This window comes from Miniopterus schreibersii (assembly GCF_964146895.1).
Source record: "Miniopterus schreibersii genome assembly, chromosome: 2".
Lineage (NCBI taxonomy): Eukaryota > Metazoa > Chordata > Mammalia > Chiroptera > Miniopteridae > Miniopterus > Miniopterus schreibersii.
Window position 1 is genome coordinate 83,002,140 of NC_138102.1, and position 121,971 is coordinate 83,124,110.

Below are 121,971 nucleotides of genomic sequence, written 5' to 3' on the forward strand. Positions count from 1 at the left end.
AGAGAAATCACTGTGGAACGCTTTATGACAAGACAACAAGAAAAGGTCCTCAAAAAAGTGACACTTAAAAAAAATCATAATTATGTCTCTATCAACGTATGGAAGAAGCCTTCTCTCCTAACTTGCCTGTAAATGCCTGTCACTAGTATGTTAATATGACTATTGATCTAATATTAATTTAGCCTTTTCCACTCAAGAAAGTAGAACAGACTTCTATAGCACTCCAACTTGGCATTGACCAAATTTGACTGGAAGAATAGAAGAGTCAATTGAGTAGCCTAGAATACAGAGCTTGACCTAAAAGTTTGCAAGACTGCCTGGGGTGCACCACTGGTATGCTGGTAAATGTTTAACAACTGAAAGTCCTGATTGTAGCAGTTGCCTATTTTTTTGGTGTAAACCCTCCCAGCATGGCTGATTTCAAGCTACCAATGTGATGTCACTGAAAGCAGGATTAGGAAGACATGTGCACTGAAGTCTCCAGCATACCACTGAGCCCTGAATAGTGAGCAGAAAGAAAAATGCACAAGACACCAGAACAATGGTGGGGGGGGGTTTCACTAAACCCTGCCCAGGTGCCACCTTCTCCATGAGGTCTGCTTGGTGTTTGTCCTATCAGACCACAGAAGGTGTAATCTTAACCAATGAGGATATCAAACACAAAGTCTAATTAGGCTATGCTGCATCTTGATTGGCAGCTGTCGACCTCCATGAGTGATTCGAAGAATTAGTTAAGGAGATGAGTCAAACTTAGGCCCAAGAATGTGGGCTACATAAACACGCTTTCTTTTTTTTAATGTAGGTTTTTAAAATTAATTAATTAATTTATTTTTTATTGATTTCAGAGAAAGGAAGGGAGAGGGAGAAAGAGCTAAAAACATCAATGGTGAGAGTCATTGATCTGCTGCCTCCTGCACGCCCCGACTGGGGATCGGATTGAGCCCGAAACCCTGGCATGTGCCCTGATGGGGAATCAAACTGTAATCTCCTGGTTCAGAGGTCAGTGCTCAACCACTGATCCAGCTGGGCAAGAACATAATTTCTATGAGGTGCTGAGTTCATCTTCACATGGCCCATCCTGGCAGTAGGGGTCAAAGAAAAATAGATCTGGATATGTGAAGACTCTAAACTCAGGTCCCAGCTCATATCTCTTGCTGTTATTCACTCAGAGCAAGTTGAAAAGTTATCTCCAAAATTGCTGAAGTTACATAATTGTCTTCTTAGTGGGTAAACATCATTTAATTCTAAGATGATTATGAATTAAATATAAAAATATTTAAGGGATGAAGCCCATACGCCAGTGATATTTATAGTTTAGTGCTAAGAAAAATTATGCATACTTGACAATTTAGTTATTTGTAATGTTTAAAAGAAATTGGCATATAGGAGCAACAGATTAACATTGTGATTCTACTAAAAATATATTTTTGAATAGCTCATTTTGACTTGCTATTTTACATTGACCTTTTACTAAAATGATATACATTTAAAATTATATACATTTATATTTGATTTGTAAAGGTTAAGTACTCAAAAAGATTTTGTTTATTAAATTGTAGTGCTTAAAAGGAAAATTGAATATTTTACATTTATAAGTAAGTTTGTACTATTTGTCAGTTTAAGTTGTGAAAGTTCCTTTAGTAGAGATTGCTTAAATTTGCTATTCATGCTATTCATTTTATAAAGTAATACAATTTGTAAGTAGAATTAAAAGCTAAAGGAAAATCAGATTTTACGATTTGTAACTTTAATAAAAGAAATGTTAATTTTTAAAATAAAAATCAACTTTGAGTAGTGTTTGGGTGCACAAAAGCCATTCTTGAGGAAATCAATCTGTCACTGACACCTGAGTCCCACAGGCAGGGTCGTTTTCTCTTTTTCTGTCCTCTTTTCCCAGCACTTGGTAGATGCACCCAGTGATGCATGAACCAAACTCACTGCCTTTCTTTCTCATGAGACCCTGCAATCCTCTGGGAAAGAGAGGGAGGGCATTCTTATTCTCATTCTATTCAAGAAACCCAGTGCAAGCCTTGATACTAAGAGACCATGTCTAAGTTAGCTCAGGCTCCTCTAACAAATACCAGAGACTGGGTAGCTTAAAAAAAAGATGTTTTTTCCTCACAGTTCTGAAGGCTGGAAGTCTGAGTTCAGGGTGACAGCCTGGTCAGTTCCTGTTGAAGACGCTCTTTCTAGTTTGCAGAGACAGCCTTTCTGCTGTGTCCTTACATGGCAGAGAGACCCTCTCTCTTGTATCTCTTCTTATAAGAGCACGAATCCTGATATGAGGGTTCCACCCTTATGATCTAATAACCACCTTACAAAGGCCCCACCTCTTAATGCCTTCCCTTTGAAGATTAGGGCTTCAACATATGAATTTGGAGATGGACCATAAACAAATTTATAGTAGGCCACCATAAGAAATGAAATGTTAGCTAAAGGAATAGTGAAGAGAAGGCTGAGGTGGGAGAAGAAAGCAGCTTCAGGGAGAACTAGGGGCAGACATGAGAAAAGGAGGCCAGGACTTGGCCTCACAATGGCTTTCCTGCCTGGCCTCTCACATGGACTCTCACACTCCACATGACTTTGCAGCTGTTTGGGGGTAGCAGAGCTGGGCTCCACAGTATCGTAAATTGCTCTTCTTCACATTCCAAACACTCACTCATGGTGAGGTTATACCAACACTTGATAGTCATCCTCTGTAGATTAGTGAATTATGTCATCCCATGACCTAAGGCAGCTGCTCCTGGGCCATCAGAAGTCATCATCTCCCTGACAAAGTGGTCTTTGTGGAGCAACAGCTGTTCTCTTCGTTGTTGCAGAGGGAGCACGCTAGGCATCAGTCTTGGGATATCTGAGATTTCTTTTTATTAACAAATGGATTTGTTTTAGCTGAATAGTTGGCTATAAGGATAAGTGAAAATACAGAATATTGACTGGCTGTGCCTTTTTCATGTCTATAATTCCACCTTGAAGCACAGTGCCTGGCATGTAATTAAATATTTGTTATATAAACAGATATGAAGAAGGATGAATGAGGAAAGAGTTCCATAAGGGAAGGGGTGAATTCTATAAAAATGCTTTTGTAGAAGATGGTGGTGAAGGTGGTAACTGACAACTCATTTATCTGTACACAAGAGTGCCCCTTCTTTGAGGAGCTCCCTTATTTCAGGTTTGAGTAACAAGCTTCCCCACATCTGTGCCCTGTTCATAGTGACTGGACAGAGTTGGCCCAGAGCTAATAATCCAGGAACCTGAGTGAGGAGTGTCTGTCATTCAGTGTATTCAGTGAGGAGAATAAAACTATCCAAAGAGAAAAACAGAGACAAAAGACAGAGTCCTTGAGGCATTTCATGTCCTGGTTTTATAAATTCCCGATGCCAAAATTTTCCTTTTCTGACTAGCTAATAATAATGGCAAATGTTTTGAGTGTGTGCCTGTGTGTGAGGCACATTTGTAACCTAGCAAATTACTGTTAGCCCACTTAATGCTCACAAAAATAACACAAAAAAGTTTTATTATCATTAAATTTTTGAAATAAAGAATCAGGACTAACTTAGTTTACATGTCCAAGTTCACATAGCTGGAAGAAGAGCCTGGGTTCAAATCTAGACAGCCAGCTCTAAGCAAGCTCCTCCCAGAACACTGAATGACCTGTCCATGGGCTAGTACAAGATGATGATGATGAACATGGTGCCCACTTCCCCCATTACATCAGAAACAGGTTCTTACTCATCAATGGGGAGTGCTGTGGAGTCCCACATATAATCAACAGCCAGGAAAGGTGGAAGGATGTCAAGCAGAGAGTGACCTTGATATTTTGTATTAATTATTGTTTGTTGCTAAACTTGGAGGCATTCCTGAATCTGAGGGTATGTTTCTTGGTTACTGCAGGGTATTCCCCTAGGTGAGGACAGGCTTGGGGATAGGGCTGAATACTAGTCTGGAATGAACTAGTGACAGGGGGGCAACTGATGTGTTCTAGGCCTGGTAGAGTTCAGATGCTCATGTTTCCTCACATTTGTATTGATTCAGTTGGCAAATACATTCCATCTCACTTCATAATCATTATTGCTATCATACAAAAAAGGTGGTTAGTATCTAAATACCTTGCTATGCCAGATATAGCACAAAGCTTTTTAGAGACATTAAAAACTTTGATGCTCCCTTGAATAGAACCCTATAGATTCTGCTATTTTGGGGAACTTGGGGAGTCTTAGCACATTCTAATTTACAGATGGCAAATAAACCTAAGTTCCTGGCAATGTGCACTTTTTGAGAATATACATTTTTATTGCTATAATTGACATATTAGTTTTAGGTATATGGCATAATGATTCAATATTTATATATACTATGAAATGATTACCACAGTAAATATAGTTTAGTTAATATCCACCACCAAACATAATTACAAATTTTTTCTCATTTAAAATTTACCCTCTTAGCAATGTTCCAATATGCAATACAGTGTTATTAACTATAGTCACCATGCTGTACATTACATCCCCATGACTTATTTATTTTATGACTGAAAGTTTGTACCTTTTGACTCTGTTCACCCATTTCACCCACTTCTTCCCCCACACCCACACCCACCTCTAGCAACCACCAATCTGTTCTCTGCATTTATAAATTCAGATTTTTAAAAATTATTTTTATTGTTTTATATTTCACTAAAGTGAGATCATATAGTACCTGTCTTTCCTATCTGATTGATTTCACTTAACATAATGCCCTCAAGGCCTATCTACTTTATAACAAATAACAAGATTTCATTCTTTTTTTATGGCTGAATAATATATATCACATTTTCTTTAGACACTTAGGTTGTTTTCATGTCTTGACTATTGTAAATAATGCTGCATCGAATGTGGAAGTGCAGATATCTTTTGAATTCATTTTTTCCCTCAACTACCCAGAAGTGGAATTTCTGGATCCTATGGAAGTTCTGTTTTAATTTTTTAAGGAACCTCCATACTGTTTTGTTTCTCTCTCTCTCTCTCTCTTTTTTTTTTAATGCATTGTGTGCCCACCACTCAAAGTCAAATCATCGTCTGTAACCATATATTTGAATGCCTTTATCCTTTACTACTCCCCTCCCAACTCCTTCCCTCTGGTAACCACCATGCTATTGTCTGTGTCTATGAGTTTCAGTTTTATATCCCACACACAAGTAAAATAATATGGTTCTTAGCTTATTCTGGCTGATTTATTTCACTTAGCATAGTATTCTCAAGGTTAATCCATGTTATCACAAATGGCAGTAGTTCATCCTTATGGCTGAAGTATTGCAAAGTAAATATGTACCACATATTGTTTTTAAAGTTTTTTTTAAAAAATACATTTTTATTGATTTCAGAGAGAAGAAGATAGAGGGAGAGAGAGATAGAAACATTGATGATGAGAGAGAGTCATTGATTGGCTGCCTGCTGCATGCCCCCTGCTGGGGATCGAGCCCCAAACCCAGACATGTACCCTGACCGGGAATCAAACCTCGATCCTCTAGATCATAGGTCGATGCTCAACCACTGAGTCACGCTGACCAGGCTGTACCACATATTCTTTGTTCTCAAGATTGCTTTGGGTACTGGGGTCTTTTGTGGTTCCCTAAAAACCTGATGATTTTTTGTTCTATTGCTTTAAAAAAAATGACATTGAGAGGACCAAACTGGAATTGCAATGACCACATAGAAAAACCACCCTGAATAATCAACTGAAGACTAGCTAGAGAGAACTCTTATAACCAAGATATAAAGTGGAGGCCACATAGAGACTGGTAGGAAGTACGGAAGCATGAGAGGGCTGGCCAGGCTTCCAAAGACAGCAGCTGAAGGCCTGGAGAGATAATTTAGCTGTGGGGGGGTCCCACTGAGAAATCTGGGGTCTAACCCCAAATTGGACTCCCCAGCCCAGAGCACCAGAACTGAGAAAGGTGCCCACATAACTAACACCTGGCTGTGAAAAGCAGTGGGGTTTCAGTCTCTCAGCAAGAGATAGCTGAAAATGCATGCACTCTCTTAAAGAGCTAACACACGGTTTCATGTGCTGTCACTCACCTTGGGAGAGGGCATAGTGGATTAGAGCTGTGTGAGGAGAATCTAGGGTTGTGGGCTCTGGAGGTAGAGCTCAAAGGGCACCGTCTCTATTCCTGTGCTGAGTCATTCCCCCATAAGGCAGAGAACATCTTTCTCAGGCAGACATTTACAATCCAGGCAGCTTTTGCCTAGAGGAGAAGCAACTGCCCAATCCATTGGAAGAATTCTAACCCCACCCAGAGAAGTTTATGTCTTTCTGTGGTCTACAGCCTGAGGTTCATTAAGAGACTGGAAATAACAATCAGCTTCTGGGTGCTTTGAGTCTTTGCCTGATCTCCCTCTGGATCCAGGGCTTGGAAAAGCAGACCTTGGTGCACATCTTGGTCCTTTCCAAAATGAACCCAGGCCGAGAAGAGGAAGTCACAAGTTGTGGAGTGTGGAAAGCTTCAAACAGTGTTCTCAAGGCCAGTCACAGTGTCTAACATTGGCCTGTACCAGAGACCATCCAAAAGACTGGGAGTCCTAGAAGATTTACCTAATACATAGAAACAAACCCAAACAGGCAGCCAAAATAGGGAGACAAAAAAGAAGCCCCAAATGAAAGAACAAGAGAATTCTCCAAAAGAAGATATAAATGAAATAGAGATAAGCAATCTATTAGATATAAAGTTCAGAATACTGATCATAAGGGTGCTCAACAGCGTGAGAAAAATATGGAAACTATGAAGAAAATTAAGAATGACATAGTAGAAATTAAAAAAACATTGGAAGAAATAAACAGCAGATTAGGGGAAGCTGAAGATTAGATCATTGAATTAGAAGACAGGGTAAAAAGTTCACTCAATCAGAGAACTAAAACGAAAAAAACAATTAAAAAAACTGAGGACAGTCTAAAGGAGCTATGGGACAACATGAAATGTAACAATATTTGCATCATAGGAATGCCAGAATATAAAGAAAGTAAACAAAGGACAGAGAACCTGTCTGAAGAAATAATGGCAGAAAACTTCCCTAAGCTGGTGCAGGAAAAAGTCACACAAGGTCAGGAGGCACAGAGAGTCCCAAGCAAGAAGAATCCAAAGAGGCCCACACCCAGGCACATCATAATTAAGATGCCAAAAATTCAAGACAACAAGAAAATCTTAAAGACAGAAAGAGAAAAGCAACCTGTTTCCTATAAAGGAGCTCCCATAAGGCTGTCAGCTGATTTCTCAATAGAAACATTTCAGGCCGAAGGGAGTGGCAAGATGTATAAAAAGCAATGAAAAGCAAGGATCTGAAAGCAAGACTACTCTATCCAGCAAGGCTATTATTCAAAATAGACAGTGAAATAAAGAGCTTTTCAGACAAAACAAAACAAAAAGCTAAAGGAGTTTATCACCACCAAACCAGAATTGCAAGAAATGTTAAAGAGACTGCTATAGTAAGAAGTAGAAATAAATAGAGAGAAACATAGGCATAAAGAATTAAAATGGTGCCCGGCAAGGCATGGTTCAGCGGTTGAGTGTCAACCTAGGATCCAGGGGATCGGGGTTCTATTCCAGGTCAGGGCACATGCCCGGGTTGCTCCCTCGATCCCCAGTCGGGGGCTTGCAGGAGGCAGCCAATCAATGACTTTCTCATCATTGATGTTTCTATCTTTCTATCCCTCTCCTTTCCTCTCTCTGAAATCAATAAAGATATATTAAAAAAAAAAAAAAAAAGAATTAAAATGGCAATAGATAAGCTCCTATCAATAATAACCTTAAATGTAAATGGATTAAATGTTCCAATCAAAAGACATAGGGTAGCTGAATGCAATAGAAAACATGAACCAAATATATCCTGTCTATAAGAGATCTACCTAAGAACAAAAGACACACAGGCTGAAAAAAAACTTCTAGAGGAATTTAAGGGAGAGATCGGCAGCAATACAATCATAGTAGGGGACTTTAACACCCTACTGACTTTACTGGATAGATCTCCCAGTAAAAAAATAAACAAGGTGCCCAGATGGCATGGCCCAGTGGTTGAGCATTGACCAGGAGATTGCAGTTTAGTTCCAGGTCACAGCACATGCCTAGGTTTTGGGCTCAATTCCCAGCAGGAGGGTGCAGAAGGCAGCCAATCAATGACTCTCTCATCATTGATGTTTTTATCTCTCTCTCTCCCTCTCCCTTCCACTCTCTGAAATTGATAAAGACATATTTTTTAAAAAATCAACAAGGCAACAGTGACTCTAAATTACACACTACATCAGATGGATTTAATTGACATTTACAAAACTTTTTACCCCAAAGCTGCAAAATATACATTCTTCTCAAGTGCACATGGGACATTCTCAATGATAGACCACATGTTAGGACACAAAACAAGTCTACAATTTCAAAAAGATTGAAAACATAGCAAGCATATTCTGGGACATTTACACCATGGAATACTATGCAGCTGTAAAAAAGGATTCCTTACTCTATGAGACAGCATGGTGGGACCTGGAGAGTATTATGCTAAGCAAAATAATTCCATCAGAGAAAAACAAGTATCACATGATCTTACTCATATGTGGCATTGAATGAAGAAAATAAACTTATGAACAAAATAGATCTAGAGACATAGAAGCATGAAAAACACTTATGAATCTCAGAGCAAGGGTGGGAGAGATTAATCAAAGAACTTGTATGCACATATGCATAAACTATGGACACAGAAAATAGTGTGGTGAAGGTCTGGAGGGTGTGTGTGTGCAGGTTAGAGGGGCTCAATGGAGACAAAAAAGGGACATCTGTAATACTTTCAATAATAGAGATAAATTGAAACAAAAATAAAATAATAAAAAATGACATTGAGATTTTGATGGGGATTGCATTAAACCAGTATATTGCTTTGGTAATATGGCCATTTTAACTATTTTGATTCTTCCAATCCTTGAACACAGAATACCTCTCCATTTCATTGTCTTTTTCAAACTCTTTTAATAATGCTTTATAGTTTTCAATATGTAGGTCCTTCATATCCTGTTAAGTTTATTCCTAGGTATTTTATTCTTTTGTTTGCAATTGCAAAAGGAATTTTTTAAATTTATTTTTCAGAAGTTTCATTGTTAGTATACAGGAAGGCAATGGATTATTGTACACTGATTTTGTATCTTGCAACTGTACTGTATTTTTTTATTGATTCCAATAGTTTTTTGGTGGAGCCTTTAGTGTTTTCTATATACAGCATCATGTCATCTAAAAAAAGTGACGTTGTTACTTTTTTAGTCCCAATTTGGAGGACTTTTTTTTTTTCTTGCCTGATTGTTCTAGCTACGATTTCTAGAACTATGTTGAATAAGAGTGATGGGAGTGGGCATCCATGTTTTGTTCCTGAATTCAGAATAAAAACTTTCAGTTTTTCACCATTGATTATGATATTGGCTGAGGATTTGTTCTTTTTTTTTTTTTTATGTTCTAGTCATAACTATATGTTTTATCCTATCAAATGCTTTTTCTGTATCTATTGATAAGATCATACAATTTTCATCCTTTCTTTTGTTAACATGGTGCATTACATTGAATGATTTGCATGTGTTGAACTATCCTTGCACCCCTGGAATGAACCCCACTTGATTGTGATGTATTATTTTTTTAATGTGTTGTTGTATTTTATTTGCTAGTATTTTGTTTGGGATTTTTGCATCTGTATTTATCAGAGATATTGGTCTGTAGTTTGTGTGTGTGTGTGTGTGTGTGTGTGTGTGTGTGTGTGTGTGTTATTCTTGCCAAGTTTTGGTATCATGGTTATGTTGGCCTCATAAAATGTACTAGGAAATATTGCCTCTCCTTCAACTTTTTGGAAGAGTTTGAGAAGAATAGGTATCAAATTTTATTTGAATATTTGATAGAATTCACTAGTGAAGCCATCTGGTTCTGGATTTTTATTTTTGGGGAGTTTTTAGAGGTGTTTTAAATTTCCTCACTGTTCATTGGTCTATCTAGATTTTTCCAATTTTTTGTGATTCAGTCTAGGAAGGTTATATATTTCTAGGAACTTAACCATTTCTTCTAGGTTATTGAATTTGATAGTCTTCCATTGTGTTCTAGTATGATACTTTATATTTCTGTGATGTCTGTAACTTTTCCTCTTTCATCTGTCATTTTGTTTACATGAGCCTTTTCTTTTTTCCTTGGTGATTCCAGTGAGGCATTTGTAAATTTTATTAAGTTTTTCAAAGAACCAGCTCTTTGTTTTATTAATTTTTGTATAGTCTTTTTGTTCTCTATTTCACTCAATTCTCCTGTAATTTTTATTATTTCCTTTCTTCTACTGACTCTGGTTTTGTTTTGTTTTTTGTTTTCTAGTTCTTTAAGATGTAATGTTAAGTTCTTTACTTGGGATTTCTCTTTCCTTTTCCTTTTCCCTTTCCCTTTCCCTCCCTTCCCTTCCCTTCCCTTCCCTTCCCTTCCCTTCCCTTCCCTTCCCTTCCCTTCCCTTCCCTTCCCTTCCCTCCCCTCCCCTCCCCTCCCCCCTCCCCCCCCCCTCCCCTCCCCTCCCCTCCCCTCCCCTCCCCTCCCCTCCCCTCCCCTCCCCTCTTCTCTTCTCTTCTCTTCTCTTCTCTTCTCTTCTCTTCTCTTCTCTTCTCTTCTTTTCTTTTCTTTTCGAGATAGGCCTGTAATAATATAACTTCCCTTTTATTACTGCTTTCACTGTATTCCAGACATTTTGATGTCTTCTCTGACCCAATAATTTTTTAGTAGTATGATGTTGAATCTCCACATAATTGTGGGTTTTCACCTCCTTTGCAGTTGATTTCTAATTTCAAGGCATTGTGGTCAGAGAATATGCTTGGTATGATTTCAATCTTCTTTAATTTGTTGAGGCTAGTTTTGTGGCCCAACATATGGTCTATCATTGAGAATTTTCTATGTGCACTGAAGAAGAAGAAGGCATAATCTGATATTGTGGGATGAAATGATCTGTAAATGTTAATTATGTCCATTTGGTCTAATGTGTCATTTTGGCTTAATGAATCTTTATTCCAGACAGAGAAGCAAAGCCAGGGAGCCTGGCCACCTCATAACCTCCCAGGGCTTGCCTCTCTCCACCCTTGGTGTAAGTTGTAGAGCACATTATCCTCAAACCTGAGAACTGATACTATAGAATCTTTTTTTCCCTGAGAAAAAGGTCCATTGTGACTGGTCCTGGGGTTGAGGTGAAGGTGGGACCCCACAGAGATCTAAGGTTGCTATTACCAGGAGGGAAAAACAACAAAGAAGCCAGCCAGGTTCCCCTAACTCACCCCAACCCACACATCATGACTGGCTGTGTGGAACTACACTAGGGTTTCAGGGACTTAGAGCTCTAATTGCCCACTACATTCCCCTGGTGGGTTGGTTCCCTGGGACCATAGCAGCCAGATAACAGTGGAAGCACCCATCTACCAGGAAACACCATTTTGAGGAGAACTTAAAATCCAGAGAAGTGCAAGAGCGCTAAGAAACTTGTGATTCAGTGCTACCTACTAAAAAATAATAGGAAGACCTTTTCATATTAATCTGTTAAAGAAATGTCACTCATACATGGACGCCTAGACAGAGAAGGAAACCATCAAATATTATGAAAAACCAAGGTAGAGAGTTAGCTCAGAAAGAAAGTAAAAAATATTCACTTAAAGGCCAAGAAATATTTTAAATAAATGACAGAGAATTTAAGACTGCAGTTCTGAAAAAACTCAACAAGATGCAAGAAAATACAGTTAAACAGTTTAACAAGCTCAGAAAACAAATCAACAAACAAAACAAGTACTTTACCAAAGTGATTGAAAGTTTAAAAAAGAACCAAACAGAAATTCTGGAGATGAAGAGCTCAATAAAATAGATGAAGAATGAACTAGCACCCTGGCTGTTGTAGCTAAGTTGGTTGAGCATTGTCCCATGGACCAAAAGGTTGCTGGTTTGATTCCTGGTCCGGGCACATGCCCAGGTTGTGGATTACATCCCCGGTTGGAGTGCATACAGGAGGCAGCTTATTGATGTTCCTCTCACTTCAGTGTTTCTCTCTATCTCCTTCTCCCTTCCTCTCTCTCTCAAAACTCAATAAAAACTTATATTTCTTAAAAAAGAATGAACTAGCAAGCATAGGAAATAGAGCTGACCAGATGGAGGAAAGATTTAGTGATATCAAAGATGTAAATCTAGATGCAGAGAGAAGGCGACAGAGACTTGAGCATTAAAAAACTGAAAGAACTCTACAAGAACTATCTGACTTCATCAAAAGAACAAAATAAGAATAATAGGCATACCAGAAGAAGGAGAGTGAGAGAAAGGAAAAGAGAGCCTATTTAAACAAACAGTTGATGAGAACTTCCCAAACCTATGGAAAGAGCTAGATCCTCAAATCCAAGAAGCAAAAGAACACCTAATTACCTCAATCCAAAATGACCTTTTCCAAGGCACATTGTACTAAAACTGTCAAAAATTAATGATAAAGAAAGAATGATTGAAGCAGAGAAAAGGAAAAAGTAACATATAAAGGAAAGTCCATTCGGTTATCATTGTACTTCTCACCAGAAACTCTGCAAGCTAGAAGAGAGTGGAGCCAAATATTCAAACTATTGAAAGAGAGAAATTACAAGTCAAGAATAATATATCCAGCAAACTTATCCTTTAGATATGAAAGGGAAATAAAGACTTTTACAGACATACAGAAGCTGAGGGAATTTGTCACTAGGAGATCTCCATTGTAGAAAATACTCAAGGGGGTTATTCTATCAGGAACAAAAAATAAAAGGCCACAAAACTATGAGTAAGATCACCAACAAAAGTACAGCATACACAGGAATAATTTGTGACAACAAAAACTAAAAGGGGAGGGGTAAGATCTGAATTTGCAAAGGAGAATGGCGATCAGATGCATGCAAAAGAAAAAGAACTACTGAACATATGAAACTTTCTTATTTATAAACCTAATGATAACCACACACAAATAACCCAAAACTGAGACACATAGCTTATAAAAAGAGGACACAGAGGAAAGAAGAATGCAACACCACCAAACAAAAACAATAGACAGAAACACAAAGGGAAAGAACCAATGGAGGCACAGAGCAACCAGAAAACAAAAGATAAAATAGCTATAGGAAATTCTCATACCTAAATAATTACCCTAAATGTAAATGCATTGAATTCAACCATATGTTGCCTTCAGGAGACATATCTAAGCTGCAAAGACAAAGTTAGACTCAAAGTGAAAGGGAGGAAAATGATTCTCCAAGGACATAACCTCCATGGAAAAGCAGGTGTAGTCATACTTATATCTGACAAAATAGATGTCAGGGTAACAAAGGGAATAAGAGACAAAGATGGACATTTTTATAATGATAAAGAGGACACTACATCAAGAAGACGTAACACTTCTTTTTCTTTTTTTAAATATATTTTTATTGATTTCAGAGAGAGGAAAGGAGAGGGAGAGAGAGAGATAGAAACATCAATGATGAGAGAGTCATTGATCAGCTGCAGCCAGCAAGCCGGGCATGTGACCGGGAATCGAACCCTGATCGCCTGGATCTTAGGTCGATGCTTAACCGCTGAGCCATGCCCAGCCGGGCAAGAAGACATAACACTTCTTAATATATATATTCACCCCACCAGTGAGCACCAAAATATATAAAGCAACTACTAACAGAGCTAAAGGAAGAAAGAGAAAAAAACACAATTGATGTTGGAGACCTTAATACTCCATTGACAGCTCTAGATAGATCATCCAAACAGAAAATCAATAAAGAAATATAGGCCATACTGTTTTCCATAGTGGCTGCACAAATTTACATTCCCACTAATAGTGCCTGAAAGTTCCTTTTCCTCATATTTTTACCATCAATTGTTATTTCTAGTCTTAAAACTAGCCATTATAACAGGTGTAAGATGATATTTCATTGTGGTTTTGATTTGCATTCCATTAATAATTAGTGATGTTGAGCACCTTTTCATGTATCTATTGGCCATCTGTATGTCTTTTTTTGAGAAATGTCTATTCATGTCCTTTGCCCATATTTTAATGGAATTTTTTTTATGTTGAGTTGTATGACTTTCTTTGCTATTTCAGATATTAACCCCCTATCAACTATATCATTTGCAAGTATCTTCTCTCATTTAGTAGTAGGTTGTCTTTTTGTGTTGTTGATGGTTCCTGGCTTTGCAGAAGCTTTTTAGTTTGATGTAGTCCCATTTGTTCATTCTTGCTTCTGTTACCATTGTCTGAGGAGACATATTCAAAAAGATATTTTTTAACACTGATATCAAAGAGTTTAGTGCCTATGTTTTCTTCTAGAAGTTTTATGGTTTCAGGTCTTACATTTAAGTCTTTAATCCATTTTGAGTTTATTTTTGTATATGGTATAAGAGAATGATCTAATTTTACTATTATTTTTTTTAATGTGTCTGTCCAATTTTCCCCACACTATTTAGTGAAGAGACTGCCATTTCCCTATGGCTTTTTTGGTTGTAGATTAAATGACCATATAAACGAGGATATATTTATGGGATTTCTATTCTATCTTAGGTATCCATCGAAGATAAATTGATTAAGAAGATGTAATATATGTAAATATATATATACACATATGTATATACACATTTATACACACACATTTTTACATACACAATGGAATATTACTCAGTAATAAAAAAGAATGAAATCTTGCCATTTGTTACAACATGAATTGACCAGGAGCATATTATACTAATTGAAATAAGTGAGACAGGAAAAGACATATATCACATGATTTCACTTATATGTGAAATGTAAAAAATAAAAACAAATGAACAAACAAAACAAAAACAGACTCATAGGAACAGAGAACAAGCTGATGGTTGCCAAAGGGAAAGGGGGTTGGAGGATATCAGGAACCAGCCTGAAAGATGAACAAACCTGAGTTCGAGCGGTGGGAATTAGAGACAAACGCAGTTATGGGATCAGGAGGGCTGCCCTCCAATGAGGTGCAGCAGCCTCAAATGGCTTCAACGCCTTTATTATATAGTGAGTAACAAACAACTGGTAAGGAACTGAGGGTGATACAAAGTAGTTCTTCCCAGGCTGCACAAACACACTTTCAGCGTAAACGGTAAACATCCTGCCTCCTGCATGAGCTCAGACCTTTGTAACTATCTTCATTTCGGCTCCCCACAGGAACCTGCTGGGAGGGTTGAGTCCCTGGCTCCAGGCCCTCAGGCTGCGTGGACCATGCCCAGACACATAGCGGGCTCTCAATATCAAGGGTAATTGTGGGGAGGGTCGAGTCCCTGACTCCAGACCCTCAGGTGGCGTGGACCATGTCCAGACACGTCACTGGCTCCCAACAGGAGGATGGGTGAAAGGGAATAAAAGACACAGACTTCCAGTTATAAAATAAATAAAACGCTAAGATGTAATGTGCAGCACAGGGAATATAGTCAATACATTGTAATAATCTTACACAGTGACAGATGGTTATTAGACTTAGTGTGGTAATCACATCACAAAGTATATAAATGTCAAATCACTGTTGTACACCTAAAACTAATATACTATCGTATGCCAAATAAATTTTAATAAAATAAGAAAGAAATATAGTAAACAAATGAATATATTAAAATAAATTTTAAAAGTATTATAAGAACAATTTCTTGCAGTTATACTAAATTAATAATATGCCTTGAAAACCCAAAGTATTTTATAATTTTGCCTAGAGAATTCAATTAATAAATCAGACCAAGCAGTTTCTACAATTAACTGGATAATTTTATCTGTGTGATAGAATGGGAAAACATTTTTTTTCTGTTGGGAATTGCCTGTCAGGTAGCTCTCAGTCTGGTTTCATACATGAAGAATTGTTGCTGTTTTATTTCCAAAATGATTCTAACAGAGAGAAAATGGTATTTAAGAATGAATGATTTTACAATACATAGTTCAGGCTAAAGAAGAGGTAAACTGTGAAGGCAACATTGACAAGAAAACTCTGGCTTGTTAACATTCTAAATGGACGTAGTCTGTGTTGCTTATGCTAGAATTTTGATTATTTGTGGGAAGAATAACTAGTATGATACAAAAAAGCTACTTCTGTGATGTTGGCCATGATACAGGAGCAGTAACAGTAATATCGGGAACAATGCCATTGATAACAATATCGATAAAAACTACCCCAACATTAGTAGAAGCTTACACAAGCAATGTGAAAAAGGCAGACCTGGGTTTGTTATCTGGCTCAGCCACTCAACAGCTGTGTTACTTTGGGTAGATTACGTAAATTCTCTCTGCAGTGTTTTTCTTACTTGTAAAATGGTACCTAGCCCAGCCTGCATGGCTCAGTGGTTGAGAATCAACCTATGATCCAGGCCATGGTTCAGTTTCCTGTCAGGGCACATGCCCAAGTTGTGGGCTTGATCCCCAGTGGGGGCTATGCAGGAGGCAGCCGATCAATGAGTCTCTCGTCACTGATGTTTCTATCTCTCTCTCCCTCTCCCTTCCTCTGTGAAATCAATAAAAACATATTTTTAAAAGTGGTACCTGTATCTGAGAGTTGTACTACAAGTAAAATTTAAATGAAAGTGAATAAATCACTGGCTCATAAGACACTAATAAATTCTGTCAGTAGCTGCTGCAGCTATTCAGTTGAAAATGTGATTGTGGGAAATAATATATTCTACACCTTTGTTGATATCTTGTAGATGTGCATGATTGAATCAGCAAAAGGCCTTGAGGCAGGTGTGTGGCTGAGCAGAGGAGGAGATGGGTGCAGCCTCAGGCCCTCTTAGTAAGAAATGTTCACTCTATCTTGGTTTGCCAGGTAATATAGTCTTTTAAGAGGAGTCTGGGAATCTGAAAGGAGGAAGTATATTTTTAGGAGAACAGTGCTGACAAGACATAGTATTAGAGTCAGAGAGGCTATGATCACTAGAACCGAAACAAGGGCAGTGGTAGTGAGGAGGTGTTCTAGACTCTCAGTCTTAGAAGAGAGAGCAGCATGGGAGGGGTAACAGCTAACCCTGAGGGGCTCCCAAAGCACTGGGCCCTGTTCTGTGTGCTTTATGTGCATTCAGTTGCTTAATTCCCATACTGGCCCTAGAGACAGAAACCATCACTATCTCCCTGAACCCAGGTTTATTTATTAAGATGACTGAATGACAACACAGAGAGGCCAGTGCCATTGAAAGACATTCCATGCTACACAGGGCCACATGGAGAAGTACCAGGGTCAGCTGGAAGGCAGAAGGATCACAGGAGAATACATGGCACAGAACCTTTATTGTGGTTTCTACAAGAAGGAATGTTTAAAGCAGGGGAAGCAAGTTTGAGCAGATTTAGAATTGGATTCTTTGAATAATTTTGGTGGGCTCTGTGATATAAAGGTGGTCTCTAGTTGTCTAGGACCTGGCCTGTTGGTGATTTAGAGCAGGGGAAATATTGACTTGGTATGTGAGAGTTAGATAAAGAAGGCCTTTGGGTATATGACTTTGCATTAGTTGATTTGCATATGAAAGGCACACTCTCAGGCAAACTGTTCAGTATCTAAAGGAATTATCTAGCCCTGGGATGGCAGTCTCTCCCCAACCAACTGGTGAGATCCCCAAGAAGTCAAGGCATTGTAAAATATAGAAAATTAAAAAAAAAAAAAACACGATTAATACATCCCCTGAACAGATAAGGAAATTCTGACACAGAATGGGTGATTAACTCTCATAAGGTCACACAGTTAAGTGATGAAATTTGACATTCAATCAAGGAATAATTTCTGTGCTTAATCACTATGAAACTGCTTCCAGTTAATGTTACTCTTTCTCAAAGAGTTCAGTTATCTTGGCAAAAAGATCTTTACAAGCCAGTAAAGTGTATACAGTGGCATAACTGAGAATGGGAGGCAACTTTCCAAGGATTGCATGAAGTCATATCTGCTATTGCAACTTGACTAAATAAATTTCATTTTCACGATCCAAGAAAAAATGCTGTCATCATACACCAGGCTGCCTTCCAGAATTCAAGAGGGCACATTTGACTCTGGATGTCATCCGGATTAATGAGGAACAGGTGGCATGACTGGCTAGGCAAACTCTTATCTCCCATGGGGGGTTTAGATTTAGGCTGGCCTGAAGCAGAGATGGTCTTTGATGACCTTCCAAAGTTCACTAGGGGCACCATGCTTTTTCCAGTTTCCGTGTCTCATGGATCCATAGTTCCCTCCTGGTTTACACAAAATGAGCTGGCAAATCAACTGTTCAAAGCAACTTCTGCCTTTTTTATGGCATTGTGATATCTCTACAACTTGCTTAATTCCTATTTCAAAGTCTGTCACTAAGGTGGAAATACACATTTAGATGAAAATGGTAAATTTACAAACAATAGTGTTCTCTCTTTTTATTGTGAAAAATTAAATTTATCATTGCTTTCCTGAATCAAAACATACAAATATTTTGATTTCAAGTACTTTCATTTACTCTTATGTGAGGAAAAGACAGACAAAAACTTAAAAGTAAACCGTTTGCACAACATGTATTGAGGTCTAATTCAGAGCAGTTAAGCACACATTCCTTGGGTAGCTGTTATGTGCAAGGCATTGTATTAAAACATTTTATTTTAGTATCTTGTTTATAGATGCATTAGCTCATTTAATTCACATAACATCCTGCTGAGACTAGTAGGTCAGGCTGTGGTAGGTGTTGTTTTTGTCTGACAAATAACACTTCATATTCCGCAAATAATGGAAAACTCATGAAAACTGGCTTTACCCCAATGCATCATTGTTTTTCCCACATAAGCAGAGTTTGAAGGTTAGGCAGAGTTGGCATTAGTCTGGGTTGTTCCGTGATATCTTTTGATACCAGCTCTTTCCAGCTTTCTGCTCTGCCGTCCTTCTTGGGCTGGCTCTTGTCCCCAGGCTACTGCCGCCAACTTGCAACCTCTTGTCTAAATTGTACACCGAGAACCCAGGCAGGAATTAACTCTGTTTGACCCCTTCCTCTTGGGCAACAACTCTTTATTTTTAGCCCTGAAAATAAAAATGTTATGATGCCCATGAATCCAGGGCATCGGTTACACAGCCTTTCAGTCCTGTGAGGAGGGAGTGGAAGAGGACAAGTTACCTTTTCATCCTTTAGTTGAAAAGTTTTCTCTTGTGGGTGAAAGAACCGCAGGATTATTTCTACATCCACTTTTCAGTATACTTTTTGTTAGATTTCTCTTGATGTATCATTTCTATTCTTAACCAAGTTTTGTTGAGGATTGCATTCTAAGGGAACAAGTGACAAAGTTACAGTCAGAACTTTTGGTAGAAACAGTGACTTCTGGACTAGAAAGACAGAAAACAAATTGAGGGCTCAGACTTGAGCACAGCAGCATTAAACAGTCCCCAGAATCAGAGGCTCGGGGATGGCGTGGTATTCTCTCTCATGTGTCACCTGAGAGAAGCTACCATCTCCAGTTACTCAATCAGGCACTAATCTAGGGGATGCTGGGAAGATATTTTGCAGATGTGATTAAAGTTCAAAATCAGTTGATTTTGAGATTATCCTAGATAATCTGGGCGGGCCTGATTCAAACAGTTGAAAGCACCCCCCCCCTCCATTTTTTCTTTTTTCTTTTTCTTTTGTAAACTCTATCTATGTTTTACATTTTTAAAAAATCTTTAAAAATTTAAGTTTGGTTTACACTCGATATTATTTTATATTAGTTTCAAGTGTGCAGCGTAGTGGTTAGATAATCATATACTTTACAAAGTGATCACCCCTGCTATTTCTAGTACCCACCTGGCACCATACATAGTTATTACAATATTATTGACTATATTCCCTATGCTGGGCTACAGTTAAAAGGCCTTAATAGCTCAGCTGAGTCTTCCCTAAGGAAGAAGAAAGTCCAGCTGTGGGTAGCAGAAGCAGCCTGTGCCAAGGGCTCTGGCCTGCCCTCTGCTAGCAGACTTGCTTAGCCAGCCCCTACAATCCATAAACCATTTCCCCTCAACAAATCTCTTAATATTATCTCATACTGGTTGAACCCTGACTGATATATATGTTATTATTCAGTATCTTGGAAGCTATACTAGTCCTCATTTTCAAACCTGGCCATTTTTGATCTTATACAGTATGTTAGTTTCCTTGGGCTGCCATTACAAATGACAACCAACTTGATGACTTAAAGAACAAACGTTTATTTTCTCACAGATTTGGAGGCCACAAGTGTGATTATCTATGTGTTGGTAGAGATGCACTCCCTCCAAAGGCTCTGAGGAAATCCTTACTTGCCTCTTCAGCTTCCACTGGGTCCAGGTTTTTCTTTCTTGTAGATCATCACTTCCATCTCTGCCTGTCTTCACATGGCCTTTTTCTGTGTCTGTGTCTTTTCCTCTTCTCTCTCTTATAACGACACTCATCATTGTATGTTAGGGCCCACCCAAATAATCCACAGTAATCACATCTCAAGAGCTTAATTTAACTACATCTGCAAAGACCCTTCTTCCAAATAAGGTCACATTTACAGATTCTAGGGAATACATTTTGTGGTGACTTATCATTCTACTGACTACATGCAGCTTTCAGTTTGGGATAATTTCCTAGAGGGTTTGCAATTATATGAAGGGTTGAATCTGAGCATCTGTGACTTAATCATTTTTTTTTTTCATGAATCATTGTTTTAAGATCACTAATTGAATTCTGCAAACATTTGAAAATACAGACATATGAATATACCAATAAGCATGAAAATACATATTAATCATAATAATGTTTATTCTTCCCTACAAATTGAGTTTCATTTGATGTTAATTTGAATAGAATATATAACTAATTCAATATCAGTCTTTCATTTTGCCTTAAAAGTAGTATTTTTGAAAAAGTTAGAGTTGTCTTCTTTGAGTAATTTTAACTTCACTCTTGTTAATCCAACTTGCAAAGTCTTCCCTGCTCTTCCATGGGCCTCACTCACTTCACCAATGACATTGCGTGATGGCTGATTATGATCTGCAGCCTATAAGTAACCCGTGGGGTTGCCTTAGGGGTCTTGCTGCTACCACCACAGGCTTTCATGGAGAAGGATGAGCCTGGGGCAGTCCTCACCCTCCATTACAGACCTGCCCTACTTCCCTCCATAACAGTTCCACAATAGTTGAGTGTGTTGGTGCACAATAAGCACCCCCTTATCCATAGGGGATGCATCTCAAGACCCCCAGTGTATGCCTAAGTAGTACTGAACCTTATATATGTATATAGTATACTTTTTCTCATAGATACATACCTACGATAGGGTTTAATTTATAAATTAGGCACAATAAAAGATTAGCAATAATAATTAATAAATGTGTGAATGTGGTTTCTTGCTCAAAATATCATATTGCACTGTACTTAGCTTTTCACCTAAATGATGCACTTTATGGCTCCTCTTTGGTAAATCTGAACTGCCAGTATTACAACTTTGAAATTTGAGGCCATTACTAAGTAAAATAAGGGTTACTTAAACACAAGTACTGTGACAGCATGGCAATTGATCTGATAATCTACTGATAATCTAGAGAGTTACTAAGTGACTAATGGGCAGGGAACATATACAGGCATCACTTGATATTTCAGTGTGGTATAGATCACCACAATAAATTCAATATCACAATAAACCAAGTCACACAAATACTTTGGTTTCCCAGTGCATATAAAAGTTATATTTATACTATACTGTAGCCTATTAAGTGTGTAATGGCATTATGTCTAAAAAATATGCATACCTTAATTCAAAAATATTTTATTGCTAAAAAAAAAAAAAAGTTAAGCATCATCTAAGCCTTCAGCAAGTCATAATCTTTTTGCTAGTGGAGGTCCTCACCTTCAAAAATGCAGTATTTGCAAAGTGTAATCAAGCAAAGCACAATAAAACAAGGTATGCCCGGGCAGCATTGATACACTGGACAGAGGGATGATACATGTCTCAGGCAGGACAGAGCAGGATGTTGCGAGATTTCTTCTTGCTACTCAGAATGGCATGCAATTTAAATCTTATGAATTATTTATTTATGGAATTTTCTATTTAATATTTCCAGATAGTGGTTGACTATAAGTAACCACAGATAAGGGGGACTCCTTTATTTTACTGCTTTTCCTTTATTTTATCTTCTCCTGTGAGGTTAGAGTTTCAAGAAGAATTGTTAGCAAATTAACACACTTCAAATATATCTGGAGTGCCTTGAGAGTCATCTCCCCTTGTTGACACTTTTAAATGAAATTCAAACCTGAGTTCAAAAGCCTTAAAGAATAATATAGAATGTTACTGTAGGTTTTCTTGAGGGGGTTGACGCAGTGCATCTGACAGGAAAGCATCCTTACATTTCATCACTCCTTTCAGAGGCTGCCCCTAAATTTCTTTTCCCTCACCACCTTACTTGCACAATTAATACAGATAAACTTCTAGATGGTAATAAAAGGGGGAGAAAGTATAAATATAATTAGAAATAAGCCAAATGAATAAATAAGGATACAGAGAAAGTTTTTAAAGTTATGGAACTATTTTGCAAAACTCTGCAATTATATTTGAAAAGTTTCACTAATGAAACCATGGCTCAGCTTAAAAACAACAACAAAAGAAACACTTGTCTGTTTCAGGTAAATGTGGGCCATCAAGGTTACAATAAGTACTTAACACCTTGCTGACCGGTCATGAGTATACATGTGTTTCTGAACATTGCTGACTGGTCACAAGTTAACTTGTGTCTGCACTTACATTAATTTAAGTAATTTTAAACACCTTGCTGACTGGTCACAAGTATTCAAGTGCGGAAAAGTAGCCGGCTCCCCAGGAGAGTTCTGGCTCGAAATAGCCAGTCAGGAAGGTGCATTGCCTGTGTTACTGCATGATTGTGGGGGGCTGTGGAGGCATCTTGGAGCAGTAAAATAAAAACATTCTGGACTAGGAATCATAATGTATAGATTTTGATTAGAGCTTTGTGGATACTCATCCTTTGACAATTATTAAATGCATTACCCTTAGAGGGCCACTTGGTCACTCTGTGCCTCATTTTTATGTCTATAAAATGAGGAGATCTGTGATTCTGTAATTCTACAATAGAGCCTGAAAAGGCTTAAAGTGAGATATACAAAGATATTTCATAAATATATATTAGAAAACTTCAGCAGTTTCTTAATGAAAGATGGAAAATTCAATTTATGTGACTTTGGACCTAACTAAGAATTAAATGGACATAAAGTCTCCAAGTGGTTCCCATGAATAGGCAACCAGTTTTACCCAGGAGGGATATCAATGTGCCACATGATAGGATGCTAGAGGAGAGAGGCAGCTGGCAGGGACTCGGCCCAGTCACCAGGACATGTGTTGGCAATAGGAAGGCAAAGTGCCTAAAAAGATCTTGAATGTCTCATTTGAATGGGGTGCCCATGACAGGGAAAAAGAATGGGAATATTTCATAAACAGCCATTAGAGAAGAACATGAGGCCACGATCTGACAGATGAGACAGTGTCCAAATCCAATGGGCAAAGATGGTGGCTGAAATTTCGATGGATGCAATTTACGCAGATTAGGGTCAGAACTCTGGCTCTGTAAGTTTTCTGTGTGGCTTCGGGTAAGCTTGTTATTACTTCTGACTGACAGAGCAGTACACACACTGTCAGCTATAAGGAAGCAGCTGGCTGGGTCCACATGGTTGTATTGGGTTTACCTTGTGAAGTGTCATATGGTAAAAATTAAATCACCTACAAGGTTCAAATGTGGTACTGCTGTGTAGCTATTAGCTATTGCTATGTTTGTAGGCTCGCTTTCCTTTTTGGGGACAAGGAGCTTTTTTTTCAATCACCACCTGAAGATATTTCTTCCATTGATTTTTAGAGAGAGTAGAAGGGAGGGAGGGAGGCAGAGAGAGAGAGAGAAACATCGATGTGAGAGAGATGCATCAATTGGATGCCTCCCTAACATGCTCCAACATGGGCTGGGGAACAAACTTGCAACCCAGGTATGTACCTTTGATCAGGATAGAACCTGCAACCATTCAGTGTATGGGCCAAAGTTCTAACCATTGAGCAATACAGGCCAGGGTTTGTAAGCTCTTCTTTAAGCACAGGAAGGCCAACATCAGAGGAGAACCGACCTGCAGAATGCTCTGGGAAGGCTAGCCTGGTCTGAAACATTGACCCCATTCACAGGCTTATTAAATGAACCCCTTGGCTGCTGGCCTTGATACCTGGCAAAATATGTGCCCCCACAGCTTCATGCACTTTTTGGTCTTATTTTGCACCCTTCTCAAAAGACTATGTGTTTGTTTTTCCTCCCTGGCTTTGCTCATTCTTGGAGAATGTTCTAGGTAAGAGGTCTGTCTGGCTCTCAGGTTTCCTTCATATCCTATACATGGTAGCAGTTCGACAGAGCAGCTCATCCAGTCTGGTACCCATCACTATACTCTCTAATTGTCAGTTTTGTGCAACTGCACACAAAAGGGCAAGTGCCCTCAGTGAAAAAAAGTCCTGGAGAAGTCTGGGAACAGATGATATAAGGCACAGAACTGCATTGGACCCAGAGAGGATAACTTGACATCATCAAACCAGAAGGGTCAGGACCAGGATTGAGACACTTTTTTGAACTATAAAATTTATATCTTACACTAACAACTTAGTTGATTTCATAGTTTGCACCTTATTATTCCTGACCAATCCTTTTTGTCTTATTGGGCTTGAGTGAGAAGAACCCTTCAGGTAAGCTTTCATGTAAGTACTTGGACCAGGCAGGCTCTTGATGACAAAGACAATGCAGGACAATCGTGCACCAACGTGGCTGCTAGATGCAGAATGGCACCCAGACAGGTCTCCTCTTGGTCTTGACCTGTGACCACTGGCCAAACTGGGGTAACCCAAGTGTGAATGGCAGGAACATTGTCAAAGGAAACACTCAGTTCCAAAGAGACCTGTACCTCATCACTCATTATTTTATTTCTACAGACATGTATTCTTATCCTATCAGCTTTATTAAAAACAACAACAGATTTGAGGACATTCCAAAATGGCAGCAGATTGAGTGGAAGCTACACTGACACTCTCCCAGGATCAAACTGGAATTACAACTAAAATATAGAAAAAACATCCTGAATAATCAACTGCAACTGAAGAGGAGCTGGACAGCACTCTTACAACCAAGGACGAAAAGCTGAGACAACATAGAGACTGGTAGGAAGTGTGGAGGTGTGAGAGAGCTGTCTAGGCTCCCACCGGCAGCAGCTGAAGGTCCAGACAGATATCTCAGCTGTGGGGGGTTCCCACTGAGAACTCTGGGGTCTAAACCCCAAGCTGGGCTTCCCAGCCAAGAGCAGCAGAACTGAGAAAGGTGCTCACCTAACGTCTGGCTGTGAAAAGCAAGAGGGTTTCTGTCTGCCAGGGAGACATGGCTGGAAATGCAGGCACCCCCTTAAACAGCCAATGCACAAAGTTTTGTGTGCAGCTACTCACCTTGGGCTCCTGCAGAGGGAGAGCAGACTGGGGTAAAACAGTGTTACAAGAATCTAGGGATGATGGCTTGGGGAATAGAGCTCAGAGAGCAGCCATCTGGACTCTTGTGCTGAATCATTCACCCACATGACAGAGGACATTTTTCACAGGCAGACATTTACCATTAAAGCAGCTTTTGCATGAAAGGGAGCAATTGCCCTACGCTGCTGGAAATCCTCATGCCTTAACCTGTGGAATTTCTACATCCTGAGGCTCCTGAAGAGACTGATATTAATCAGCCCCCTACCCTGTAGAGTTTCTACAAACTGAGGCTCACTAAGAGACTGAATAACAATCAGCCTCTGGGTACTTTAAGTCTTTGCTGGGTTTGTTTCTGGACCCAAGGCTTGGAAAAGCAGACCTTGGTGTGCATCTTGGTCCTGTCCAAACACACCCAGTCCCAGCAGAGAGAACAACCTGTGGAGTGCAGAAAACTTCAAACAGGGTACTCAAGGCCAGTCACAAACAGCATCTGACATTGGACTGCATCAGAAAATATCCAAAAGATTGGGAGTCCTAGAAGATTTATCCAATACATAGAAACATACCCAAACAGGCAGCCAAAGTAGAGAGACAAAAAACAAGCCCCAATGAAAGAACAAAATAATTCTCCAGAACAAGATCTGAATGAAATGGAGATAAGCAATCTATTAAATATAGAGTTCAGAATACTGATCATAAGGATGCTCAACAGCATGAAAAAAAGATATAGAAACTATGAAGGAAATTAAGAATGACATAGTAGTAGTAATTTTAAAAAAAAATTGGAAGGAATAAACAGCAGATTAGGGGAAGCTGAGGATCAGATCAGTGAGTTAGAAGACGGGATAAAAAACAATCAATCAGAGATCTAAAAAAAACAGAAACAAAACACATTAAAAAACAGGACACTCTAAGGGAGCTGTGAAACAACATAAAATGTAACAATATTCACATCATAGAGTGCCAGAAGATGTAGAAAGTAAGCAAGGGCTAGAGAAACTGTTTGAAGAAATAATGGCAGAAAACTTTCCTAACCTGATGAAGGAAAAAGTCACACAATTTCAGGGGGCACAGAGAGTCCCAAGCAAGAAGAACCAAAGAGGCCCACACCCAGACACATCATAATTAAAATGCCAAAAATTCAAGACAAAGAGAGACTCTTAAAGGCAGCAAAAGAAAATAAATCTGTTACCTACAAAGGAGCTCCCATAAGGTTGTCAGTTTATTTCTCAATAGAAGCACTTCAGGCTAGAAGGGAATGGCATGAAGTATTCAAAATAATGCAAAACAAGAATCTGAAACTGAGACTACTTGATCCAGCAAGGCTATCATTCAAAATAAATGGTGAAATAAAAAGCTTCCCGGATAAAAAAAATAGGCTAAAGGAATTTTTCTCCACCAAACCAGAATTACAAGAAATGTTAAAGGGATTACTGTAATAAGTTGAAATAGAGAAACATAGGCATAAAGAAATAAAATGGAAATGCATAAGTATCAATAATAAATTAAATATAAATATAAATATAAATAATATAAATATAAATATAAATATAAATATAAATGGACTAAATTCTCCAATCAAAACATAGGGTAGCTGAATGGATAAGAAAGCATGACCCAAATATGTTTTCTACAAGAGTCCAACCTCAGAACATAAGACACACAGGCTGAAAAGAAACCAAAAAATATTTGGAGGACTTTAAAAGAGAGATCAACAGCAATACAGTCATAGTAGGGGACTTTAACACCCTACTGACTTTACTGGATAGATCTTCCAGACAAAAAAATCAACAAGGAAACAGTGATTATAAATGACACACTAGATCAGATGGATTTAATTGACATTTATAGAACATTTCACCCCAAAGCTGCAGAATATGCATTCTCCTCAAGTGCACATGAAACATTCTCAAAAAAAGGACACAAAACAAGTCTCCACAAGTTCAAGAAGATTGAAATCATATCAAGTGTATCCTCAGACATTTACACCGTGGAATACTATGCAGCTGTAAAAAAGAAAGATCCCTTACCCTTTGAGACAGAATGGTGGTCCCTGGACAGTATTATGTTAAATGAAATAAGCCAGTCAGAGAAAGACATGTAGCATATGATCTTACTTGTATGTAAAATCTAATCAACAAAATAAACTGATGAACCAAATAGATCTAGCGACATAGAAGCGTGGAACAGACTAATGAATCTCAGAGGGAAGGCAGAGGTGGATGGGTGGATGGGGAGAGATTAACCTAAAAACTTATATTCATATATGCATAATCTATGAACACAGACAAATGTGTGGTGAATGCCTGGAAGGTTGTGTGTGCATGGTGGAGGGGGATCAATGGGGGGAAATATGGGGCATTTGTAATACTTTCAACAATAAAGATAAATTTTAAAAAATAGAAAAACAACAACTTTTTCTCCCCAAAATATAGAATAAAAATATTATAAAAATATTATTTTGTTAAAACTCTATGACCTCACCATCTTGACCCTTATCTTGATTATTTGGAGCTAATTCTCAGACTCTTAGCATGTGCATATAGGTTCTATGTAATTATAATCATGGTACATTTACTTCATGTGTTCTATTTCCCATTTAACATATTGTAAACATTTTCTATGCTTCTATCGGGAGCAACTTCATGAAATCCCACCAGATCCCATGCTCAGGAGGGCTGCACATCAGGTTTAATGCTCTGTTGTCAAATCTTGAAGTTCTTAATAATTTTTTAAAGATATGTTTTAATTGATTTCAGAGAGAGGAAGGGAGGTGGAACATCAATGATAAGAGAGAGTCATTGATCTGCTTCCTCCTGCATGCCCCCTTCTGGGGATGGAGCCCATAGCCCCAGGCATGTGCCCTGACTGGGAATCAAATAGCAATCTCCCGGATCATAGTTTGATGCTCACCCCGCTGAGCCATTCCTGCCAGGCAAAGTTCTTAATAATTATTTTTTAAATTTATCTTTATTGTTCAAAGTATTACACGTGTCCCATTCCCCCCCCCCCAATGATCCCTTCCACCTCACTCCCACCCACCCGCAGGCCTTCACCCATTATTGACTATATTCATGGGTTATGCATATATGCATATAACTACTTTGGTTTATCTCTTCCCACCCTCCACCTCCCTTCCCTCTTTCTTCTGAAATATGATCATCTGTTACATGCATCAATGTCTCTGGATCTATTTAGTTCATCAGATTCTTTTGTTCATTAGCTTCTTGTTAAAGAAGACCCTTCAACATTTCCTGTAGTGCTGGTCTGATGACGATGAACTCCTTTAGCTTTTTCTTATCTGTGAAGCTCTTTATCTGACCTTCAGTTCTAAATGATAGCTTTGCTGGGTAGAGCAATCTTAGTTATAGTTCCTTGTTTTTCATAACTTTGAATATTTCTTGCCACTCCTTTCTGGCCTGCAAGGTTTCTGTTGAGAAATCAGCTGACAATCGTATGGGTGCTCCCCTATAGGTAACTAATTGCTTTTCTCTTGCTGCTTTTAAGATACTCTCTTTGTCTTTAACCTTTGGCATTTTAATTATGATGTGTCTTGCTGTGGGCCTCTTTGGGTTCCTCTTGTTTGGGACTCTCTGTGCTTCCTGGACTTGTAAGTCTATTTCTTTCCCCAGGTAGGGAAAGTTTTCTGTCATTATTTTTTCAAATAGGTTTTCAATTCCTTGCTCTCTTTCTTCTTCTTCTGGCACCCCAATAATTCAAATGTTGGGCCTCTTGAAGTTGTCCCTGAGGCTCCTAATACTATCTTCATATTTCTGGATTCTTTTTTCTTTTTGCTCTTCTGGTTGGGTGTTTTTTGTTTCCTCATGCTCCAAATTGCTGATTTGATTCTCAGTGTCCTCTACTCTATTGTGGATTCCCTGTAAATTATTCTTCATTTCAGTTTGTGTAGCCTTCATTTCAAATTGGTACTTTATTATGTCATCGAGGGTCTCAGTTGTTTTCCTAATACTCTTACTAATATGGGTGAGCATCCTTATAAACAAAGTTCTGAACCCTGTATCTGTTAGCTTGCTTGGTTCTATTTCATTTAGTTCCTCTTCTAGAGATTTCTTCTATTCTTTCCTTTGTGACATGTTTCTTTGCCTTCACATTTTGGCTGCTTCCAGGTGTTTGTTTCTATGTATTAGGTAGAGCTGCTATGTCTCCTGGAATTGTAGAGTGGCTTTGTGTAGTAGGTGTCCTATAGGGTCCAATGGCTCAGCCTCCCCAGTCACCTGAGCTGGGCCTTCTAGGTGCTCCCCTGTGTGCACTGTGTGCTCTGACCTGTTGTAGTTGAGCCTTGGTTGCTGTTGGTGTCACTGGAAGGAATTGACACCCAAGCCAATTGGCTGTGATAACCAGCTGCAACTACAGCCAAAGAGTTGCTGTGCTGGAGACACCCCCATGGAGCAGGATTTACTTCACTGGAGCTTTGGTGTTCACTAAGTGCGCCCATTGAGTGTCGCTCGTGGATGAGGTAGGGTTGTAATCCAGTATGGTCGAGTCTGACCACCAGATGCACTGTCTCTGGGACCTCTCTGTAGGTGCAAAGTCAGCCTCTGCCAGTACCTTGCCCAGGGCCACCCAGCATGAGCTCCAGAGCAAACTGTAGTTGGCTGCTACTTGTGCTGGGCTTGGGGTTGTCCAGGAGAGGCCAAGCTATGAACCACTGCAAGCTGCCACTAGTGCCAGACTTAGGGCCACTTATGGAACACACTGCTGCTTGTATGAGAGATTTTAGAAAAGTCCTAAACATAAGGCTTGAGAGGCAAGTTGCATAGAAAAGCCACTGGAAATGGCTTGGATGAGCTTGCAGGTAGGGAGGGGTGGGGTCTCAGGGAATCACCACGGTGGGGCCAAAGGTGTGAGTCAGGTGATGGAGTTCAAATATAGCGCCTTCCTGCCAGCTCTGTGCAAGGAAGGCTCACCAAAGGAGCAATGACCTCTGCCAGCTCTTCTGTCTGAGAGAAAGCTGCACCTCCACCTCTCGTCCTAATTTCAGGCAGGTTAGTACCTCCCCAACTGTCCCAGGTTTCTTTCAAGCTATAGCCCAGGGCTTGAGCTCAGAGTGAGCCTGTGCGCTGGCCCTTTAAGAGGAGCTGTCTGGGGCTCCCACAGCCTCCAAGGACCCTCAATAACAGTTCCCACTGGTTTTCACAGCCCAAAGTTTGGGGACTTCTCTTCCCTGCCCTGGAGCCCTGGGCTGGGGGGCCTGCTGTGGGCTGGGACCCCTCTCTCCTCCGGGAAACCTCCACCACTGAGATGTCCCTCCTGGGTTTAAAAGACGGCACCGGGTGTGGCTCTGCGACAGCGTCTCTGTGATCCAGCCCCAATCCACCCCCGTCTCTGCCCCTCCTACCGGTCTTGATGCTTTTTCAGTTCCCTGGTTGAAGGGCTTCTGTTCAGTCAGATTTCAGGAGGTTCTGAGTGATGGTTGTTCTGTATTTTAGTTGTAGTTTTGATGTGGTTGTGGGAGATGGCGGGTATAGCTGTTACCTACACTGCCATCTTATTTCCCCCTTGCCTTTTTCTTTCTAACCCTTAATAATTTTTAACATGATGCCCAACATTTTATTTGACACTAAGACCTGCAAATTATGTAGCTGGTCTTAGTCTCTCTTTTTATTTTTTATTTGTGACTATACTATTTCATAATTTACCCTATGTTCATTTAAGCTGCAGTGAATATAGATAATCATAAAAAAATATGTTTATAGAGTCTTATGTTAAATTATTTAGAATACTTTCGAGCTGCAGGTTTTATGGATCACAGTGTGTACATTTTTATGTCTCACGTTACCTTATTCTGATATATCTACGTTTCTCCATCCATATTCTTCATAAATAGGTATCACATATCCCACTCTTTTAAACCAACAAGAGGATTAGTCAGCTTTAGTCCTCTCGAAGAGAGCCCTACCTTTGTTGGTTTTTCTCACACAGCCTGGGATAAAGGATGTGTGAAAAGAGATCCCACTGTGCTTGCTCCCTACTGAGAAGGAGGGAATCAATCACAGAGACCTGGGAATGAATCACTCTGGACATGGGCATCTTCCCGTAATGGGGGAATAATACCTACCCTGAAGGACTACTTGTGTGAAGATTAAGAAAAGCATTAGAGACCTGGCTGGGTAGTTCAGTTGGTTAGAGTATCGTCCTGATATGCCAAGGTTGTGGGCTTGATCTCTGGCCAGGGCACATAAAGAATCAACCAATGAATGTATAAATAAGTGAAACAACAAAATACCTTTCTCTCTATCTCTCTCAAAATCAACAACAACAACAAAAAGCATTAGATTAACCAACATATAGTGCCTGGAATGCAAAATAAATAATAGTTCGCAGTTTTTATTAAAATCAACTTCCTTCATTTATTTACTCAGGTACCCAAGAAACCAAAAGTCAAAGAGTTTCAAACCACTTTTATCCCCTTTTTTGGTTATCCCCAAACTTACATAGATACACCTCACAAAAATTACCCTGTCTCCTCTTATTTAGTATTCTTTATAGTTTGTGCTTTGTTATACTTTCTGCTTTTACCCTTTTTCTAAAGCCTCTATATTTCTTTAAAGGATAAGGCTCCTTACTCATAACTTAGAATGTACAAGTGCGTAAATAAAACTTTATGATTATATATCTATATAAAACCTACCCAAAGTAAGGCCAATGATAGTAAAATGGAAAATAAAAAAAGTATCAGAAGAGAGAGAAATCAATATACTGAATCAGTATTAGTATTATTGTAACTGAGCATTAAATTTTGCTTTGAATTTCCCAAGAACAAAGGCAAAAGGGCAAACACATGTGCACATAGAGTCCCCGCTGTTCACGAGAGACAGTGCTTCTTCTAGCAGGCAGTTTACCTAAATAATTTGCCACATGGGTGAGGATACTGCCTACATTACTTATCCCAGTGTCTGATTCACAGGAAGTTATTCAATAAACAAGTTGGATAAATGAACATTGAAATTTATGCTGCTGACATTGAACACCGTAGAAAACAGCAATGACATAATATTTTCCTGTTAATATTTATGGGAGTGCTGAGTCAAGTACTGTGCAAAAAACTTTATGCATGTAGGCTTATTTATTCCACACAAACGCTCAATAGGGTGTTTATATTTGAGGAAGCTGAAGTATGAAGAGAACAGTCTTGTCTCCAGGACCCACAGTGGTAAATGGGAGGTCAGGGCTGGACCACAGGTGGCACATTCTCTTACCCCTTTTATCATATTGCCTCACATTGTGGTGCAGAGCCCCTTCCAAAGAAGGGATTTGTACCTTCATAAAGCCTGTCATGACTCCCTCATACCTTGTACATCCTGAGGAACACCTGGAATACTCATTTAAAAATGAATGTATTCATTTTTACACCTGCTGGTGGGAATATCAACTGGTAAAGCCTTTCTGGAGGGCAATTTGGCAACTCTTGTGTAAAATGCTTTAAAAATGTCCATCCTCTTTGGTCCAGTATTCACGTCAAAAAATATAGCATATAGAAATTATCCTAAATGCATATGAAGATTATAACTACAACTGTATATAACTGAAATGTGCAAGAGTAGGGAAGGTGATTTTAAAAATACATTACAATACAAAAGAGATGGTATAATATGCCTCCATTGAAAATTGTCTTTTAAAAGGACACATATACATAGAAAAATGTTCACAGTGTTTTGTTATGTGGGGGGAAAATGCAGTCCTAAAAAAGTATATTGTAACTCTAATTTTGCAGAGGATACATTTTTGATGGAATATTAAACCAATACAATTACTTTAAATGGATAGAGTAATTAGACAATATATATTAAGGTTTAAATCCTATGATCCAACAATTCCATTCCATATCACCTGCCTGAGGAAACTAGTCACATGAACAAAAAAAAAGCAAACTGGAAATCATCTTACTACTCATCAAGAAAGGAAGAGTTAAACTGAGAGATTATTAGGTGAAAAAAGCAAGCTGCAAGATGGAAAACATAATTTATGATCTTTGGAAGATTCAATACAATATTTTGCTATGTTTGTATGAATATGCATTATTAAAAAGATCTAGATTTACTCCAGAAGGAGACATGTATGATAATGGCTACTTATTCTGAAATGAGAAATGGGGGATGTGTTGGTCATAAAGGAAGGTTTATTTTAGTTGTGGTACTTGAATTATTTCTAAGAAAAATGCAATTATATGATCCTTGTGTAATAAAAAATAAACTAACATTTTGAGAATTAAAGAAAGAAATATATTAAAATATTGAGTGGTTGTCTTTGTATTTGATTTTTTTCTTTGATTATATTAACTTTAATGTCATTAAATTAAGAATTGTAGCTCTAGTTCTAAAATTCTGTATTTGATAACCTTTGCATATGTTAAGTGTCCAGTAAAGAATTTTTGGTTGAACATTTCTGTCTAAAATACGACTTCCCCAATGCCATTTCTATCTTCTTACACTGCTTAATTTTCTTCAAAACATTTATTTTACTTGGCAAATATGTTTATTTGTAAAAAGTTATCACCCCACTGGAATGGAAGCTCCACATGACAGAGCTGCTGCTGTTGGTTTCCTGCAGCATGTGGTATGAGGCCTTACACATAGAAGACAGCAGTAAATAAACAAATCATTGTTGATTGCACACACATTTCTAGGAAATAACCTGGAATAAGTTAAATACCCTAAAATACCAATTTTAGGGACTTTAGGTAAGTCCCTAAAATACCAATAGTTTCACTGACTAATATAATTATGGTTGATTTTTATAGATTTTAAGTAAACTATTTTTTCAAATTTTTCCTTTTAAATGTGGGAGCTGGGAGGCTCATTTGAGACAACCCCTAGCTGTATAAATTCTGTTTTGTTTTGTGGCCTCAGGGAACTTAGTAGGGTTATTGACAATAGTATTCCTTTTTTAGTGAGTTGATGATCTTGTAAAATGGTGTGCTTTTGTTTTTTTTAAGTGATTAGGGTGGCTTCATGCATTACCTTAAAAGTTGATTATAATTTTGCCCACACTGCATCATGTGGCAGAATTGGGTACATTGTAATTAAGGTGAACTAAGTCTGCAATTCTTCATTGTATTATTGTTATATTGTGAAGCAAGGACAAAAGGACCACGACTTTGGCTTTGTACAGAAAGCTACTTACAAGGAAACTGTAGTGATGGTCTTTGTCTATCTGCCTATGAGAGTATGGCTCAGAAGGCTCAGTTATTCTGGAACATCACAGTACTAGAAAACTGCAGGAAACATTAAGTCAGAGCCGAGCTCTAGGGACTGACTTCTCAAGGAACCAATGGCAAGTGTAACTGTAGGGGAGGGGAAAAATCCTTTTTCCTCTACCTTCCTAGGTTCTGCAGATGGGTGGAAATTAAACTGACAAAAAAAGATTAACAAGTGAAAAGCATACAAATTTTAATAATGTGTGGATACACACCAAATAATGAGTAGTATCTCAAAGGGGTGGTTAGCACTTGGGGCTTATATGGAATCTTAACAAAGAACCCTAAGTTTGTAGAGATGTGACAAGACAAAGGAAAGGGGATTTAGGCTTTTAGGGTGGCAAGCCGTGGGAAGGTAAATATATGGGGAAAATAATGGGAGCTGGGGTTGTTTTAGCAAGGTTTCCTATGTAGATTCCTTTGCACTGGTAAGAGTGCAGAGTCCTCGCTGGTAATTAAGAGGATGACAAAAAGCTTTTTTGTGTCTACTGTGAAACACTCAATTGTTTTCAGCTCAAAATAATCCATGTGGCAAAGTGGCATGTTTTAGGGTGGCATATTCTGGTCCCCTATATAGAGTGAGGCATGAGAACAAAATTGGCCTGAAGAAGAAGTGAGCTCTTTCCCAAGACCCTTCTGTTCAGCTAACATTGGCCATCCACCTTCTACATGCCCCGCATGGGCTAGAAGCTGTGGGGAATTTAAAGGAAATCTGCAACATGGCTGGTGCCTTTACTGTGCCAGCCCAGTCATATTAAGGAGCCACAATGTTTATGAGGTCATGTTCTGTTAGTTGTTACCTGATGCCTTTCATATTTCAAGAACTTCAGGGTTTATGCGTCCTTCCTAGGACACGTCATGAGATCATTTTTTCTGCTACTATTAAATGTAACTGGGGATTTCCTGAAAGTCTTGCAATGAGGTTTTAAGGGCAAGTGTTTTATTCCCAACTCTAAAACTATACTTCTTAAATTGAGAGAGTTCCCTAAATCAGGAAAAATAACATACAAAACTAATAATAACCTCTATAATTTGAACACCTATTATGTGCCAAGCACTGTGTACTCCCATATTGGAAGGTAACAGGCCATTTTATAGATGAAGAAACTGAAGGTCAGTAAGCATAGGCAACTTGCCTAGACATTTACTGGTTTATAAAGGTTGAATTCATGTCTGCCTTATTAAACTGCCAAAAGCAGTTATTGAGATTAAGAGAGTACTGACATTACACACAAGTGACTTAACAGAATCTGTGACAAAGATATTAAAGCTAAGACTCCAGAACTATGAGTGGATGCTCAGATTGAACTGACATCTCTCAGGCTGAACAACTGTATTTCTGAACTGATAAAAATCTAACACTCATACAACTTTATGGAAGAAGACCGTGAAGGTCATGTGGTCTCTGGGCCACAACGGAATAGAAGTAGGGCTGGAAAGGAAGACTGGGTCATAATGAGAGCAACAGCTGGGAGTCATCTAAGAGAAGAAGCCAGAGGGTTGGTGGTGCTAGCTCTTTAAAAGCCCTAAATAAGTGGCAAAGACTTATCCTTCTGGCTAAGTCTGGGCAAGGGTGGCACTAGATAATACTTTCTTACACCATTTTCTAGGGTCAGCTTCAGGTAATATAAAAATTTGTTGACCTCTAAGCTGTGTACATCAACAGTTAATCTTTGACCAGAAAATGGAAGATTCGTGATTCACTAATTATCCAGAAGCCATTGGCTTCTTAACACTTTTAGAACAAAGTCTAAATCTTTTGATAACAACATTAATATATCATAAATAGTACCAGAAATTTAACTGAATTCATATGGTTTATTGAGTGTGCTAATGAATCTGGACAATGGCAAGGATCAAGGGCTTATGGTGCACATGAAACCACCTCCAAAATGGGTGTAAAGCCACATATAAACATGTGCAAATTATTATGACAGTAAAAAGGCATATTATGTGCAATATTCTTGAAGGAATTGAAATTTTAAACTCTACATTACTAGGCTATTTCTGCATAACCTATATTTTAATTTTCTGTAGTGGGAGTAGGTAGGTAAAAAGATATAACCTTTCTGAAAACAATTTATATGAACCTAAAAGCTGAACAATAGGGAATTGGTGGAATAAGTTATTATGTAACTGTAAGAAAGGTTATCATGTAGGTATTAAAAAGTATGTTCTCAAAGAATGAAAGAGGAAATATCTCAGTATAATGCTAATTAGGAAAATCAATACAAAACAAATATATATATGTATAAAATTATATATATTATGTTTATAAAAAGACAAGGAGCAGTTATAGTTATTTCAGATGGTAGGATTATAGGTTTCATTTCTTGTATTTTCTAAAATAAGCACATGTTGCCTTTCTAATTAATATAAAATGATAATTGCCTTAAGAAAAAAAATCTAAGTTTTGTCATTTAATTGGAAAACATTACCAAATGAGTGACAGTACAAGACCATGGGGCTCCATATAACTGGTTGCACCATGTGGATGTAAATGGAAGGCTATACCCATGACCCATCTTCTTGTCTATACGTAGGGCCACAAAGAAGCAGAAAGTGGTTTGAAGGATGTATTTAAGAGACAGCAAAGAAGCAGTTGTAGTCATCCAGGCCTAGGGTAAAGAAAGCTTGCCTCTGGATGGTAGCAAAACTGACACAGAGAAATGAGAAGTTAGAGGGCATGGAGCAGGAATCATGAGAGGAGACCACACCACAGAGTGGACTACACCTAGAAGGTCTCTGGCCCAGTTAGCAGAGCTCCACATTCATCTGCAATAGTTTCTTTGTCACTCAAATATGTCTTCTTGCTACCAGAGCTGACTGTGACTCAGCACTGTGTCACATTCCGAAGGCTCTTAAACCTAGCTACAAAAGTCCAGAGGAGAAACAAGAATTTTTTTATTGAAGGTTTTCTTTTGCTGACGATACTGAAGACAGAATTACACTGCACAACCCACAGCATGACTTCTGAAAAATTCACTTTGTAAATCTGTTTCCCCAAATTTTCACTCATCATGGAAACACTTCAGCTCTTCTCTCTCCTCCCCCTGACCCTTTCCAATCTCCTCAATGTCTCTCAGCTGCATAGGTTCCACTCTCCTCAGGGTTTCTTGCTCCTGGAGATTTTTCTAGCTTGGTCTACTCTCCTAAACAGCATGATCTAATTCTTCCCTGGGCTTCTGCTACTTGCATCTCAACACCCCTAAACTCATCAAAACAAAATGACCTTCTTACGGACCAACTTTTCTAGGAAGGTGGGAGAAATTATAAGTTCTTATAATTGAGAACTTTTGCCACTATAGGGCTCTGGTAGTTCAAAGTTATGAGTGGATACTATGCTACGTGAACAAGAAACTAAAGATTACTTTTTCAGTCCCTGGGACCTAGCTGAGTGCCAGTCCTCAATTAATTTGATGATAACTTAATGGTGCTGTTAGAATTAAGGTGGCTTCTGGAAGAGACAGGCTCACTTCCATAGGTGCATGCCACCAAGGGCCCACACAACACCATTATGAGAATCATACAAAATGGCTCCACAAAACACTATTTCTTTCTGATAAAAACTTATTATATAGCAATTTTGTTAGAACAAGGCACTGTCCTACTAACTCTTGGTGAGTTATATGTATATCTGAATCTGTGAGTCAAGAATGGGAAGGAAACAGCATTAGATTTGGTGTCTGGTAGGGCCATACCACGGAGAGACAGGTGACTGCTTCTCAAGTGAATGATGACACCTGGGGCCTGCTTTCATCTTCCCCAGAAAACATCAGTTTAGCTTTTTCAGTTCTAGAGTTTGCTGAGCTGAATTAGGTATTTTTCTCAGAAGTAAAGCAACTGGGAGCTTCAGTGTTCTGGTAGTTCTAGATAAGCCTCAATTCTAGGTTTCTATTCATGAGGTAGGCAGCTCTACAGACTCTCATGAGGAATATAAGCATGCAAGGGGAATGGGGGAAGGCTGTTTACAAAAATAGGCTCTCTTGGTATTTCACACCCCCATTTGTAGGAAATAAGAAAATAGAGTTCTATTTGATTTATTGTTACACTATTTTTTATTATGAAATTGGAAATATCAATGGCAACTTAGAACACTTTATAACTGCAAAGCATTTCACAGTTTACAAAGCATTTTGAGTGAATGCCTTTTTTAAACTTTTGGAACCTCATACTCAAGTCCAAATACACTTTGTAATGCAAACAATGTTACTGTCTTTTAACAGTGAGTGTGTAGCTGTTTTTGAATTTAGTTTTGGTAAATTATAGGATTTCCAGACTGGACATTGCCTGGTTACAACTCTTTATTTTCCATGAGGTAAATGAGACCCATAAGTGACTTGTCTAAGGTTACATAGAGCCAGTCTTTTGTTAGTCCTGCAAAAATTAACCTTTGCAATATGAAGATAATAGAAAATGCACTTAGTTATTTTATAGCATCAGCCTGAGCAACCATACTGCATTTTGCAGCATTGTTGAAATGCAAGGTTGAGGGTAGTTCTATCTCTTTAAGAGTAGGAGGGGCTGCTGACTGCGGCATCGGCGTCGCATCCAGGCAGCCTGGACCCAAAGCCCTGCGGTGCAGCCACACTGGGCCTGCTGATGTCGCGGAGGAAAACAAAAGGGTGCTGACAGCTATCAGTAAGTATTTGAGAATCTAGCTAGATAACAAAGGAGAAGGGAAAATGAAGAAGCTTATAGAAATAAGCGGGCTCCACAGTTTGATTGGTCATTTGGTCCTGTGTGAGTTGGGCTGGAACCAGGTCGGTCAGTCACTGCAGTTGTTTGTGGAGACCTTTGACCACTTTCCTAAGATCCTCACCTTTGTTAAAGGATAGAGAATCTTCTTTAACATATTGTGAAGCTGTGAGTAATGGGTCCTTTGCAAAATTTGCAGTTCGGGCAGGCAGGCTGCGGGTTTGTGGGTGAGGCGCCAGCCAAAGTGTTACTAGAGATCCACAGGGGTCAAGGTGCTCAGGCAGCCCAGCTTTGTCATTTTAATTTCCACTCTGCGTTGCCCTGTTTTCTCACTGTGGGTCAGTCTACTACAGTAATACGGACTGTGGGGTCAAGAGTCCTGTGGAATAAGAAAGTGGATTCTCAAAGTAGCTTATATTTTAATTTATAGTAATTGTTCTTACTTTAAACCGCATGCCCTTAAATGATTCCATATGTTATATTTATCTTATGTAATAATATTTGAAAATCCTGCTTTTAGCTAAAAGTATTTTACTTATTTAATTTTATTCTAAGTGATTAGTCTATTATTAGAAAGAGTATTCTAGTGTTTAAAATGAAAATCTCCTGCGTTTTTTTCCCCTTAAAACAAAGTTGACATGTCAGTGAAGAATGCTAGATTTGTTTCTAACACGTCGATTGGCTTTAATTTTATCCTTTCTATGGAACGAAAGCCTGATCTGTTTAAAGGTGGAAAGCAGGTTAATTCCTTGTGGTTCCCCAGCACAGCTGCCTGGAAGTTATATTGAAGGGGAGTTCTTTATTTCTCTACCAATGCAGATAAAAGTAATTAACAATTAATCCCATCTTATTTGTCACATGAAAAGTAAATTATGAAAAGTAAATTTTCTACATTATTTTGTTAAGCTACCCATTTGATAACCAGATACATACTAGGTTAATGCATGGTTATTATGTCCCAATGGTTTTACTTATGACTAACCAGCTTTCTAATCTTGCCTGGAAGTCTTACTTCATGCCATGGGCCAATGACATCCAATTCCTTTTCCTTTTTCCTCTGTGGCTTCTCCTTTTATCCTTTCTTTACCCTTCTTGGCTTTTGGGCTGGCCAATTTCCTCCTTTTCTCTCTAGGTCAAAGCTCCTTCAGTCTCCCTTTCAAATAAACCCTAGCTAAATATTCCAGATTCCCATATTTTCTTTGTACCTAACTTGGTTTGTAAGATCTCTTCCATGATTAATATAGTGTTTTCTATTCTTCATCTAATAGGAAGAAAAGCCCAAGTAGAGCTTTTAAAGATGAGGGTTAGCTTACATCAGAAGCATCTTGTGTATTATTACCTTATGCTGGATCTTCTCTCAGAAGCCTTAGGTTCCAACCTCAGCTCTGCCATATCCTAACTCTTCAGGCACTGAAAATTCACTTAACTCCTATAAGCCTCCATTCCTTCCTATGTCAGATATGATAGCAGTCATTGTTCACACAATTGTCATGTGGTTGGAATGAGGTGATGCATGTTAAGGCCAAGTACCTAGCACGTACTTGGCACAATGAGGCCCATTTAGCAAGTGTTTTGTCATTTTCCCATTTAGTCACTCATCTTCCTATCCACCCATCATAGGGAAGCAGGCTAATGTGGTTTCCTCATACCACTTCCCTAAAGGAGTGAATTTTGATTTTAATTTTATTTTTAATTTTTTTAAAAAAATATATCTTTATTGATTTCAGAGAGAGGAGGGGAGAGGGAGAGAGAGAGATAGAAACATCAATGATGAGAGAGTCACTGATCGAGCCTGCAACCGGGGCATGTGCCCTGACCAGGAATTGAACCCTGATCGCCTGGATCCTAGGTTGACGCTCTACCGGTGAGCCATGCCCGGCCGGGCTGAATTTTGAAATGATCTTTTAACCAAATAATTAGCTCTGACCAAGTACAAAAAATATATTCAATACTTCTAAAGATCTCTTACCTATAAAAGTAATGCTGCTATTTCCTTATTGCCATAGCAGCCTTCTCTCAAAGGAGGGAAGGCCAACTCCCCTTGTAGAGCTCCTATGAAATCCTTTATGATGACAGCAGTGGGATGATGCTATTGACCATCTGGCTGTAAGTTTATGAGGATGGCTAAATGTGATTGATACAAAGGTGCCAAATTGGAAGTCAGAACCATTCCCATTGGTATTGTGATTTTGGACAACTTGGGTGGTAATTTGCTCTTTGTATTGCCAATCCTGTTGTTATTGGAGAAATGCATGGATGGTCTTTCTCCGTTGCTAGTGGGAGTGGGGTTCTTGAGAAGCCACTGGAACAAGCATTTCCAGAGGCCCCCACAGGAAGATGAGATGTGGTAGAAATCTTTATTTGCGTGGAATTACATCCCTGTGTTTGCGATGTCCCATGTCTGTTATTCCAGTCCTGGAAGAGGTGCAGCTAGGGATTCAGCAGAGCTAGAAGCAAAGCCAGCATCCAAAGTTTCCATTCCATGGTGGAGTGGAGCAGGGTCTGGTATAGCTTTAGGCTACTTGCAGTATATTGGTCCATTGTGGGTGGGGTCCAAATTGCCTTCAGCAAATCCAGGAGCATGAGAGCCACACAAGCTAGGAGTCAGGTGCAAGTAAGCAAGAGTAAAACTAAGAGAGGTAACTCCTTTGTTTAGGAGCTTATGTATTTTAAATCTTCCTGTGTGTGCAGTGACCATACCTACTCTGGCCAGTGAGCTTGTTCCCAGGTGTGACTGACAGACAAGTACCTTCCCTATGTCACCCAAACTTTACTGGGCATGTGTCTATTTTCCACCCTGTCCAATCCCTTCCCCCATCAATCTATGGGGAATGGACCTGAGTGAAACCAACAACAGTGGGTCCAGGCTGCCTGTCACCACTTGAGCCAATTAAGCAGAGACAGAGTTGCATTGTATCTGAACATTTATTCCAATATTGCCAGCAATATGGGGGAGCAGTAATGGTCATCCATGAAAATCTGTTCTGCAGGCCCCCTTCTCCCCCCATAAGCCAGCTGCTTATATTGGATAGAAGGACAAAGATTACATGGGAAAGTAGGAATTACAGGCAGGGGAAGTAGCCAAGGTGGGCTGGGGTCACACAGGGCAGGTGCCTCCGGGATTCCATTGTTTCAGGAACAAGGTTCTTAATCTTTTCACGATGATAGGCAGTTCTCAAGAAAAGGAGAATGGACCGCATTCCAAGGGTAATTCCCATATCCCAGGGCATATAACTCCCAGCCAGTTTAGAAAGTGTTTTTACTAATTAGAACAGAATAATCAGTTAACAGAACATGATTAATATTTCTTATAACTATAGCTAACAATCATGGTCAACAGAGCATGATCAACATCTCTGCCCCTGACATGAGGAGGCTTAAACTGCAGCTTCCTGGCAAAGCTGCACAAATGACATGCCTATAAAATTTGGCCTCCCCTCTGCTCCTTTTCAGTTAATTAATAACCAAGTTCATTACTAGGGTACCACTGTTACTAATTTAGTTTCTGTTTTATATGCCTTTCTCTTTTCTCCTTGCTACCTTCTCTTTCCTTAAACTCTACATATATCAAACTATGTCAGATTTAAAAGTCTAGGATGGAACTGTAAAGCCTAAGAGGGAATGTCATGAAGCTGGAGGAAACCCTGGATTGGGAATCCAAGGGAGTGGCTTAGGTTTGCCTTCGCTTTTCTTTGTGCTAATTGAAAAGTCATTTAACCTCATGCCTAGGGAAAGAGGTATGGAGTAGAAATCTTTAAATTTCCTTCCAATCCTGGGTACACAATTCATATACTTCTCTTTGAGCTATACTTACATTATAACAATTATTTGATCAAAAAATATACTTTCACATATGTTGTCTATTTTCTTTATCACAATAGCTGTTTGAAGCTGGCAACCCCATTTAGCAGATTATAAAATTTAAGACTGAGAGACAGTAGAACCCTAATTATTTATTTGTAAAAAGAGGGGGTTGAGTAGATGATATCTGAGTCTGCTTTTCTTGCTGAACATTGGTGAGTCCTCCGCTTACAAGCTCTGAGCTCTGCTCCCCACACCAGTGTCCCCTCTCATGCTCTTGGTTTTGTAAGGAGAAATCTGTTCTACTTACAAGCAATTTTATATCCAGACAAACATTGGTTTTAAATATTTTGTTCTAGATTAGACCATGAGTCTGTTGTCTAGTCCAGAAAATATATGCTTGGCAGCTCACATAACCTTTTCACACATTCTGAAACTACATTTTAAAATAAGCCAAGGCCACTCTAATATCATTATGGATGATCATTTAAACATCATAGACCTCATTTCATTAAAGTACTAAGTGCTAGGGTATGTATTTGAATTTCTAAGTATCTGAAATTTGTGCACAGTTTTACCTAGTGGTATACATTTAGCCTTTCTCCTTGTTTTTAATGCAATGATACATTTAACCATTTAGGGGAGAAAAAAAAGTCCTAATAGGATTATCAGATAAAATACAGGAAATACTACGTAAAACATACATTTACCAAAAAAGTTATTTGTTATTTATTTGAAATTAAAACTTCACTAGGTATATTTTTATTTGTTAAATCTGACAACTCTATATAAATAGAACCTTAATTAATGAATTAAATAATAGTTTTTTAGCTTAAGGATATTAATTTGTTGGACTTTTAAGCTTAAAACATGAATTGCATCCAATCTTTATCAGTTTTCCATGATATGCCAAATACCTCACTATTTTTATTTATTGATGTTTTTGTTTATTATATTTAAAGCTAAGTCACTATACTAAGAAATTCTAATCCTGAAAAACATAGTAAGTCCAACTTACCTTCACATGTCCCGGAGGCCCTGCTACTTAATGGGGGAAAAAAAATACCCAAGATTTTAAATATATCCTTTTGGAATCAGATAAACTTGGTTTTGAAAACTGGCTCTGTATTCTCTATCATACTAGCTTTGATGCTTCATCCCTTGGAACCTCAGTTTCCTCCTTCTTAAATGGGACTGATAATGTGTTAACAATTTCCATGTCAGAGATCAGAGGAGAGGTAAGCAAAACCTCTGGGTATGGTTTCGCAAATAAAGAAATGTTGTTTTTTTAAGTGAGTGAAAGAATATTCTTTTTCCTTTCAAAAGGCCATAAGATAATATTAGTCTGATAATATCAAATGAGATATAATTTAATCATATAATCTATTTTAATGTACTATTTTTAAAAAGATGTATTGGGATATAATTGACATATCATACAATTTTCCCCCATAGTATATTATTTTTACATAAAATTTTATCTTTGGCCCTGACCAGTGTAGCTTAGTTGGTTGGAACATTGTCCCAGGTACTAAAAGGTTGCAGGTTCGATTCCTGGTCAGGGCACATACCTAGGTTGTAGGTAAGACAACTGATCGATGTTCTCTCTCACATTGATGTTTCTCTCTCTCTCTGAAAGATCAATGAGCATATCCTTGGGTGTGGGAATGCAGAGTGCTGCAGCCACTATGGAAAACAGTATGGAGGTTCCTCAATAAATTAAATATGGAACTGCCATTTGACCCAGTGATCCCACTTGTAGGAATATATCCTAAGAAACTTGAAACACAAATCAGAAAGAACTTATGCACCCCTATGTTCATAGCAGCACAGTTTACAATAGCTAAGATCTGGAAGCAGCCCAAGTGCCCATCAGTAGATGAGTGGATAGAAAAGCTGTGGTACATTTATACCATGGAATACTTTACAGCTGTAAAAAAGAAGGATCTCTTACCCTTTGGGACAGCATGGATGGATGTGGAGAATATTACGCTAAGCAAAATAAGCCAGTCAGAGAAAGACAAGTATCTCATGATCTCACTCTTATGTGGAATCTAAAGAACAAAATAAATTGACAAACAAGATAGGACCACAGACATGGAAGCATGAAACAGACTGACAGATCTCAGAGGGAAGGCAGGAAGAGGGCTGGAAGGGATTAACCAAAGAATTTATAAGCATATATGCACAGCCCATGGACATAGACAATAGACAGGTGGAGACCTAGGGTGGAGTGGGAGATGGGTAAGGGGGGTAAAGGGGGGATAGGGAACATCTGTAAAACTCTCAACAATAAAATAAATTTTAAAAGTAAAAAAAAAAGATTTTAAATTAAAAAGAAAACAACAACAAATTTTATCTTTGAAGGTAAACCTAAGACTGAGAAGTTTCTTTTCCAGTCCTAGCTGCCTCCAAGCCCCTGCCTCCCACAATTAGCTCTGCTGGTTTACAGACTGCAAGCTGAGGCTAGATCAAGTCAATTCAATATATGCTATAAAAGTATATGTGTATTTTTATTACCTGGAAATTGGTCAAAGTGACTAAATTACTCACTATTTATTGAATACTTTCTACATCCATGGCCCTAGATATGACCAAGTAACAGAGTCAAAGATGAATAAGACATCCTTGAGGAAGTTTAGTAGACCAGGAATATCTGAATAACATAAAAGCCATTTGGAACACTGAGGGAATAAGTTATACATTTTAAAAAATTTTATCTTTGTTGTTGAAAATATTACAGATGTCCCTTTTTTTCCCCCACTGACCCCCTCTACCCCACTCCTGCTCCTCCCCAGGTTTTCACTGCACTGTCGTCTGTGTCCAATGGGCTATGCATATATGCATATAAGTTCTTTGGTTAATCTCTTCCTGCCCCCCCCCCCCATATATGTCTGTCTGTTGCATGCTTCAATGTCTCTGGGTCTATTTCATTTGTCAGTTTATTTTTTAAATTAAATTTTAAATACAACATTTTTTCCCTTATACATTTTACACAGAAATATTTAATTACACACACACACCCCTTTAGCTTCACCTTGGTGCTTTCTAAAGTGCATTTATGTACACATGCAGTTACAGGTATGTATATTTGAAGTCAAATAGTGACTTCAGTGACCATGACCTTTTCTACAACAGATAGTGCCAATTCAGTTCTGTCATTGACATCCATAATTCTTGCTGCCTCTTACCTTTTTGCCTATTGATTTATAGGGTGAATTAATCTAACTTCTCCATTTTGCAAAGATGCTGTTTAAAGTCCTTGCTGACTCATGTTTTTCTGGAGGGCAAGACGATTATTCTGAGGGTGATTCCAGTGAAGGCTTTCTGTGGGCCAGAAGTATGTCTGTATTTGGCTTCTTGTTTTTGTAATGTTAGGGACATTCAAGGGTAAATTTTCACTACTTCACAGAGGATTTAGCAATATATGAACTTGTTAGGTCAAACATGATAAAAAGTAACACTGGTTTTTAATTCCCACATTCAGATGAATATGTATCCCATTCTCAGGAGATTGATAACGGCAGTTCTGGCTGTAATCTTTGTTATAAATGGGCTAAAGGCTTGTTCTAGGGAAATTAAAGCTATTGTGACAAATAAAGCTGCAAAGGGTGTGCCTATGAACACTGTGGCACTAAGAATAGTGAAAGCGCAAGCGGTCATACAAGATGTCCTTGCTTCCTCCAGAACGTGGGCTCCTTCCTCCCCTGTCCCACGAGGAGGCGGTTTTCTAGTTCTACGTCTATGCAGAAAGGATGTAGTTCTGAAATTTGACGGACACCCTTAAACAAAAAGCAAGGACATCATATAGAGATTAGACATTTATTTAACTTATGAAGTGATCACCCTGATAAGTCTAGTACCCATATGACACCATACATAGTTATTATAATATTATTGACTATATTCCCTATGCTATACCTTCCATCCTTGTGACATGACACCAAGGACATCTTGAAGAGGATCAAGTACTAGGGATAGATCATGATTATATTTTTATCTCATCCCTGCACGAAACATCTTTCTTTTCATTCTCTTGGGTGACAGCTAAGTGCCTGTGTACTAGTTCCTGGGGAGTTTGCTGTGTCCCCCTTCTCCCTGGTGGGGTCCATTTTCTTCCCCTTAGAAACTCCTTCTTCTTCCCACACTCTTCTCCCTGCTGGCCTCTACCAGTGGATGGCCTTGGGTTACGGGAACATCACCAGTTACTTATATAGTGGTTATGATGTAAGCCTGTTTCAAGTAGGGTAATGCAAAGAAATGTTCACTTCACTGAGTAAGTGAAGCTGGCATGTTTTGTTCCTAGTCCTTAAATGAGATTATATATAGTGCCAAATTCGACTATGGGAAAAGTCCAGGTTGCCAAAATAGAATATTTTCACTGAGAAAGCAAAGAGGTCACTGAATGGACATACTGTGCTTCTATTAGCCATGGGCAGCTGCTTCAGGTTTCCAAGCCAAATGAATGGAGTTCATAGCTGGTGAGAATGGCTGTCCAAGCCCCATTCCCTAACGGCAATTACAGAGCATCCATTGTTTCGGTCCACGATGCATATGAGGAAGACATGAGTTCATGGGTGGAGACTATCATGAACACATTTCATGTCACTGCATGTGTTCAAGAATATTACATGAGTAAAAAGAGTGCCTCCAGTATTTGCAAAAAGTGTCTGTAGTTTACTAAGTCCTTTTAGACATGGTTCAAGTTGGTCTTTATGAAGATCTGCAGGTTAGCCCTGTTTCATAGATGAGGAACATTGGCCACGGAGAGCTTACGTGATTCTCAAGTTGTGGTCTCCACAATGCCAAACTACCCTCAAAATGATAGGGTGGGGGGAGAGCTTTCTATCCCCTTGGCGAAGACATGGAAGAGAAAGAAGCAATATGTAAATGCCTAAACTGTGGGAACTCATAGCAGGGAAACAAGGTCGGAGGTGGGAGTCAGAGGACCTGTGCTTAAGTCCCAGTGTGGGATGTTGCCTGACTTTTCTGGATACCAATTTTCTTATCTGTAAAATGGAATTAACAATTTCCTACCAAGTCACCAGGCTGTAATGATATCTAGGAAATCACTTTAGCAAATTAAAAATACCATGTCTCTACAAAATCTTACTGTACTGCATTTTAATTTTACCGTCAGTAACATATCAATTGTATATAAAATTTAGGATATACCAATGATTTTGGTTATGTTAATGTACTACATAAATACAAAATTATCATGAAATCAGGGAAAAAAATGCCAGATTAATTACATCATGATTAATTTAATGTCTTATTCAGGAGCTGTCTTACATTTATTAGTAATGGATAGTTTGAATGCTCGCATTTCTTATTTTTAAATTGTGATCTTATTTGATCACATTAGGTCGATAAAGAAGGCTACTAGCTTTTATCTTTCATGCAGTGTCATTTTTAAGGATTTATAAAAGTACCCATGTGATACATTGAAGCACTCAAAAATGGGCACAGTAAACAGTCATAGGGATGTAAAGTACAGCATAGTCAATATTATAACTATGTATGGGATTAGGTGGGTGCTAGACTTAGGGTGGTCACTTTATAAGTTATATAAATGTCTAATTTCTCTGTTGTACACGTGGAACTAATATAATAGTATATCAGTTGAAAAATTAAAAAAAAATTTTTAAGTAAACTCCCCCCAAATGGATGCATTATCAGATGAAGATTATATACAAGGGAAACATTAAACATATAAGTATAAAAATCCTATATAATGTTAATCATATAATCAGTAAGAAATAAAAATCATTTCTATGGTTTAAAATAAAGAAAATGAAATAGAACTAAATAGATATTTAATTATAAGCAGAGGTAATCTTTGCATATTTAGAATGTTTATGGCACACCAAGAAATATTTCTTGGGGGGAGGTGTGTAAGAAATCACAAATTGGGAATAAAATAAGACATTTTAATATTTTTTTTGCCTACATTTTTTATCTTGAATTAGCACACAGTAATTATGAGAATAAATAAAGTAATGTATGGTAAATGCTTTGTGAATGTTAATGTGTTTTACATATTTCAATACTATTATATGAAAAATGGTCTGGTTTATTAAAATGAGGGGTCTAGAGCCAGTGTTGGAGCTGTGCCACTTTCTTGGTATGACCTTGCAATGGCATAATGCCTCAAGAGGCCTGCAATGGGATGCACACTCTGTCTCCCTCTACACAGTGACTGAAGAGGTGGAGTTCACAAAGACTGACATCTTTGTGGCATCCCGTAGACTGACCCTGGGAACTTTTGTCACCTCTTACCCTTCTCTATGCCCTTATAGCGTGAGCATGTCCTTTAACCTCTTTGAGCTTCAGTCTCTTAACCTGTAAAATAAGGAAACTGTCTGGTCTACCTCTTTTATAAAGTTGTCTTGAGAATCACATGAGGCAATGTATGTAATTATAAAGGATGACATGAATATAAGGTACTATTATTTAAATACCATATGCAGAATTTCATATTGATTAAAAACGGTTTACCAGTACCATTTGAATCTTTGGAAGATTAAGGAATACTTTGGAATGTTTGGGGAATAAGTTTTCATGGAATGTTTCACAAGGTATAAGACACATGCCCTGATAACAGTGAGAGGGTGATTGATATTTAGCAAAGAAGTAGGTGCTACTCAGGTAGGCATGAAAATTAATGAGACTATGCAGTGAATATGTCAGTCTCTTCTCTCCCTGTTTCTTCTCCATTTCCCTTCTCTTCTCTTCTATCTTCCTGTTACGTAGACTCTATTATTCCATCTGTATGTAATTCTTAACTAATGGCTATTATAATAAATGAAAGATAGTAAAGACATTTTTATAGATAACATAATTTTAATAATAGGCTTTATTTAACTCAATATATCCAAAATGTGATAATTTCAACATGTAATCAGTTTAAAGCTTATAACTGAGGCATTTTACATTCTTTTTTTTTTTTTTCAAAATCTTCAAAATCTGGCATGGTTTTATACTTACAGAACACATTCCAAGTACTCATGGGACTACCTGGAGAAAGACACTATTTCAAATAGAGATGTTTGAAACATGTTTTTAACTTTATCCTATGTACAAGACACAATTTATTGTACAAATTTAATTTTTATTATTTTTAAATGAAAATATTATGCATACAAAAGAATATATATAAATTAGAGTCTTTTGTCCATTTTTCTTTTAGTTGTTTTTATTTTTATTTTCAAGAGTTCTCTATATTCTGGGCACATAACCTTTGTCAATGATCTGTGTAGCAAATATCTTATTCTCATTTATCTTGCTTGCCTTAGATGAACAGAAGTTCTTAATTTTATTGTAGTTTGAATGTGACCATCTTTTATGTTTAGTGCTTTCTATTTGTTGCTTAAGAAATTCTTCTCTACCTTAAGGTCATAAAGATATTGTGTTATATATCTTTCTGAAAACTTTAAGGTTTTATTTTCTTACTCTGCCCTTAATCATCTGGAGTTGATATTTGTGCACAGTGTGAAGTACAGATACATTTTTGTTTCTGTGTGTATAACCACTTGTAATATTTTTTTGTATGACATGGTTTTCCTCATTGAACTCTACAAATACATCTGTCATATTTCCAATTATTGGAAACTTAATTGTGTTTCCAATTAAATTTCCAATAATGCATGGACCTGTTTCTAAGCTTTTTTTTATCTGTTTGAGTGTTCCTGTGCGAATGCCACGCTAATGTAGTTATGATCACATTGTATTAATTAAGGTTTGTAAGTAAAGTTAGTTTTTTCCCTTACACTTTTGAAAGAGTGTCTTTCTGTATTCATGTCACTCTGTTCTTTAAAAAATAATAACATTTAGAATCAGCTTGTCAAGTTTTATTTTTTAAATGAGCTTTTTTATTTACTTGGTTGTTGGGATCTTGATTGGAATTTCTCCAGATTAAAAGATCAAGTTGAGGAGAGTTGACTTTTCAAAGATATTGAGCTTTCCTGAGCATCATGTACATATTTCCATTTTTGATGTCTTTTGTTAAAGTTTCTAGGTTTCCTAAAACTTTATAAAAGTTCTTTTGTTATAATTATTCCAAGTAACTTATTTTTTCTTACTATATAAATGGCTATCATTTTTTCTCATAAATAGTTTTTAACATTAATTACATATTGAAATAATATTATAAATATACTGGGTTTAAAATATTAAAGCTAGTTTTATCTGGGACTTTTTACTTTTTAAAAAATCTATTAATAAAATTACATAGGTTTCAAGGGTGCAATTCTATAATACATCATCTGTATACTACATTATTTAGAAATACTTATTTTTAAAAAACATGCTGGTATGTAGAAATACCATAGAACTTACATCAGTAATCTTGGTAAACTCTATTATTAATTCTGTTAATTTGTCTGAATTTTTAAAATATTTCAGTTGTTAATAGTGACAGTTTTGTTTCACCTTCCCTCCCCTACTCCTTGTTCCTCTCTTCCTTTTTCTGTCTTGTATTGCCTAGCACCTCCAGTAAAAAGTTAAATAGAAATAGAGACAGAAATGTACTGTATCCCTATCATGTTAAACATGAGGTTTGCCTTTAGTTTGCCCTTAAAGGGAATTCCCATCTACTTCTTGTTTACTAAAATATTTTATTTTCTTTCCTTTTGTGCCATTAATAGACATTAAATTTTATCTCTGATAAATCCAATCAATTTGGTTAACAGGTATTATCTTTTTTTATAAATTGCTGGATTCTTCAACTTGCTAATATGTATTTATGTTTATGAGTGAGATTAGCCAATCTGGTTTAGATAATCTGGTTTGGAAATATTATCATGAATTTATTTGGGGGTATTTTCTGTTTTTATATTCTCTGATAGAATTTGTAGGATAGAGTTATCAGTTTTATAGAATATTTGGTATAACTCATCAGTAAACCTCCTAGCCTAATGTTTAATCTGTGGGAGATTTTAAATATCAGTGATTGAATATGTTTATTAGCACTGACATTCCTTGAATTAGTTTTGTTATTTCACATTTTTTTCAGGAACTTATCAATTTTTAAAATTTTCAAATCCATTACCTTCAAGTTCTTATTCTCTTACCCTTGTAATTTTTGATGCATTCTATTTTTCATTTCTGACATTAATTTCTTTGTGTGACTTCTTTGCTTTTACCTTGAATCAGTCTTGCCATAAGTTTGCCAATTTTATTTGTTCTTTTAAAGATTAACTTTTGTTTTTGTTGATATTTTCCATTGTATCTTTGTTTTCTATTTCATCAATTCTGCTATCATCTTTATTTTTGTATAGTCTTTGAGTTTACCTTATTACCTTTTTTAATTTTAATTTTAAAAAAAAAATATCTTTATTCATTTCAGAGAAAGGAAGGGAGAGGGAGAGAGAGAGATAGAAACATCAATGGTAAGAGAGTCATTGATTGAGCCCACAACCTGGGCATGTGCCCTGACCGGGAATCGAACCACGATATCCTGGATCCTAGGTCGATGCTCAACTGCTGAGCTACGCCCAGCTTGGCACCTCTTTTAAAAAAAATAAATTCTTGAAATGGATGCTTAATTTTCAGCCTTTCCTCTTTTTGAATGAAATGATTAAATGCTTTAAATGTTCCCATACATTTACTAATCCCCACCTGAAAAAAATTTTTTCAATTACTGTTGATATTCAATATTATATTAGTTGCAGGTGTACAGCATAGTTACTAATACCCATTTTTAATGAAGAAGACTTAGTATTTTTTGTGGACATTTGTAGCCAAGCAGAATTTAGTTAGTAAGATACCTTTTGTATTCATTTTAGTATTTATTTTTAGACTTACCATCTATCTGTAGCACACAGTACTGGGTTTCCATTCATGATGAGGATGGAAAGTTGCCTTTTATAATATATTTATTTAAGTAGAGAGTCATTTTAAGAAAAAAATATTAAGTAAAAAATTAAGCAGGTGATACACAAGTAGGCCAAAGGTCCCCAGAGTGGTTATGTTGTGCCTCAGAGATGATAAAAATCATAGAGGTGATCATTAGTGACTAGTTTGGGAAACTGATGTTCTGGACAGCACACTGTCTTCTCTCATCCACAGGCGTGATCTCATTGACATCTACAGTTGTTCAGTCACAGTGGGTAATTTCTGAACAATCAGAAAATAAGATAGGTCTGGGGAGATGAACATGTACAACATTCCAGTGTCTAAAAAAGAAATAATAATTTTTGGAATTCTAGATTGTGAGTTAGATGTTAATTGTAGAAGTGATATAAAATGAAAGATTGGATTATTAGAAAGAAAGAGTTCAAGAGCTGTTAGACAAGGACATGGCAATGTGCTCATCAAGCACAGGTATGAGGGGAATTTGACAAAATTACTAGACTGGCAGCTCAGGGGAGGTCAGTAGAAAAAGTGCATCTTGGCTTTAGTAATTCATTGGGAAAGTCATCAAAAAATTATAGAAATAAATGTGCTTGTTAATCGTACATTCATAAAGGCTAAGAGCTATTTAGGAAAAACTATCCAAAGATCATTTTTGTAATGAATGTATCATTGCTCATCTGGAAGATAGTTATAATAATTTGCCACAGGGTTCTATTTTGTTCAGCAGTTTTATCAAACATGCCAGGTGACATAAAGCTAATTAACATTTTAGAATATATATTTTAAAAGATACTATCTTTTACAGAATCAAGGATGAAAACTCATTCAGTGAGGCTGATGAGCAGGAACAAGCAATGTTCCACCTTAGATCAGTACTTCTGTTTCCCCCTAACATTTCCACAGAGACAGAACATCATGAACAAGTAATTCTAGATTTCCCTTGGAGTCTCATATTTTACCATAAACACTCACACAAAACCTGCATCTGTTCTACAATACATTCAGATTTTAAGGTTATATTTTAAATGACATTTTAGTTGACAAAAACTTTTTTATTTAGGAGATATATTTGTATTAATTCCTATCCTCAGAACTGTAGATGAGTTAAAAAGTATATACTTGTCTAGAATTACAAAATCACAGAATTCAGAACACTTATTTCAATCCCCTTGCTTTACAGATGAAGAAAGGGATCCTAATCTTATACATTATACAAAACCTCTCTTAATCTAAACATATAAATTGAAGAGTCCAATTTTTAAAATCCATTATCATATTAAAGGCTTCCATCCTCTTGCTAATATGATTCTTTAATTTTAACTCTTAATTTTAATGTTAAATCTATACTTTCTTTAATTCTTGATACATGGCAATCAAAATTTCATGATATATATTTTATATGAAGTAACAAAAAGATTTTAGATTGATTTGTTTCAATGAGTCTCATTCATGATACCTCATAATATTTTTATTATAGCAAGTTACTGGATAAGGATTCTCAGGGAAGAGTCTTCAGTGAGTTTTGAGTTATTTTCCTGGGTTTTGTTGAACATCCAAGAAGCTATAGTGTTATAAGTACAGCTTATATTTAATCTTTACATTCATTTTGTCCATAATGAAACATTTATAAGAAGTCAGGAGCTGGTTTTCCAGTTTCCAGCCCATCACTTCCTAGTTGATTGAACTTAAAAACAGTTACTTACCTTCCAAGTTTATTTAACACATTAGCAATTCTACTTCTCTCATTCTGTCTCCTTCAAAACTGTTAAATATGATAATGTCTAAGAGAGCACTTTGAAAATTATGGAGTATTTATAATTATGATATTTGTATGAATGGGTAGAAAATTCAATCTCATGTGCCCCTCCGGTTTATCGTTGTTGAAAAACTTTGTCAGCTTTTTTCTAGTTTATTTCTTAAAATGTTAGACTGTTGCAGGCAAGACACAGTGCTTACTGAGAATATTACTAGAAAATGAAGACTTTCTGATAGACACATTTTTTCATCTTTTTTTTCTCTTGCTTTCAAATATGAGTTACATTATGTGTAAAGTTGTAGGTTTGGATTTAAGGGTGTTATTCCTGAAAAAAAGCCCCACGTGTGAAAAACATATTTCCAGTTGGAAAAAGCCAGTGAGAAGAAATGCATAGGGAGTGAGAAGATGAAACTAAATTAAGTAATATGTTTTTTATTTATAGAGACCACTGTGTCTAGTTCCACATGTGTGCTTACTGGTGTGAGGCGAGGGATAAATGCAGTGCTATCTGGCAGGGCTGTGGTGCGAACAGCAGTTTATAATTAGAAAGTCACTGGAACTAAGAACCATGGCTGTCCTCCACAAGGAATGACATTTTCAGTGCTTTTACTTTGAGTACGTCCCCTACTCCTTCCTTTACCCTTTTTTGATTTTTCTTTCAGAAGAGCAGAAGTGATGCTGAGACGCAGGAATCACCACAGCAAGAAGAAAGGTGCCTGTCAACGAGGATTTTTCATCTGCTGAGATGAAGATGAAAAACACCAACCCCAAGAACATCTACAACATCTTTCCCTACCACTTTCAAAAAGAGATGCAGGAGATTCTCACATGAAAACAGCTTATTTTTATTTTGGAGAAAAGCCAAAAATCATTAGTCGATTGATACTTTTTACCTTAAGAACTTCATTGGATTAGGAAACATAAAGCAAGGAGCAACCTCTTTCAGACTAGAGATTCATACTTTAAGGAACACAAAGACAAAACGCAACAATGCTTTTGGACATCAGATGATGAATGGACACTGAGGGGAAAAACAGGCTTTTCACTGGCCTTGCGGGGCTGAACTTGGAGTGCACGTTTAAAGAAAACACAAACGAAGGACAAACAGAAGAAAGAAATATATTTTCATGGTTTTCACAGACAAATATTCCAGAAGAAGTGATAATGGAGACCAAGGATAATCGGTAAATGAGCTACTGTTTTAAATTAGAGCCAATTGCATTGAGATTTTAAGGTTTTGGGGTGGTATTCTCACACGAGACATAAGTAGGCTAAAACAAATGAAAGGTTCTAGAGGTGAAAGTGAATCAACTATAGATACTTTAGTTCTAACTGGAATTGCGTAAGTAACATTTCAAGACAAGGATTAGAAATCATTCCTTATATTTGTCCAGGTGGTTTGGATTTTCTGTCTCTTGGTGTGACTGGTGTAATGGACAGGTGACTAGATGTACCACGCTTTCTCCTTCAACAAATGTATGTTAGTGTCTCTTACTGAACATATGATTATTTGGAAAGTATTAAATAAACATCTGTGAAGTACTTAGAATTGTATCAAATAACCTGAGAAAAGAGAGAGAGCACTCTGCTTTTTCTTTTTTAAACAATGATAAAAGGTCATGCTTGCCCCTTTTCTCCAATGTAGTTGTTATTTTATAAGAACATATTTCTATTTTACAAGCTTGAGGATTTATGTACAAATATAGTATATATTTATAATTACCTCTTAAATTTCTATGTGCTCTTTTTTTCCTTAAGCATACAACAAAATACTTTTTCATTGATTTTGACTGCCATATTTAAATAGAATGTCCGATAATTGAAATTTTGGTGCCATGGACACCAGGTAAGGCTTCACATCTTGTAACCTAATGATATCAACAGAAAAGAAATTTCTTTCCAAATATGAAACACTGAAAAAACTCAATATTTGTTCTCTTTACCTTATGAAAAGTATTCATTAGACAGAAGAAATAAATGTAACTTTTTCAATAGAACTTGCCTCGTAACAAATCAGAATTAATTTTGTGACTGTTATTTAAATATGTGAATGCATACAGGCATTGATACTACTTAATGTGTTTAATTTTTTTGAAAAATTAAAAATATTTTATTATTTTCCAGTATTACGAGAAGTCTTTCATCAAAATTCATCCGAGATGAATTTTCTTCCAATTACTGATGCTAAATTCTTTAAACATGAGAGAAATATATTTATGTATCATCATATATGTTATATCACAGTTTTTCTGTGGATATTTCTTCTAAAGTGCTTCTATATAGTGCTTTCCTCTTGGTTTTGAAAGTAGATATTGTTTTCAAATTAGAGTTAAACTCATTTTCATTGAACTTACCAGTAGGCTGATTTGTTAGAAATAATTTCATTTATAATTTATTTTAAAGGGCAATGATTATATAGAATCACTGATGCTTACACTAGTATAAATTTTCAACAAAAATCAGGACTGACTTGAAGCATCTAACAGATGTTGGAAAAAACAACAGATTAGGTTGTCTTAGCAATCACTAAGTGATAAATTCAATTTATAGGTAGAAAAAAATATAAATTAACTGAATGCATCTTTACAGAGATTTCTATTACATAGGTTGGGTACTTTAGAATTCCCTCAAAACTTATAATTTACTTAAAGCTAAAATGTCAGTGACTGGGTAGAGCAATATTTATGGATACATAGAGTACATGGGTTGAGAATCAAACCATCAACTTAAGATTATTTTTATAAACATACTTTCATTAAAATATTTAAAACCTGCCTTTTAAAGACCACAACCATGTAAAACTTGATTGGCTGGTCTCCTTGTTCCTGCGGCAAGGTAGTAATTTTTAAAGGTAAAAAGGATCCAGTGAGTGCTTATCTCTGGGTGTTGTGTCTTGAGTTCTCAGGGGTGTTTGGGGGGCTGGTAGAGGTTTGCTCAGAGTCACAGCATGAACATGCGGGACCTTCCCAGGGCACTGGCTTTATATAAATTTTTTTTTTTTTTGAAAAAGCTAGATTATCTATCTGATAAGCAATATGAAATGTTGCTAAAATAAAGGCAGATATATTATTGAATATACCATCTGAATATTTAAGGTAAAAGTTGAGACAGTCTCACTTGTTGAAGGCCACTTTAGGATTGTTTTCCTCTCCATTGCTTTCAGGAAGATTCTGGAACATCAGTATGTGACAGTGCAGAGATCAAATTCTAGGATATGGAGGATGGATCAGTTTGGGGAAACTGCCCCTAGGATGCCAAGGAAACAGTTCTTGATATAGTATGCTAACAGGCTTGGCATATTTGGGGTGGATTCAAGCTAGTGGTAATATCTAAGAGACTCTCTTATGGGTCTCATTTAATAGATGAGAAAACTTAAATTATGTTACTTGCTAAAACTCCTAAGGTTGGCTAAGGAAATAAATTACTTTGACACTTGTAGATGGTAAGGAAGACTCTATTTAGGACTATTACAATAGGTGTCAAGACCATTTCAGTAGAGGAGAAAAAGCAGACTTAACTCTGAATGCAGCAGAAACAGCTGGGGATTTATAGTCAATGAGTAAGGGGAAACAGTGGACGACAAATTAATAAGAGGTGGCATCAAGGGTAGATGATGTCTCATAGTATTAGAAAATGCAGAAAATAATCCAATCTTCCAATTGTCAATAAAAATCAAACACATTAAGTAGTCACTACCTGTGTGTATTCACATATTTATCTAACAGTTACAAAATTCTGATTTAACAGGCAAGTTCTATTAAAAAGTTAATGAATAAAAATGTTTGAAAAGTAAAGAGAAAAACAAATAATGAGTTTTTTAAATGTTTCAAATTAGTTTAATGTTTCAAATGTTTAAACCGACTTGACAAGATTCTTGCTGAAGGCAGCCCAGAGTGATCAGGTGACAAAGGCAAGGGATGAAGAATTTGATTAGATATTGAGGATGATCAGGTATCAAGGGTGAGGGATTTTTGCTAACTTGACTAAGCAGGATTCTTGCTAAAACTAGGCTAAGCAGGTCACAGACAGCCTAAGGACAAGGCCCAAGTGAAAAGAGGGCTCAAAGGAGCCTTCTGAAATTTGACCAAAGAGAGAGCCTTGGTCATCTCAAGCCCAGTCAGACAGGACCTGCATCTCCTGTCTCCTTCCAGGGTCCATCCAATATGTCTGACTCTACACCCAACCTGAGATTGCAGTGCATCACTTTCACTTAGGATTCTCCAAACAAACTTATGTCCTTAAAATCACTCCTTCAGCTGCATGTATTGAGTGTTTATTATGGGGCGAGGGGAAGGTGTCCTTGGAATACATCAAGGAATGAAACTGACATAGATACTGACTTGTGAAATTTACATTCTAGAAGGGGAAGACAAAAAACAGACAATAAATAAAATCAAAAATTATATGGTACCTTTTATGGTAAAACTAAAGGAATGGTAGGCATGGAAAATGAGGTGGGAGTCCAATGGGTTATGTAGAAACATGTGCCACAAGTTTAAACAGGATGGTAAAGATGCATTTCGTGGAGAAGATGAAATCTGAGCAAAGACATGAAAAATGTAAGGGAATTAATCATAAGCTGTTTAGGGGAAGGATGTTCCAGACAGAGAAACAGGTACAAAGCCCCTAGGTGGGAGCTTCTTGGCAACTTCCGACAACAAGGAGGAGGCCAGCATGCTGGAGTGAAGTGAGTGCTAGGGAAGTCAACAGGTGGTTGAAGAGGTAACCATGCACCAGATCACAGTAAAGGAAATTGGGACTACTGCAGGGTTTTAAGGAGTGACATGATCTGACTTATGCTTTTTCTTCAGTTAAATTTTTCAAAAAATTGAAATATAGTTGGTATACAATAATATATTAGTTATATTAGTTTCAGGTATATAATATAGTGATTCAACATTTTTATAGTTTACAATGTGATCACCCCACTAAGTCTAGTAGTCTGTTGACTTATATTTTTATTTATATTTTTAATTGATTTTTTAGAAAGAGAGAGGATATATATGTGTGTGTGTGTATGCGTATATATATATATATATATATATATATATATATATATATATATATATGGAGAGAGAGAGAGAGAGACAGAGAGAGAGAGAGAGACATTGATGTGAGAGAAAAACATCGATCGGCTGCCTCCCGCACTCGCCCTGACCAGGGATCAAACCTGTAACCTTCTAGTGCATGAGACAACACTCCAACTAACTGAGCCACACCAGCCAGGGCTTGATTTACATTTTTAAAGGATCTCTCTAGCTTCTTGTGTAGAGGTGCAGGGACAGAAAATGGAAACCCGTTATGGGTTTTTGTAACCATACAGATGAGTATGGCTCTGACCAGGGTATTAGAGGGACTTAACCTGCTGGCTCTGTGGTTCATGTGTCAATTTCTCAGTGAGGCTGTGAGAATATCCTTACCATGTAGCAGTATTGGAATATTGAATGCATTTAAGATGAGTATCAGTAAACTGATCATGATGGGTGTTGTGTCATTTTTCCAACAGCAATTAATATCTTGATTATCCAATACCAACTGGGTATCCAACAATTCAATTCAGTTTTGACACTAACTACCTAGAGTTGGCACAGACCCCACAGATTAATGGCTCAGTCCTGCAAGAATGACCCCACTTCAGGTGCCAGCCACAAATAGGATCCTCAGGTGCCAAATACAAAGTGGGGATTCCCATGACCCCCTCTGTCAGGTTCAATAATTCACTAAAATGACTCAGAACTCAGAAAACTCTTTACTTACCATGACTATATTATTATAAAGGTTCAACTCAGGAACAGGCAAGTGGAAGAGATACATAGGTCAAGATTTGGGGCCAGGAGTTGTGCAGAGCTTTATGTACTCTCCAGGTTTATTGCCTTCCCTGCATCTCAATGTGTTCACCAACCTGAAAGCTACCTTAGCTTCATTTCATAGTTTTTATCAAAGTTTCATTACATAGGCATGATTGATTAAATTGATAAAACCATTGGTGAATGAACTCAATCTCTAGCTCCTCTCCTCTCCCTGAAGGTCAGAGAATGGGGCTGAAAGATCTAACCCTCTAACCTCATGGTAGGGCCCTTTGGTGACCGACCCCCATCTTGAAGCTATCTAGGAGCTCTGCCATAAGTTATCACACTAGTGTACAAAAATATTCCCACCACTCAAATTCCAAGAGTCTTAGGAACTCTGTGCCAGGACATGGAGGCAAAGACCAAATATATATTTTTTTACTATACCACATTGGGAGTAACAAAAATTCAGATGAGAGAGCCAAGTCCAGACTTCAGGAAAACAGACAGATAAGCTGAGTCCAAGTGTATGAAAACTAAGCCCAGACAGAGAAGAGCAAGTGGGCAATAGAGAGAGCCAACAACATCAGGCAACCCTGTCCTTCTGTTCCTTCTGTGAGGGACAGGACTGAATTTAGGGTTGGAGCCATGAATCTACTGGCAATCACCCAGAAATAGAACCAGTGACAAGGATCCAAAGAAAGAACAAGTGGATTAGAATGTATTCCACACCTTCTAGGTTTCAGTAGCTCACAAGGTCAGTTAATATTTGTACCCATATCTCCATGGCTTCAATCCTTCACCTATTTGAGAAAACCTTAACCCTCATGCTCCTCTCTTCTGCTTAAATTCTTCCCCGGCTATTTCTGGGTGTCCCAAGTGACATCTTTCATAGGCTCAGAAATGAATTTGCTTATGTTTTTTTCTACTTGAGCCTCTTGGTCAAGAGGACTTGTCATTGCTTCTGCAGCTGTTGCCTCTGTCAGATGTTATCCTCTGCACCTAACAGACCCCTTGAGTCCAAAGCAACTCTGCAATCTGTGGATGGGGTGGTGAGGGAAGATGAATGGCTTCTCTCAAGCCCATGCTGATACTGTTTTGTAGGACAGAAGCAGTGCTGCATGGACTTAATCCTATCTAGTATTTCATGAACACTGTGGCTTCACCTTTTGTCCTCATAGGCTTAAAATCAGTCTCTCATGTTCTGTCCCTTCTATGTCTTCTCTCTCTCTATCCTCTTTTCCTTAGATACCTCTGTATCCAAACAAAAGAAAAACTCTCAACAAATATTCTCCCAGCTCCTTTAAGAGCAAACAAATTGTGCAATGGAAAGAGTATAAACTTTTGAGTTAGACATTCTTGATTTGAATCTAGATTTGCTATTTACCAGTCTTGTGGCATTGAATAAGTTACTCTTTTTTTTTTTTTTTTTCATAATATGGGGAAAATCATGCCTATAATTATGTAAGATTAGAGATCATGAATGTAAAACACTTAGCATAATACAGACACAGAGTACCCCTCAAAAGGGAACCATTGTTATTACTTCATTCTTCAAAAACTAGCACAAAGTCTGGTCATCCTTTGATTACTTCCACTGCCACACCTCAAAGTATCTGTCATCATGTAGTTGTTACAAAAAAGGTGCTGCACACCACTTTCCCAGCCTAATGAGCAGTTGCAAACCTGTCTGTCTTATGTCGGTTGGTTGTGCCACTATTATCCCCTCAATTTGTCCAGTATGCCATGATCTATTTTGGGGAGAGGCTTATCAAGTGTCTTTGGCTATCATATAGGAAATACAAGATGCAGAGAAGGGTCATGGGAGAATCCTGGTGAATACCACACAGTATCTTTGCAAAAACGATCACGAAAAACTAACAGGATGACTCCTGACAATTGATGGTCCTCCACAGTGGCAATGAAAAGACCAGGCCAGTTTCCCTGTAGCTCCCTCCCACAGACTCCTGGGAAAGGGCAAACTCAGTTCACATGTGTGACGCTCAGCTCTTCTATGGAGTATTAGTAGCCTTGTGTGCCTGGTCTACAACAGGTGACTCACTATCAGTGCTGTCAGCTTCAGGGGTCAAGGAATCCATCTTTGATGAGCAAGGTAAGGAATTTGGTGAGGAAAGGAGGGGAAATCACATTGATGAGGGCTTTACAGTATTTTTCTACCAATCAGGCATGCTACTGCTTTTTACAATAGTGAGTTCAATTTACCCTCTCCTTCATGAATAGGTGATCATGCCTCATTGAATGGTCTATCAACTAGGATCCCCACAGTCAATTTAGGACAACCCAAGGGTTTATACAAAGGGTGAAAAAGAATCGTGAGAAATCACTAAGGGACCTGGAGCCAGAAATAGTGGCTTTGTTACTTTTCAAGACCCAAAGGACTAGGGGTAGGAGAAATTGCCTAAAATTTGATGGTCAAATAGTAATACTATAGAGGAAGACATCTTGAGAAGAGCAGTGACCTTTGTTTTTTTAATACGTCTTATTGATTTCAGAGGAAGGGAGAGGGAGAGAGACAGAAACATCAATGATGAGTCTTTTGTAGGCTGCCTCATGCATGCCCTCTACTGGGGATAGAGGCCACAACCTGGGAATGTGCCCTGACTGGGAATCAAACCTCTATCTCCTGGATCATAGGTCGATGCTCAAGCGCCAAGCCATGCCAGCTGGGCCAGGGCAGTGGCCTTTGCTTGAAGGACACAGTCAGGCCCTGGTGAGGCTGTGGGATAGGTGTTGGGGGAAGGAATTCTCTGACCTCACTCTCATCCTTTCCTCCCACCTTCTCCTGGGGCTTCACTAGGTAATGTTTTCTGTTCTTCTGGCTGGATGGACATTGACCGATAGCTAGAAGCTAAGTAGTGTTATTAGGTTCTTCCCATTTCTGATGTGTTTTATATATATTTCCTAAAATGTGAAGGAGTGTTTACAACACCCCATTCATGTACTTTTCTGTTACATGATCCAAACCTGAAGTTCCAGCTTTTCACCACCTCTTCAGAGAAAGAAATCTTGTAATCAGTCTGCTTACTTATCTCAGTCCTTATTCACTCTATAAGTACTTACTGGCTTCTGCCAGGAACTGGGTGTGTGGGAAAGGGATGCTGAGACCTGTTTCCTGTTTTTAAGATGTTCCCATTCTCCAGAGAGGACACAGCCATGTAAATATATGATTTATGTAGTGTGGGAAGACCTGGGGTATTTGGATGTACAGAGTATTATGAGAGAATAAGAAAGGAAACATAAACCTAATTTGTCATGGATCCGTTCCCATTTTTTCCTAAGTAATGTTGGGTAGAAAGGGAAGGTCTCACAATTGAAATGACAATTGAACTGGGCCAACAGAAATGGGTAAAGTGTTTAACAGGTAGAAAGAAGCAGATGCTGCAGGAGGAAACAGAATGTGTGAAGAGATGAACACCTCTGCAGAGCTGGGTGTGGGGGGAGGGGATGTTCAGGAAGGCAGGGTGGGGATAAGGCTGGAAATGTGGGCCTGACTTTGAAGCATTTGGACTTTATCATATAGGTAACTTGATTATTGAATATTATGACAGAGAGGTTTGGTCAAACTCCATTATGTAATAACTCAGTGGCAAATGGAGGATTGATTGGAGGAAAAGGACTTGTGGTAGTGAAAATAGATGGGACCCTGACCTAGTGGTCTCAGTAAGAGAAGGTAAGGACCTGAACCAATAAGAACAAGTAAAGGAAATAGAATGAATTCAAAAGATCTTTGGCATAGTTGAGCACTTAAACATGGTGGCTGATTGGAAGTGTAAGTAGATGGTTTATTGAAAACAACCAACTTTTCTTTCTCAAAATATTTTGTCTTGTATCCATAATATCTGCAGACTGTTTAACAAAAAATGGAAAATATTTAGAAAACAGGAAAGTAATGAAAGTCTTAAAAGACAAACACACAAGCTTAATTACCAATGAAAATAAAAATGTTTTCTGAACTATATTCATTTGCTCTAAATAGTTTTCCAATTGATGAGTTTTTTAAAAAATATGTTTTGATTGATTTTAGAGAGGGAGGAAAGGAGAGGAAGAAAGAGAAATATCAATGTGACAGAGAAACATTGATCAGTTGCCTCTCACACACACTGCGATTAGGGACTGAACCGGAGCCTGGACATGTGCTCTGCCTGGGAATCGAACTGGTGATGACACTCAACCAACTGAGCCACACCAACCAGGGCCAATTGATGAGTTTTTAATGTAGATTGCTTATCCATTATATTTATAAAGATTATAGAAATAGTGAACAATCAAATGATTTGTTTAGATTTAGGTTTAGGTGAATTCTGAAAAAAATGTATATTTGATGTTATATGCCTTCTCTATTTAAGAATTTTTACCTTGAAGCTTCAGAAATATTTTTTTCCAGTGAGTTAAATAAATTTTTTATTCCATTAAGAGTTCCATATTTCTTCCTTATTATGTGAATTGAGAGAATTCAGTGAGTTTATATACATAGATTGGAGATCCCACATATGCAGTCAGAGGGCCTCTCATGATACAGCTTCAGAAATATTTTTATACACAGTGAGTGAATGGACATCTTATTTTTCCATTTTATAACTAACATATCCTATGAAATGCTATCAAGAGAAAATTTGAAGAGGTTTAGGAAAGTAACAAACTATAGGATTTTAACAGATGAAGTTTGTATTGAATTGTAGCACTTGTAATTTCCAGGGTTTTGTTTTCTATGGATGCATTTTTAATTTTCCATAAAAAACTTTCTTGACCTATTTCTAACTAGAATTTTCTTTGTGTCTCTTCCATTAGAGGTTGCCTGCCAACTAGGATAATTGTTCTCCGAGATAGCAAATGCGCACAACTATTCATAAGCCCTGCCATGTGAAGAAGACTGTAACATGCTCCTCTTTGAATATAAATTTTTTAAAAAAGGTTATTTTCCACAAATTCACAGATGTGTAACTTTGTGGGCATGGTTTCTATGATTTATATTTCCAAGTTATTGTGGCATTGGCTTTGCACAGAGATAAAATGATGATCACCCTTTGAACTGCTCATTGACAATACTACTCCAAGTCCAGATATTTAGATATGACATATATGAGTATGTTTTTTTTTTATTTTAAAAAATCTTTAGTGAATATAAGCAAGAAATATTAAAAATAAATAAGATTCCATTTGCTTTAATAAATAAGCTCATTTCCCAAATACTTCTGATCAGAAGATGTTAGTTTAATCAAATTATGGCAAAGGATTATATCTGAGACACCATTTCAAACTAAATAAAGGAGAATGTATTTTTAAACAAATAACTCAATTGGCTATAATTAACTGAATAGAAGTAAACTGTTAAATCTACTTCTTTTTGTTGAATGTCTGTATCTCTATTCTGTAATTCATGCTTGTATATTTATCACATACATTTAGAAGTATTTTCTAGTGTTGGGGGCTTGCACCCTGCCTGCATCCAGACATATTATAAACTTGCCACATGCTTGAAAATACAAGATTGTAATTAGCTCTTAGGAGAGAACTTATGACACTTTTGCCCCTAAGGCATTCTGACAGTGCATGATTTTTAGAATCTCAAACAAAGATTTCCCCTTCTCTTCAATTCTTGAGAACAACACAGAGTAGGGGAAATTGAATGGAGACCTGGGTGCCAATCTTGGCACTTGCATTTTCAAGGAAATCTCAGACATATTTCTTTTCTCTCTGGGTTCTGAATCCTGATCTATAATTGTGGCTGATGATGTCTCTTTGGCAGATTTACCTGGGAATTAAAAATAATAGTGAACATGAAAGGATTCAACATGTAGTTGGTGAAGGTATAAAGAGGTGAAAAGAAAAATAAGTTCTATGTGTAAACACATGAGAAACACATGAAAATACACAAGGAAAGAAAAAGAATACAGGACTACTTTTCAAAGATGTAGAGGAACTGAAGCGTGGCCTAATTGGGAAGTAGAATCAATAACAACATGATAGATCTGGCTGGGAGCTGAACCCTGCAGTATGCTTAGGAATAAAGATAATGAAAGAAGAAAAGAAAAACCAGTTTTACTTCCAAATATAAAATCAACCAAGAATGCAATCTCTTTCTGACTGGGACACGAAGCCATGGTGCTAGTCCAGGAAAGCTCTGCTAATGGAAGACAATATTTTTGCATTCATAGTAACTAATGATTTAGGTAGGTTTCCTTTATTTTAGCACTTTCTTTTTTACGTTGAAATTATGTTTATTATATTTGTGTGTCATTTCATTCTTCAAGCTCCTTATGGGAAATGGGGTTGTTATTATTACCATTATATTTGACCTCTGAGCAACCCAGCAGAGTGCCTGCACATAGAATATGCACAGTTAATGTTTACTGAACTCAGCGGAGGTGGGGAAGTGGTGGAGAAAAGGGTAGGACACATCAGGAAAAGGAAGTGAAGTTGAGATAAAGGGGTTTAGGAGTACCCAAGGCACCTTTTGCCTGATTCTCATTTTTTCTGGCATTGATCGTGCATATTCAGATGCCAAAGCAAGGGAGAAGGGTGAAGAAAGAGGTTGAGGTGAGAAGAAAAGAGTATGGGGCTGCTATCTTGTAATTCATATAATGCTCCCCCTAGACAGAAACTGTTCCTTTATCATTTATACCAGACCCCAGTGTATAGTAAGTGCTACATATTTTTGTTATATGAATAAATGAGCACATCCCAGGTCAATGATAGCCCCATTTCACCTGACAATAACCCTAGGAGGAAGGTGTTATCAGTCTAGTTGAACAGGTAAGAAAGTGAGCTTGGAACAGCGACAACCCACCCAGCTGGCAGGTATGACAGCTGGGGCCTCATATTCTCAAGTTACTACCACACAAGGGGCAGAGAGTGGAGAAGGGCAAAAAGTGAAGAACAACTCAGGAAAGTAAAGGACAAAACAGAAAAATTAATTTACTGGAATAATAAGAATTGGAAGAAACAAAAAAAGGAAGTGTATTATGGTATTTGCTGCTCATACTATTTCCTTTATTATGTTCAATATAATGAATTTTATGTTAGAGTGTTTTATAGGTTTTTGTCATAAGTTTCCTACCATTATGTCTAGTCCTAAGACTCCATCCAAACATTCTAATTATTAGCATGCAATAAATTTATTTTAATGTACATACTGCTATAGCCAGCCCTCTCTGTCTCCGTATTTTCTATAAATATTCCAAGAGACAATGCTTAATCAAAGGTCATTATAAATGGAAAAGGAATTCAAAAACCACATTTACTTTTATTATTATTCCCTGAAATGGCTAATACAACTCAAGATTTGTCACCTTTACAATATCCAAGTCCCTTTGTATTACTCAGTTGATATATGACAGCAAGACTACACAAGGCCCTTTTGGTTAATTTTACTTTGGCAAAGCTGTTTTTGAATAATCTTGGATTTTTGGCAACCAAACAACTCTCTCATTAAATTTAACAGTAGATTCAAAAGCATCATGTAAATTTTGTACAATGCTATTTTCTCATAACTTTGATAGAACTTTAGGAATTCATAATGCCCTATTTGGTAGAGAAAAAGCAGGCATGTTATTTCAGAAACATGACTTCATTTCCCAAAGCATGTTTAATGTAACTAAAAATAAAAGTTAAGCAATTGTGTCTATTTAGCTTAAAGGAAGGAAAGTTGTGTCATTTATTTGACTAATTGTTGATTGAATGTGGCCTGTGGATAAATTCTGCCTGGGCACCAGCATTTGCTAGTCTTCCTTTAAAGGGATTATTTTGTATAAGGCCTTGAAGGTGGAGCTTGGGATCCACAGTGTCCTGCCCTCAGCAAGCTGGAGGGAGGAGACAAAGATGCAATAAACAGTTCATTCAATTCAGATTAATAAAGACTCATAGTGTGCTGAGAGAATGGTACTGATCGCCTTCTACATCCCAAGCACACAGACAATCATGAATGTACACACCAGCCGTGTGGTAGGAATATAGGCAAAAATGAAGCGCTTCCCCTTAAAACAATAGTACTCATTGAGTGAACTGAAGAACAAAACCAATATTAAACAAAATATTTATCATTATGAAGAAAGCTTCAATTAAATAGGTAGTTTAATTGACTTTAGAAGAGATACTTTATTTAGAAATGTGTAGTGGGTAGAATATACACGATTCTGATGTGAGCAGCATCTTAAATTTAAACACTTTATGCAGAGTCGCAGTAATAAAGTCAGGTGAGTTAAGGAGAATGAGCTAGAATAGCAAATTTTCTTTGTTATGGAGAAAAAAATAATATTATTAAATTTACATTTGGGTAAAGGTTGTGTTTCCTTTCTCTTTTAAAAAAATATTTATTTCAGAGAGAGGAAGGAAGAGGGAGAGAAAGAGACAGAAACATTAAAGATGAGTCATTGATGGGCTGCTTCCTGCAAGCCCCCTGCTGGGGATAGAGCCCGAAACTGGGGCATGTGCCCTGACCAGGAATGGAAGCGTGATCTCCTGGATCATAGGTTGATGTTCAACCGCTGAGCCAGGTTGGTCAGGCAGGGTTGTGTTTTCTCAGTCACCGACATTCCAAAGCTTCCTTCCATACACTTTCTCACGTATCATAGTTGGTTCTTTTCTCAGATGACCTTCATGTAATATAGTTCCCAAACCCATGTCATTTTCTACTCTTGCCCACTATGTTTCATCATAGGACTTACTTCTACTTTGCATATTATATATCTGTGTATTTTTTTCTGCCTCCCCATTACGAAAATATAAGTAAGCCTCATAGGAGCTGGGTTTGCTTTGTTTAAATGCTATAATTCTGGCATACTATGGTGTCTGAACTTTGAATTAATACATATATATATCATAAATATTTTTGTTGATTTATATGTTATTGATATTCCTTCTTCTCTTGGGCTCTATGAGGGCACAATTTGAATTCTGATGGCTAATGTGTATCTAAGGTTTAAAAAAGTGCTTAAATAAAGTACTTCCCACCTCAGCTTTGACAGTGATATTGTATGCCAAAGTGTTTGGGGAACAGACCCACCCTCATGTACACAGTTACAAAGGACCTCAGAGCAAGTTCTGTGACTAAGACTCCCTTAGGTTGAGTAGTGAGAGATGAAAAGTTTGGTAGAGATTTATTTGGAGAGAGATATTGCCAAGTGGGCAGGATTAAAGGGGTTCACCTCCTTCACATCAAGCCTGGAAAACCACACAGAGAACTTGAAACGTATTATGCTCACAGACTACTGTATACAGCACTCTGAGGCATGGGGAGGGATGTGGCTGTAACATCAGCCTGCACTGCTCCAGCTCGTTGGGTGAGGCACTTCAGAGAATTTCCCAGAGACCACACCTGAACTAAGTGGTAGAACATCATATTAGTGTTGAACTGGTGTCTCTTCATTAGGGTCTGCTCCAGGGGCGAGGGCCAAAACAAGTGGGAGGTGATTGGAACTCTTCGAGGTTGTGGAAAGAGACATGGGTGACCACTTGGTATAAAAATGAATTTACCTGGGTTATGAGTCCTCTGTGATGGAACTTTTCAAAGAGCCCCACAAGAGAAACGAGATTACTCACCTGCCATAGGGGCTCAAAGCCACCCAGCTAAGTAGGAATAGCCCATCCTCCTGTCTTTTCAGTCTCCATGGTTTTGATCTGAGTGGGGTCAAATTTCAGCTGCCATTTGGCAAAACAGGGAGAGAGCAGAAACTGCTCACCCCTCCCTCCAGGAAGGCAGGTAGCCTTAGTGTGGAGTGGTGATGGCAAAGGCAAGGAGAAAACTGACCTTTGAATGAAGATTAAAGGTTGAAATTTATTTAATGATTTTGGATGAACTTATTCCAATTTTAGAATTGAAATTGTGTTTTGTAACTTAAAGTAGCCTCAGGATTACCATTATGCAAGAGTGAAGAGAACATATGGTGAGCAGAAAAATCATGGGAATTCCCCAAATTCCCATCCGAAGGAAAAGAAAGATTCCTTGCATGAAATATCCCCTCCCCCCATTATTCTTTTTTTTTAAATGTGTCTTGATATGTCACTAATTAGGCTTTAAAAAACTTTCCAGTTACATTGTTTTCTAATATTTCTGCAGACACTTTAAAAATAATTTTGTCATATAGATTAGAGCAATGTTGTAGAGAGTGTTGCCAGTTGATAGAACAGTCACTCACAAATCCCTACTCTCTTTCTGGATCCTTCTCTTATATAGAATTGAAAAGCTAACTATTCATTTTCCCTGTCTTCCTTGCAGCTAAGGGTTGCCATGTAATAAAATTCTGGCCAGTGGGAGAGAAACAGAAGTCTTCTGGTAAAATTCTTGTTTTCCTGTTAAAACAGATAGAACTGTTCCCTTCACCCCTTCTTCCTACATTGGCTATGGCTTTATTACAACTGTATTAGTACTTTATGACATGAAAAGTTCCAAACCTCAATGGCATGCTGGTCCTGACATTGTTGAGGAAAGGCCTTTCTCCAGACCTCTTGACCTTTGAGGAAAACAAACCCTTATCAGTTAGCTGCTGCTAGTTCAGTTAATCAGTTACTTGCAGCCAAAAGCATTTTAAATAGAACCAAAACAAAAACAAAGCCTTGTTGACTGATGTTAAGAGTGAAGTTGATATTTACCTTTTACCTATATGTAGTCATTCATTCAAGTCTCAAACATCTTAGTAACATTTATTCAATATTCTATGCTAGGCCCTTAAGATGCAAAGAGGAATGCAAAGTGCTACCCTTGCAATGAATAAAAATTAATTATAATTAATAAAGTGCTATAATACTAATGTAAATATACAATGTACAAGTTATATAGAGAATAGCACTTGGAAGAGTTGAAGAAATCTGGGGAAGTGGCGATTCGGGGACTGGGACTTAGGGACCTATCAGTTGGAGAGAGATGAGAAGATGACTGAAGGTAGGTGGAGACAAGGCAGGTAGAGTATATAGGAATAGCTAAGGCAATATGAAGTAGTAGTACTTTGTAAATATTGTAGTTTAATATTTAATAGTGCTTGGGCTCTGGAGTTCAAATCCAGGCTCTTTCCGTTATAGCTGTAGAACTACAAGTAAGGTGTTTAGTTTCATTTTCCCTACCTGAAAATTGAAGTTTTATGTACTTCAAGGTGTTGTTGAGAAGATCAAATTAGCTAAGTCACATAAGGTTTTTAGTAGATTCATGGCACATAGTAAGTACTCCATAAATGTTACATACTATCAGCTGGTCATGGAGACAGACTGTATTATGGATGGCGGGGTGGCCTCAGAAGAATCTGACAAGGCTGACTGGGGCTAAATTGGGATGAGTCTTAAATGTTATGCAGAATAACTTGAACTTGATCCTGCAGTCATCGGGAAATTCTTGTGGGTTCTGGAGCACAGAACTAACTCAACAATGGCCTACTAGTGGTCAATGGTCAAATCCTGTGGGCACTTTAACTATGTGATACTTGGCACTGTTGATTTTCTTCTTGATGCTTTTAACCTAATCCCACAGATACCATTTTTTTCTTATTTTTGTTCCTATTTTAAGTCTTGCTTCCTTCGAAGTCATCCTCAGTCATACTGCCTGAGGAATCTTTGTACAATGTAATTGTGATCACCTAACCTGATTAAAATCTGGAAGTGGCTCCCCATCACCTTCAGGTAACTCCATATGTGGTATAAAGGAGACTTAATGACCATATTCCTGCAGACTCCTCTAAGATCATGTTTTCTATACCTTTACATGAATTCTATCCTCAGCTTTACTGCAATTTTTTGATTCCACGATTTTGAGGTGCTGTTTCCTCTCCTTTGGAGATATTTTTCCTTTCTCTACTTGACTTATGGTTTTAATTCATTCTTTAGAACTTCACTGAATAGTATGCATGCAATATCCTTATATTTTATTTTCAAGATAAACAGCTGTGTGCTGACTTATTAAACAAAGGAATAATGATTTGTCTTTACATCACTGGTGAACATTCTCCAGAAGGGACGAATTATTGTTTCTTTATGATCAAAGACATGCTATTAGGCACATTCCATTTCATAAAATCATGATGTATTGTTTCAGGGGAAGTTAAATCTCAGCCTTAACCTCTACTTCCTGACTGAAGTTGATACTATGTGTGGAACTGAGAATGGACCAGAGTAACGGGAGCCCAGTTATAATTAAATAATTTTTACATGGGTTGAACTGGCATTTTGATTATTACCCTAGATAAGATTTTCAGTTTCAAAATGAGTCCATTTTAGGCACTGGAAGGGACTGGAAGATTTTTATCTCCTAGGAGCTAGGGCCCATGCCATGTCGGATATGTCATCCAGGAAAATGGAAAGAAAGGCAAGTTAAAACAGGGGTCAAGAGAAGGAATAACAGTTTTCTGCTTCTATTGTGCTGAGTCCAGCTTGTGCAATAAAGCAATTTTATTTGCCCATCTCTACAACTGAAATAGAGTCAAAGGGTAGTTGGATGACTCTCCATTTCTCACTGAGGTTAGACTCACTCTAAAAGAAAGGACTGAAGTTTTGACTTCTTGCTGTTATGTGTTTGATAATATGCACCTAAAGACTGGATCAAAGCTCAGCTAAACATTTCTTAAAATTTTTGCAAATTTTCTTCTCATCCTATATAGTGGTAAAAGTTCATGAACAAAGATATTTACTGAAGTTTGTGAACTTTTGAAAAATTAAAATACTCATGCAAGTATCAATAAGGTCAAGCAGCCTAAGATATTTCTTCTCAATGGAAAATTAAACAATTGGAAATGAGATTTCTACAGGGATAAAGATGTTGAAAATACTATGTACCCATAGTATAATTGTATTATATTTAAAAATCCTTAAATTAATTGCAATGTATAAAAGTGTTGTTTGTATTGGGGTGTTAGAACTTTGAATAATGTTAGAGCTTCTTTCTACTTTTCTGTGTTTTCCAGATATTTATTCATTCCTTCTTTTCTCCCTCCCTCCCTTCTTCCTATTTACTGAGCATCTATTCTATGTTAGGGCCTCTTCCCAGCCCTGGGAAGCCATAGTGAACACAACAGACCCCAATTCCAAATCTGATTTTGTGGTTGGTCGGGGAATGGATTGGAGAGGGGATAAGTAGAGGATGGAGAACAAGTAAGAGGTGATGGTACCAAATCCAGGTCAAAGATGAGGGAAGCATGAACTACACCAGTTGCTCTGTCCTGTTCCTTCTCACATAAGCTCTTTTTGGGTAATTTCACCTTCCTGTGTTACATTCAGGCCTCTGCTCAAATTAGCTTCTTAGAAAGGAGTTCTATAACCACTCTAACTCCTTTACTCTCTTACCTTGCCCTGCTCCAACTCCCACCACCCCCTTTTAAATAGTACTTATCCCTACCTGGTTGACACCATAGGATGAACTGATATATTATTGGTCCATTTGTTTATCGGTGTATTTCTTCCCTAGAATATAAGCATGAGATAGGGACTTTGCTTTGTTCATTGTTGTATTCCTATCATTTAGAACTATATCCATTTTGGACATAGGGAAGGTTTAATAAATATTATCTGAATGATTAAGCAAATGATTGCTTGATCTATATCTTTAGCTTTGACATCTCTCCTGGGCTCCAGATTTGTAGTTCTCAAGCCAACTGACCCTTTAAAATGAATCCTGAGTATACTTTGAGTTTCAGATGTTCAAGCTTCTTATGATGAGCCTCCTTCCCCAACCAATTTTGCTTCTTGTGAAATCCTCTCCACTAAGGTAATTTCTTTGTCTCTCAAGTCTTCAACTCAACACCTATGTTCTTTTGTCACCACATCCAAGGAGAGTGCATAAAGAAGCAGGTAGATCTGGGAACTGTCAAAGGAGTTAGGTGTGAAAGATTTGTCCTGGGGTAGGTGTGCTGTGACACTATAGCAAGGGGTGACAGCTCATATTCTTTCCACTTGTTGATATTCTAATGCATTTGCTTGTGTAGTCTTGTCTGATTGAAGAACGACATATTTGTTCATGAGAGTTTTCTGGCCTGATATTTTCATTGAAATGGCATATTCCTTTTATTGATATAATGTGCTTATTTGTTCTAAGTAGGAAAGACCAGCACGACTTAAAGCACTCTCCCTTTTAAATATGGTTAGAAGAAAGGGATGAGCACTGTAAGGACATTCTGTATATTTGTTATGGATAATGAGTTCCAAGTAATATTTTTTTGTGGAGGAGGGGGAGAAGAGGTCATTGAAAAACAGAAATGAATACCATTTTTGAGGTCAACACTAAAATTTAATTCTGTTAAGGGTATACAAACAAGAAGCACACAAATTATTTGTTCACAAGATAGCGTTTCAATTGTTTTAATAGATGTTGCCATTTTTTTGCAATGTGTCTCATTCATACCTACCAGAAATAAGGCAGAGGAAAGGACATTCTGTGAAGCTTCATCAAACCACACACACTTCCAAATTACAAGGCAACATTAGTTACTCTGGGACGATCCCATAAACTCTAAGGCTCAGGTTTCTGATTTCAAAGAGCTTGCTGGTGTGATGGAAAAATTTAGGGTAATCACAGTATAAGATATTACCAAAATAAATTACATGTATATTTTCACATGTCATAGATGATATGTTTATGTATATTCTCATCAGTTACTTTCCTACTGACACTCCTTCCAGCAAACTGAACATTGATCCTACTTTTCTGCCTTAAAAAGTAACAGGAAATAAAACCATAGAAGACATTTGCCTTCAGCAATCACCACGCTACCCTCCTGTACCTAAGAGGGCCCCATAAATCTTAGAGATGCTTCCAGAGATTAAAAGTCATCAGAGTTGAAGGAGATGTAGGGACTAGTTCTGCGTTTCATATAACTGTTGAACTCCATCAGGGAAGACACTCATCTTCTATAAACGCAGTTCCGCAAGTAAGGCTAAGTGAAGCTGTCGAGGCGCCGGGGCTGCTGCAGAAGGGGGCGGGGCGGGGCGGGGCGGGGCGGGGCGGGGCCGGCCCGCAGGATTTCCAACCCGCGGTGCGGGGCGGGGCGCAGCCCGGCGCGTGGGGCGGAGGCTCGGCTAACGGTCCCCGCAGGCCGGCGCGCGCCCGCGGGCGGTGCCTCCGAGGCCCGGGCTGGCCGGGCGCGCCGCCGCGGCCCCCTGCGCCCCTCCCGCCGCGCGCAGGCTTCCGCTCGCGCTTCCACCCCGACTCCGCCGGCTGCCCCGCGGCTGCGGCTGAGCGCGGCTGGGCTGGCGCCCGTCTGCGCGATGAGGATCCAGCCGTGCCCGCCCGCGCAGGGCCTCTCGGCGCCGCTGGGCCGTCCGTGACCAGGCTCCCGCGCTGGGGCGGACGCGGGCCTGCGGCGAGGACGCGGACGATGGGGGACAGGTAACCCCGCCCGGGCGGGCCTGGGCCGCGAGGGTCCCCGCGACCGAACGCCCGGGAGGTAGGGCGCGCGCTGGGCGGGCGCGGGCACCCACGTGGCCCCCACTGAAGTCTCTGCCATTCGCACAGGTGGCTGCGGGTGACCGTGCTTCCCGGCTGCGTGGGCTGCAGGACCGTGGCGGCTCTGGAGTCCTGGACGGTGCGCGAGGTGAAGGAATGCATCTTGGCGGAGACGGGCTTCCCGGTGTCGGAGCAGCGGCTGTGGCTGGGCGACCGGGAGGTACGGCCCCCGCCCCCGCCCCGGCCCTCGGGGGAGGGTGGCGCGCGGTGTGCTGAGGTTGTAGCCGTCAGTTTGCTAGTCAGGACGCTCGCTGATGGTGAAACTGAATGGGTTTATCCTTGTGTCATGGAAGACAGATGCTCATTAAATGGTCACCCTGGAAATAATGCTTTGTAAATAACGTGAGCAAAAGGACACGGATGTGTTCCTCTCATTGTAATTTTTATTGATTTACCATTTCAACAGTGCAGGCCCCTTACCCCATTTTGTCTGAATCTGCACTTCCTGAAATTAAGGTACTTTTGTGATGTGCATTATAGCCAGAGATTTTTGCTTATTTCCGTGTTTAGAGACATCATCATCGAAGTGACTTAATCATTACTCATTTTTCTAACTATTATACATTTAACGTTGATAAATATCTTAACCTTTTTAAGTCTTAGAAGTTTTCCCCCAGTTTTGAATCAGAAATTTTGGCTGAAAGGACCTTCAGACATACTTTAATGTAGAAGCTATTAGTTTGAGGAGTACATTTATATTAAAACTTTTAAGGTGTAAATGAATGACTTAGCAGATCAAAACTTTGGAAAATAGAGTATTTCATATTGTCATACGTATCTTTTAAGATTGGTGAAACTACTTAAGGGAGGAGTACATGGAGACATATTGCTGAAAATATTGCTAATAAATATCTTTACTTTTTCTATGATAAAAAATCATTTCCAGGATTTAAAGGAGACAACAAAGAGTTGAATAGATACACAGGGAATACTTGAGCCATACAGAATGACATTTTTAGTATTAGATTTCCTTACTATCTGGTACAGTATTGTGAAGTACTTGGTACCTGTGACTTAAATCTTGACCTTCTGTGTACCTGGGTCCACTCTCTGGTCCCTTGCCCACTTAGACCCAGATTTCCTGTTAATCTGTTCTATGTTCCTCCATGGATCAGTCCTCTTTACCAGTTCCCCAAGGTGTTAGGTGGCATGCAGACAGTGACGCGAGGACTTTGGACAGAATTGATGAGCAAAGCTCACCATTCTTACCTCTTTTTCTGCACCTACTCCTATCTTTTAACTGTCCCGTGTATACTCTCCTGGTTCTATACCCACTCCTTTGGTTACTCCTCTGGTTCTGCTTTGTCCACTTGTCCCCTAGATATGATTATACCCAAAGGCTCAGTTGTGACTGATTCTTGCCATTAGAAATGTATTTGAGGTGTCTGCAAAGTGTCGGGATAGGATGGTAATGTGCCAGTGGTGTGTAGAGGTTTCAGATGGAGTGGGTGGTCATTGGAGGGGGCCTAGTTAGGAAAGTTACGCTAATGAAGTAGTGAGGTTCTAGACTATGATTGTACAGGTAACACTGAAAGGAAAGGATGTACGGGAGACTTTGAAAAATACAAAATTATGGCATTTTGGTACCAAATGGGACAACATGTAGAATAAGGCAGAAGGCTTTAGAAGCCTTGGATGTTCAGAAGCCTTGAGTGAGATCAGGAAAATAATGGTTCAGTTAGCAGAGATAAACAAGTACAGAGGGGATCTAATTTTGGAGGAAAGGTGGTAACCAGTTTGCTTTTGTATATGATTCAGCTGACGGCAGGACACAAAAGAAACATCTAGGCAAATGCACAAAGAGGTAGTTGACCTAGATGGATTCTACTTCCAGTACTGCCAGTGGGTAACAGAAGCCAAATTAATTACCATGTTAGAATCTGTTTTCCTCTTTCTAATGGGAATGGGATAAACGAATTTTAACCAATAAGGTCTCTGCTATGTAAAAGTCTAGACTAGAGAGTGATATTCAACAGGCACATGTGGGTCTGAAGCTCAAGGATAGATGTCAGGGCTGGAGATATAATTTTGGGAAGTAACTTTTTCAGCACATTTTTCCTTCTATACTTTGTAAATGCATTGGGAATATTATTTACGTTTATTGAGCAACTAACTGTGTTCCACACACTGTTCTAGGTATTTTGTTTATATATCATCTTATTTACTACTGAAAACAACCTCATGAGTTAGTTACTACTACTCCATTTTGCAAATTTGTAAAGCCAAAATTCAGAGAGAAGTGTCAAATCAGAATTGGAACTCAGATCTTTCTGATTCCAAAGTCTATGGACTTTTTTACTATTCCACATCACAGAGAATCTGTCAAGGTGTCAATAAATAAAGAAGTTAAATGTAAAGTTCTTTAAAACAGAGAAGAGCTTAAACCATTAAAAATGAACTTGAAAGTCAAGGATGGCACTCCCCCATAAAACAAGCAGAGGGCACAATTCTTTCCTGACTCAGAGGAGACAGGCTTGTGATTTGTACTGAAGCGGTGAACTTAGTTATGCTAACATGTGCCATTAAAGGTCACCTTTATGTAAGCACATCTTTCACAGAAGTAGTTTTATTTTCCTATTTAATGCTGCTTATAACCTTTAGATTTGAATTATTGGCAAAAATTCTAAGTATTTTAGGGTAGTCCAGAAAAAAAAACTGTTGACAACTCCTTGTCAGTCACTGGTTTTGGTTAGTATTGGACATAGCAGTAGGTACTTAGTCCTCTGTCTCTCTGGATCACCTACCATCCTCTTTCTACTTGTTTCTTTTTTGCTTTTCCTGGCCTATAAGTGGCATTTGTAAGTTCTTTACCTCCTGTCCCATGAAGAGACTGAAGCTATTCATTATAGCAATGCATTTTTCTGATCCGTACCAAATGTGTTTGAGCCTCAGGCCAGGTTTGAAGTATTACTTCACTTTCTTGTCTTAATTGATCAAAAATGCCCTCCCTGTCCACTCTTGAATCTTGAAAACCTTCTTATGTTCTCGACACCTGAACAAAGGACGAAGTGTTAGGAGGTCCAGATTGCAATTAATATTGATTGTATTGTTTTCATAATAATTTGAAGTTATTATTTGACAGTAAATGAAAATGAACATCTCTGAGGTTTTTTAAGGGAGCTGAAGCTGGCATGGACAGAAATCCAGATGTTCAAATCATTTTTTAATCACTCTGTTTTAAAAACAAAATATAAAGACTGAAATGGACAACTTTTAAGGTTTCATCACCTCTGGAGGTAAATAGGACCAATGTTACTTTTTGCTTGGTTGGAGTGATTTAAGGTCCAGGAAAGAATGAGGCCCAAGCAAAATCCCCAAATCTTGACATGCTCAGGAGGAGAAAGCAGACCGAACTGCTGAGATTATCTGTGCTTCTTGCTTTCTCTTTGGGAGAATCACTTCCCTGTAAATAGATCACTGATAACAATCTGCCAAAAGCATTCATTGTCAGACTTACATAGCCAGTTGCATCTGTTTTTACTAATGTGGTTCTACTATGTCTTCTTCCTTTTCAAGTCTTCTTTAAGACCTAGAAACTTCTTCGTGCATTATAGTTTTTCTTCTTTTCTCCCTTTCTGCCTTCCTTTAAGTGTGCCTTGGCTATACTGAATTGGTCTAGTAATCCTTGGCTTTTACATGGCTCCCTTTTAGTAGGTATTTAACTTACAATAGAATGAATAACCATAATGACATCATCCAACTGGAGAATTAGAGCACTATTGATAATTTATATTTACCTCTGTGCTTCTCTTCCCCAGCCTTTATTCCTGTGTCTCGTTTCTTACCCCTTTGTGTTTATTATTCTTTTACCTTTTTTGTAGTTGTAATAGTTTTATCATGTGTGTATGTGTGTGTGTGTATATATATGCATACTTATGTTTGTGTATATGTGTGTATGTATGTGTCCGTGTGTGTGTATAGCCTAAATATATAACCTAGATAATATACTATTTATTTTTAGTTATTTATTAACTTTATAAGAAGTGTATTATTCATTATGTAGTAACCTGGAATTAGCTTTGTACACTCAATATTATGTTATGAATACTCACCCAAATTTATGTGCAGTTTCCTTAATTCAGTTCTTATTGTTGTGTCATATTCCATTGTATCTATATGTCATAGGATTTGGGTTGTTTCTAAATTTTTGTTGTTAAAACAGTACTGCTATGTTTATTCTTATCCATATTTCCTGTGCAAGGAGTTTTTACAGGCTTGCTTTAAGATTCAGTGAGAATATGTATAGAAAGTGCTTCATAAACTGGGAATTGTAACATATTCAGATATGTATATTAGAAATGGAGACTAAAATGAAGATGATGTACAGAAAGTAAGGAGACTGGATGGGATTGTTATAAAAATCCAAGAGATGTGGAGAGTCTGAACAATTGGAAGTAGAGAACAAGTGAGCTATGAGAAAAGCTGGGGAGGGACATGCTGGGACCCAGAGAGTAATTAATTTGACGTGGGGTTTGGAGAGAGGGAGGACTTTTTCCCCAGCTTTCCAGTTAAAGTGACGAGATAGAAGGTGCTACTAATAATTGAGATACAGAGTAAAAGATGAGTGATAAGTGATGGAAGGAAAGCTAGTGATGTCATCTTTTGATAGGTTAAGCTCTAGGAATCCTGGAAGATATCAGTGTGAAATGAGTAGTAGACAATTGGAAATACTGAATTTTTGACATCATAAATGATGTCCTTCACACCCTGTCAAAGAAACAAGGTATGAAGGTGGTTTTTCAGGCAAGCTTTTCAGTAATGTTTTGCAGACTGCTGATCTGTAAGGAGTCACTCCATAGCAACACTTAAGAGGACAAGGTTGATCTGGCTTTGGATTATTTACCTTATTTTCGAAAAAAGGCACTCTATTACACTGCTCCCGTGGCTCATGATTACATATATTGTACCCTGCCCTTAGAGAAACGGAACAAACACCAAAAGGAAAATGAATATCAAGGCGTTTTTCAGGAAAGCCAATTTCAGGGAAGTTGTAGACTAAAGCAGCCTCAGAAGTTGGAGTCCTTATTTGCTCCTTCCTTTTACATCACATCTTTATTGTAGCAACATCTATAGCAGTGTTTTCCAAACTATTTCTAGGAACACTATCCTATAAGGTGCTCTTGAAAATAAATGGAAAAAAAAAAAAAAATCACTGCTAAATTTGTGAAATACTGCTTAGCATAATCCTTTCTAAGAAAGTTACAGTACACATTAATATGTTAAATGCCCTAAACTCCAACTTATTCCAATTAATTTAAAACTTTTTTTTTTTTTTTTGGTCTTCTGTGTTTACATCTCATAGAGCAATACACTTTGGAAATGCTGATCAAAAGAATGACTTTATGTTGATGATCCTAATTCATCATAAAAAATTTAAATTATTTTAAAGCAGAAATGTGTGTATCTTTATATATTTGAAATTATTTAAGGAAAAATATTTAAAATTTTTAAACCAAATTTTGACTAAAATTTCTATCCTTTGAAACATTCACTTTTCCAGAGCAACTTAAGTCTAGATAAGGACAGTTAACAAGCATTATATCTTAAGTGAAAAAAATTTATGGTAAAGTTTTGAATTTACAATATCAGGAACTATATTGCTTTTCATACATTTTATTTATTTATTTTTTCAGATACCTGACTGCATCAAGATTGGAGATCTGTCTTCTAAAAATTGTCATCTTTTTGTAAACCTTCAATCAAAAGGCTTAAAAGGGGGAGGTATAACATTGACTTTACCAGGAGATTATGCCATTTTTAGTTGAATAAAGATTATGTTTTAAAAGTGAAATGAAAGTATATAACATTGGGATGTGATAAGGGGATATCAGGGCCAGAGGAAAGCACACGCAGATGGAGCTTGTGAGTTATGAAAGTGTGTGGGATATAATAGTCTGTGGAGCAGCTGAGGTTTGGTCTTGGTGCATAGTTGTGCAAAAATGATGCAAATAAATTTATAGTGATGATTTTGTTTCTTAAGCACGGATTTCTTTTTTTTATGTATATACAGATTTTTTTTGTTCTGTGCATCTGAGAAATTACTTTCCTTCTCTCCAATCTCCCTATACTTTCCTGTCACCTATCTGAAGGTAACCTGATCAGTCAGTTTTAAGAATCTCTAGTTTGGAAGGGCTTAACTGGTATTTGACTGGACAGCCATCGAGACAGTGATTGTGCTGAATTTCAGAACAATCAGAACATCTGTGGAGTTTGAGAATATGAAAACACCTTGTTGACTGGTCACGAGTATATACGTGTTTCCGTGTCCGAATGTAGCTGACTGGTCATGAGATAACTTGTGTCTGCCCTTACATTAATTTAAGTAATTTTAAACACCTTGCTGACCAAAGTAGCTGGCCACACAGGCGAGTTCTGGCTCGAAATGTCTGGTCAGCAAGAGCATCATGATCGGCATTATTATCTCTGGCTTATAATTTTTTGCAGCAAAGAACCATTTATTTATTTCAGATCTGGAAAATATCAACCCCTCCCCCCCTTGCTCTTCATTTTTGGTTTAATAATCTTTTGTGACATTTAGTATATTTTTGATGAACATATTTTTAAAACTAAATTTGTAGCTAATGAAAAATCTTGAGATTTGATAAATTGAATCTGCTTTACTTTTTAAAAAAAATCCTCACCCAAAGATATGTTTTCATTGATTTTTTAGGGGGTGGGGAGAGAGAGGGAGAGAGAGAGAGAGAAAGGGAAAGGGATTCGGGGAGGGAGAAGGGAGGGAGGGAGGGAGGGAGGGAGGGAGGGAGGGAGGGAGGGAAGGAAGGAAGGAGAAAGAAAAGAAAGAAAAAGAAAGAAAGAAAGAAAGAAAGAAAGAAAGAAAGAAAGAAAGAAAGAAAGAAAGAAAGAAAGAAAGAAAGAAGAAAGAAAGAGAGAGAAAGGAAAAAGAGAAAGAAAGAAAGAGAGAAAGAGAGAAAGAAAGAGAAAGAAAGAAGGGGAGGAAAGGGAGGAAGGGGAGGAAGGGGAGGAAAGGGAAGAAGGAACATTGATCAGTTGGCAACCAGAAATCCAACCCCGCAACCTTTTGGTGTACTTGATGATATTCCAAGCAACTGAACCACACCGGCCAGGGGAGAATCTGCTTTACTTTCTACTGAATTTGTTTAGTAGATAGAGTTTCATACCCGAGAGCTGCAGTAAAACATGAAGTTGTAACTTGTAGAATTTTACTATGTCTTGGAACCAAATAACACATTGGTAATAGGCCATGGGGTCTTTATTTTAGGTCGATTTGGTCAAACAACTCCACCACTTGTTGATTTTCTCAAGGACATTTTAAGAAGATATCCAGAAGGAGGGCAGATTCTTAAGGTAGGGCATGTGTTGTGTGCATGTATAAATTTACTTTGATAAAAATGAGATGGAGTAAAATTACTTAGAAGTCTTGTTGTTTACATTTTTTAGAATTTTGTCTAGATTTGAATGGCTATGTCTATTACCCTTCACACCTGTAGTGCATTCAAAAACAAAGGAACCCACTAAGCTGCTGTAATCATGCAGTTTTGCTCTAGGAACACTTTTTTGTAGCTGTATAATTCTATAATGTAATTTTATGAATTGCATGTAAAACATTGTGCAATGGCATTACAAATCTACCCTCTGACCAACCACGTTCAGGGGCCATGGACCTGTGCTCATTTGACCCCTGGATTTAGAGGTTAGCAGTTGGGGAGGTTTAATAGGATAATTATTTCAGTTATTTAAAGCTATTTATGAGGTATTCTTTTAGTTTGAATACACTCATAAAAAAATTAAGGAACCATAAAAGAAAGCAATTATGGAAGATATTGCAAAGTTTAGATTTTATGTTTAAGCTTAATAAGAAACCTCTTTAGTTGTAAAAGGTCAGTTATTATGCATTTTCCTTTTCATTAATTTATTTAGTGTTTCTTACCAATTTCTTGGTCCTCATTATATTTTCTAGTTCAGATGGCAAAAATTTTTAGAAAATAAGGATTAGATTTATTTAACTTGTCTAAAATAGTCACCCTCAGATAGGTGCTGGATGAGGATTGCTGCATCTTCAGTGATTTTTTTTTTAACCCTCACCCAAGGGTATTTTTTCCATTGCTTTTCAGAGTGGAAGGGAGAGAGAAAGAGAGAGAAACATTGATGTGAGAGAGAGACATCGATTGGTTGCCTCCCACATTCGCCCCCACCTAGGCTTGTATGGAGTCTGCAACTGAGGTATGGGCCCTTGGCCAAAATCGAACCCAGGACCCTTCATTCCGAGGGCTGACTCTCTAACCACTGAGCCAAACCAGATAGGGTACATCTTCAGTGATTTTAATAATAATAATGTGTCCTTTCAGAATAGGCATCAATGATTCACAGTTAATTTGCAAACCATTTTTATATTGACATTAGGTAAGTGAAGATGGGAAGAATATGCTTATTGAGTTGTAATGGGGGTAGAGAGGCAAATAGAATAAATTTAAAATTGAAGGTTTAATTAGTGGTAACAGGAGTAGAGTATTATCAATTCAAAAGTGAGTGATAGATCCTATCAGGAAACAAGACCGTGGTTTAGAGCTCTTTAGACATTCTTATAGTTAACAAGCAGCTGATATTTAGTCCTTCCTCTTTGCTTACGGTAGATATTTATATGCAAACCAGCTGAATATAATCTTTGTTCCTTGGATGTTTTAGTAGAATTTGACCATTTTAGATTTAATAGGAATCTTAGGAATGGCTTAGATTTATACCTTTCGTGATATTTGCTGAAAGGTCATATTTTAATGACTTGCCCAAGATCATATGCAAATTGGCCCATTTATTGCCTCTTTTTCTCAGAATCTGTTTGAAAGCTATCCCCTGAGAAAAAGCATCCCATCCTATTTTTTGTTCAACTTGAAACTGATAGCTGGAGCCTGGGACTTGGGACTTTATCTCCAGTTTTCTTCATTTCTGCTCCCTAAAATACATGTAAATCAAAAACAGATACCCAAATGAAACCAAGACCCAACCTCTAAAGTGCTCTTATTTTGTAAGTTAACATTGTATTTTGCTCCCTTTTTATTTTTATCTCTATCTTTTATATCATAATATCTTAATGTAAATAAGATTACTAATTTTTAGGGATTCTGTTAGACTAAATAGGGTAGGAAATAGGTCTAAAAATTCTATGAGAAATAGGCAGTTGTGTAAACAGGAGGAATTTGTAGTCTATGAGGTAGATAAGGGCATGTTTGGGGTTGAACAGCAGTTGGGTAAGACTTCCCAACCTTTTGGTGTGTACCCAGTGAACTAAACCCCTTACCTGATCTCAGAACTAGCTCTTTAGATCTGTGCTAGTCCCTTACTCAGTCTTAGAGTTATCTCATCTCGTGAGCACTGTCACCGTTTTGCACTGATAAAGGCTTTGCTGTTGGCATTGCTCCCTTCAGTTCCTACCCATTCCTAATCCTCCACTCCACCCCAGGTTTAGTGATACCAAGGTGCTAGAAAAGTTAAAATATAGTTCTCCCCAAAGTTAGAGGTTTATGAATGTAAAAATACAAGGTGAATTACTGTATTTCTAAAGCCCTACCCATTTGAAATGTAACCACCTGATTTGGTTTGGCTTAAATCACAGCTCATCTAGGCAATTGTTATGTGTTGACTTTTCCATGCTTTTGACAAGGTCCAGAATAAACTAAAGATAATATCTCTGGAGTTCGTTCCAAGTTGTGATGATTATGGGGTTGACTCTAGGAGTTGGACTCTTATTTTAGAGTTTGGAGCTCCCAACATGATTTTGGTAGGTGTGCCAAAGTGATTGGGGTTGTTGAGACTGGGGATTTTTTTGAGTCTATTGATGGGTGTAAATCTTGTAGTTTGTCCTTTCCTTTCTACATTACAGAGCTTTGACTGTCCACTCACCCATCTACTCACTTATCCACCAAATGTTATTACTACCTTTTTAACGAAATAAGTCAGTGTTGACCTTCAAAAAACTTTCATCTTAGCACAGGAGAAAGACATGTTTTACCTCAAGTTCTCAAGAAGGCAGCATATTATACATATAGACTAATTTTTTTTCTAAGAGAAAGGTAAGTTTGGTAAGCAAATGATAAATAAAGGTCTTTGGTAACTGCTTGAGAGTGGGTACTTGTCCCGAATGACAGAACAGTCTGTGCAGCTTTGGAACTGGAGTAATTTCTTTTGTATGAGGGCTTTGATATGTTGTAAATAAGAAGCAGAGTTGTAAATAGTCTCAGGATTTGTACTGCAGGCTAAGAGGCACCAATACAATACATTGTAGGTATGTGTAATTGAAGAAGGACTCATGGTCTTTTCAACCATACTCAAATGTATGTAACAATTACTTTCAGTAGCACCCTCACTAGATCTTAAAGATAATGATGTAAATAGTGGGGGGGTTTTACTTAAATGTAATTACTTTTTAAATATTATTATAGGTAAATATAAAGATGGGCAGTAGATTACCATATTATGAAATGCTGTTTTTGGTATATATCTTGATTAGGAATTAATTCAGAATGCAGAAGATGCTGGCGCCACAGAAGTTAAATTTTTGTATGATGAAACTCAATATGGAACAGAGACTCTTTGGTCAAAAGATATGGCGCAATATCAGGGTAAGAATCAATATTTAGGAATAAGTTTTATATACTAACAGGTGATTTTTAGTGATTTACAATACTATGTTTAATGAATAGTCTACCACTTATACTTCACTTCTTGGCGTATTTCATTCCACTTCAGATGTTTTTCTCTGCTTTTGGTGGACAGGTATCTGCTAGTTGGTATTTTTAGAGAACAAAGAAAAAAAATCCTTAACTAAAAGTAACAAGCAGTATAAATACAGTTGACCCTTAAACAATACAGGTTTAAACTGGGCAGGTCCACTTATATGCAGATTCTTTTTAATAAATACACAGTTGGCCTCCTGTATCCCTAGGTTTCACACCCTCAGGTTCAAGCAATTGTGGATTGAAATACTTTTTGATCCACAGGTGAGAATCTGTGAATGCAGAGGATCTACTGTGTGCATTACTCTATGCCTTTTCATGTAAGGGACTTGAACATCTTCAGATTTTGGTATCCACGGGGAGGCTTGGAACCAGTCCTCTGTGGATACTGAGGGACCATTAAAGTTTTGGGGGAGTCAAAAGTAATACACAGATTTTCAACTGGGGACATTGGTGCCCCTAATCTCCACCTTGTTCAAGGATCAAGTGTACATAAGCCTCTTGTTCTATTTAGTCACTTGTGAGTATTTTATATTAGTAGCAAGACAGAAGGGTACCTTTTCCATATATATAACACTTCTCTGCACTTGGAAAGAAGAGACTTTTGCTTTTAGGATACCCTTGAAATGTTTTGAAGTGGGTTGGGAAGAAATTTTGAAGGAGAGAAGAGAATAAAGAAAACAAAAGACAATAAGAGAACCATAACCAATAGGTTCCTGATACCTCAGTTACATTCTTTGAAGTGTTGTTTTAAAAAGAATGTTCATGACTTTCAGTGCAGCTTTGAACTCAATAAGGTGATTGTGAATGACTCTATATTATATAGAAAGTTATTGAGAAAAGAGAAGATCAATTCAGACTTTCCTGGACATATTTTTAAAGAGATGTAAGTCATATATCTTTTAAAAAGATGTTTTATGATTCAGGAGGATAATCAGCATTATTGTTAAATATTTAAACATTAAATATGTAGCATTTCTTGTGCTAACATATTTATTCTTAGCTTAAATTTGTGATATCAAAGTTGCACTTTTTATTTTATAAAGAGTTGTGGTGAGACATAATACATCAGAGGGTTTTCATTCTGTTTCTAACTCCTGCCACCTTTGTGATCTTGGGCATGTCATCTCACCTCCATTGGTCATGAGAGGATAGAGACAGTAAGGTTTTCTGGTTCTAAGATTCTATGATTTAATGTAACCATTGTTAAAAAATACCAAGTATGGCTATGAGGGACATTCACTTAATCAGGGTTGAGGATCCTTTTTCTGCCAAGGGACATTTGGATATTTAGAACATCATTTGCAGGCCATAAAAATTATCAACTTAAAAATTAGCTATGAAGAAAGCTCCTAGATTTATTGAATTTCGAGTCCCTCCTGTGGTTGCCTTGACAGAACCAGACCAAATGATTTTGAGGGCCATATATGGCCTGTAGGCTGTATGTTCCCCTCGCCTGGAAGTCTTAAATCCTGATCCTACACAGGGCTACCATGTATATCTCCATGGAGCACCAGCAGGTAGAGTGGAGCTCTGATCCTCATGTTTACTCAGTGTGATTAAGCAGATTACTTAACCTCACTTAATTTCAGTCTGCTCACCTATAAGATGGTAATAAGAACAAAATTTACCTCCCAGTTATTTTGAGGAATAAATCATATCATTTATATGATAATGTTTTAGGTCTACTTTCATACTGACAGTATTAATGTGTACTATAGAACCATAATGGGGAGAGTGAAGAAATCCTAGAAGAATTTGCTTCAAAAACTACCTAAATTGTATGATTTTTTGCTTCTAGCCTTGACTTCACCTCATTTAAAAAAGATGTGAAACAAGGTTATTTAACTGAGTTTGTGCATAAGTGTACTTGGAGATAGGCTTTTTATTTATTTATTTTAATCCTCACCCTAGGATATCTATATGTTTAGAGAGAGAAAGGGAGAGAGAGAAAGTGAGAAACATTGATGTGTTAACTCCTGTACATGCCCCTACTGGAGATTGATCCCACAATCTACGTGTGTGCCCTGATCAAGAATTGAACCTGAAACCTTTTAGTGTATGGGACTGCACTCCAAACCAGAGCTAGAGACAGACTTTTTAGTCATACCAGATTAGCCAATTTAAAATAAACTTGGACATATAAAAGTAGGTAGAAATGATCTTTGATATCTTTATTTAACAAATATTTGTTGAGGGCCCTGCATGCTCCTGCATGTTTAAGAATGTTGTTCTCTTGTGTACAGGTATATATGTTGTCTTTGATGAGGTCATCTTGGGTTACAGTTTTTTCCCCTTTATTGATACCTAGTTTTGCAAATGAGAACTCTTTAGTCCAACTTGTGTTCGTACCTTTTTATATAATCATGACAAAAACTCAACTTGTCAAATCAGTTGCAGAAAAATAAGAGATCTTACCCAGTTTCACACTTCACTAAGGATTTCAAGAATGGTGATTTAAGAGACAGACGCAAGTGAAGGCAGCATGGAGACACCTTGGATTCCTAGTACCTCCTTCTAGGTTCTTTCATGCTGTGTTAGGACACACCTTGGCCTAGGTTGAACAGAAGTGACCTCTAAGTGATGCAAGCAGGCCTTCACATACACAACAGAGCTATTTTAGTCATGAAACATGTTCATGTTTTTCTCTGATAATTACATAGCTTGGGATATTTTCTGGAAATTATGCCTCATAAATTTATAAATTCCAGGTTTACTTACAATAAGCAATCTTCTAAAAGCATCCACTAGGTTAGGTTTCTTCTGCTCGTAAATACTGTTGGTGTGTTTGCCTAGAGATCTGACACCAGATTGTTTACAAGGAGATTTTGGCTGGGGTATTCCCATTTAAAAGGAGAAAATAGATTGCAGGCCTGCTGCTAACCCTTTCCTCCCCAGATAATCTTTTGTTTTTTTCCTCGGGTTTATTCTTTTTCTTTTATCTCACTTAGAACCAAGAGCACACCCTTTTGATCAGGAAAGATGTGGAGCAATTTAAAATTGATCGCAGGGATAGAGACAGAGATTCAGTGAGACTCAAGTAGATTGGAGCAAAGGCAAAAATATACAACTTCTCTCCTCATTCCAGGAAGAGTAGGATCAGAATTATACCTTGATTTCAAACCTTAAATAATAACTAGACTATACCTACTAGATGCAGAAACCAGTTAAGAGGGCTGCACATACCTGCCTCTCACCCAGCTCTCTGCTCGCTTAGGTGGGCTTGTGTGTGTGCACTGCCTGGTCATGATTCTGATGAAGCAGGGTGTGAGAAGAGCTCTGACAGCCAGCGAATAGGAAAGTTCCACTTACAGGCCTTCTTTCTTTCTAGGAGCTGCATTGATATGTAGGATGGGGAACAGTAGTTTTGACACTTCAAAAAACCATGGAGAGTGGGAATGTGAGGAGGAAATTCTTTTTCATAGGAAATACTTTCTCGTTTGAAAAAACAAGCATCTATTATTTTATAATTTAATAAGTGTTTTATAACAGTAGTCAGGCATCAAAGGCTCTGCTGCCAAGTTTTCCAGTTGACAGCGGGAAGGAAGGTGGGTCTTCCGTCAGGCTGGCAGCTGTGCTTCGTTGCTGGATTTCTAATTCCCTTCCGTAGACCGTATAGTTATGCTCTTTTTTCTAGATTCTGGCAAGAGGTCCATTTTCAGTCCTGGTGTTCAGCGTTGTGAGTTTTTGTGATTGGTCCTTGTTTCTATGTCTTCTTAGCTATTTTTTTTTTAAATATATCTTTATTGATTTCAGAGAGAGGAAAGGAGAGGGAGAGAGTGAGATAGAAACATCAATGATGAGAGAGTCATTGATAGGCTGCAGCCCACAACCCGGGCATGTGCCCTGACTGGGAATCGAACCCTGATCGCCTAGATCCTAGGTCGACACTTAACCGCTGAGCCACGCCCAGCCGGGCTTAGCTATTTTTAATAGATATTTGGAGCAGGAAGAACAGGCACTGCTTGCTAAATGCCATTTTTAAACCAGTTGGAGTTAGCTGTTTCAAAATAAAATATTTATTTTATCAATATTCCTGTAATACTTATTTTGTTAATGATAAAGACTAGCAGTATCCTATACTACTAGTGTTATAATAGTAATAATATCTGACTTTTTAGGTGTCTTCTCTGTGCTGGGAACTGTGCTGAGTCCCTCATCCATATGTCTCATTTGATCCTCAGCACTTTGTGGTTAGATGCTGTTCTCATCCTTATTTTACAGATGAGGAAACTGAGCCTTAATGGCTTTTGTTTTGCTTGAAGTGATACAGTTGGTAACAGAAGAGCTGGACCTGATATCCAGACTTACCTGGCTCCAGAATCCACTTTAACCACCGTGTGCTTTATTTGTCCTTCTCAAAAAAGCTCAGCAGGCTTGGCTATTTCCATATTCCTACTTTGACTATTTTACAAATAGCAGTCATGCCATTTTTGTAAAACAAAGTATGTATGGCCCATATCCCCATATCTATGCTTCAATTTATAGGCACATGAGAAGAGGCTTCTGGGGTGCTGGAATGTTCTCTTTAATTCATTTGGATGGATGTTACAAAGGTTTATTCACTTTGTAAGAATTCATCAAGCTGTACACTTCCAACTTGGTACTTTATTGTATGTGCAGGGTGGGGCAAAAGTAGGTTTACAGTTGTTCACATGGAAAATAATACAGTAATTAATAAATAATAATACAAGAATAAATTCTATTTTGTGTACTCACAACTGTAAGCCTACTTTTCCCACACTATATATGTTATACTTTAGTGATATTGTCAAAGAAAAATGTTCATTATTTTTAAAGTATGATGAGTTACTATAGTTGGACATATTCAAAGAATATTAGAATTCTGAAGATAAATCTCAAAAAGTAGAGTTCCAAAAATACTTTGTACAGAATTATAACTTTTTAGAGGAACTACTTTAGAGACAGGGTGGTATTTTTCTGACATTCTTACTTAAAATTTGTCACATTAATGATTTTTAAAATTATATAAGTAATGCCTTGTATAGAACCATCCAGAGGCTGCCAAAAACAAACACTTATAAAGAGATTATTAAACTTATTAAAGGATTATTCACCTTTTGAAATAATATATTAACAAGGTTTCTTCAGATAGAAAGTCCCAGTACATTTACAGGTAATCTCATTTGCAAAAAAAAAAAAATAATAATATGCTATTGAAAAACAAATTTTATGAAGTGGTACACTATGATTAATTTCTTTGTTTGCCCCATATTTTGGGTGTTTAAGTACCTTGACACCCTAATTTTTCCTTTTTGAATTTTTTGCCAACAGTGTTGTATTCCTTCTGCTGGTAATTTTTACCATTAATTTGTGTGTGTGCGTGTTTTTTGTTTTTTTTTATTGTGAAGATAATTGGAATTATATTGCAGAATTCAGTCATTCCATTCTCTTCTTTACATCTTCCCATCAAATAAGCAACTTTACGTGGAGTTAGTTCTTGAAAGAGCTAAATACCTTATTGTACTTCTTTCTGAATGCCTGCATGTGCATTTTAACATCCAGGGTCAGCTCTCTATGTATACAACAATGCAGTTTTCACCCCAGAGGACTGGCACGGTATTCAAGAAATAGCAAGAAGTAGGAAGAAGGACGACCCTTTGAAGGTTGGAAGATTTGGAATTGGGTTCAATTCTGTCTATCACATAACAGGTATAGTATTTGGTTTCAGTCTTGATATTGAAAATTATTTTAGCCTGTAGTTTGTCGTTTATTTGGTCAACTTCAGAAATGATACTGTTTTAAAAGGCATCCTTTTGTCAATGGCAAGAAGTATGTTAATGAAATATCCATGTGTTTTGAGTTTTAAGAAGTTACCATGGTGACTACACCAAAGCTTCATCATATGATGCTAAAAGTTAATGTCATCATGATGCAGTATAATCAGTATAATATATTATTAACTCATTTTATATGGGGTTTGAAATGTAGCTCTTGAAATGCCTACACAAAATTTTACTCTAGAGTCAGGCAAACTGATTCTCACAGATTTTCTTATACATATTTTTAAATAGGTTAAAGAGAAAAATATAATATTCATTGGTATCAAATAAGTGACAGGGTGAAGATCTTTGAGGTGATTCTGGTTTCTCTACATTTTTCTCATAAAAAATTTGCTCTTAAACCTATGAGTATTTTAAAGAATACTTTGAAATCATGTTTTGAACCTGGAAAGACTATGAAGTTTCTTGTTCATAATTACAACAGGAAATACATGAAACTTGGTATAAATATCTCTAAAAGTATATAGCTATTCTTCCAGAATCAAAGGTCTTAATATTTATTACGGTTTGTGATAAAAAAAAAAAATTATGGAATTGGCCCTTGTTATGGTTTAGTTTCAAATTGTTTTTGCATTTTGAACTTGCAGGAGAAGGAGAGATTGAGCTGGCAGAACTATACCTATAGCTAGGGCGATCATAAATTTTATCATCCAAATTGGGATACTTACTCATGAGAGTGTATTCTTCTCAACTGGCCTAAATTAGGACTGCTCGGATGAGTGGGACATAGGGTCACCCTCACTATAGCCCAACTTTAGTAAGCCTGTTTTTTGTATTGCATTTACATTCTTGTATAGTATTAAGTCATATTGCTTATATAATAAAATTATATTAATTCATAAATTACAATATTATATAACTATTGCACATGAATGTTAATGTTCATATGTTAAACTATTTGCAAATTACCCCTCAGGTCAGTTTTTAATTATGGGGGCACATATGTGAGTTGCGTAAGCACGGAGACTGTTGTATAGGAATGAATTGCTTAGAGTCCGGCTGACTGCCAGTATCTATCTGCACCTCCCTGTGGATTTGTTCTCCGTTTGAGAATGAGCACATTTATGTGCAGCAGTATTAACTGGAGTGCTATTCTCTAATCTGAGGATTTGCAAAGGTCGTGCATCATGCTGTACAATTGTCAGGAGTCTCCCTGGCATAATTTCAGTAATGGGAGTGTGTACACAGTCTACGGACAAGGATGTCACAGACCACACTTTTGATCGATTTATCAGCTGGGTTGGTGGACGTAACATTCCCTGCTTTAAATACCTGAGAGCTTAGGAGGTGGTGGTTGTGACGACTGAGCCTGCAGTTGATGACCATAAATAGTAAAAGTGGACTTCATTGAAAATGCATCATGTCTGAAGGTTAGGTGCTATAGTCAGCATGTGAGACAAAACATCAAAATTACCCTTGAGAAATCTTTGAAGGCACCATGTTGAAGAATTTCTCATGATACAGCATTTCTGACATGTCTATTTTTTCTGCCAGTGTTAAACTATCACTTCGTCTTTAGGTGAAGCAGTTGGTATCAATTTAGAAGCCATGCTGTACAAAAGAAAAGTGTCTGGAAGCACTACCCTTAAGTTCAGTGTGGTGAGATGCTCCCAGCCTGAGGGACACACCTACTGGTGAGAAGCATAGGGATGCACACCAACTGAGGGAGCTCATTTCACACTCACTCAAGGGCAGATGCTTACTGAGTAACATGGTGGGCAGAATCTCTCCTGTTATTTATCTGCCCCTCTTCCTTCAGAGAATCTGCCATTGAGCATAGGATGCAACTCTGTTCTATTTAATTGGGTTCACATAGCTATGGGCTGAGTGTAAATATCCAATTACTTTTTACATATTTTAATTTTTAATAAGTGTTAGAAGATACATATTAGGTTTTCATAATAATCATGTAAAGTCTTTATGCCTGGTACTTACAGATTCAAAAGAGAAATTATTATTTTTCATGTTCAAAGAATTTTATTTTCTGAGCTAAATTTAGTTGTGTGTTTTTTTAAGATAAATCTGTTTTGTGGCTTATGCTTTTTCATGTGTAATATTTTTATAGTAATTATGCACTCTAAGTGTAATTATAACTGTCCATTGAATTTCAGAGTTGATCATAACTGTTGAATTTATTTTTACAGATGTCCCTTGTATTTTTAGTGGTGACCAGATTGGGATGTTAGATCCTCATCAAACACTTTTTGGTCCACATGAATCAGGTCAATGTTGGAATCTCAAAGATGACCGCAAAGAAATCAATGAACTTTCAGACCAGTTTGCACCATTTATTGGCATTTTTGGAAGCACCAAGGAAACATTTATAAATGGCTACTTTCCAGGAACATTTTTCCGTTTCCCTCTTCGTCTACAACCTTCCCAGCTTAGTAGTAACCTCTACAATAAGCAAAAGATTCTTGAGTTGTTTGAATCTTTTAGGGCAGATGCAGACACAGTGCTGCTCTTTCTGAAAAGTGTGCAGGACGTCTCATTACATGTCCGAGAGGCTGATGGAACAGAGAAACTGGTGTTTAGAGTGACTGCTAGTGAGAATAAGGGCCTGAAACAGGAACGGCCAAATTCTATCAAGATTCTGGGAACTGCTATAAGTAACTATTGTAAAAAGATTCCGAGCAATAGCATAACCTGTGTAACATATTATATAAGTATAGTTTTAGAAGATGAGAGTACAAAGGACGTACAAAAGACATCTTGGTTGGTGTGTAACAGTGTGGGTGGGCGAGGGATTAGTAGTAAACTTGATTCTTTAGCTGATGAATTGAAATTCGTCCCAACCATTGGAATAGCCATGTCTTTATCAAGCAGAGATGACGAAGAAACAGGAGCAACATCTGATTTCTCAGGAAAAGCATTTTGTTTTCTTCCCTTGCCTCCTGGCGAGGAGAGTAAAACAGGCCTCCCTGTTCATATCAGCGGGTTCTTCGGCCTGACTGACAATCGCCGAAGCATAAAATGGAGAGAGTTGGACCAGTGGAGAGATCCGGCTGCCTTATGGAATGAATTTCTGGTCATGAATATTGTTCCTAAAGCCTACGCTACTCTGATCTTAGATTCAATAAAACGCCTGGAGTCAAAAAGGAGCTCCGATTTTCCCTTGTCCGTTGACATCATCTATAAGCTTTGGCCTGATGTGAACAAAGTCAAGGTGCACTGGCAGCCAGTGCTAGAGCCTCTGTTCAGTGAGCTGTTCCAAAATGCAGTGATTTATTCTATTAGCAACCACTGGGTCAAGTTGGAGCAGGCCTTCTTCTCAGAACTTGATGAAAGTTTGGAACACACAAAGACTGTGCTCAACTACCTCCATAGCTCAGGAAAGCAGATTGTCAAGGTACCAGCGAATCTGGCTGCAGCTGTGCAGCTCACTGCCTCCAGTGAGAAACCTGTGCGGAAGGTGACTCCCGCGTGGGTGCGTCAGGTGCTGAGGAAGTCTCCGCACCTGGGTAGCGCTGAAGAAAAGCTTCACCTCTTAGAATTCGTGCTTTCTGACCAAGCCTATAGTGAACTGCTTGGGTTGGAGTTGCTACCTTTACAAAATGGAAATTTTGTTCCCTTCTCCTCATCTGTATCAGATCAAGATGTTATTTATATTACCTCAGAAGACTATCCAAGGTATAGATCAAACTTTTAAAAATATGGGTTTACTCTTAGAGACTCCTCTGCCTCTGATCAAATTTACAGTTCTTTATTATGAAATTCATCAATTATCAATGTAGGTTTTATAATGGAGACTTTTGCAGAAATATAATACTTTTTAAAATACAAATGGATACATTTTTACATCCTAAAGTGAAAAAAATTCACATTTATCAGTTAAAGTTATCTGAGCCCTGGCCAGTTAGCTCAGTTGGTTAGAGCATTGTCCCCGTATGCCAGGGTTGTGGCTTTTATCCCCTGTCAGGATACATACAAGAGTCAACTAGTGAATGTATAAGTAAGTGGAACAACAAAATCGATGTCTCGCTCTCTTTCTTTCTCTCCCCTTCCTCTCTCTCTAAAATCAATTTTTTTAAAAAGTTATCTGAGCAGTTCTTTTTCTTGGAAATTTTAATAAGACACTGAAAACAATGGTTATTAAGTGCAAATAACTAAGATTTGTCAATGAATTATCTTATGAAATTTAAATGAATTAAAGTAGAGTATTAGGTAATTCTTTATAGCTAAGGATGTATATTGACATTTCAGAAAATAAAATTAATTTTATTCTGAGATGTTTAGAGTGTTTCTGGATATGCACGTGATGCATGATGCCCTCATGGTTTAAAGCGAAGGTTCATTAATATTTGATTAAAAACTATTGCAGTGTGATTTGATGTGTGCATTGATTTATATAAAACAGTACATTTAACTGGCTTGAAATTATTTAATTACTTTATTTTAAAATTGTTAGATTATAATTGCTGTGGTCCTTTTACTTTTTAGGTCCCTTTTCCCAGGTCTTGAAGGAAGATTTCTTTTGGATAACTTGAAGCCTCACCTTCTAGCTGCTTTAAAGGAAGCTGCCCAAACCCGAGGTATTATAGGCTTTTTTTTTTTTATAAACCTATTTATAAAATATAAAGAGTTTTACAAATTTTCTATTAAGTTGAACCAATATGAAGTTACCAATAGCATTCTATTTTAGACAACAATTAATTGTTAATTAACAATAGTTAACAATTTCACATGGTTCAACCTAATAGTTATATTTTAAAATGTTTCAATACTGGATTCTGATATCTAAAAAAATCCAAAGTTGTATTTAAGAATCTCTCCTGTCACATTATGGGGGTGTACATTGATGGAAATAATATCTTACGCCTGCACCATGCTTTACTTTCCATGCTTTTTTACTTCTTTCTTCATTTGAGCCCCTCACCTCATACCTTGTAGCATGTGCAGTAGTGCGGACAGCTGTTGTCTCAGATTGTGCAGATGAGGAGGGAAAAGGGTAAGTTCAGGGTCTTCGGCTCATGGGTGCCTAGAGCTCAGATCCCACCTCTCAGCCTTGTTCCGTTGCCCACACCACCCTGTCCTCCACAGTTTTGTGCAGTTGTGCTGGGTTGCTGCAGGGAAATGCAGACAGATAAACTCCACAGCAGTGCCAGGAAAGGGGACTCCGGGGCCCTACCAAAGGATGGATATACTTTACTCAGAATTCTTTTTTAGGTAAAGACTGAATGGTTTGGGGGGAAAACTACTATGGTTCTACATTTGATATTACCTTGCAACCTTTTTTTTCTTTAACATGTCTTTATTGATTTCAGAGAGGGAGAGGGAGAGAGAGAGACAGAAACATCAATGATGAGGGAGTCATTGATCGGGTGCCTCCTGAATGCCCCCGACTGGGAACTGAGCCTGCAACCCAGGCATGTGCCCCGACCGAGAGTCAAACTGTGACCTCATGGATCCTAGGTTGATGCTCAACGGCTGAGCCACGGCCAGCTGGGCTATTATCTTGCAACTTTTGGGGAAAGCATCCTTTCCCTTTTAAGACTATTGCCCAAACTTTTTCTAAGTTAGATATTGGCCTGAAAATTCCAGATTTATTTCACTGATTAAGGCTGTAAAGCATAGTCTTTGTGATGTGCCTTTTATAGCATATGCTATTTTCTTTTCAAAGGTAATGACAGAAGGAAAAGTTGTAATAATTGTATATCTTAATTTATTTAAATATAAACAAAAGATATTGGAATATGGGAGGCAAATTAAGGATGGAGTCAAAGTGGGACTAAAGGAAAATAAATATGTAAATGCTCTTTACCATAAGGAATCTGTAACTATGAGGTAGTAACTGTGACATTGATGAGAATTGTTATCTTCAAAGTAGCCATTTTGGGAGTTTAAACTTGCATTCCTATAACCCTGCCATTGTTTGTTCCAAAGTTTTAGAAATCCTTATTTTTCAAATATGTTATTATATTCTGGCATAAAAACTTTACATTGAAATATAATATGCATACAGAAAAGTATACATATTATAAATATAAGCTTAACGAAATTTTGGAAACTGAAAACACCTAGATCAAAAAACAGAAGGGTGTGCCAACACCCAGAAACCCCTCTCATGCCTTTTTCAGACCCACTTACTCAGGGGTAGCCATGGTCCTGACTTTTAATAGCATTGACTGATTTAGCTAGTTGTTTGTACTATCTATAAAAGGAATCATACAGTATGTACTCTGTGTCTGCTTCTTTTACTTACTCTGATATTTGTGAAATCATCAAGGTTGTTGCATGGAATTGTAGATCTTTTTTTCTCATTGCTGTGGTATTTCATTGTGTGATGTATTACCTTCTTTTGAAGAGAATATTTTTGTTAATGGCCAATAGTTTCTGAGGTGGACATTGATTTAGAAATCCACCAAAAGTTATTCAGAACCAATCAAGTAGAAAGGGTACAAGACAAACAAAATAATACTGCTTTTACTCAAAGTTTTTAAATACCCTGTGGCACAGGGCATAGCAACAACTTGTTTTTCTAGCCTTAGGTGGATAGGGTACCTGTTGTTATATGTTTAGGCATGAATTAAAATTTATATATTAACTTAAGTAATTTGACATCTTTACAGAGTTGACACTTTGTATGTCTTCATTTTCTCATGAATTGTGGATTCTGATTTGTTATTTTTGGATTATACTGTCCACGCTATATTTTGTCTCTGGCTCTTGGTTAATTTTCTTTGGACTATTACACTAAATGGAATGACTTCACTGTTTTTGTTTGTCATCATAATGTGTGGCTTGGTTTTCCCAGGAATTGTCTTCATGCTCACTTTTTTTTTTTTACCTTGATTTAAGTGTTAGGTTACCATTCTTATGATTATTTTATAATCCTTTTCAATATTTTTATTTGGCTATATGGGTGATGGGTAACTGTGTCCTGGGCATCATTATTATTTTCGTATCGTTAGTTCAGAAAAAATTAAATTTTGTTCCAGACAAAAATTACTTTATTGCCATGAACATTTTTAATGTTTTGGGAGCATTATAATGTAGGGGCTGATGGGGACACAAAAAATGACCCTGACTTTCCTTTCCTGAGATCAGAGTCAGTGAAGATACACAGAAAGGAGTCCAGCAGATGGATGCAAAAACCACCCTTCTGTTACTGATAATTCTGGTGTTGGAGATCATGGCTCATGTCAAGCGATGGACTTCTACAGTTCAACTCTATAATTAAACAGATTATTAGTGCAGCTGTCCAGTCTCAGGCAGCACTGGAATACCACAGGCTTCCTTACACAAGGCCTGCCCCTATGCAGCAGAGCACGGAGGAGCTGCCCTCTAGAGACTTCTGAGCAGGCACAGATTCTCTCTGTATACCAATTAGACATGTCATGCCACTTGCTGGAGTGTTGTGGAAGGAGGGTATTAGTGAATGTAACATTTGACATTTTTTGATCTAAATAATGATTATGCAGTTTTTTTGTTGACACTAAGCACTGTGGACTTCTATTTACTGATTATCAGTAAAATGGCCAGTTTTGAAAGTACTCCGCATAACATTGAAACCTGTTTTTTCCTCTGCAATGGGTACTTCTCTAATTCTATAGCTCAGACAAAACCTGTCTCAATACTTGATAGGTTTACCTTTTACTTGTATCACATTTAAAATCATAAGCTACATATTAAGTTAATGCTTGTATTTTCACTCTTTATCTCTACTGCTCCTTTCCCATTAGCAATTAAGCATGTTTCAGTCTCTCATTTTGGGGAAAACAAAACAAACCTTGACTTTGGTTTCCTTTCTTGCATTTTGTCATTGTCCAGCTTCTAGAAGGAGTAGTGTATACTTATGGTCCATGCAGTAGTCTCCATTATTCCCACAGTTTCACTTTCCATGGTTTCAGTTACCCTGTGGTTCAGTAGTCACCCCAGTTATCAGACAGACTGTCCCAGTGCTTGGATTCAGGTAACCCTTATTTTACTTGATAATGGCGCAAAGCACAAGAGTGGTAGTGCTGGCAAGGTAGACCTTTAGGTGAAAAGGTATATATGCGTAGGAAAAACATAGTATGTGTCGGGTTTGGTACTATTCACAGTTTTAGGCATCCACTGGGGGTGCTAGAATGTATCCCTACAGATAATGGGGGACTAATGTACTTCTTCATCATACATTATCCCTGCAAACAAACTTTTACTTCTACTATCATTCCAATAAAATTGCCTGTCTGGGGTCACCAATTAATGGTTGTTGTTTTTTATTATTAAATCCAGTTGACTTTTTTTATTCTTTTTACCTGACCTCCCCATACTTCTTTGCCTGCTTTTTAGAATTATATTATTAATTATGTTCAGTTTACCCCTTAAATAAGGGTTAGTTTAGAAGCTCCTTGCTCTGCTCTTTCATTTTGCTCCTTACTTTCTTTGAGTATTCTCACTGATTCCCAGGCATCCTACTATCATGAATGTGTGATCACCTCCATATCTTCTGTTGCCACTCCAATCTCAAGCTGAGTAGTGTGTAGTGGTTATAAGCCTGGACTTTGTAGCCACACAAATCTGGGCTTGAACTTGACTCTTCTATTGTGTGACTAAAAAGTTACCCAACCTCTCTGAGCTTGTTTTCTCATCAATAACATGGTAATACAGTAACATCCTTCCCTTAGAGTATATCAGGCCCTCAAGATTCAGTTACATAAAACACAAGATTGCTTTATTACAAGGTTAATTAAATAAGAATAAGGGTTGAGTGGAGGATGGCAGGCAATCAACTTACTAATTGAATTATATCTAATTTTCATTGTCACAGCAGGGCAGGTTATTGCCAAGCTTTATTGTAATATTTTATTCATAGTAGACATTACTCTGAAGATCAGGTGATATATGCATAACATATATATAGTTTAACATGATACCTGGCACATAATAAATACTGATAAAATGGCAATACTATCATTTTGCACTTGGTGTTCCATAAGTCTCTCAAAATCAGCATTTCCACAGCTTGAGTCTTCATCCTCTCCCCAGAGCTCTTTCTCCATTTGACTGATTTTAATGAGAAAGGTACTCATTATCCATAAAGTTACTCAAGAATGAATCCTCAATTTGTTTTCTTTGTTCTCCACAGTTTCCAGGTTCTGTTGGTTAAATTTCTGTACCCTTTCTCTTCGGGTACTGCCGCCGTTGTAGTGTGGGGCCTGTATTTCTGTGGCGTTATCACGGAGCCCTTCTCCGGATTCCCTCCCCGCAGTGTTCGCTCTCCACCTGCTCATGTCCCTCCCCTTCAGACGGTTTTACAGTGATACTGATTCTTTCAGTATCATGTTAATGTGGATTGTAGGGCCTTTCATAATTGTGAACTTCCCATCTCATTGGCTGAGACATTCAGTGTCCCTCTTCTGTTTTCCCAAGCATTTGTAGATTGATAAACTGTAGTGCTCTCTTAACTCGTGAGGGCAGAGCCCTGGGAGCTTTGTCACCACCATGTAGCACGGTACCTGCTTTAAGGTGGATGCTCAGTAATTTTTTTTTACCCAAATGAAATTTGTTAATATCTATATTTTTGTACATGCTGTCCCTTTTGCTTAGAATACTGTCTTCCTATTCTCCACTTTGCCTTGCTGAATTTTATTCATCTTTTAATATTCAGTCCGCAAGTCTCCTCCAAAGGCTTTCTTTCACATCTCTCCCCACACTCCTGGCCCTGCCATGCAGATCTGAGTTAGATGTTTCTGCTTTGCTCATGGAGCCCAATACATACTCTGTTTAATCCTCTTTGCTTTATTATAATTGTATTTTGACTGTGCTAGACTGTAAAATCCTTGAGAGCAGGGGCAGTCTATTATTTTATTTTTGTATTTTTAGTGCCTGGTTGACAAGTTTGATTGGGCATGTTAATGCTTCCGTATGATGGTATTGGAGAGATGGGTACAAAGATGAAAAGGCAAACCTCTGGTATTGTGTGTGTAGTTTAGTGTTTTTCAAATAAGTATTTATTATCTAAAGTGTTCTTCACAGTCATGACATAATAGAATCTATATTATCATCTTCATTTGAGAGATGGAGACATTAAAGCTGAAAGAGTCTGAAGGATTTAAATGGCTGGCTTGAGTTGTAGAGTTAGGAATATGATTCTGTATGTTTTTTTCCTCCTATTTCCAGGGCTACATTATTTATTTCTGTATTAAGTTACTTGAGTAAATGGGTGACTATTAGAAGTTGGGACATAGAACAACAGGTAAATGGGTTTCAGAGGAAATAAATAGGGGGAAAAAATAGTCAAGCCAGACAAATGGTAGGAATGCAAAATAGGCTGGCACCAGGATGCTATTTATATTTCAAAATTATTTGTATTTATTTATTACATATGGCCTCATGCCTTGTTCCATTTCATGACCAAAGACTCTTCAGTAAATGTTTGTCGGAATTTCCCCTGTGAATCAGGCATTGTGCTAGATGGATATAAAGTAAAGATGAATAAACTGAAGGAGCTCAGAGATGAGCGGGACAGCAATGTCAGCAATACTGCTATTTAGTATGGTTGTTCCTCCATCAAATACTGAGAATAGAGTCGGTGCAGGAGTGGGTGGCAGGTCAGGGGACCTCACAGATGAGCTGGCACATGTTCTGTCTCAAATGTTTGGGAAAAAGACTGTGAACTTCATGTCTGGCGGGATAATGTATTCACATTGTCCACTTTGACACAACTTTGTGATGATTTACAGTGTTCACTGCAGAGGTAATCTTTAGAAAAAGTTTCAATTTTAGGTGCCAGCCTCAGGTGTATGGATCAGCAGTATTCCAAAGATTTTGGTGCAAGATTTGTGCCATTAGGTGTTCTAGGTCATTCCTTTTACAGTTGCTTGTCAGACAGCGGGGTCGTGTTTTAGGAAGCCTTTCTGCCTCTCAACCCCACCTTCAGCCTCATTCAGGAGACCATCGTACTCACCTGGAATGCAAAATAATCTTGAAAATCTCACATCCCTTCTTGCCTCTCTGGTTAATAAAACATAGTACTGCTAGTATTATCTTTGGAAAGTACTGTTTTTCCACTTTTTATCTGAAAATCTTCCAATGGCTTCCCCCTCTTCTTTGGAACAAAGGCCAAAATCCTTACAGTTTACTCTGAGTCTCCTCATTATCTTGCTTCACTTTCTGGGTGTTATAAAGATGCCTGGAACATGGAAAGGGTATGTCAGTGTTTGCTATATGATTATTATTAACAATCTCTTCCTTATGTCCTTTATTATAGCCCCTGATGTTTCTCGTATCTGGAAGGCAACATGTTCTCTTTCTCCCTGAGGTGTTGTGCACGTGGTTTCCTGTGCCATCCCCTCCATCTCTCTGCGTCGTGCTCCTCTTCCACACGGCACTAGCAGTGTGTGCTAACAGGACTGAGACCTCCTAACACTCATACTCTTGTACCTGTTTAAACATTAGATAAATAAAAATTTATCTACTTACCAGCCTTTTCATTAGACTATTAGGCAAAGTATGGCACCCTCTCTGTTTTGTTTATTTCTGTATATGTAGTACTCAGTCAATATTGACTGACTGACAAAATGCCTCTAAGGTAATTGAAAAGATGTTAAGATTTGAAGGGTTTATATTCCTTTGGTTAGACCACTGGTCTCCTTATTTGATGCCAAGTTGAGCCAGAGGTACCTAAATAAACAAATATCTCACAGAGTTGTAGAGATGTACTTGATCAAATGCATGGCTTGCTTTAGGCAGAGAATGGGCTAGATATCTATGGAGCAGTTCTTTGATGTTTTTAATTATTGGTGGTTACCATAAGCAAGCAGTGGAAATATATGATAAAATCTCCCTTTCTTTATTTTAAAGTCAGAATTAATGGATTAATTATATACTTACATTGTAGAGATACTCCAAAACTTTTAAAAATCAGATGTCTTCTTTTTCTTAATTCTTATCTAGAATATCTAAATATTATGCGATGATAGCTGTAAAAAACTCCTTAGGAGCTTATCAAATGACTTTATTTCTGTTGTTGAAATGTAGTTTGGACATATAAAGTACATATTCTGTAGTTCAGATTCAGTTTGCATTGAAATACATCTTTAAATCTGAAATGTATAATCTGCTACATTTGGAGTTTTGTTTACGGCTTTTCTTCTACATAATGATGTATTCAGACAAGCAGTGTTAATACAAAACAGTGTTATCTTAAGATAAAGAATAATTTTGGTAGCCATCATGAAAATTGTGACAGTTCTTTTTCTAAGAAAGATTTAATTATATTCTAGCACAACAACTTCTCTGGGGATATTCAGGTATGATAACTGACTAAATGTTGTGTTCATTTGTAGCCTGATGTTTTTGTTCATTTGATTCTTTGAATCCTGTTTTCTCATTTACCTAAGTACCTAGAAATTATGTCAATAATTTTCTTTCTAGTGGTAATAACTATTAAAGGAGAGAGGAAACTATATTGATATTGATTTGTGGTGGTTATACATACCACAACAAAACCATATTTAAATGACTTGGAATCATTCATTTCATAGAACATTTAGTTTCAAATGAAAGATTTATGCTAAAATCTGTATTTCAACCTGTGGTGTTTAGTGGGAATGTGTGAAAGTGAGCATACCTCTGTTGTATGATACCCATAAATATTGAGACTAAAAAGTGTTGAGGGACATAAATTCTGGATCTGTGAAGTGAGGGGACCTTACAGCTTAGTGTGCTGAAGAGGGAAATAGCAGAGGAAAAGTACAGTGGCTAAGACAACTTTATTAGGAACAATCAGCTGATTGTTCTTAGAATGCCTCATGTGTCATTTTGTTGACTGTTATTTTTTTTAAATAAGTTTTTTACTTAACTTGTATTATTTTCCCTTAGTTCATTTTTACTTCGAAAATTAGAGGGTACAAGATTTGCTTTACAGAAATTTTTGGTCAATAATGTTTTGGAGTCAATCTATTCTTTGAAGCAGGCTACACATATATAAAAATTAATTTAGAAACTAAGCTGTTGTTATACTGATAATTCATATAAATATTAAATTTGGTTTCTAGCATGTATTAAAAGTGGCTTAGCATTCACAGCTACTATTATATATTCTTAAACCTTAATATATATCATTTTTAAGGTGTAATCAAAGAGGAAAACAAAATCTCATAGGAGTGGGCTGCATACATAGTTCCCACCTGTCCATGGGCTCTGGTTATATGAGTGAGCTCCCAGTTGTTGCTCACCTCCTATTCAAGCTGAAAACAAGGAAGGCAGCCAAAGTGTGTTGATTTACTAAGATTTGGTCCCTAGTGCTATTTTTGAACCACTTCAGTGTGCTCTGCCAACATTAGAGTAGAAGTTTCCACTGGACCCCACAGTGTGTGCTGTGCTGCCCCTAGACCTGTGGAGTGCCAGACGGAGGCTCAGTGGGCAGGCAGGCTTTCCTTCTTTGGTTTGGTCTTTTTCTTTTCTTTTTTTCCTTTTTGTTTTTTTGAGATTTGACTGACTTACTGTTTACCATTTAATTGAACCTTTACTTTATCAAGTATGTATTTACAGAGAGATTTGGATATCTCTCCTCAGTGGAGCATTGTTAGAACTCATCAATGATCAAAGCTGCCATGCCACTTTCAGTACAAGGAAAGTATAAAAAAACTGTTGCTGTACTTACAGCCTTGGGTCATCAGAGTCGTCATCTGGCTGTGACTCTGAGAGTGTGATCAGGTGTAGTAAGTTCCCAGCTAATAAAAGCAGTAAGAACTGAGATTTTCTGGTTAAGTAAATTTTGAAGTAGACTATTGTATTCTGTTTCCATCCATGTTGAAAATCTTGCTCAAAATTAGTACTGAACATAAACACATGAATAAATGTATGTAATAAAAAACATAGCGCTGTCTTCCGTTCAGCATGTTGATGTTATTATTTTAAATTCATCTATAATAAAGCAGAAACTACTCTTAGAAGAGTTATTTCTAAATTAAATAATCATATGTAATAATAGTTTAGATAAAAGCTTTCTGTCTCTAGTTACAATTTCAGTATTATACAGTTAACTACTTTTGACAGTGCTGATAACGTTAAAAGTCTAGGCCACAAAAGCACAAGTCATTTATTACAATCCTATAAATTATTTTGCTGAAACTGTTAGAGGTGCTTTGCAATTTCAATGACTTTCTATACCAGGACATGAAGAGTTTTTTCTGTGTTAAAATTTGTAATTTAGGGTTAAAAGCCTTATAAAGGCTTAAATACAAATAAATAGAAATGGGAATTTCAGATTGAATTGACTTAGGTACTTTGAATTGTGTCTTACTACATTTTCTCTCTCCTTTATTTTCTATTATGTGTTTTAGTTGAGCATGATGCGTGTGTTAGTTGCATGCTATGTGTGGTGTGTGTGTTTTATTGGCATTTTGTTTATATGTTATATAATTTTTCTGAAGTAGTTATGTCTTTCATAAATTGCCAAATTTCATGCTAGGATATTGGATAGGATTATTTACAAAGTGCATGGTATTTGGCAATTATTAACCTAGAACATAGTCTGGTGCACATTTAATTTTTTGTTTTCTAAGTGTTGTGCACTTTAATTTCTAACTCGTTTTTGTATCTTTGGTGTTATATTTTTGTGTTTCTTATGTTTTGGATATTATTAATTCAGTAAGTATTTGTTTAAAACATTGTTGTTAAAAATTAATTATAAAAATTATATTTTAATGGGACTAATTGACCAAGGGGGCTGTACTAATCAGACTCCTGACAAGATTTTATGATTTCTCAGATATTACTACTTGATTTACTCTAAATCACACAATGTGGAAACTGAAAATATTTAGAATTTGGCCATTGACAACTTCCAAAAGTTGCAAAAATGTGCCCTTGCTTAAAATTCTGTGGCAGTAATTTTAAAATGTCTGTTGTAACATGAGAGATAAATTATTTGGGCAAAGGTAAAGTCATCTTCCTGATGTGTAAGATTCTGAAATAAGGGTGTTCATCCTTGGTTAAAATATAATGATATACAGAAATTTCAAGGGGCTTGAGCTATAGCCTCTTTCATATCTTTTTTTCAAAGTTAGTGTTTCAAGAGTCTAGAAATTATATGTACATAGGGAAAAAATGATGGTAGTTTTCCATAGGATTGAATTTGAGATGCTTTTTATTTCCCTATATGGGCAAATACATACCTATAGGTATATAGTGTTATTTTAAAATTTTGTTCCTACTGGTGCTATAAATACTCTGAAATACAAAATGTACTTAGAAATAAAATGTTAATTTCTACACTAGTGGTTAAAAATCAGCAAAACCTTTTTGCCCAGACAAAATCTTTTTAGTGTCCTAGTTTATGAAACATCCCGAAGTGGAGCTACTTGGTGTTGGCAAGCCCCTGCCTTCGCAGCAACACCCCATGTGCTCTGTTGCTTGTCCCTGAAGCATTTCTGCAAAACTCCAGGGCTCTGAAGAACATACTTTAATAAGCAGTTAGTAGCTAAGTAAAAGCTATTTTGGAAAAGTTGTGAATACGTTCCTCACTTGAGCATGTATATAGAGCAGTCTTGAGACCTAGAACCTCACCCTGATCCTTTTTCCAGATGAAAGCATGCAAGTCCCAGGAAGATTAAGTGACACATGTTGTTGAAAGAAAACTTAAGTCTCCTTGATATCTCAGATTCAGCGAGTGTTGGTCAATTGAGAGACTCCAACCTCTGTTTTCATACTTCAGGCCCTTCTCTTTATCTTGTGCAGCCATGTGGCTCCTGCAAACATGAACAAAAGAAATTCCTGTTGGGATTGTTTGTGAATTACTTACCCCTAAATAAAATGGTACTTATTTGAACTTTATCCACTTTTCTTTGGTACTTTTATTTATAGACGAATAACCACTAAAAATTACTTTCCATGTTGATTCCATTTGTAGAACATTATAGGATAATTTTAAAAAACACATGTAAATACATTTTACATATTTATTTAAAATAAGCACTTTCCAGAGAATTATTTCTCCCTTAGTTTATTATAACTATGGATTTTGGGGTAGATTCTCTATTATTTAAAAATTATTTTAGCCCAGTTATGCTGAATTCTTGCATTTTTACAGTGTACTTAAAACTCAACATGACTTTCTGGTACTATCTAATCTGCAGGAATAGAAAACTAAATAAGTTCTAGTATAATTACATATTTATAACATGTCTGTATCTGATTTACAGGAAGACCGTGTACTCAGCTGCAGCTTCTAAATCCAGAACGATTTGCACGCCTTATCAAAGAAGTAATGAATACATTCTGGCCTGGTAGAGAGTTGATTGTTCAATGGTATCCATTTGATGAAGACAAAAATCATCCATCTGTTTCATGGCTTAAAATGGTTTGGAAGAATCTATATATACATTTTTCAGAGGATTTGACTTTATTTGATGAGATGCCACTTATTCCCAGAAGTACACTAGGAGAAGGTCAGACATGTGTGGAACTCATTAGACTCAGGATTCCATCATTAGTCATTTTAGATGATGAATCTGAAGCACAGCTTCCAGAATTTTTAGCTGACATTGTACAAAAACTTGGAGGGATTGTCCTTAAAAAATTAGATGCCTCCATACAACATCCACTTATTAAAAAATACATTCATTCACCATTACCAAGTGCAGTTTTGCAGATAATGGAGAAGATGCCATTGCAGAAATTGTGTAATCAAATAGCTTCACTACTTCCGACACACAAAGATGCCCTAAGGAAGTTCTTAGCCAGTTTAACCGATAGCAATGAAAAGGAAAAAAGAATAATTCAGGAATTGGCAATATTTAAACGAATTAACCATTCATCTGGTCAGGGAATTTCCTCTTATACAAAACTAAAAGGTTGTAAAGTCTTGCACCACACTGCCAAACTTCCTCCAAATCTGCGACTCTCTATTTCAGTAATAGACAGTAGTGATGAAGCTACTATTCGCTTAGCAAACATGTTGAAAATAGAGAAGTTAAAGACCTCCAGCTGCTTAAAGCTTGTTTTAAAAGATATTGAAAATGAATTTTATTCACATGAAGAGATAATGCACCTTATGTTATGGATCCTTGAGAATCTATCCTCTCTTAAAAATGAGAATCCAAATGTGCTTGATTGGTTAATTCCATTAAAATTCATTCAGATTTCACAGGAACGAATGGTATCAGCCAGTGAACTCTTTGATCCTGATATAGAAGTACTAAAGGATCTCTTTTATAATGAAGAAGATACTTGCTTCCCACCATCAGTTTTCACCTCACCAGATATTCTTCACTCTTTAAGACAGATTGGTTTAAAAAACGAAGCCAGTCTCAAAGAGAAAGATGTTGTGCAAGTGGCAAAAAAAATTGAAGCCTTACAGGTCAGTGTTTGTCCAAATCAGGAAGTTCTTACAAAGAAAGCCAAAACACTCTTACTGGTTTTAAATAAAAATCATACACTGTTGCAGTCATCTGAAGGAAAGATGACACTGAAGAAAATAAAATGGGTTCCAGCTTGCAAGAAAAGGCCTCCAAATTATCCAGGCTCTCTAACATGGAAAGGGGACCTCTGCAGTCTCTGTGCACCACCGGATATGTGTGATGCAGCCCATGCAGTCCTCGTTGGCTCAGCACTTCCTCTTGTTGAAAGTATCCATATCAACTTGGAAAAAGCTTTAGGTATCTTCACAAAACCTAGCATCAGTGCTGTCTTAAAACACTTTAAAATTGTTGTTGATTGGTATACTTCAAAAACTTTTAGTGATGAAGACTACTACCAATTCCAGCATATTTTGCTTGAAATTTATGGATTCATGCATGATCATTTAAATGAAGGGAAAGATGCTTTCAGAGCCTTAAAATTTCCATGGGTTTGGACTGGCAAAAAATTTTGTCCCCTCGCCCAAGCTGTGATAAAACCATTCCATGATCTTGACCTTCAGCCTTATTTGCATAGTGTGCCTAAAACCATGGCAAAATTCCACCAACTGTTTAAGGTCTGTGGTTCAATAGAGGAGCTGACATCAGATCATATATCTATGGTTATTCAGAAGGTATATCTCAAAAGTGATCAAGATCTCAGTGAACAAGAAAGCAAACAAAATCTTCATCTTATGTTGAATATTATCAGATGGCTATATAGCAGTCAGATTCCAGTAAGCCCCAACACACCAGTTCCTATACATCATAACAGAAACCCTTCTAAACTAATCATGAAGCCAATTCATGAATGCTGTTATTGTGACATCAAAGTTGATGACCTTAATGACTTATTGGAAGATTCAGTGGAACCAATTATTTTGGTGCATGAGGACATACCCATGAAAACTGCAGAATGGCTGAAAGTTCCATGCCTTAGTACAAGATTGATCAATCCTGAAAACATGGGATTTGAGCAGTCAGGACAAAGAGAACCACTTACTGTAAGAATTAAAAATATTCTAGAAGAATATCCTTCAGTGTCAGATATTTTTAAAGAACTTCTTCAAAATGCTGATGATGCAAATGCAACAGAATGCAGTTTCATGATTGATATGAGAAGAAATATGGACATTAGGGAGAATCTTCTGGACCCAGGGATGGCAGCTTGTCATGGACCTGCTTTGTGGTCATTCAATAATTCTGAGTTCTCAGATTCAGACTTTGTGAACATAACTAGGTTAGGAGAATCTTTAAAAAGAGAAGAAGTTGATAAAGTTGGAAAATTTGGTCTTGGATTTAATTCTGTGTACCATATTACTGACATTCCCATCATTATGAGTCGAGAATTCATGATAATGTTCGATCCAAACATAAACCATATCAGTAAACACATTAAAGACAAATCTAATCCTGGGATCAAAATTAATTGGAGTAAACAACAGAAAAGACTTAGGAAATTTCCTAATCAGTTCAAACCATTTATAGATGTGTTTGGCTGTCAGTTACCCTTAACTGTAGAAACACCTTACAGCTACAGTGGAACTCTTTTCCGACTGTCCTTTAGAACTCAGCAGGAAGCGAAAGTGAGTGAAGTTAGTAATACCTGCTATAATACAGCAGATATTTACTCTCTTGTGGATGAATTCAGTCTCTGTGGACATAGGCTTATCATTTTCACTCAGAGTGTAAACTCAATGTATTTGAAGTACCTGAAAATTGAGGAAAGCAATCCTAGCTTAGCACAAGATACAATAATAATTAAAAAAAAATTCTGCTCTTCCAAAGCATTGAATGCACCTATCTTAAGTGTTTTAAAAGAAGCTGCTGAGCTCATGAAAACCTGCAGCAGCAGTAATAAAAAGCTTCCTACTGATGCACCAAAGTCATCTTGCATTCTTCAGATCACAGTTGAAGAATTTCACCATGTGTTCAGAAGGATTGCTGATTTACAGTCGCCACTTTTTAGAGGTCCAGATGATGACCCAGCTGCTCTCTTTGAAATGGCCAAATCTGGTCAATCAAAAAAACCGTCAGATGAGTTGTCACAAAAAACAGTAGAGTGCACCACGTGGCTCATATGTACCTGCATGGATACAGGAGAGGCTCTAAAGTTTTCCCTGAATGAAAGTGGAAGAAGACTAGGACTGGTTCCTTGTGGGGCTGTAGGAGTTCTGCTCTCTGAAGTCCAGGACCAGAAGTGGGCTGTGAAACCACACATTGGAGAGGTGTTTTGCTATTTACCTTTACGAATAAAAACAGGATTGCCAGTTCACATCAATGGGTGCTTTGCTGTAACTTCCAATAGAAAAGAAATCTGGAAGACAGATACAAAAGGGCGATGGAATACCACCTTCATGAGACACGTTATTGTGAAAGCTTACTTAGAGGCTCTCAGTGTCCTACGTGACCTGGCCACCAGTGGGGAGTTAATGGATTATACCTACTATTCAGTGTGGCCTGATCCTGATTTAGTTCATGACGATTTTTCTGTAATTTGTCAAGGATTTTATGAAGATATAGCTCATGGAAAAGGGAAAGAATTGACCAGAGTCTTTTCTGATGGATCTACGTGGGTTTCCATGAAGAATGTGAGATTTCTAGATGACTCTATACTTAAAAGAAGAGATGTTGGTCCAGCAGCCTTCAAGATATTTTTGAAATACCTCAAGAAGACTGGGTCAAAAAACCTTTGTGCTGTTGAACTTCCTTCTTCAGTAAAATTAGGATTTGAAGAAGCTGGCTGCAAACAGATACTGCTTGAAAATACATTTTCAGAGAAACAGTTTTTTTCAGAAGTGTTTTTCCCAAATATTCAAGAAATTGAAGCAGAACTCAGAGATCCTTTAATGAATTTTGTTTTAAATGAAAAGATTGATGAATTCTCAGGAATTCTTCGCATTACTCCATGTATTCCTTGCTCTTTGGAGGGACATCCTTTGGTTTTGCCATCAAGATTAATTCACCCTGAAGGACGAGTTGCAAAGTTATTTGATACTAAAGATGGACGATTTCCTTATGGTTCTACTCAGGATTATCTTAATCCTATTATTTTGATTAAACTAGTTCAGTTAGGTATGGCAAAAGATGATATTTTATGGGATGACATGCTAGAACGTACAGAGTCAGTAACTGAAATTAATAAAAGTGATCATGCTGCTGCTTGTCTAAGAAGTAGTATCCTATTAAGTCTTATTGATGAAAAACTAAAAGTAAGGGATCCTAGAGCAAAGGATTTTGCTGCAAAGTATCAAACAATCCCCTTCCTTCCATTTTTAACAAAACCAGCAGGTTTTTCTTTGGACTGGAAAGGTAACAGTTTTAAGCCTGAAACCATGTTTGCAGCAACTGACCTTTATACAGCTGAACATCAAGATATAGTTTGTCTTTTGCAGCCAATTCTAAATGAAAACTCCCATTCCTTCAGAGGTTGTGGTTCAGTGCCATTGGCTGTTAAGGAGTTTTTGGGATTACTCAGGAAGCCAACAGTTGATCTGGTTGTAAACCAGTTGAAAGAAGTTGCAAAATCAGTTGATGATGGAATCACATTATACCAGGAGAATATCACCAATGCTTGCTACAAATACCTTCATGAAGCAATGATGCAAAATGAAGTAACTAAGTTATCAATTGCTGAAAAGTTAAAACCCTTTAGCTTCATTCTAGTTGAGAATGCATACGTTGACTCAGAAAAAGTTTCTTTTCATTTGAATTTTGAAGCAGCACCATACCTTTTTCAGTTGCCTAATAAATATAAAAATAATTTCCGTGAACTTTTTGAAAGTGTGGGTGTAAGACAGTCATTTACTGTTGAAGATTTTGCCTTTGTTTTGGAATCCATTGATCAAGAAAGGGGAACAAAGCAAATGACAGAAGAGAATTTTCAGCTTTGCCGGCGAATAATTAGTGAAGGAATATGGAGTCTCATTAGAGAAAAGAAACAAGAATTTTGTGAGAAAAATTATGGCAAAATATTATTGCCAGATACTAATCTTAAGCTTCTTCCTGCTAAATCTTTATGCTATAATGATTGTCCCTGGATAAAAGTAAAGGATACCACTGTAAAGTATTGTCATGCTGATATACCCAGAGAAGTAGCTGTAAAACTAGGAGCAGTACCAAAGCGACATAAAGCCTTAGAAAGATATGCGTCCAACATCTGTTTTACAACACTTGGTACAGAATTTGGACAGAAAGAAAAACTCACCAGCAGAATTAAGAGTATCCTTAATGCCTATCCTTCAGAAAAGGAAATGTTGAAAGAACTTCTTCAAAATGCTGATGATGCAAAGGCCACAGAAATCTGTTTTGTGTTTGATCCTAGACAGCATCCAGTAGATAGAATATTTGATGATAAGTGGGCCCCATTACAGGGGCCAGCACTTTGTGTGTATAACAACCAACCTTTTACAGAGGATGATGTCAGAGGAATTCAGAATCTTGGAAAAGGCACCAAAGAAGGAAATGCTTATAAAACTGGACAGTATGGGATAGGATTCAATTCTGTGTATCATATTACAGACTGCCCTTCTTTTATTTCTGGCAATGATATTCTGTGTATTTTTGATCCTCATGCCAGATATGCACCAGGAGCCACATCCATTAGTCCTGGACGCATGTTTAGAGATTTGGATGCAGATTTTAGGACACAATTCTCAGATGTTTTGGATCTTTATTTAGGAACCCACTTTAAACTGGATAATTGCACAATGTTTAGATTTCCTCTTCGTAATGCAGAAATGGCAAAAATTTCAGAAATTTCTTCAGTTCCATCATCAGACAGAATGGTCCAGAATCTTTTGGACAAATTGCGGTCAGATGGAGCAGAACTTTTAATGTTTCTTAATCACATGGAAAAAATTTCTATTTGCGAAATAGATAAAACTACTGGAGCTCTAAATGTGCTGTATTCTGTAAAGGGCAAAATCACTGATGGAGACAGATTGAAAAGGAAACAATTTCATGCATCTGTAATTGACAGTGTTACTAAAAAGAGGCAGCTCAAAGACATACCAGTTCAACAGATCACCTATACTATGGATACTGAAGACTCAGAAGGAAATCTTACTACATGGCTAATTTGTAATAGATCAGGTTTTTCAAGTATGGAAAAAGTATCTAAGAGCGTTATATCTGCTCACAAGAACCAAGATATTACTCTCTTCCCACGTGGTGGAGTAGCTGCCTGCATTACTCACAACTATAAAAAACCTCACAGGGCCTTCTGTTTTTTGCCCCTTTCTTTAGAGACGGGTTTACCATTTCATATGAATGGCCACTTTGCTCTAGATTCAGCCAGAAGAAATCTGTGGCGTGATGATAATGGAGTTGGTGTGCGAAGTGACTGGAATAACAGCTTAATGACAGCATTAATAGCTCCTGCATATGTTGAATTACTAATCCAGTTAAAAAAGCGATATTTTCCTGGTTCTGACCCAACATTATCAGTTTTACAGAACACACCTATTCATGTAGTAAAGGACACTTTAAAGAAGTTTTTATCATTTTTCCCAGTTAACAGGCTTGATCTACAACCAGATTTATATTGTCTAGTAAAAGCACTTTATAGTTGCATTCATGAAGATATGAAACGCCTTTTACCTGTTGTACGGGCTCCAAATATTGATGGCTCTGATTTACATTCTGCAGTTATAATTACTTGGATTAATATGTCTACTTCAAATAAAACTAGACCATTTTTTGACAATTTACTGCAGGATGAATTACAGCATCTTAAAAATGCAGATTATAATATCACAACACGGAAAACAGTAGCAGAGAATGTCTATAGACTGAAACACCTACTTTTAGAAATTGGTTTCAATTTGGTTTACAACTGTGATGAAACTGCTAATCTGTACCACTGTCTTATAGATGCAGATATTCCTGTTAGTTATGTAACTCCTGCTGATGTTAGGTCCTTTTTAATGACATTTTCCTCTCCTGATACTAATTGCCATATTGGGAAGCTGCCTTGTCGACTCCAACAGACTAACCTAAAACTTTTTCATAGTTTAAAACTTTTAGTTGATTATTGTTTTAAGGATGCAGAAGAAAATGAGATGGAAGTGGAGGGACTTCCCCTTCTCATTACACTGGATAGTGTTTTGCAAATTTTTGATGCAAAACGACCCAAGTTTCTAACAACATACCATGAATTGATTCCATCCCGCAAAGATTTGTTCATGAATACATTATATTTGAAATACAGTAATATTTTATTGAACTGTAAAGTTGCAAAAGTGTTTGACATTTCCAGCTTTGCTGATTTGTTGGCTTCTGTATTGCCTCGTGAATATAAGACCAAAAATTGTACAAAGTGGAAAGATAATTTTGCAAGTGAGTCCTGGCTTAAGAATGCATGGCATTTTATCAGTGAATGTGTAAATGTGAAAGAAGAACAAGAAGAAACTAAACCAACATTTGACATTGTTGTTGATATCCTAAAAGACTGGGCATTGCTTCCAGGAACAAAGTTTACTGTTTCAGCCAATCAGCTTGTAGTTCCTGAAGGGGATGTTCTGCTTCCTCTAAGCCTCATGCACATTGCAGTTTTTCCAAATGCTCAAAGTGATAAAGTCTTTCATGCTCTCATGAAAGCTGGCTGTATTCAGCTTGCCTTGAACAAAATATGTTCAAAAGACAGTGCATTTGTTCCCCTGTTGTCATGTCACACAGCAAACATAGAGAGCCCCACAAGCATTTTGAGGGCTGTACATTATATGGTTCAAACTTCAACATTTAGAACTGAAAAATTAGTAGAAAATGACTTTGAATCACTTTTGATGTATTTCAATTGCAATTTGAGTCACTTGATGTCCCAAGATGACATAAAAATTTTAAAGTCACTTCCATGCTACAAATCCATCAGTGGTCGCTATATGAGCATTGTAAAATTTGGAACATGCTATGTACTTACAAAAAGTATTCCTTCAGCTGAGGTGGAAAAGTGGACACAATCATCATCATCTGCATTTCTTGAAGAAAAAGTACACTTAAAAGAACTATATGAGGTGCTTGGTTGTGTACCTGTAGATGATCTAGAGGTATATTTGAAACACCTCTTACCAAAAATTGAAAATCTTTCTTATGATGCAAAATTAGAACATTTGATCTATCTTAAAAATAGATTATCAAATATTGAGGAATTGTCAGAGATCAAGGAACAACTTTTTGAAAAATTGGAAAGTTTATTGATAATCTATGATGCTAACAGTCGACTAAAGCAAGCAAAACATTTTTATGATAGAACTGTAAGAGTTTTTGAAGTTATGCTTCCCGAAAAAATGTTTATTCCTAAGGACTTCTTTAAAAAATTGGAACAACTTATAAAACCCAAAAATCAAGTTGCATTTATGACCTCCTGGGTGGAATTCTTAAGAAATATTGGACTAAAATACATACTTTCTCAGCAGCAGTTGTTACAGTTTGCTAAGGAAATCAGTGTGAGAGCTAATACAGAAAATTGGTCTAAAGAAACTTTGCAAAATACAGTTGATATTCTTCTCCATCATATATTTCAAGAACGAATGGATTTGTTATCTGGAAATTTTTTGAAGGAACTGTCTTTAATACCATTTTTATGTCCTGAGCGGGCCCCTGCTGAATTCATTAGATTTCATCCTCAATATCAAGAGGTAAATGGAACACTTCCTCTTATAAAATTCAATGGAGCACAAGTGAATCCAAAATTCAAGCAATGTGATGTGCTTCAGCTGTTATGGACATCCTGCCCTATTCTTCCAGAGAAAGCCACACCCTTGAGTATCAAAGAACAAGAAGGTAGTGACCTTGGTCCGCAAGAACAGCTTGAACAAGTCTTGAGCATGCTGAATGTTAACCTGGATCCCCCTCTTGATAAGGTCATTAATAACTGCAGAAACATATGCAACATTACAACTTTGGATGAAGAAATGGTTAAAACTAGAGCAAAGGTCTTAAGGAGCATATATGAATTTCTCAGTGCAGAAAAAAGGGAATTTCGTTTTCAGCTGCGGGGGGTTGCTTTTGTGATGGTAGAAGATGGTTGGAAACTTCTGAAGCCTGAAGAGGTAGTGATAAATCTAGAATATGAATCTGATTTTAAACCTTATTTGTACAAACTACCTTTAGAACTTGGTACCTTTCATCAGTTGTTCAAACATTTAGGTACTGAAGATATTATTTCAACTAAGCAGTATGTTGAAGTGTTGAGCCGCATATTCAAAAGTTCTGAAGGAAAACAATTAGATCCTAATGAAATGCGTACAGTTAAGAGAGTAGTTTCTGGTTTGTTCAAGAGTCTACAAAATGATTCGGTCAAGGTGAGGAATGATCTTGAGAATGTACGTGACCTTGCACTTTACCTTCCAAGCCAGGATGGTAGATTGGTCAAGTCCAGCATCTTAGTGTTTGACGATGCACCACATTATAAAAGTAGGATCCAGGGGAATATTGGTGTGCAGATGTTGGTTGATCTTAGCCAGTGCTATTTAGGGAAAGACCATGGATTTCATACTAAGTTGATAATGCTTTTTCCTCAAAAACTCAGACCTCGTTTATTGAGTAGTATACTTGAAGAGCAATTAGATGAGGAGACCCCCAAAGTTTGTCAGTTTGGAGCCTTGTGTTCTCTTCAGGGAAGACTGCAGTTACTCTTATCTTCTGAACAGTTCATTACAGGACTAATTAGAATTATGAAGCATGAAAATGATAATGCTTTCCTGGCCAATGAAGAAAAAGCCATAAGACTTTGCAAAGCTCTAAGAGAAGGATTGAAAGTGTCTTGTTTTGAAAAGCTTCAAACAACATTAAGAGTTAAAGGTTTTAATCCTATTCCCCACAGTAAGAGTGAAACTTTTGCTTTTTTGAAGAGATTTGGTAATGCTGTCATCCTGCTCTACATACAACATTCAGACAGTAAAGACATTAATTTCCTACTAGCATTAGCAATGACACTTAAATCAGCAACTGACAATTTGATTTCTGACACTTCATATTTAATTGCTATGCTAGGATGTAATGATATTTATAGAATCAGTGAGAAACTTGACAGTTTAGGAGTGAAATATGACTCTTCAGAACCATCAAAACTTGAACTTCCAATGCCTGGCACTCCAATACCTGCTGAAATTCATTATACTCTGCTTATGGATCCAATGAATGTTTTCTACCCAGGAGAATATGTTGGGTACCTTGTTGATGCTGAAGGTGGTGATATCTATGGATCGTACCAGCCAACATATACATATGCAATTATTGTACAAGAAGTTGAAAGAGAAGATGCTGACAATTCTAGTTTTCTAGGAAAGATCTATCAGATTGATATTGGTTATAGTGAATATAAAATAGTTAGCTCTCTTGATCTGTATAAGTTTTCAAGGCCTGAAGAAAGCTCTCAAAGCAGAGACAGTGCCCCTTCTACACCAACCAGTCCTACAGAGTTCCTAGCACCTGGTGTACGAAACATTCCTCCTCTTTTCTCCAGTAAAGAGAGCCACAAGAGCTCATCTTCAAAACACCATTCCCCCAAAAAGCTTAAGGTGAATTCTTTACCAGAGATTTTAAAAGAAGTGACAACAGTGGTGGAGCAAGCTTGGAAGCTTCCAGAATCTGAAAGAAAAAAGATTATTAGACGGTTATATTTGAAATGGCACCCTGACAAAAATCCAGAGAATCATGACATTGCTAATGAAGTTTTTAAACATTTGCAGAATGAAATTAACAGATTAGAGAAACAGGCTTTTCTAGACCAAAATGCAGACAGAGCCTCAAGGCGGACATTTTCAACCTCAGCATCCCGATTTCAGTCAGACAAGTACTCATTTCAAAGATTTTATACTTCATGGAATCAAGAAGCAACGAGCCATAAATCTGAAAGGCAACAACAAAATAAAGAAAAATGCCCACCTTCAGCTGGACAGACTTACTCTCAACGGTTCTTTGTTCCTCCCACTTTCAAGTCAGTTGGTAATCCAGTTGAAGCACGAAGGTGGTTAAGACAAGCCAGAGCAAATTTTTCAGCTGCCAGGAATGACCTGCATAAAAATGCCAATGAATGGGTATGCTTCAAATGTTACCTTTCTACGAAGTTAGCTTTGATTGCTGCTGACTATGCTGTGAGGGGGAAGTCTGATAAAGATGTAAAGCCAACCGCACTTGCACAAAAAATAGAGGAATATAGTCAGCAACTTGAAGGACTGACAAATGATGTCCACACATTGGAAGCTTACGGTGTAGACAGTTTAAAAACAAGATATCCTGATTTGCTTCCTTTCCCACAGATTCCAAATGACAGGTTCACTTCAGAGGTTGCTATGAGGGTGATGGAATGCACTGCCTGTATCATAATAAAACTTGAAAATTTTATACAACAAAAAGTGTGAAAGTATTTAAAGGAAAAATGTAGAGCTAGATCTTGAATGTGTTATAGCACAAATATGAATTGCTGTTTTTCTGAAGCTTCATTGCCACTTATTTAGGAATTATAGATTGGGAAGAATTTGAGTTATTATGAATGTGAATATCAATAGAAGACCTTAACTGAACCTAAAGGAAAATTATTTTGAAGATGGTGATGAACTGAAAAATTGCTAGATGTATTTGAATGGCTAGAATGGCATCATATTGAGCTGCACTTTACATAACCAAAGCTTAGCAGTTTGTTAGAAAAGAATCTGTTTATGTCTTTGGTTAGGATGAAGTTAATTTTATGTTTTTAACATGGTACTTTTGAAGGGGCTAATGAAACACTGGAATATCATTGCTTTAAACAAAACAAGGGGAATTAAGTCTTGGAATTTTATCATTTATTTAAGTGGATCCTCTTAGACGTGTTATTTTATCAGCTGGATCTGATTATGAATTTGTTGCAATTTTACATCTTAAATACTCAATGCATTTAAAAAATGGTACCATATTTTAATCCTGAATATTACTTGATTAAGAATAGGCAGATAGTACTTCCTAGAGTGTACTGAGTGCACTTTACATCTTTATTTTAAATGGTTTTTACACCTTATGTTTACAGGTTTCCTCTTTCATGAAGATAGCATATGGAAAACTCAAAATTGTGGAAGTTCTTATCACCAGATGTTAATATTGCTTCCAAGAACTGCTTACTAAAACAATGTTTATCAAGTGATAGAACATTTGCTTTAAGTTTGTTTGTACATATTTTCCACAAATGTCATAGTTTATATAGTGTGGTTGAACAGGATGCAATCTTTTGTCGTCTAAAGGTGCTGCAGTTAAAAAATATTTTGCCTTTCAACATGGCACTTAGTGGAGCCTTTTGGATTTTACTTTGAAAACACTGAAAAAATGTAAAATCATTGTGGCAATATCCAGTAGTTTATAAAAGAGGAATTATTGGCTTGTATTTTTCCCATGGATGATGGTTAATTTTCATTATGTTCGAATGTCCTACCATATGTATTTACTTAACATATTTCTTTTGCAGAATGTAAAAGAAAGGTAATGATAATTGGTTTAAATACATGTGTTGGCTGTAAATGAGGCTAAATATAATATTTTATGCAATTAAGGGCTTATGGAACATTAAAACTTTTTTACTTTTATTGGTAATAAGGAATGCACCTCCACAATTCTATTGCTTCTGGATGTGAAGCCATGTAATTATTTCTGCTGTTATAGTAAGTGCCATAATTTTAATAAAGCAAATGTATATATGAAATCATCGTAACTGGTATTTCATGAGAAATAGTTCATTGAAAATCAAACTTAATATCTCTCTATATTAAATTTTGATATGTGTGTTGTGTATGTGTGTTTATTGGAAATATTATGATAGAATTTTCCTATATTTTTTATACTGGAATTTTAGTAGTTTATTTTTTTTTAATTATTTTATTTTTGGGAGTTTTACAGATGTTCCCAATTTTCTCCCCTTTACCCACCTCTCCCCATCTTCCCCTCCCCTTCTCCCCTCCCCCACCCAAGTCTTCACCTGTCTTGTCTGTATCCATGGGCTGTTCATATATGCTTATAAGTTCTTTGGTTAATCCCTTCCAGCCCTCTTCCTGCCTTCCCTCTGAAGTCTGTCAGTCTTTTTCATGCTTCCATATCCATGGTCCTATCTTGTTCGTAATTTATTTTTCTCCTTA

The 121,971-nt window shown here is 37.3% G+C and overlaps 1 protein-coding gene across 3 annotated transcripts; it reads left to right on the top strand.

Moving 5' to 3' along the window:
• Positions 1 to 39,199: 39,199 nt before the first annotated feature.
• On the top strand, positions 39,200 to 121,622 carry SACS (sacsin molecular chaperone). 3 transcript variants are annotated; one of them, XM_081129373.1, is made up of 11 exons: positions 39,200 to 39,330; positions 55,465 to 55,986; positions 76,037 to 76,187; positions 81,661 to 81,748; positions 83,268 to 83,353; positions 86,511 to 86,622; positions 92,263 to 92,409; positions 94,685 to 96,170; positions 96,981 to 97,072; positions 104,750 to 104,776; positions 108,674 to 121,622. In XM_081129373.1, exons 2-11 carry the CDS (start codon positions 55,817 to 55,819, stop codon positions 120,229 to 120,231), a joined length of 13,917 nt encoding a protein of 4,638 aa, XP_080985499.1. In that variant the 5' UTR covers positions 39,200 to 39,330; positions 55,465 to 55,816; the 3' UTR covers positions 120,232 to 121,622. The 3 variants fall into 3 exon arrangements, with proteins under 3 accessions (XP_080985499.1, XP_080985500.1, XP_080985501.1); XM_081129374.1 differs by lacking the exon at positions 104,750 to 104,776; XM_081129375.1 differs by lacking the exons at positions 39,200 to 39,330; positions 55,465 to 55,986; positions 104,750 to 104,776 and adding an exon at positions 75,605 to 75,910.
• Positions 121,623 to 121,971: the final 349 nt, after the last annotated feature.

Bases quoted from the DNA above. Each gene is read 5' to 3' on its own strand.
- SACS (XM_081129373.1), top strand. From the start codon at position 55,817: ATGGACACTGAGGGGAAAAACAGGCTTTTCACTGGCCTTGCGGGGCTG. The intron at 86,623-92,262 runs GTAAGAATCAAT...TTTAACATCCAG, and splicing joins AGATATGGCGCAATATCAGG to GGTCAGCTCTCTATGTATAC. The intron at 96,171-96,980 runs GTATAGATCAAA...TTTACTTTTTAG, and splicing joins ACCTCAGAAGACTATCCAAG to GTCCCTTTTCCCAGGTCTTG.